The 140,984-nt window shown below is 45.4% G+C and overlaps 8 protein-coding genes and 2 non-coding genes across 15 annotated transcripts in view; 3 read left to right on the top strand and 7 right to left on the bottom strand.

Annotated features, from left to right (window-relative positions):
* The first annotated feature begins 6,915 nt into the window (after positions 1 to 6,915).
* Positions 6,916 to 31,572, top strand: LOC115784906 (properdin). Of its 2 annotated transcripts, XM_030736310.1 has the most exons (11): positions 6,916 to 7,122; positions 17,137 to 17,275; positions 17,416 to 17,585; positions 17,737 to 17,904; positions 18,253 to 18,462; positions 18,546 to 18,713; positions 27,890 to 28,081; positions 28,182 to 28,355; positions 28,437 to 28,631; positions 29,200 to 29,311; positions 31,116 to 31,572. In XM_030736310.1, exons 1-11 carry the CDS (start codon positions 7,062 to 7,064, stop codon positions 31,243 to 31,245), a joined length of 1,719 nt encoding a protein of 572 aa, XP_030592170.1. In that variant the 5' UTR covers positions 6,916 to 7,061; the 3' UTR covers positions 31,246 to 31,572. The 2 variants fall into 2 exon arrangements, with proteins under 2 accessions (XP_030592170.1, XP_030592171.1); XM_030736311.1 differs by lacking the exons at positions 6,916 to 7,122; positions 17,137 to 17,275 and adding an exon at positions 15,365 to 15,447 and having other exon boundaries at positions 17,317 to 17,585.
* Positions 31,573 to 32,818: 1,246 nt separating this feature from the next.
* Positions 32,819 to 43,382, bottom strand: LOC115784195 (uncharacterized). Of its 2 annotated transcripts, XM_030735325.1 has the most exons (10): positions 41,085 to 43,382; positions 39,742 to 39,803; positions 38,534 to 38,638; positions 37,920 to 38,057; positions 37,584 to 37,723; positions 37,334 to 37,502; positions 37,134 to 37,262; positions 36,508 to 36,643; positions 35,463 to 35,623; positions 32,819 to 35,012 (listed from the first exon to the last, which is right to left on the bottom strand). In XM_030735325.1, the coding sequence occupies exons 1-9, from the start codon at positions 42,818 to 42,820 to the stop codon at positions 35,476 to 35,478; spliced, it is 2,763 nt and encodes a 920-aa protein (XP_030591185.1). In that variant the 5' UTR covers positions 42,821 to 43,382; the 3' UTR covers positions 32,819 to 35,012; positions 35,463 to 35,475. The 2 variants fall into 2 exon arrangements, with proteins under 2 accessions (XP_030591185.1, XP_030591186.1); XM_030735326.1 differs by lacking the exon at positions 38,534 to 38,638 and having other exon boundaries at positions 41,085 to 43,381.
* An 884-nt stretch (positions 43,383 to 44,266) lies between these two features.
* Positions 44,267 to 44,348, bottom strand: trnas-uga (transfer RNA serine (anticodon UGA)). The gene has a single exon. It is a non-coding gene; the product is annotated as a tRNA-Ser (tRNA).
* Positions 44,349 to 51,182: 6,834 nt separating this feature from the next.
* Positions 51,183 to 62,538, bottom strand: kpnb1 (karyopherin (importin) beta 1). Its single transcript, XM_030735704.1, has 22 exons — positions 62,218 to 62,538; positions 61,333 to 61,391; positions 58,985 to 59,167; positions 58,710 to 58,910; positions 58,479 to 58,631; positions 58,303 to 58,362; positions 58,126 to 58,215; positions 57,750 to 57,860; positions 57,551 to 57,652; positions 57,236 to 57,460; positions 56,846 to 57,037; positions 56,331 to 56,461; positions 55,531 to 55,678; positions 55,224 to 55,295; positions 54,999 to 55,143; positions 54,809 to 54,891; positions 54,611 to 54,718; positions 53,606 to 53,749; positions 53,242 to 53,347; positions 52,703 to 52,817; positions 52,394 to 52,555; positions 51,183 to 52,310 (listed from the first exon to the last, which is right to left on the bottom strand). Coding segments are annotated over exons 1-22 (2,631 nt in total). The 5' UTR covers positions 62,258 to 62,538; the 3' UTR covers positions 51,183 to 52,309.
* On the bottom strand, positions 52,893 to 53,033 carry LOC115785316 (small nucleolar RNA SNORA79). Its single transcript, XR_004020352.1, has one exon. It is a non-coding gene; the product is annotated as a small nucleolar RNA SNORA79 (small nucleolar RNA).
* Positions 62,539 to 64,775: 2,237 nt separating the features above from the next.
* fbxl19 (F-box and leucine rich repeat protein 19) lies at positions 64,776 to 85,292 on the bottom strand. Its single transcript, XM_030735984.1, has 11 exons — positions 84,697 to 85,292; positions 79,957 to 80,157; positions 76,756 to 76,899; positions 74,482 to 74,568; positions 74,228 to 74,398; positions 73,902 to 73,934; positions 72,398 to 73,626; positions 71,755 to 71,918; positions 70,199 to 70,360; positions 69,870 to 70,091; positions 64,776 to 69,682 (listed from the first exon to the last, which is right to left on the bottom strand). The coding sequence occupies exons 2-11, from the start codon at positions 80,140 to 80,142 to the stop codon at positions 69,423 to 69,425; spliced, it is 2,658 nt and encodes an 885-aa protein (XP_030591844.1). The 5' UTR covers positions 80,143 to 80,157; positions 84,697 to 85,292; the 3' UTR covers positions 64,776 to 69,422.
* A 4,188-nt stretch (positions 85,293 to 89,480) lies between these two features.
* Positions 89,481 to 94,891, top strand: ube2m (ubiquitin conjugating enzyme E2 M). Its single transcript, XM_030736470.1, has 6 exons — positions 89,481 to 89,779; positions 91,541 to 91,635; positions 92,509 to 92,547; positions 93,891 to 93,994; positions 94,147 to 94,210; positions 94,415 to 94,891. Exons 1-6 carry the CDS (start codon positions 89,665 to 89,667, stop codon positions 94,553 to 94,555), a joined length of 558 nt encoding a protein of 185 aa, XP_030592330.1. The 5' UTR covers positions 89,481 to 89,664; the 3' UTR covers positions 94,556 to 94,891.
* Positions 94,892 to 97,985: 3,094 nt separating this feature from the next.
* LOC115785156 (uncharacterized) lies at positions 97,986 to 103,340 on the bottom strand. 4 transcript variants are annotated; one of them, XM_030736646.1, is made up of 4 exons: positions 102,175 to 103,340; positions 101,927 to 101,977; positions 101,131 to 101,217; positions 97,986 to 100,479 (listed from the first exon to the last, which is right to left on the bottom strand). In XM_030736646.1, the coding sequence occupies exon 4, from the start codon at positions 100,417 to 100,419 to the stop codon at positions 98,341 to 98,343; it is 2,079 nt and encodes a 692-aa protein (XP_030592506.1). In that variant the 5' UTR covers positions 100,420 to 100,479; positions 101,131 to 101,217; positions 101,927 to 101,977; positions 102,175 to 103,340; the 3' UTR covers positions 97,986 to 98,340. The 4 variants fall into 4 exon arrangements, with proteins under 4 accessions (XP_030592506.1, XP_030592504.1, XP_030592505.1 ...); XM_030736644.1 differs by lacking the exon at positions 102,175 to 103,340 and adding an exon at positions 101,313 to 101,413 and having other exon boundaries at positions 101,927 to 102,065; XM_030736645.1 differs by lacking the exon at positions 102,175 to 103,340 and having other exon boundaries at positions 101,927 to 102,065.
* LOC115785157 (uncharacterized) lies at positions 102,222 to 106,527 on the top strand. The gene is made up of 9 exons (XM_030736647.1): positions 102,222 to 102,267; positions 102,874 to 102,949; positions 103,214 to 103,332; positions 103,422 to 103,841; positions 103,940 to 104,150; positions 104,432 to 104,643; positions 104,722 to 104,869; positions 105,080 to 105,189; positions 105,844 to 106,527. The coding sequence occupies exons 2-9, from the start codon at positions 102,910 to 102,912 to the stop codon at positions 106,153 to 106,155; spliced, it is 1,572 nt and encodes a 523-aa protein (XP_030592507.1). The 5' UTR covers positions 102,222 to 102,267; positions 102,874 to 102,909; the 3' UTR covers positions 106,156 to 106,527.
* A 17,943-nt stretch (positions 106,528 to 124,470) lies between these two features.
* LOC115784238 (phospholipid transfer protein-like) overlaps positions 124,471 to 140,984 on the bottom strand; it is a 19,283-nt gene continuing 2,769 nt past the window's right edge. The window contains exons 6-11 of the mRNA XM_030735386.1: positions 125,455 to 125,619; positions 125,311 to 125,378; positions 125,158 to 125,197; positions 124,990 to 125,041; positions 124,818 to 124,894; positions 124,471 to 124,557 (exon numbers count right to left, since the gene is read on the bottom strand). Of these exons, the coding sequence (XP_030591246.1) occupies positions 124,471 to 124,557; positions 124,818 to 124,894; positions 124,990 to 125,041; positions 125,158 to 125,197; positions 125,311 to 125,378; positions 125,455 to 125,619 (489 nt within the window). The remainder of the gene's footprint in view (positions 124,558 to 124,817; positions 124,895 to 124,989; positions 125,042 to 125,157; positions 125,198 to 125,310; positions 125,379 to 125,454; positions 125,620 to 140,984) is intronic.

Genomic DNA, 140,984 nt, shown 5'->3' on the forward strand with positions numbered 1-140,984 from the left:
AGTTGGTTTCTGCGCCTTCGTTCATCAAACAGGAATGACACAAAACAACGGAATAAGGAGTCCAATTATTACATTTAATTAGCCATTTTCACACAGTTACAGATTATTCTGGGTCAGAACTGCACACCATGCCCCGTGTGGTACTGGACATGACATGAAGTACTCAGACTCTCCTCTTCAGCTCACAGTTTCATATAGTCACAGCTTATCAATCTTGGTTACATCATATACAAAACGAAATGTGGAAAACAGTGAACTTCAGCAGCTGCTTCCTCAGATGACCGAAGTTTTCGTGCGTTTGGTCTCCTTCCACCCGACAGAGTCCTGACGTCTGTTATTGATAATCTGTTAGTGATAGAGACATACCCAGAATGAACACACTGTTCTTGGCTGACACCAAACATTATGAGCTTCTGTGTCATTAATCAATTATATTTATTTTCCAGTCTAAGACAGATTTCTCAGGAAAATAAATGTAAAGATGGTAAGAGCAAACATATAGCATGAGTATATTTGAAACTTCATAAAAACTCATTTCCTTACCTGAAAATCTAAGGGAAGGCTGTTCCAGAGTCGGGGTGCTGCCACTATAAAGGCCCGATCACCCCCAATGCTTTAACCTGGTTCTCAGAACATCTAGTAAAGGATGATTAGAAGACCTCAAAGATCTCTCATATACAGAAAAACTTAAAAGATCTGATAAGTACGGTGGGGCTAATCCATTCAGCACTTTAAAAACAAGCAACAAGATTTTAGAATTAATTCTATAATGAACAGGAAGCCAATGGAGATTGAACAAAATAGGCGTAATATGCTCGCATCTAGGGGTGTTAGTTAAGAGATGAGCAGCTACATTTTGGACAAGCTGAAGTCGTCTCAAAAAAGACTGACGAACACCAACATAGAGGCTGTTGCAATAGTCAAGTCTGGAACTAATACGAGCGTGAATCGCCCTCTCTAAATCAGTGCGATCTACAAAAGATTTGACTTCAGCCAGTAGACGCAAATGATAAAAACTAGTTTTGACTACAGAATTAATCTGTTTGTCAAAATTGAATTCCTGATCAAATAGAACCCCAAGATTTCTAACTGTAGTGTTTAACTTAAAGGGCAAAACACTGGTGTCTATGGCAGCGGCATCATTAAATAAAATACACTCAGTTTTTTGATGTTTTTAAACAAAAAGTTTTCACATAGCCATTTTTAACATCAGTTATACAATCAATAAAAGATAAAATCGGATTAGCCATATGTGGTTTAAGAGCCAAATAAATTTGTAAATCATCCACGTAACAGTGAAAAGATACTTTATGCGCTGATATAACTGCCCCCAATGGCAGCATATATAAGGAAAATAAAAGAGGACCAAGGATAGAACCCTGAGGAACTCCACATAAAAGAGGTGCATATGAAGAAGATACATTATTAATCATAACAGAAAACGTTTTATCTTTCAAGTAAGAAGTGAACCACTTCAAGGCGGAACTGCGAATACCAACGAAGTGCTCCAGTCGAGACAGAAGAATGGAATGATCCACCCTATTAAAGGCTGCTGTAAGATCCAGCAGAACTACAATAACAGGACATCTATTATCAACAGTGCACGGAGTAAATGTTGCCTCCAGATGTGAGCGGTCAGTAAGACTTTGGATGGGAAGACTGGAACAATCTGCCTCTGAAGTCGTGATGGATGGAAATGAATCAGCAGTTAATAAATGATTTTGACCTCATTAGTTGGTGAGCTGTTCTCTTCCTACTGAGGTAATAATCACTGCTGACCCCCCCCCCCCCCCCCCCCCCCCCCCCCAGCTGTTTCTCTGCACACATTTCTGCCTCCACATTTGAGTAGGTAAATATGATGGTTTCTCCTGCTGTGGGACCGATAAGCTTCTCAGGGTGTCACGTTTGAAATTTGCATCCTAGGAGGAAAAAGGAGTAAAGTTCAACAGTGACTACAAATAATGTAGTACTACTAAGAATACTTAGAGTACTGCAGAATAGTGTGTACATTGACAGTGAGACAGAATAGAAGTAAACCATTATACACTGTGATAGACAGAGTTATGAGGTACTACTGAAAATCAAATACACCATATTTCCAAAAGTCTTAACTCACCATCCAGATCACTGAGTTCAGGTGTTCAGTCCCTTCCACAGGTGTATAAACCAGCACCTAGACATGCAGACTGCTTCTATAGACATCAGTGAAAGAATGGGTCGCTCTCAGGAGCTCAGTGAACTCCAGCGTGGTACCGTGATAGGATGTGCAACCTGTGCAACAAGTCCAGTCACTGCTAAATATTCCACAGTCAGCTGTTAGTGGGATTATAACAAAGTGGAAGTAATTGGGAACAACAGCAACTCAGCCATGAAGTGGTAGGCCACGTAAAATCACAGATGCTACATTTCCACCGCCGAGGAGCCGGTGCTCGTGCCAGTGCTGGTGTTGATTTCAATGAACCGGTGAAACACTTAAGAACGGGCCCGCGTTCCCACCGCGTTTCTGTGAACTGCTCCTTTACATGAGTGTGGGCGGGTCCTCGTCTGGACACAGAAGTCAAAGTGCACAAACGTGGGAGAACACGCTCCCCTTTCTGTGCTGCAAATACGTTTTAGGATCCAAACCAAACTACTGCAGCATCTGTGTGCAGCACAGAGGGAAACACAGACAGAGATTAGAGCAAGACGACAAGTACGCACTTTGTGTCCTTTTATCTGTGATATGAACTGATACAAAGCAGCAAGTTCAGCCTTAGAGCCCAACCTAATTCACAGCTGTGAAAATCTCATTGCTTTTCTAATGTAATACACATGTAATATGGTAGAAAACTTGATGTTGAGACGGCAGAGTCACGCCCTTCTGCCGCTTTTGTCACGCGTTCTTGGTTCGAGACCAGCTAGTTTGTGGGGCCAGAATTGAACCCGTTTTTCGGCCGAGCATCGAGTGCTTCCACGGTGGAAAACCCGCCTAACGGTTCAAATAAAGGCACCGGCACCGAAACCCTGTTGGTGGAAAAGTGGCCAGAGTGTGTAAAGAGCTTCATGAATGGGTTTCTATGGCAGCTGCATCCAAGCCTTCCATCACCAAGCTCAGTGCAGAGTGTTGATGCAGTGGTGTAAAGCATGCCACCACTGGACTCTAGAGCAGTGGAGACGTGTTCTCTGGAGGGATGGATCACACTTCTCCATCTGCCAATCTGAGGGAGGAGTCTGGGTTTGGTGGTTGCCAGGGGAACGGTACCTGTCTGACTGCATTGTGTAAAGTTTGGTGGAGGGGGGGTTATGGTGTGGGGGTGTTTTTCAGGAGTTGGGCTCGGCCCCTTAGTTCCAGTGAAAGGAACTCTTAATGCTTCAGCAGACCAAGACATTTGGGACAGTTTGATGCTCCAACTCTGTGGGAACAGTTTGGGGATGGCCCCTTCCTGTTCCAACATGACTGCTCACCAGTGCACAAAGCAGCTCCATAAAGACATGGATGAACCAGTTTGGTGTGGAAGAACTTGACTGGCCTGCACAGAGTCCTGACCTCAGCCTGATAGAACACCTTTGGGATGGATTAGAGCGGAGACTGTGAGCCAGGCCTTCTCTCCAACATCAGTGTCTGACCTCACAGATGTGCTTCTGGAAGAATGGTCAGAAATTCCCATAAACACTCCTAAACCTGTGGAAAGACTTCCCAGAAGAGCTGAAGCTGTTATAGCTGCAGAGGGTGGGCCCACATCATATTAAAGCCTCTGGATTAAGGATGGATGTCTGTGTAGATTCTCAGTCATCCAGGTCATAGAAGTCTCTGGAGCTTGAAAAAGGCGACTGGACTTCTTTTTGTTTCTTGAAGACGTTTCACCTCTCATCCGAAAGGCTTCTTCAGTTCTCAACCAAATGGTGGAGAGACCCAGGTATTTAAACCCCTGTGGGCGTAGTCCCCTGGAGGTGGTTATGACCCTCTATTGATCATGTGTGTGAACACATGGGCCCAGGTGTGAAGGGGGCGTGGGTCATATTTAATCAGTGGTTTCAGTTGAAACCAATTTAGGACTCCGCTCCATTGTTTCCTGTGGCCTATTGAGGTCACTGGAACAAAGGTGTGAATGGGGGTTGAGACGTCTGGGAAGGGAGCTCAGGACAGCACTGTAAGCGGGGGAAAGTTGGTGACGTAATCCACCTCCTCTGTTCAATGAACCACCTCCAGGGGACTACGCCCACAGGGGTTTAAATACCTGGGTCTCTCCACCATTTGGTTGAGAACTGAAGAAGCCTTTCGGATGAGAGGTGAAACATTAAGGATGGATGTTACTCAGGTTCATGTGTGTGATGGCAGATGAACACCTTTGGCACTAAGTGTTGTTTTAACAGGTAAACCTGAGCGAGTTATTTGGTCAGTTTGTTTGAACCAATCAAACCATGAAGGAGGAGACAGCTTGGTGTGAGCGTGGCACCGGAGAAAGAAGGCTCAGCTGCAGGTGGGATTCACCTTGTCAGCTCGTACCTGTGAGCGTGTAGGTCTGCGAGCAGGCTGTGTCACTGTGAGCTGCACACAGAGAAGCACCTTCATGGAGCACGCAGCTCCACATTTCACATGTGAGTGTTTAAACAGCACGATGACTGAAGTGTGTCACATTTGTGTTCCAGTGAGCAGCACTACAACTAATAATAATACTACTAAATACGACTGCTGATATAACAGTACTGACCCTGATACCCCCCCCACCTCTCCACACAGAGCGGCCCGGGCCAAGGTGGAATCAAACCCAGGACCTTCTTGCTGTGAGGCAGCAGTACCAACACCTGCACCACCGTGCTGCCCCCCCAGCAAGTAATGCACTGACTGCACTTCAGGTGTGCTCAAAGTGCAGCCAGTGGGAGCTACTGATAACCGCTGCCACGATACCCTGCCCATAACAGCCCAGTTCACAGAGTGAACACACACATGCTCAGGTAAAGGCTGATTATTGATTACTGAAACAGCCCAGAACAAAAAAATAATAGAAATTCAGCAGGAAGTTAAGTGGTCATGTGACCAGAAGCTCCACAGGTATGAAGAAGCTGATATGAAGCCAAAAAACTGGGTTTGAGTTTATTTTCCTTTTATCTGTTTTATATTCAGGCCTGAGCAGCATCACCACATGGAAACACTTCCACATGAAGACGGGATGTTTTTAATCAGTGGCTGTCAAAGTGAAACTCAGCTGATTCCCGATCACCACAACCTTTATGTCTCCAAAACCCTGCTGTTTTATTGGATCCTGTTTTACTGACTGATACAAAGTGTGACCCATGAACCTTTTTCTCCTGCTGAAGTGTTCCAGAGCCGCAGGGTTAACTCACCCACAGAGAGACAGAGGCTCAAACTCTGTAACAGCAGCATCAGGACGTTCTCTTTAATAAAGATCAATAAAGAATGAATAAAGAAGCCTGCAGGTCCAACATGAAGTCAGTTTGCTGATAAGCAGGAAGCTGAGGAAGCATTTAGAGTCACAGAGACGATTCCTGCTCCATCCTCCACCCATCTGTCCTTGTTGCTGCAGCACCACACCGTGGAATGATGAAAGAAGTGCAGTTACTGTTTTGTGTCAGTGTGGGATCATATTAAATTAGAGTTACAGTTTTCCAGCCTCCTGACCTGAAAGATATTAAATTAATAGGCACTACCACTGAGTGCCACCAGCACCAAATCCTGCTCCTCCACTTCAGAAAAAATGTGTCGCAGTGACTAAAATGTGATGAAATCATGTTGCGTGAAGCCTGAATAAAAAACAAGGAGAAGAAGAAAGTTCAAACGAGTGTCTTTGAAACCATGTGTTGAGCTTAATAACGGCTCTAAACACAGAAACCAAAGTAAACATTTAATAAGAACCTCCTTCATGAGCGCCCATAAATGTCTCTGAGTTTCTCTCTTTTTAAAGGCTGTGCAGATGTTTCCAGTTCACAGCTGTTTGAGCCAATCTAGCAGAAGAGTCCCACCAGTTCATTTCACCATTCCTCTCCTGGTTCTGCTTTTGAACACGAACCACTGCCAGCAGCTCTGGTAGCATTTTTCTCTGAAGGTCTTTCTGGATCGTGCAGCTACTGCTCTCTGAGGAGTCCCACCCTCTGACTCAGCTGGTGTTTCCACGGTGACGGCCTCACAAAATAAATCTGGCTGAAATGAAAACAGGAAGGAGGACGAAGCTGGAGCTGTGGTGCCAGCTCGGGGTTGTTAAAAACATTCCTTAAAATAAAATAATCACTCGTTTTCTTAAACACATGGTCTCACCTTCGGGCCGTCGTGGGGCCTGAGCCTCTCTGAGCGGATGTAGGGTTCACAGGTGGCTGGCACATCGACGCACTTTCAAAGTAAACTACTGCTTCACTATCAGCAGTTTTATTGGTTTATACTTTTATACCATTTTATACCATTATACCATTAGTGAGGCAGAAATTATATTTATGATTACAGCTATAATTGTCAGTATTACCAAATTCACCCTGTCTGCTACAGTGACTAAAACAGAAGCTAAAGACCTCCTGCAGCCTCGTGTTAAATGAAACGACATAAGCTGATAGAGAGGGTTTGATGGTTATTTGAATTTATTTATTTTTATGTGTGTTTGTGTGACTGTCTTTCAGTGAATGTTGTACACAAACATGTGGGTGTGGGTAGTGTTCGGGGGGGGGGGGGGGGGGGGTCATCAGATAAGCAGTTGCTTCCTGTTAAGTTTCTGAGGCTGTTGAACTTTACAGGAATTTACTCACACACACTCACACACACACACACACACACACACACACACACACACACACACACACACACACACACACAAACATACACACACAGACTCACACTCACACACACGCTAGTTTTTGTCCTTTAGGAGGACTTTGGACTGGTTTCTGACTGACTCTGTGAAGACCCTGAAGTGTTTAAGTACCCACTAGCCAGCACTGACCTCAGAGCACGATCTCAGCCTGCAGCTCTGAGGGTTCAGCCTGCTGTTCCTGTCAGAGGAGGGTCAGAGGGAGGACCCGAGCTGGGAGCAGTGACAGAGATAAAGTTAGGTTTCAGTTCTGTGCTGCAGAGGACGATGGAGGGTCTGAGGGGTCTGCTGGTCCTGGTTCTGCTGCTGGTTTCTGTGAAGCATTCAGGTGAGTCCAGATGTTCAGCTTTTGTTGTAAATTCTGTTCAGCAGATGTGAGATTTGGAAGAGTTTGTCAGCGCTGTGGTGTTTTTTTTAAAAGAGTTTTAACTGTGTGGTGGGTGGCACCAGTACCTCAGTGCTTTGAGTGCTCAGTAAGATATATATAAGAACCAGAACCAGTCCACTCACAGCACAAAGGTCATGGGTTCGAATCCCTTGGTCCTCTGGGTCCTTTCTGTGTGGAGTTTGCATGTTCTCTTCGTGTCTGCATGGGTCTCAGGGTAGTCCAGCTTCCTCCAAAGACATGCAGGTTGGGTTAACTGGTGAATCTGAGCTGGCTGAAGGTGTGAGTGTGAACGGATGTGTATCTGTGACAACCTGCATCCCACTTCTCCCCACAACAGCTGTGATAGGCTCCCAACTGCAACCCTGAACTGCATGAGTGGAAGAAAAAGGATGGATGAATTATATCTGCTGATGGCCTGTTTAAGTCATGTAGCCTCAGTCCCAGAGAGGAACTGTGAACTGACTGAAAAAAGCAATAATTAAACACATTAATGTGTGACACTGTTACAGCCTGTGTTTTATGACTTTATGACAGATCAGTGTTTTTACTTTTTAACTGGGCCATTTTTTTTTTGTAGAAGTAGTCTTCCTATTGATGATGTATGAGGCAGAAAAAATTAAAATTGGAAAAGAAAGCATGTCAGCCATGACCTGAACTTTTACCTTCAACCACTTCACTGACCTCATAACATTGATATATATATATATATATATATATGTATTTGTGTGTGTGTGTGTGTGTGTGTGTGTGTGTGTGTGTGTGTGTGTGTGTGTGTGTGTGTGCAAGTAAGGTAAAGACCCTACTATAATACAGAGAAAAACTCCCTTTTAACAGGAAGAAACCTCCAGCAGAACCAGGCTCAGGGAGGGGCAGTATATTTTTAGTACATTATTCTGATAATACTGACGTACTTTCACTTAGTAAAGTTTTAAATGCAGAACTTTACTTTTAGTGGAGTATTTTTACAGTGTGGTAATACTTTAGTAAAGGACCTGAGTACTCGTCCCACAGCTGTTTGTACTGTGACAGTTGTTTTCTGTGGAAAAAAGCTTTAAACTGCAACAAAAAAGGAAAAAATCCTCCAAAAGAGAGGTTTTGTTGTTTGAGAGGATCAGCTCTGTGAATAATTAACCTGAACACACACAGATTCATGCATGTACTCAGCCTCATAGACCTGCTCATGAGATTATATTAGAATTATAAAAGTGTGTTTTACCTGCCACTTTGTCAGATTACAGTCAGTAACAATCCTTCAGTTTAACAAACAAACATCATCTAATGTTCAAAATAAAGAACAGACTCTATCCATCTCTGAGTTTCACTCAAAGGCTAAACTGCAGAACTCGTCTCTTCAGCAAAATGAAACTTTGATTGTTGTTCATTTGTGTCGATTTTTGGAAATCTGCCTGAAAATTGTGTAACTTTCACTAGAAACAAGAACAAACTTTCCCCAATGTCAGCATTTCCTGCAAACTCCTCACACACTCACACACACACACGCACACACACACACGCACATACACACACACACACACACACACACACACACACAGGCACACACACCCACACACACACACACACACACACACACCCACACACACACAAACTGTGAGGACTCAGTCGATGGCTTTTACAGAAAGGCAAACAGAGACAATAATAAACAATAAAATAACTGCATGTGACTACAAAGGATTTACTTAATGATAATGACAAGATAAAGGAAATACACCGATAAAAGAAAACCCAACAGTTAAAACAACCCCCTATAACCTCCAGCAGAACCAGGCTCAGGGAGGGGGGGGGGGGGGGGGGGTCATCTGCTGAGAGGGGGGGGGGGGGGGGGGGATTAATAATAACTAATGATTAAATGCAGAGTGGGGTATAAACAGAGTGCATTATGTGAACCCCCCCAGCAGACTAGGCCTATAGCAGCATAACTAAGGGAGGGTTCAGGGTCCCCTGATCCAGCCCTAACTATAAGCTTGATCATAAAGGAAAGTTTTAAGCCTAATCTTAAAAATAGAGAGGGTGTCTGTCTCCTGAATCCAAGCTGGAAGCTGGTTCCACAGAAGAGGCGCCTGAAAGCTGAAGGCTCTGCCTCCCATTCTACTCTTAAGTATCCTAGGAACCACAAGTAAGCCAGCAGTCTGAGAGAGAAGTGCTCTGTTGGGGTGATATGGTACTATGAGGTCTTTGAGATAAGATGGGGCCTGATTATTCAAGACCTTGTATGTGAGGAGAAGAATTTTAACAGGGTTATTACAGGAATACAGGAGTTCAATTTACTACCTTTTACTACCTATTTTACTACCTCTACATTATTTTTACTACCAGCACAAGAATACTGATAACATGGCAAATCCTAAAACTAAATAATCAGCAGGAATAACATCAAGGAACTAAAGTTAAATAACATCACCAACTGCAACACAAACAGATGGCAGTGTGAACATGCTGAGGTATGACAGCAATACTTGTGCTCGTAGCTGACCTTGCGGTTGCAGTTGCAGTGCTTTGTGTAGCACCAAAGAAAAAAATAGGGATTTGCTCCCCGCGCACGCGAATCCACTGCTGGTGAATGCTGGACACTCGGTGTGATTTTATAACACCGTTCCAGGTCAAATTTATATTTTTTCTGCACACTTTACAAAATGCCTCTCGATCATTCCCCATGACCGGCTTACGCCAGTCTTTGAATGCCAGGTCATCAAGCCAAAGTTGTGAAAACTTACATTACAACGGGGCGGCTCGTTGCTGTGACACATCAGCCCGTCCGCCATATTGGATGTGGCAGAGCTGCACTATAGACTAATACAAGTGAATGGACTGAACTTCATAAAGCACCTTTCTACAAAGTTAATTAAGTTAATGCGTTCATTCACGCATTCAAATATGCAGTAATATACACTGGAAAACTTTTAGGCACAAAAAAATTCTGTTTTCAAAATGTTAGAATGGCCAAATACAATCAAAAACAATTCTTCAGTCTTACCTGTGAAAGGTAATCCCATGTGTTATGTTGCTCCCCTATAGTGTCACTAAGTAAACATTATTACTCGACACACAGAGCATGGAGGACAACTTCTTGCTGGTTCACTCATTTGTTTATTATGCTACTGTTGCTATCAGAACCCCTGTATGCCCTAGTGGCGGTCTGCCCCCCTGTGGTAAGTATTGGTAGGACATCTCTAGGTTCATACATCACATATCTCCTCCCCACTAAGATTTGTTGTCAGTAACAAAAACATTTCTTCGGAAACAAACGTAAGACATTATATCCCCTTTTAAACTACATGAGATTATTTCTTTCTTTACTTCTCCACAACATTACCAGAAAATAGGAGAGTTATGTCACAGCTTATAATCACTTCAAATATCAAAACTCAGAACCATTTAACAACATTCTACAAAAGCAAACATTCTTAAACATTCTTCAACTTTTTCTTTTCTTTTTTTTTTTTACAACATCTTGGAATGTCAAAATTGTTCAACTCTTTTTTTTTTTTTTTTTTTTTTCGTGGTTGTTAAGTTTACTGATCCCTGTAACATACCGGCGGACGTGTGATCCTCACAGGATATCGTCGTACAGTCCCTGTTGTCTCTGAATGTTCTGTGTGTGTCATTTCTGTGGACTGTGGTGTCTTGAGTGTTTTGGGTGTTTTTGGTGGTGCATGTGGTGTGTGTGGCACTGTATCAGTATCCTCCTTCTGTTGAGGTGTATTTGGGTCAGGTGTGGTTGTCTGAGGAAGTGACAGTGGACAACTCACAGGAAAACTCCCTGCAGTCTCTGGTGGGTCTGACTCGGGCCGAGTCAGCATCTGGTCCACATGACGCTTCCAGACCCCTTGTGTTCCCACATGTACCTTGTAGGACACTGGTCCGGTCTTCTCGATCACCACAGCTTGCGTCCACTTATCCTCCCCCCTCCTATAATCACGCACGAGCACTGGCTCACCAAGTTCAAACTGTCTCTGTTTAGAGTGTAGCTGGCGTCGTTGCTGTTGAGCCTCTTGTGACTGGTGCACTGTTCCAGCCATACTTGGTTTCAGGAAATCCAGTCGAGAACGCAGCTTGCGTCCGATGAACAGCATTGCAGGGCTTTCCTTGGTTGTTGCATGGGGGGTGTTACGGTAGGTCAGGAGGAACGTATCCAGACGCTGCTGCACTGGTGTAGTTCCTCTGGAAGATTTCAGAGCGTGCTTGAAGGTTTGCACAAATCGCTCTGCCAAGCCATTGGAGGCAGGGTGGTATGGTGCTGAGCGAATGTGTTTGACTCCATTGGCTTTCAGAAACGTGCTGAATTCTTCAGAGCAGAACTGAGGGCCGTTGTCGCTTACAAGACTGTGTGGAATGCCATAGCGACTAAAAAGTCCCCTAAGCACTTGGATGGTTTTGCTGGATGTGGTGCTATCCATGATGTGCACCTCGGGCCATTTGGAGTGTGCGTCCACTATGACCAGGTACATGTGCCCTTCAAATGGACCTGCAAAGTCCACATGAATCCGTTCCCAAGGACTGGATGGCCACATCCACGGGTGTAAGGGTGCTAGGCCAGGGTCTTTCTGCACTCGTTGACATGAGTGGCATGATTTTGCTTGGTGCTCGATCTGGGAGTCGATGCTGGGCCACCAAACGTAGCTACGAGCTAAGCTCTTCATCCTTACTACACCTGGGTGTGCTGAGTGTAGCTCTGTCAGCACCCGGGGGCGCAGTTTGGGTGGCACAATCACTCTCAACCCCCACATAAGGCATCCGTGCTGCACAGTGAGATCATGGCGGCGCTGGAGATAGGGAGACAGCTCACCTGCGTCCTTTGCAGCTGGAAAACGACCAGTTGTGACCATTTCCATGACACGGGACAGGGTGGAATCCGACATGGTGTGACGCTTGATCTCGGCGTTGCTGACTGGCAATGTGTCCAACTGTGACGTGTAGAACACCTCCACTGCACCTTGTTTCTCACTGGGGGCATGAGGGAGCGGTAACCTTGACAGTCCATCAGCGTTGGCATGTAGGGCCCCCTTTCGGTACTCAATGGTGTAATTGTGAGGGGAAAGCATGAGCGCCCAGCGTTGCATGCGAGCTGCAGCCATAGATGGTGTGCTTTTCACTGGACTGAAGATGGTTGTAAGCGGGCGATGGTCAGTGAGTAGCGTGAATGTATTGCCATACAGGTACTGGTGGAACTTGCGTACTCCAAAGACTATCGCTAACGCCTCCCTCTCAATCTGAGCGTAGTTTTGTTCTGCTTTGCTGAGAGTTCTGGATGCATAGGCGATGGGTTTTTCATCGCCATCCAGCATGACATGCGAGAGAACAGCTCCGACCCCATAGGGTGAAGCATCGCAAGCGAGACGGAGAGGCAACTCAGGGTTGTAGTGTGTGAGCACCTCTTGTGATACCAGGAGTGCTTTGGCTTTCTGGAACGCTGATGCACAGGCTGACGTCCACTGCCATTTCTTTTCTTTGTTCAGCAGTTCATTCAACGGCTTTAGCACAGTGGCCAGATCAGGGATAAAGCGTCCATAATAGTTTAGCATTCCTAGGAAAGATCGAAGTTTACTTACATCGCCTGGTGCTGGTGCTTCCACGATGGCACGTACCTTCTCCGGTGACTTGTGGAGCCCAGCAGCATCGATGATGTGGCCCAGGTATTCCACGGATTCCTGGAAGAAGAGACATTTCTCTTGCTTGAGGTGCAGGCCGTATTCCTCTAGCCTGCTGAGTACTGCATCCAGAGTTTTCAGGTGTGTCTGCTTGTCAGGACCACTGACCAGTATGTCGTCCAGGTAGCAGTGAGTGTGTGGCAGTCCGAGGAGCACCTGGTCCATTGCCTTCTGGAACAAGGCGGGCGATGACGCTACACCAAACGGCAAGCGGTTGAAGCAGAACAGTCCTTTCTGTGTTGAGATGGTCAGCAACTTCTTGGAGCTCTCTTCTACTTCCATCTGTAGATATGCATTAGATAGATCCAGTTTACTGAAGCGTTGACCTCCAGCGAGAGAAGCAAACAAGTCCTCAATACGTGGAATTGGGTACTTGTCGATGCAGAGAGCTGGGTTGATGGTGACTTTGAAGTCCCCGCAGAGTCTCACGGCGCCGTCCTTCTTGTTCACGGGCACCACTGGCGTAGCCCAGTCACTATGCGCCACAGGTGAGATGACGCCAAGCTCAGTGAGGCGTGTCAGCTCAGCTTCCACTCGCGGTCGAAGAGCATATGGCACATTGCGTGGTGGGCAGAATTTGGGTACACTGTTTGGTCTTAGAGTGAGCCTGGCTTTCACTCCTCTCATGGTGCCTAACTTATCGGAGAAAACAGCGGAGTGTCTCTTTAACACTGTCTCTAAGCTGTCTGTCTGTCTGTACTCAATTGCATGTACAGTCTTTAAGTCTCTCCAATTTAGTTGAATGGCTCTCAGCCACTCCCTGCCAAATAATGGTGGAGCATCCGCCTTCACCACATACAGTGGCAAGACAGCGTGTTGCTTGTTCAATGCCACTTGCACTTTAACAACTCCTTCTTGGAGTGGTGGCCTAGGGGAGAAGAAGAGGGTTCATCACTGAGAGGACCCTGGTTCAAATCCTCGGGCTGGCATCACTGTGGGTCCCTGAGCAAGCCCACCCCCCCAGGTTGCTCCCCGGGCGCCCTTTGGCTGCCCCCTGCTCCATGCTGTGCTGTGTGTACTACATACTCCATGTGTGTGATGGGTTAAATGCAGAGAATGAATTTCACTGCATGTATATGTATGTGACAAATAAAGCTCTTTCTTCTTCTTCTTCTTCTGGTGCCAAAGGCTCTCCTGTGTATGTCTTTAGTATGATATCAGTGGGATGCAGAGGAAACTTATACAGCTTTCGTTTGTACAGTTCCCAAGGAATCAATGACACTGCAGCCCCTGTATCCAATTCCATCTCCATTTTCTTTCCGTTAACGGTTGGCACTACTGATATGCGTGAATATTTCCCTTTCTGAGACACTGCATACAGTCCCAAGTCACTGTCACTATCCGATTTCGTTCCTTCACTTTCACTTTCATTCGCCTCGACGTGATGGATCTTTTTCTTTCTATCTTTCACGCTGCGTTTGTGTGCATGGCTTTTCTGTTCAGGCTTAATATCTTTGTGTTTATGTTCTCTTTCATGACTGCTTTTTGATTTACTCCTGCACATTCGTTTCGTGTGGCCCTTCCTCCCGCACTGGTGACATTCGCGGTCTTTGTACCAGCAGTCATCATCACTATGATTTCCCTTCCCACAGCGGCGGCATTTTTCACCTTGCGAAAACACTGCGTTTACTTTCAGGGAATTACTTAACTGCTGTACGTCGCGTGCTGCTGTCTCTGCTGACACTGCATGTTCAACAGCTTTCTTGAACGTGAGGTTTTCCTCAGTCAGAAGGCGTTTCTGCACAGCTTCGCATTTCAATCCGCAAACAAATCTGTCCCTCAGAGCGTCCTCTAGGTAAGCCCCGAACTCACAGTGTTCCGATAGCTTCTTGAGCACTGCTACATACTGTGCTACCGTTTCTCCTTCCCCCTGATTTCGCTTGTGGAACCTGAACCTCTCGGCTATAACAAGCGGTTTCGGTGTGAAGTGATCTTTAAGCACAGTCACAGCCTGTTTGTAAGTCATTGTGCCAGGTGCCACGGGAGCTACTAAGCTACGAAGCAGTCCATACGTTTTAGGTCCCATCACACTGAACAGTACTGAAACTTTCTTAGCCTCATGAATGTCATTAGCCACCACGTAATGCTCAAAACGTTCAATATACGTTGCCCATTGCTCACCAGACTCATCGAAAATGTCCATATGTCCATATATTCCAGCCATCATACGTCTTTCTGGGATTACGTGCACTGTAGATGAACTCGAAGCACTCGATGTCCTTGTATCCGCAGATGTAACACTAGCTGCACTCGGGCCCTCCGATGATGGTTGGCTCATAGTTGATCAGCACATTAGCTATCCAAAAACGCGGGTGTTCATTTCGGTCCAAAAACTTGCACCAAGCTGACTTAACTTTCACAGCCAGTCGATGAAAAGTATTCCGAAATACACGACTCGTCGCCAATTTATGTTATGTTGCTCCCCTATAGTGTCACTAAGTAAACATTATTACTCGACACACAGAGCATGGAGGACAACTTCTTGCTGGTTCACTCATTTGTTTATTATGCTACTGTTGCTATCAGAACCCCTGTATGCCCTAGTGGCGGTCTGCCCCCCTGTGGTAAGTATTGGTAGGACATCTCTAGGTTCATACATCACACCATGTGATCCCGTTTTGACTGTAAAATGGTTTGAAAAACTCCACACAGCACCAGAGTGCGGCATCTCTCATGTTATGTTGGCCGCTTTTGCCTCCTCCAATATGGCGGTGACGTTGACGTATGAGTCAGCGCTCAATGCGGCATCTAGGTATGTATGTCTATGATATTACGCGGTTGCAACACCACGCATGCGCACAGCAGATCAGACAGTGGAACCAATCGAGTCTTTCAACGTCAGCTTAGGTCCTGCTAGATAGTCATATTTTTATACAGATTTTATAGTTAAACAAACTTAAAATTAACCGCTCTGTTAAAAGGTTAATAAAAATTTAAGTTAAAAAACAAAAACAAACTTAAAACAAAAAAGTCTCTGTCAAGAGAAAAGTCAAAATATATTGAAGGGATGATGAAAAATTTACTACCAAGTCAAATTCTGTTTGTTACCTTTTACTACCTTTTAATAGCCTTAATTTGAGCTCATTTAATTTACTACCTTTTACTACCCCGCAGAAACCCTGTTTAAATTCTATTCTAGATTTAACAGGGAGCCAACGAAGAGGAGCCAATATGGGAGAAATCTGCTCTCTCTTTCTAGTCCCTGTCAGTACTCTAGCTGCAGCATTTTGGATCGTTCCATTGCTAAAGTGCTAAAGTTGTTATTAAAAACTTCACATTGCAGTCCTCTGCATCGCAGGTTGGTCAAGTCAGTTCCTAGGAGAAAACATATCTGCTAAGATAATTAATAACAGAGAACTCATTCACTTGGTAATGCTCGCTCTGTTTCCACAAAATGAGCAGAATATAACTGATCTCAGAGCAGTGAAGGCAGAGCAGAAGTTCATCCGCACGCATGTGCAAACAACCAGAAAAAACTGCTGGCTGCGCAGCCTGACCAGCTGACCAGCTGCAGCCACTGTTTACGGGACACAAACACACAGATGAAATCATCAGATGATACTGATTTCAGTGGAATCAAAGTCAAGCACAGTCAAGCTTACTTCAAACTGCAGTCACAAAATGGCAATAAGTTAAAGGAATGATGAGAAAAGCTTTATGGCACAGATCACGGTTTGCACATAAGGGTAGAGATCACTTTCACTTTGGTAGGTTCTAATTAATGTCTGTTTTTAGATTTCACTGGGCTGGGCAAGCACTCTTTGCCTCACTTGCCCAGATGGAATAACACTGCTTTCAGTGTTTCTAAACCTGAAACTTGATTCCAAACTGAAACTGAAAACCAGATGTGAACACTCAAAGGACTCTTTGACAGGTGAAGGCTGGGTCAGAAACATACCAAAACACAAACGTACCTCTGCAGGAAGAAAAGTCACCTCAGAGATGTGACCCTAGATGTGAGTCTGAGTGATTCTTGTAAAGCATGCAGTGTTCGGTTTGTTAAAACTTTTGATTGGACGGAGATTTATTTTCTGTATTTGCAATAAAAACAATTAAATAAGACAAGATGTTGCTTCTCTTTTCCTTCTGTTTCATGGTTGGTTATTGTTTTTAAAATATTAATAAAGATATTTGTGGAAAAAATAACAGGCAAACATGTCCCTATAATGATGGCTAAGAACTAAAAGCTGTTCCAAACAGAGAAAGAACTGAAAACACATTATTCATCACAAATGGTGTTTCCTGTTTGTGTGTGTGTGTGCGTGTGCGTGTGTGTGTGATTCTACAGAGTGTGTGCGATGTTTTGCACGCTTCAACCCGGCCACAGGTGAGTGTAATGAGGAGATCGGTGAAGTGGAGGAAGATGACTGCTGTCAGAACCTGAATTACGGTTACCTGGAAGCAGACGGAGAGTGTCAGTCCTGTGGGTTAGTGCACGCGCACGCAAACACGCACGCACACGCACACACACACACAAAGATTAAAAACTGCTGACAACACATCACCATTTCCACCAACATAACACACTATGTTGTGTTTCTATGATTTTTTTTGTGTGTATTTTCAGTCTCCCTGCATGGTCTTTGTGGTCGTCATGGTCATTCTGCAATGTCCTGTGTGGGGAGGGAGTGAGGCAGAGAAGCAGGAAGTGTTTTGGCATCGGCAAATCAGAGTGCGAAAATGCGCCATTTTCTGACAAACTGCAGACTGAACCCTGCACTGGCACCTGCTGCGATGGTACACAGCAACACACATTAGAGGCATAACTGTTGTGTTTGAATGTGGTAATTATCGGTGTGTGTGTGTGTGTGTGTGTGTGTGTATGTCTGTGTGTGTGTGTGTGTGTGTGTGTGTGTGTGTGTGTGTGTGTGTGTGTGTGTGTGTGTAGATGAAGGGTGGGGCCCTTGGATCGCCTGGACTCCCTGTTCGGTCACCTGCGGAGGAGTCGGAGTCAGGAGCAGGAAGAGAGTCTGCTCCAGTCCTCCTGAGTGTCGCATGGCTTGCAGCGGTCCTTCAGAAGAGACAGAGAGATGTGCAGCTCACAGCACCTGTCCAGGTAACCTAAACCTACCTATCCTGGGACAAACACTGCCCCCCAGTGGAGACCTGATGCTCGTGGCTCCTGGGCACACAGGCAAATGTCATTCATGCTGCCAGGGTTCACAGGGTCCCTTTTAGGGGTCTTTGTGTTGTGTTGTGTGAGTTTTGGGGAGTTTCGGGAACAGGTGTGTTCCTGACCTAGGTCACAGGTCTGTGGGTGGAGGACGATGATGTGTTTGTGAGTGTCAGAGGAGATATAACTGTGAGTTTTATTGTAGTATGTTTGTTTTAAAGTAGCTCAGTAAAGTTTTTCTGATATTTAAACTCTCTCTGTCCACCTGTCCCTCACCTGTGTGTGTCTCAGTCCACGGAGGCTGGTCTAGCTGGTTTGGCTGGTCTCACTGTTCTGCTTCGTGCATCTCTAAATCGGGTGGTGATGCCATCATTCCCTCCAGGGTGCGACATCGGTCCTGCTCTAACCCCAGTCCTTCTAATAACACATTGCCACCTGGCAACAGTTGTCCTGGAGATGCCTTTCAGGTGCAGCACTGCAGTGAGCTCCCCAACTGTGCAGGTGAGAGTTGATTCAACTCATGATGGGATCTGAAGAAGAGTTTATGCTCCACTTATCTGAACTCTGATTGGCTGTCTCTGCAGAGGATGGTAATTGGGGGGCGTGGGCTCCATTTGGGCAATGCTCAGTGTCCTGTGGGGTGGGACTTCAGCTGTCATTAAGGATGTGTGATAGTCCTGCCCCTAAATATGGCGGCAAACTCTGTGATGGACCGAGCACTCGGAGCACGATCTGTCAGAGTCCATGTCCAGGTAAAACACACACACACACACACACACACACACACAAGTGTGTTTTGCTATCTTTGTGGGGAATTTCCATTGACTTCCATTCATTTCTACAGCCTAAACCTTACCTTTACCCTTTTCCTAACCCTAACCATCACATACCTAACCCTAACCCTAACCTAAACTCAATTCATACCTTAGCCCTAACTCTGACCCCTGACCCAAAAACAGGGTTTCCCCTTGTGGGGACAAGGTTCCAGTCCCCACAAGAAGCAATTGGTCCCCACAACGTAGTACATGTCAGGAAAATTGTCCCCACAAGGTATTATAAACATACGCATGCACACACACACACACACACACACACACACACACACACACACACACACACATATCATGTCCACTGTGGTTATTGTGGTTATGTCAGAGGGTCAGACTGTCACTTCAAATTAAATGAAAGGAAAAAAAATTATTACTGCTAATCTGTTAATGATCGCCCCCCCCATTGGTCAGACTTTAACTGAAAGACAATAAACCTCCAGCCCATCAACCATCTTCATGAGCAATTCAGCTGTTAATCAGACTAAAATATACATCTTCTGTCAAACGTAGCTGTGAGGCAGATGCTTCAAACAACAGGTGAACTCTTTAATATCTGTTTGCAAAGTTTTAGATAGAAAGATAATTGGCAAAGTTTCTGGGGAAAACCTGGTCTTGTTAGGAGAGACGGCATCCATCCCACTTTGGATGGAGCAGCTCTCATTTCTAGAAATCTGGCCAAATTTATTAACCCTCCTAAAACCTGACTACCCAGGGTTGAGACCAGGAAGCAGAGCTGCAGTCTTACACACCTCTCTGCAGCTTCTCTCCTCCTGCCATCCCCCCAAAACCCCATCCCCATAGAGTCGGTGCCTGCTCCCAGACCACCAAAAACCAAAGCTAAAATCAGCAAAAAGCTATTTAAGAAGAAGAAGAGAAGAAGAAGAAGAAGAAGAAACAGCCTTTATTGTCCCACAGAGGGGAAATTTGGGTGTAACAGCAGCCGCAGTTATTATAAATATAAATAAAGATATAATAATTCACACTATTAAGAAAGGAATATATATAAAATCAACAAACAATATTAACCTTAATACTACTAATAATAATAACACTATATACAATGTGCATGATGTGCCGGACTATTTACAGTATATTATATATTATCCTACATTGTGTAGGCTATTGTGGTTTTTGTTGGGAGCAGTGATGGTTATAAAGTCTTACAGCTGCTGGGAGGAAGGATCTGCGGTAACGCTCCTTTGTGCATTTAGGATGCAGCAGTCTGTCACTGAAGGAGCTCTCCAGCTCAGCAACAGTTTCATGCATGGGATGGGAGACCTTGTCCATCAGTGATGTTATTTTGGTCAGAGTCCTTCTGTCTCCCACCACCTGCACTGAGTCGAGAGGACATCCTAGGACAGAGCTGGCTTTCCTGATGAGCTTGTCTATCCTCTTCCTCTCAGCTGTAGACAAGCTGCTGCTCCAACATACTGCTGCATAGAAGATGGCTGATGCCACCACAGAGTCATAGAAGGTCTTCAGGAGTGTCCCCTGCACTCCAAAAGACCTCAGCCTTCTCAGCAGGTAGAGTCTGCTCTGACCCTTCCTGTAGAGCGCATCAGTGTTATGAGTCCAGTCCAGTTTATTGTTTAGGTGAACACCCAGGTACTTATAAGAGTCCACTATCTCAATGTCCACTCCCTGGATGTTCACCGGTGTCCGTGTGGTGGGTCTGCGCCTGCGGAAATCCACCACCAGCTCCTTGGTTTTAGCGGCGTTGATCAGGAGGTGGTTCCGCTGGCACCAGTCCACAAAGTCCTGAGTCCACTGTCTGTACTCTGAGTCATCCTCACCTGTGATGAGGCCAACTATGGCAGAGTCGTCAGAGAACTTCTGCAGATGGCAGCGTGGGGAGTTGATGGAGAAGTCTGCAGTGTAGAGGGTGAAGAGGAACGGTGCCAGCACAGTTCCCTGTGGGGCCCCCGTACTGCAGACCAGCCTGTCAGAGACACAGCCCTGTGTCCTCACGTACTGTGGGCGGTCAGTGAGGTAGTCCAGTATCCACTCGGAGATGTGGTGGTCCACTCCTGACAGTTCCAGCTTGTCTCTCAGAAGTCCTGGCTGGATGGTGTTAAAAGCACTGGAGAAATCAAAGAACATGATCCTCACAGTGCTTCCAGGCTTCTCCAGGTGGGTCAGAGCTCGGTGCAGGAGGTAGATGATGGCGTCATCCACCCCGATGCCAGGCCGGTAGGCGAACTGCAGCGGGTCCAACGAAGACGACACCATGAGGCGTAGATGGTTGAGGACCAGCCTCTCGAGGGTCTTCATTAGATGCGATGTCAGGGCTACCGGCCTGTAGCTGCTAAGATCCTTTGGATGTTTGGTCTTTGGTACCGGTACCACACAGGAGGTCTTCCACAGTTGTGGTACTTTCCCCAGCTTCAAGCTCAGGTTGAACATGTATCCCATGATGCCACACAGCTGATCTGCGCAGCACCTCAGGAGCCTGGAGCTGATGCCGTCTGGACCAGCAGCCTTTCGCACCTTGATCTTACGTAGCTCCTTCCTCACATGATGAGTTGAGAGGGACAAGATGGAGGTGGGGGATGGGGGTTGTGAGATGGAGTCCTCAGAAGTGAAGGGGGTGGGTGATGGCTGAGAGCTGAGAGGTGTGAGGTCCCAAGAAGAAGAAAGGTTGGCAGTCATTAAAGATGGTGGGGCTGACAGCAGGGGGGACTGGGCTGGGGGAGGGGTGGGTGGCTGGTCAAAACCTGTTAAAGAACTGGTTCAGGTTGTTAACTCACTCTAAGTCTCCCACAACCCTAGGGCTTGGTTTGTGGCCTGAAATTGAGTTCAAACTCCTCCAAACCCCACTGATGTTGCTCTGCTGTAGCTGGTCCTCCATCTTCTTCCTGTAGATGTTTTTTCCATCCCTGATTTTCCTTCTCAGATCCTTCTGCACGGCTCTCAGCTCCTCCTTATTTCCTGATCTAAAGGCTCTCTTCTTCTCCTTCAGGAGAGCCTTTATTTCAGAGTTGATCCAGGGTTTGTTGTTTGAAAAACACCGTACCCTCCTGGTGGGCACAGTGTTTTCCACGCAGAAATTGATGTAATCAGTGATGCAGTCCGTGATGCTGTCGATGTCCTCCCCATGAGGGGCACAAAGCTCTTCCCACACAGTGGAGCTAAAGCAGTCTCTCAGAGCTTCTTCAGTCTCCTCAGACCATTTCTTCACTGTGTGTGTCACAACTGGTTCTCTGTGTACCAAGGGTTTGTACACAGGCTGGAGATGAACCAGGTTGTGATCTGAGCCCCCCAGGGGAGGCAGAGGTGATGAGCTGTATGCCTCCTTGATGTTGGCATACAGTAGATCCAGTGTGTTGGTATTCCTGGTGTGGCAGGTGACATACTGGGTGAAGGTGGGGAGAGTGGAGGACAGGGAGACGTGGTTAAAGTCCCCTGAGATCAGAAAGAGGGCCTGTGGGTGCTGTGTTTGGAGTCTGCTGGTAGTAGCATGGAGGACATCGCAGGCTGCAGCAGCATTAGCAGAGGGCGGCACATACACAGTTATCACAATAACATGTGAAAACTCCCGAGGAAGATAGTGCGGTCTCATACCAACAGCGAGCAGTTCAATGTCCTTACTGCAGAGCGTCTCTTTGATGGTTAGATGTCTGGAGTTGCACCATCTATCGTTCACAAACACAGCCAGACCCCCGCCCCTCTTCTTACCACTCTCCTTGGTTCTGTCGGCACGGATCAAATGAAAGCCGTCCATGTTTATGTGTGAGTCCGGGGTTAGCTCGGTTAGCCACGTCTCCGTCAGGCACATGAGGCTGCTCTCCCAGTAGCTCCTTTGATGTCGCGTTAGCGCCGCCAGCTCGTCCACTTTGTTGGGAAGAGATCTCACGTTTCCCATGATGATGGACGGGATGACGGGCCTGTACCTTCTCCCCTGGCAACGACGACCTATGCCCGCACGTCTCCCGCGTCTCTTCCTTCTCAGTTCGCGGGGAATATCGAGTCGTTCAGCAGGAGTAGGCACAGCGGAGCGCCCGATGGAGATCAGCTGGTCCCGAGAGTAAACAATAGGAGCGTGGCCACTCTCGCAGTCTCCAAACATAAACACCATAAAAAGGGTAAATAAAAACAAAGTTTTCCAGAAAAAAGTCTGCTCCATCATGAGGAAAAAGAGCAGAAGATACAGAAACACAAAAACACATCTAATACTAAACTAAAATACTAAACTAAACGGCGCCGGAAGTAAGGGCCAAGCTTGTTTTATTTAAGCATAAAAATTCAAAAACAATAAATAATACAGCTTCATCAACTGCACCAAACAATAAAACAATTAAATGTGGATTATTAAACATTAGGTCTCTCTCTTCCAAGTCCCTATTATTAAATGATTTAATAATTGATCAACGTATTGATTTATTCTGCCTTACAGAAACCTGGTTACAGCAGGATGAATATGTTAGTTTAAATGAATCAACACCCCCGAGTCACAGTAACTGTCAGAATGCTCGAAGCACAGGTCGAGGAGGAGGATTAGCTGCAATCTTCAATTCCAGCTTACTAATTAATCACAGACCCAGACAAAGTTTTCATTCTTTTGAAAGCCTGACTCTTAGTCTTGTCCATCCTAATTGGGAAAATCAAAAACCTGTTTTATTTGTTATTATCTATCGTCCACCTGGTCCTTACTCAGAGTTTCTGTCTGATTTCTCAGACTTTTTATCTGATTTAGTGCTCAGTTCAGATAAAATAATTATAGTGGGTGATTTTAACATCCATGTAGATGCTGAGAATGACAGCCTCAACACTGCATTTAATCTATTGTTAGATTCAATTGGCTTCTCTCAAAATGTAAAGGAGCCCACCCACCACTTTAATCATACTCTGGATCTTGTCCTGACATATGGCATAGAAACTGAAGACTTAACAGTATTCCCTGAAAGCCCCCTCCTGTCTGATCATTTCTTAGTAACATTTACATTTACTCTAATGGATTACACAGCAGTGGGGAATAAGTTTTATTACAGTAGAAGTCTTTCTGAAAGTGCTGTAACTAAGTTTAAGGATCTAATTCCTTCATTGTTATGCTCTTCAGTGCCAACACAGTACAGAGCAGCTACCTAAACTCTGCTCCCAGTGAGGTCGATTATCTCGTCAATAGTTTTACATCCTCACTGCGTATAACTTTGGATACTGTGGCTCCTCTGAAAAGGAAAGCTTCAAATCAGAAGTGCCTGACTCCGTGGTATAATTCACAAACGCACAGCTTAAAGCAGATAACCCGAAAGCTGGAGAGGGAATGACGTCTCACTAAATTAGAAGATGCTCATTTAGCCTGGAAAAAGAGTTTGTTGCTCTATAAAAAAGCCCTCCGTAAAGCTAGGACATCTTACTATTCATCATTAATTGAAGACACCCGGACACTCTCTCTTCTCCCTGCTCCCATCAGGCCGGCGTTACCGCTGCCTGAGGGCTAAGACTGAAAGGTTGAAGAAGAGTTTTTACCCACAAGCCATCCGCCTGCTCAACTCTGAGCCCTAACTGGACCATTATTGCACAATGTAAATATTATAATTTATAAAAGTGTGTATAGTGTATAGTATATAGAGTATAGTGTATAGTGTGAATTACTTTTTTTTAATTTTTATTCTTCTTATTTATATGTGTGTGTATATATGGTTGCAGGTACAAAATACATTTCACTGTGCATTGTACTGTGTATAACTGTGCATGTGACAAATAAACACTATCTTAATCTTAATCTTAATCTTAATCTTAAAATCTTAATCTTAAGACAATAAGAACAACCCCAGGTTTGTTTTCAGCACTGTAGCCAGGCTGACAAAGAGTCAGAGCTCTGTAGAGCCGAGTATTCCTTTCACTTTAACTAGTAGTGACTTCATAGATTTCTTTACAAATAAAATTTTAGACAGAGAAAAAATGATTCATAACCATCTCAAAGATTATTCTTCATGTTCGGCTGCTTTCAGCACTGCTGGTATTTGTTTAGACTCTTTCGCTCCAGTTGATCTTTCAGATTTAACTTCAATAGTTACTTCCTCCAAACCAGCAACATGTTTATTAGATCCCATTCCTACTAGACTGTTCAAAGAAGTCTTTCCATTTATTGATGCTTCAATCTTAAAAATGATCAATCAGTCTTTATTAGTTGGCTATGTACCACAGACCTTCAAGGTGGCTGTAATTAAACCTCTACTTAAAAAGCCATCACTTGACCCAGCTGTCTTAGCTAATTATAGGCCAATCTCCAACCTTCCTTTTCTCTCAAAGATCCTTGAAAGAGTAGTTGTAAAACAGCTAACTGATCATCTGCAGAGGAACGGTTTATTTGAAGAGTTTCAGTCAGGTTTCAGAATTCATCACAGTACAGAAACAGCATTAGTGAAGGTTACAAATGATCTTCTTAGAGCCTCTGACAGTGGACTCATCTCTGTGCTTGTCCTGTTGGACCTCAGTGCAGCTTTGATACTGTTGACCATAACATTTTATTACAGAGATTAGAGCATACTATAGGTATTAAAGGTACTGCACTGCAGTGGTTTGAATCATATTTATCTCATAGACTCCAATTTGTTCATGTAAATGGGGAGTCTTCTTCACACACTAAGGTTAATTATGGAGTTCCACAGGGTTCTGTGCTAGGACCAATTCTATTTACATTATACATGCTTCTCTTAGGCAGTATTATTAGAAAGCACTGCATCAATTTTCATTGTTATGCAGATGATACTCAGCTTTACCTATCAATGAAGCCAGATGACACACATCAATTAGTTAAACTGCAGGAATGCCTTAAAGACATTAAGGCCTGGATGACCTCTAATTTCCTGCTTCTAAATTCAGATCAAACTGAAGTTCTTGTACTCGGCCCCACAAAAAACATGGTGTCTAACCAGATACTTACTCTGGATGGCATTACTTTGGCCTCCAGTAACACTGTGAGAAATCTTGGAGTCATTTTTGAACAGGATATGTCCTTCAATGCACATATTAAACAAATATGTAGGACCGCTTTTTTGCATTTGCGCAATATTTCTAAAATTAGAAACATCCTTTCTCAGAGTGATGCTGAAAAGCTAATTCATGCATTTATTACTTCTAGGCTGGACTATTGTAATTCATTATTATCAGGCTGTCCTAAAAGCTCCCTGAAAAGCCTTCAGCTGATCCAAAATGCTGCAGCTAGAGTACTGACAGGGACTAGAAAGAGAGAGCAGATTTCTCCCATATTGGCTTCTCTTCATTGGCTCCCTGTTAAATCTAGAATAGAATTTAAAATCCTTCTCCTCACATACAAGGTCTTGAATAATCAGGCACCATCTTATCTCAAAGACCTCATAGTACCATATCACCCCAATAGAGCACTTTGCTCTCAGACTGCTGGCTTACTTGTGGTTCCTAGGATACTTAAGAGTAGAATGGGAGGCAGAGCCTTCAGCTTTCAGGCCCCTCTTCTGTGGAACCAGCTTCCAGCTTGGATTCAGGAGACAGACACCCTCTCTGTTTTTAAGATTAGGCTTAAAACTTTTCTTTATGATCAAGCTTATAGTTAGGGCTGGATCAGGTGACCCTGAACCATCCCTTAGTTATGCTACTATTGGCCTAGTCTGCTGGGGGGTTCCCGTAATGCACTGAGTATTTCTTTTCATTCACCTCTTTCACCCTGTTTATAGTCCACTCCGTGTTTAATAATTAGTTATTATTAATCTCTGTCTATCCCCCCCTCAGCAGATGACCCCCCCTCCCTGAGCCTGGTTCTGCTGGAGGTTTCTTCCTGTTAAAAGGGAGTTTTTCCTTCCCACTGTCACCAAGTGCTGCTCATAGGGGGTCATTGTAACTGTTGGGTTTTCTCTGTATTATTGTAGGGTCTTTACCCACAATACAAAACACCTTGAGGCGACTGTTTGTTGTGATTTGGCGCTATATAAATAAAACTGAATTGAATTGAATTGATAGTCCAAAGTGTAATATAACACAGAACAGTACCAACAACACAAACAAAGCACTGTATTTACACACAGGGCTGATGGTAGAGAAAAAGACAGCTGAAGATAATCAGGACAATCCTAACGAAAACTGCACTTCACAAATAACCAACTAGACTAATGCAGACATGAATACACTCAAATACTGAGATCGAGGCATAAACACAGAAACAAGACAGAAGGATGAGCAGGCAGGAAGCACTGAGAAAACACAACAACTCAAAGTAGGAACCGAAACCAAACACAAACCAGGATTTCAGAACTAATGCTGGACAGAGACACGCCTAAACATGCTCCAAATCTCCATAAAAACACAAGAAATGGAACTGAGACTACATTAAACTTAAGAGAATAACAAAAACACAACACTACAAAACCCCAAAGAGGAGGAATCAGTACCAATTTAAGAAAAATATGAGCTCATTTTGAAATTCTGGAAGTGTTTCTAAGCCCGTGCAGTGATCTCATCACAGACTCAGGCCCATTTAAATGCAGAGCTGCCTGAAGATCACGGGTTTCCAGCTTTGTCCCTGCACACAGAGACTTCTCTAGAGTCTTTTGATGATATTGTTACTGTAGATGATGAGATGTTCACAGTGAGGAACATTATTCCAAATTTGTTCTACAGTTTGTGGATGCAGTTGTTTGCAGGTTAGTGAACCTCTGCCCAGCTGTACCTCTGAGAAACTCTGCCTCTCTAAGATGTTCTTTTCATACCCAATCATGTCACTGACCTGCTACCAAATAACCTGATCAGCTATATATTGTTCCTCGAGCTGTTTCTCTTTTCTAGCTCTTTGTTGTCCATCCCAACATTTTAGACACGCGTTGTTGTCATCAAATTCAGACTAATTTTCTTAAATTGGAACATTTTCTCAGTTTAAACATTTGGCATTTTTTTTTATATTTTATTGTGTACAAAATATGTACAATGTAAATAATGTGCATGAGATTTGGAAATAATTGCATTCTGTTTTATTTACATTTTACACATAGCATCCCAACTCTGTTGGAGCTTGGGTTGTACTGATGTCAGACACAATGACGGAGTTGCCATCAGTCATTTTCGATGAACCAAAGACAGTATAAAAGGGTGTGCACACTCACTCTGACTCCCCGTGTCTCTAACAGTTGACGGGTTCTGGTCCGGTTGGTCGAGTTGGGGCGAGTGTTCTGAGTCCTGCATTTCACAAGGCAGAGCTGTTCGAAGGACTCGCCAGCGCTCCTGTTCTAACCCCGCCCCTTCATCCAACCCACCTGGTCAGGATTGTCAAGGCCACAGCCATCAGACAGAGAACTGCGACCACCTGCCCTTCTGCCCAGGTATACCTGTCTGTTTGTTCGTAGACATCCTCAACGACTTATGGTGTCCGCACAAAGATGGTAATGATTCCCACCTTTTTTTTGTCCATCTCTCCATCAGTGGATGGAGGTTGGGGGTCTTGGTCACCTTTCAGTTCCTGTCCTGTTACCTGTGGGGTGGGACTTCAGGTGTCAGTCAGGAGATGTGACAGCCCCGCCCCCCAACATGGTGGTCGTCCATGTCCTGGAGAAGGACGTCAAACCAGGCTCTGTTCAACCAAAGTTCACTGTCCAGGTTTGGCACCACCGTGATGCAGGTGAAGGGCAAAGAGTGCAGCACATGTTTCTGATTCATGTCTGAGCTCTGTGTTTTCAGTGGATGGCGTGTGGTCCGAGTGGTCAGAGTGGAAGCAGTGTAAATTCCCGGGTGGGCGGAACATCCGCTGCAAGAAGACTGCTGGCAGCCATTTACGATCGCGCCATTGTCTCCATCGAGCTCATAATGGAACCATCTGCATCGGAGACAACCTGACCGAGATGCAAGTCTGCTACGACATCGAAGGCTGTGACTGTGGGTGACTCTATCCTGACCTTTAAAGAGATTATTTGGACTTTGTTTGAGATTTTGTTGTTGTATGAGCTACGTATCGCTCCCTGTTTGGAAAAGCAAAACAAATCTGTTAAAGAGTGTATGGTCACATGGAACTTATGTGTAGTGTAGCACAGGTGTAGCTATCAGCTAATACAACACAGCAGCCAAATTACTGGTCAAATAATTGCATTAAAAATGCTCCAAAAGGCTCCAACAGCACAAACATGGTGCAGAGGTCCAATTCAGGGACTCCAGTTAGCTGAGGTGAAGCCTAGCAGACAGCTAGCAGCTACAGCCGCCTGTGTCACCATCCACCTGTCAGTCAAAGAGGCCACGCCCCCAACTTTAAGTATTAATAATAAAAATAAATAATAGTTTCTGTATCACGCTGTAAACTTGTTTATTTCTGCTGTAAAGTTTATGGGGACTGACACCTGCTGGCACCTCTGCTGGACTGCAAAGGAACTGCAGGTTTCGGTGCTTTAGCGTTGGCTTCATGTTTCAACCCTGGAAGTTGCTGCTTGCTGATCACGTTTCTATGTTACAGTGAAGGGCCGCCGGGACCCCTGGACATCGTGGAGTCTCTGTGAACCACCCTGCGGCAAAAACTCGATACGGTCCAGGAAGAAAATCTGCAAGCCTGAATACAGCGGCTACAAGTCAGTTTACCAAGACACAGCCAACCAAATAATGCTACAATAAAATCTGCAGCACAGTTAAAAGTCCAGCCAGAAACTGAGATTTGAACATCACAGTGGAAGCTTAAAGTCTGAGCCCCATTTCATAGTCATGTCCAAAGTTTACCCAGATACCTGTTAGAGCAAAACAGTAATAATAAAAAGTGTCATTGGATGGTAGCTGATGGCTTTGAGGTTCCTGTTGTGTTGGACTATAAAGAGAAAATAAAAATTCAATGAAGCACATGTGGACTGCTGAGACACACTCCCGCTGTTTTAATGTAAATGTAACCATATGAGGCCCTCTAATAAAAACAGGTGAGGTCAGAAGAGACAGATTTAATTGTTAATTACAAATTTTGTCATCTTTTGATTAAAACCCAAATTCCCAAATCGTGGGCGCCCTGTGTGAAATGTAAATAACACAGAAAGCAGATGTCATAAATCTATATTTGATTCACAATAAAACAGAAAACAGGCCAAATGTTTCAATTGAGACATTTCAATATTTCATGAAAAATCATTTGAATTTGATGGCAGCAACATGTCTTTAAAAAATTGGGGCAAAAAAAAAAAAAGCTGGAAAAGTCAGTGATGCTAACGAGAACATTTATCAACTGGAGGAACATTTATCAGCTAATCAGGTTAATGGGCAGCAGGTCCGTGACATGATCAGACCTCAGATCAGTGTCTGAGAGTTTCTCAAGAAGGATGGGCCTGCAAAAACACTGCATCTACAAACTGTGGAACAATTTCAGAATAATGTTCCTCCCTGTGAACATCTCATCATCTTCAGTAACGTGTGATACAGGCTAAAGCACCATCATACAAAGAAGAAGCTATCTGTGAACCTGATCCAGAATCAGTGCTCTCTGAGCCAAAGCTCTTTAAAATGGACCGAGGCAAAGTGGAAACTGATCTGAGGTCAGACGGACCCAAACGTGGACTAAAGAGCAGAGGGAACATCTGGCTGTTCTCAGCTCAGTCCAAAGCCTGCATCTCTGATGGTATGGGGGGGTGTATCAGAGGAACTGGCAGCTGGCACATCTGGAGTGGCTCCATCAGAGCTGAAAGGTGTCTCCAGGTTTCAGAGCAGCATGTGCTCCCATCCAGAGACTCTCCTTCAGGAAGGCCTTCATCTTTCAGCAGGATGATGCTGAACTGCATCCTGCAGCTATTCCAGCAGCACGGCTTCATAGCAGAAGAGTCCAGGTGCTGAACCAGCCTGCAGTCCTGACCTTTGACCAGCTGAGAACATCTGGAGCATCAGGAACCCAAAAAGAGGACAAAACACTGCGGAGCAGCTGGAAGCCTCTATCAGACAGAACGGGACAACATTCCCAAAGTCCAGCAGCTGCTCTCCTCAGTTCCAGATGTTTACAGACTGTTGTTAAAGCAGAGGATGCTGCACAGCTGGAAACACGGACCTGTGACAGCTGTAGAGACGTGATGCTGCCATCGAATATAAAATGAGCTCAGATTTTTATTGAAATGGAGCTTTTCCTCAGTTTAAACACCTGAAACGTTTGTGTGTTATTGTGAATCAGATCTGGGTTCATGGTTTGAAGATCACTGCATTCAGTTTGAATTTATTTTCCTCACCTTCATAATGTTTTGAAATTGGAGAAAAAGCAGCAGCTCTGCTCATTTCACATTTGTAGCTTTGAAACTAAAAATAAATGAGAGCCGTGTTTGTTTGGGTTCATGAGCAGCTGTTTTCTCAAATAAGTAAACTGCAGATGCTGCTGTTGTGTGAATATTACAGTGTGTGTTATTGTGTTTTCAGTCTTTACCCTCCTCGTGCGACGGGGAAAGCTTCATTTTACGGGACACCAAAGGTCGACTGTGGCCCGTTGGCTGATGGGGAGCAGCTGGAGCAGAGCCAGCCCTGCATGAACGTCCCCGCCTGCACCTAACGGCACATTCACCGCCGACTTCAACACGCTCGACACAACCGTGACCACACGGGGCCTTATACTAACAGTCCAGATGCTTTGATTCAAAGATGATGTGTTGAGGGTGGCGTTCATGCTGCTGTGTTATCAGTATTGTCACAGGGAGACCAAAGCTTCAGCAGCAGGTTTTTAATTGTTGGTTATTTTAATGCAGTGATTCCCAGCCTGCAGGTCCAGACCCTCCATGGGTGCAGGGGACTGATGGGAAATGAAGCTTCTTCTGTGAACTGTTGGATCATTTTCCTGCTGTGTTGAACATTGTGGTTTATTAAACTTCTTCTATTTCAATCCATTTTATAAGTTTTGGTCATTTTAAGACTCAAAAATGAGGATAAAACCTGCTCGGTTGCTTTAGGAAAAGTGATGAGAGGAAATACCGCCCTTCACAGTAACTGTGATCCATGACGTCAGTACGATCACCCAGGTAAAGACCCCGTCAGGTAAAGACCCCGTCAGGTAAAGACCCTACGATAAAGAGAGAAAACCTGCCAAAACCTGATTGGCTGATGGGATTCATCTTTGATAGGTTACAGGCCGTTCTTCCTTCCCACTGTCACCAAATGCTGCTCACATCGTGGGGTCTTTACCTGACGGGTCTTTAGTGCTCTGTAAATAAAACTGAACATTACTAATAACAAACACACACACACTCTGTGGACATTTTACTGTCACCTTTGCTTTCACTGAATCCTCCCACAGATTTTAAAGGACTCTTTCAGTGCTACACACTACAGTGCAAAAGTCTTGAGCCATCCTAACTTTAGCTAAGAAAATCAGTGCAGCGATTTATTGAAATGGTAAATGGACTAGTTCTTATAGAGCGCTTTCCTACTCAAAGCGCTTATACAACACGTTTACCCATTCACTTCCGTGATTAACTAAGTGCTTACTGTCTAACATTCAGCAACTTGGGGGTTCAGTATCTTGCCCAAGGATACTTTAGCATGCAGCCCGGAGCAGCCAGGAATTGAACCGCTGACCTTCTGATCAGTAGGTGATCTGCTCTACCTCCTGAGCTACAGCCACCCCGAATGTGCAATCGTTTATGGAAATAGAGTATTTAAGGCATAAAGAGAGTTTGTACAATTCTAACGAGCTTGAAACAAAGAGCCTACAGACACAGTTTAAACCTTGTCTGGTTCATCCTCTGGAGCATTTTTAGGTCAGAGTTCAGATGCTTAAACAAAATCATTCCTGTGAAAATGGACCGGACTGAAAATGAGTGAAAAAGCAGCCGACATCCAAAGAAGAACTTTAAAGAGCTTCAGGAAGCTGGAAAACTGTTGCTCAAAAGCACCTTGGAAGCAGGATATAGAGAAATGAGGGGTGGCTCAAGACTTTTGCACAGTGCTCTGTTTCTGGTTAACAGAGATGTGTGTATGTGATGGCGTGTGTGTGAAACCGGAGCTTAATCAGATGTGCAGCTGCACACGGATCAAAGAACATCATCACGTCAGTCCCGCCCACACTGTTTTATTAACAGGTGACTGCACAACAACCACAGACCCCCCCACCCCCACCCAAAAAAACCCAAAATAAAACAGCACGTCTGCAGTCCTTCAGTGTGCAGATTTAACGCCCGCGTTCACTGTTTGACATCATGGAAGTGCTGCAGGGCGCGCGTCCCCGCTCCAGTGTCCCAGCGTCAGCTCGCTCCAGCGGAGCCTCAGGAAGCTGCAGCTCAGTAGTCGTCACAGTAAAAGCCTCCTCCTTCCTCTTTTTGGTAATGACGCCCCAACAGTCGGAGCGGCGGTCGCCTCCGGGATCCCGTGACAGTGCACGACATCGCAAACATCTGGGAACCGAAACATCTGCAGACACTCTGAACATCGTTTATGTTACAGCTCAAGAGATGAATATTCTTTATTACAGGTCTGAGAGAGCCTCAAACACCACCTGACACCCACCCGAGACCCCACCTGACGCCTCCTGTTAGAAACGCTTTTGGAGCGAACACCTGTGGCTCACAAACAGGAGGCGGGACTCCCACAGCTCCAGGTGTGACAGGTACAGGAATGAGAGGTTCCTGCCGCCCAAAAAGCACCTGCTGGATCATTCACACCAGTTCTGTGCACTGATTGGTCTGGTGTGAAAGCAGGCAGGGTTTGAACTCTCTGGGTCTGACTTCACATTTATTTGGGCTTCACTAAAGAACTCGATGGCTCATCTGGTTGTAACTCCGCCCTGAAGCAGTCACGGCGAAGGACCGTGGCTCCGACTGTGACGCCGAGACAGCAGCGACGGAGACAACAGACAGCTGCTGGTTTGTGTGTTGTTGCATCGGCCTGTAACTGGACACACTGTCACACAAACTGAAAGCAGGGTTTGTTTCCCGGGACGATGCCGACATTAATGAACACAAACAAACATGAGAATATGACCTTAATCTGCCACTTCAGTGAAAAAGGTGCAGTCCTCCCTCTGAGGCTACTTTCAGACTCCACCTGTCCCACACCTGCAGTGCTAAAGCTACAGCGCAGACAGGTGAAGTGGTTTGTAACGACTCACCTTCAAGACTGTTTTAAACACACAACAGTCACCCGGTGCAAACAGAGAAGCTACACAACACTGAACAACAGTCTAGTGTGGAGGTAAACGAGCGGCAGGAGGCCCAGCCAATCAGGTGACAGCAGCTCGTTACGGACTCAAACGACCCCGTGAGACCGAGAAGAACGAATGTTTGAGAGGTCAACTCAAACTGTCAGAGACGGAACACCTGCACAGCCCCTCATGGTGGTTCCAGCTACACCTGTGTGTTTAACAGAAACACACCTGCAGCCTTTGTCGTTCACCAGGTAAAATTTTCAGGTCAGTCACAAAATCCAAAAACATCTCCCAGATTCTTAAAGCTGGCGGACGTTTGAGGATCTATCGATGGCTGTGACAGCACCAGATCCCTGAAGCCTCCACAGGAAGTGGCGGAGCCCATCCCGCCTTCATAAACACGTATTTATTACGAGGAGCAAATGAAGCTGAGAGCTTTCAGCTGCTCATAGTTTCACCATCATGTGACCTCCTGACATGAGCTCAGTGCGTGCGCCTCTTAACAAAAACCCAGCTTACAACAGTTTTTCTACTCCGACAATGAGGCCTGCCCCTCAGCAGGCTTCCTGAGGTCGGCCAATCAGAACAAAGTCGCCTTTCAGGCAGTTTAGTTTTAATTTAAAACAGAAAACATTCAGCTTACGATGAGATGACACAAAGCTGGAAATAACTGGCATTTACTTTAATAGCTTCAGCTTTAGTGCATCTCTGTTTCACCACTTTAACGCTCAGGCTCAGCGCCTCATGTTTGTGGTTCAGCGCTCCAGCTAACTGAAGCGGGCTTTGAGTCGGGATGTATTTGTACCGTGTTCTGCTCTGAGGACCACAAAGATCACCCCAGACCCTGAAAGTGCTGCTTCCTGTTACAGGATCCCAGAGGCGACCGACAGTTTCTCAGCTTCACTTCTACTGATTTTAGCTTCTTCACTAACAGCAGCCTCATGTTTCCTTCAGTCCAGCTGCTCAGTGATGACATCAAGAGAGGCGGAGTCTCCACATCCCCGACCCCTCCCCTGTCGACTCCCCGTGAGCCGATCGGAGAGCCCGGAGGAGGGCGGATCATCTGAAACCCGCCCAGATACAGGACTGAGCGGAGGGAGCGATTGGCTGAAGTCCAAGAGTTCAGTTTGAAAGTTTGAACGTCTTTCAGTGATCAAGTCCGAGAAACAAAGAAAAGAAACGACCTGCAGAGAGAAGAAGAAGAAGAGGAGGAGGAGATCATCACTGGAGCCCAAACTTTAGACAAAATCACAGTTAAAGCAGCCACCGTGTGTGTGTGTGTCTGTGTGTGTGTGTGTGTGTGTGTGTGTGTGTGTGTGTGTGTGTGTGTGTGTGTGTGTGTGTGTGTGTGTGAGGAGGGACTAAATGAGACGAGGCTGAATAAATTAGAATATGCTGGACACATTTTTGTCTTCATGTTATTTATAATTGTTAATGAACTTCAGTGACCTGATCCTCTTTCTTTGGCTGATGAGATCTGAGACTGTCTCACACCTAACGAGCCCCAGTCTCCGTCACAGAGACGAGTGCACATCACTGGTCTAACTGGTATTGATCGGCGGCCGCGCCCTCGGAGGCGTGCAGCTGTGCCTGTAGATGTGAACGTGTTTGTAATGTGAAGCTGAACAACTCACGCTGGCTCTGGTGCTACGTTTGGGACTCGACCCCCGGCTGGCCGCCGCTCTCCGACCCCCGCTCCTTCTCCTCCTTCGGCTCCTTCTCCTCCTTCAGCGTGGGGCTGATCTCCTCTTCGGGGTCGTAGTAATAAAACTTCCTCAGGTAGGCGATCAGAGGCCTGAGGGGAGCCGGGACAGATGTTAGCAGCTGCAGGTTAACCGTCACTCATTTAGATTCAGGGACAGTCAGACCTTTCAGACCTCCATGCAGAGAAGCAGGGACAGAAATATTTAGTTTCCTTCCAAGAACTTAAACTGACATCAATAAAACAACAATAGAAATCAATGCAAAGTTTTATCTTCATAATAAAAAGAAATCATTTCCATTGTTTTCCTCCTCACTGCATGGATCCTTTCACTGCTCATACCGAGGCTGCTCTGAGCTCTGTCTCTGTTAGCTTCAATCAGCAAATGTCCTGTCAGCTGATCGGGGACGTTTTCTGGTTTGGTTTGCTGTTGCAAACCTCTCACCGCTACCTGCCTGAAACCGACTGTCGTTGGTACCATGAACTGGCCCTGAAAATCGTTTGGTCGTGTGTGGGCTGTTTTTAACTCTGGAGGTAATCAAATCGGTCCTCGTGATACAAGATTAAACATAAAACATGTGAAACCTTATTCTATAATATTCAGGGACAATGCACATAAAAATATACTGTGAGAAAATAAAACTAAACCAAATGATTCAAGAAAACAAAAGAACAGTAAAATAGCAAATAAAGCAGAAAACAAAACGAGAGCAAAACTGTTTCCTGTTTGTCTGCTGTCCCTCCTGAGCTGCCGTAGCTGTGCTGCTCTTTAATAATCGTCTCAGTTCTGTAGCAGCTTTCATATTTATGCGTCTCTAATGTTAGAGCTTAATGATTATTGCACTGTTCTACTACATGATCACATGAACCGTTCTCCTGACTGACGTCAGATTCAAACCTGAGTGTCAGATCTGGTCTGAGGTCAGGTGTTTTGGAGTCTGGCGCTCTCAGGTGTATCAGCTCAGACAGGTACGTACGTGGGCAGCGGCAGCTCCGCGATGTGGTCTATCCGGACCAGCTGTCTGATGCAGAAGCGACAGAGATGCTGCAGAGACTTGACGCTGCTGAACCTTGAGACCGGGTACAGGAGCTGGACCGGGGTCGGGGGCAGACCTGAACACATAAGGACACGTTTCAGTGTCGTCCCCAAAATCACACAACGTGGCGACAACACGTGCAGCTAAAACTATATGGACAAGAAAACCCAGCAGCTTAATGCATTATTATCACGGACAACATAAAACATGGACACAGCTTCCGGGTTGGAAAAAAGAAGCCAATGTGGAAATGTAGCAGCATTCTATCTGAAGGCCACCAGATGGCGCTACATGCAGTTGCAAAAACAGGTCTATGGGGAAACAGCTGTCTGACCGTAAACAGTGACCCATCCCGGTCAGGGTGGTTGTTGCACGTTTGGATACGGAGGATTGGCTCATTGGCTAACGTCTATCGGCCACATCACACTCGCTGAGTCCACCTTTTACACCATCTGTGACTATTATGGCTGTGGATCCACAGGGTACCGTGACCAAACGCCTGAGCCACGTGCACATATAGTCACAAGCCACGCCCACACGTATTCAAGGTGACTGCCTGCTGGTACCTGGGACTCGGGAGCGCAGGAAGTACAGGAACTTTCCGTTCTTGGAGTGCATGATGGCTCGCTCGATGAACTCCACCACAGAGTGACAGCGGTCCTCGAACTTCGGGTGACACCACAGACTGAACGTCCCTGCAGGACGAGGAAATGTGAACACAGGCTAACGGGTGAGACAGGATGCCGAGCAGGTGTGTGCGCGTTACCTCTGTAGTGCTCCATACGTGTGTGGTGTGTGACTCCCTGCGACCTGAAGCTCAGACTCAGGATGTACCGCGGATCTGAACTGTCCCGCACCAGAAACGAGCCGTCCGGTTTCCCCTTCAGCTTCATCTCCGCATCCTCCCAGTTCATCGGCCCCCAGTACCAGCCGCACTGAAAGCAGATGCACAGGTTAGCTCCGCCCCCTCACACAGTCAGCTATAAAAGCAGCCACGAAGTGCCGCCGGGCCCCACCTTCTCCAGCTCTCTGAGGCTGGTGGCGAAGCTGCCGGCGTCAGGTCGACTGAGGGGGCAGCGGGGGGCGAGCCGGGGCGGGGGGTGCTGCCCGTCGGGCCGCAGAGGGATGGGTCGGGGTAAACCTCGCAGGAAGGTGTCTGAACGGGACAGCGAGGAGAGATCAGTGAGTCCCTGCTGTCATACAGAGAGGCCCTCAGGGCCCTCAGCTGACCACGGGGGGGGGAGGTCAAATCAAGGACAAGGTGGAGGAAGTAAAGAGATACAAAGTTACAGATAAAAAGACTAATCTAGTGTGTGTGTGTGTGTGTGTGTGTGTGTGTGTGTGTGTGTTACCATTGAGGCTCAGGCTGTGCTGGATAGTGCTGAGGGAGGGGGGCAGGGCCATGGGTCGGGGGGGCAGCGACTGCATGGACGCCCCGGCGCTGCGCTCCATGAAGGGGCCGTGCTGCTGCAGAGGACCCCCGAAATCATCTGCAGGTGAACAGACACAGGTGAGGGGGTGAGGCCAGAAACACTGGCAGCCACACCCCTCTGACATCATCACACACTGCTGAGAACCAACATGTCTGCCCGACTGGAACGCTCGAACAACGTCAACAACAACAACAACAACAACAACAACAACCAAATAAAACAATTAAAATAATAAAAGTATGTGTTATAAATGATAAAAAGTCACAGTTCTAAAACTCAGCAGGTAAATAATTAAAGGAGCGACTCCGATTGGTTAAAGCCGAAAAACTGAACCTTGGTTCATTTTCAAAAATCAGAAAATACAAATGAAGAAACACGTGCGGCTCTAAAATCGCTCCAGAAGACGTTCGGAAGGATTCGGGTTCCACGAGAAGCCGTCAGAGACTTACCTGAGAGTCACCTGCAGACTGACAGGTACTCACACAGGAAGAGGAAGCAAAGACAGAAAGAAAAAGAGGAAGAAGAGGAAGTACCGAGCAGACTGAGGCTCCGTCGGGGAGGGGGAGGAGGAGTGGGGGGGTGGAGAGCGTTCCCCCCCCTGCGAGAAATATCCACATCGACCAGAGAGACCGTCTCACCTGGACACAGGTGAAAACAGAGAGAGGGAGGGGTTAGAGGAGAGAGGGAAAGGTTAGTGTGCCGAACAATCAGCTGACCTGATGGGTCACGTGATCAGAGAGGAGCAGAGGGACGGCGAGGGCGTTAATTTAAGGTCGCCAGGATTCATCGGACACTCCCTTTCAGTACAGACCACTCGTTTGGTCGAGTTCAGATCGGAGGAAGGTTTCTGAGACAGCCCCCCCCACCCCCACCCCCACCCCACGTGAGATCGATCATAAGCGGACGCGTTCGACTCAAATATCGACAAATCTGCGCTCGAATGGGCCGACCTGCACGAATCAAAAATGGAAGAAACGCTCGTCTGACTTCTCAGAGTGAAGAAGTTCAGCATCACGTTTCCACATTCAGCGACTCGACCGTCTCCGCCCCCGGGCCCTCGCTCCACCACCACCCACAGACATCCTGTGGGGGTGAAGCTGGTTGTCTTTACAGCCCAAAAGACCCTCAACTCTGGACCCCACACCTCTGTGAGCCACCACGGAGGATCAAAACTGCCAAATTTAAAAAATGTATAAAATTTTAAATAAACTGGAAAAATAAGAATAAATTGAAGATAATCAGGAAAGTAAATAAATGGATTAGATAATAAAATTAAAGTAGAACATTAAACCATAAACATCAATTTACAGCATTTTTATTTTGTGTCTTTAATGTGGGGTTCATTTATTTTTTATTTTGGCAGGTTTGGTCCTCCATACTCTCCACGCCACTTTTTTTTTCCCACTTTAAAATTATTAAAGTTCAAGGAGCTAATCCTGGTTCTGATTTCAGACAGAAGGAAATGGTGCGTAGAAATGGTAGGTCACGTGATGTCACTGATTTCTACCTGCTCTCTGCTCACCTGGACTCACAGCTCAGAGATTCGAGTTCCCGTGAAAATCACAACTGGAGAGCACGTGTGAAGAGAGCTTATTCAGAGGTTCCTCAGAAACTGGCCACTACAGAAGAGCTGCTGAAAGCACAGTCACTCACTCACTCACTCACACACACACACACACACACTCACACACATACACACACACACACACACACACACTCTCTGAGCTGTGTGTGGACTCACCGGTGAAAGCGGGGGTGAAGGGCACCGGAGAGAAGGCACTGTGAGGTCTGGATACCTGCAGCCTGAGGACACAAACAACATCTTCATCAACACCTTCATCCTGGCTGCAGAGCGACAGGTGAGACTCGTGAAGGTTTTAACACAATAACTCCTTGAACTCTCCACACCCACAGGAATGTTTCTGGAACTTATCGCCAGCCACCAGATTCCATTCAGAAAAACAGAGGAAAGTTTGTGGACACTTGGATGCTTTAAAGTCTCTAAAATAACTCAAACAGTGCGACAATAACAGCCTGTAAAGGCCTGATGGAGGCGGCAGGAAACAGAGCAGCTCACTGCAGGGTGAAAATCAGGGTTTTCTGAATGGAACCTGGTGGAGAGTAACAAGGAAAGAAATCACTCTGCAGAGGCTCCACTGACTCATTTTAACTTAGAAAATGTTTGTGCTGTAAAACAAAGTCAGTGTTACTCTTGGTGCCGGTCCTAAGAACAGGTAAACAGGGCGGGGCTGCATCAGGAAGGCCTTTGTTAAAGCACACAGAGATCAGCACACAGCACCCAGCCGAGGAGGCGTTGTGTGAGGTAAACGTCCTGCTGTTGTGAATGGACTCTGGTGGAGAGGAACTGCTTCACTTCCTGTCTGACGGCAGGTAAAACGGTGAATTTTCTAAATGCACCGTCCTAACTTCCTGATTTTGCACCTGGGTGTACGACTCATCCACAATCGTGTGTTAGGGTTGATTTAACGAATCAAATTCAAATTCAGGAACGTGGTATCCAGGCTGAAACTCTAACACCGGGTGTCACCTGACTCTCTCCTGCACAGGTGATTTCAGTTTCCATGGTTATCTCAAAGCACCTCACTAAAATCCAACACCTCCCCTGAGCAGTGAGGATGCTGATCACCATGACGACAGGAGACGCTCTGAAGTTTATTGGCCCAGTCGTATCCACGCTCACCGTCTCCGTCCCTGCTGAAGCCTTCGTCACTCATTTCTCCGCATTAAATGTTCCAGTGTATAAAAATGTTTTGTTTACTTTGTGATGTGACTGTAAATCTGCACTGAGTGACACCGACACTGACTCGAGAAGCAGGACCAGCTTCTCTTTGTGTCACATGATCAGAAACATGGTGGATAGTTTCACTCTGAGCCGCACAGGAACGTAAATCAGGACGTTTACTCGATCGATGGGTTTGTTTGGTCTCGAAATGTCAGAAAAACAGAACCAGAAATCCCCGTTAGGAGGAAAGAGGAAGCACGATTCACTCTGACCTGTTGTCTTATGTCAGAAAGAAACTAATAAGCTGATTATTGGATACTAAGCTCATGTTTGTGCCTTACCTGCCATCCTGGTCTGGGTTGCTGCAGATGGACCCCCACACGTCCAGAAGGCTGCCCCCCGATGACGTGGACGATGCCAGAGACGGTCTCTTGTCCAGCAGGCCCCCTGAGCCGCCGCTCGAGCTCTTGGTCCTGAACAGCTTACTGAGTCGGACTTTCAGGGACCCTCCCTTCCTCGACTTCCCCCGTGGCGTCTTCTCCCCCTCCTTTCCTCCTCCACCCACCTCCCCCTCCAGGACCACCAGAGGTGAGGCAGCCCGCCCCCCTCCCCCAGAGGCTACACCCAGTTTCGGGGTAGCAGCACGGCTCTGGGGCTGGGAGCGAGACTGGTGCTGATGCTGCGGTCGACTGTTCAGATCAGAGGACAGGAGGGGGTCAGGGAGAGGGTCAGGGAGGACTGTGACGGTCTGGGGGGGTGGCAGACGGACAGGTGGGTACGGGCAAGGGGTGCTGGTGATGGGAGGACGGGGGTCTACACAGGAGGGGAGTGAAACGGCAGCTCCAAGGACAGCAAGCGAGGACCGGCAGCTCTGGTCGGTGCAGACCCCCGCCTCCTCCGCCAGTCTGTGGACCTGCCGCATTAGACCGCTCAGAGTCCCACTGGAGAACACAGGCCCTGCCCCCCCAGGTGTCCCCCCACCCACGACCCGCTCAGTTTTATCTGTGTCGTCCCCCTCTCTGTCCCCACCCTCCTCTCCAAGTCCTGCCACCTCCTCAGACCCCAGACCCTCCAGGACTAGCAGGGCATCGCTGGTCTCGCTTGGATCCTCGCCAGGCCCAATGCCCCCTGACCCCGAGGCTAAAACCCCATGGCAAGAGCAGCGAGGGAGGGGGAGCACCAGGTTCTGTCCCCCACGTCCCTCCCTGCCCTCACCCGGGTGACCCAGTCTCTGGACAGGAGCCAGGACTAGGTCCTGACCCCCAGAGGGACAGGTCTTCCTGGGCTCCAGCAGCCCCACTCGCAGGGCTTGGTCCAGCAGGCCCGGGGGCCACTTAGCCAACCGGTCAGTCAGCAGGCGGTGTCTGTGGCACAGGACTGACCCAGACTCAGATTCCAGAGCCGAGACACCCTGCTGGGAGTCCTGGGATCCTAGCCTCAGGACCGGGTGCCACTGCAGGAGCTGCTGCGGCTGCAGGTTCTCCTGTGCAGAAGGGTTCTGGTCCTTTCTGCCTCCAGGCGCAGGACCGGTTGTTGTGCTACCAGGAACCGTCCCTGATCCCGGATCCAGTTGCTGTCTCTGTCGCTCTGCCTCCTCCTGCAGGAATCCCGGGGGCGGCTGCTCCAGCCCGCACTCCAGGATCCGGTCCCCAGACCGCAGCAGGTTCTGAAGCACCATCAGTTGCGCCCTCGATCCGTGCCCCCCTGAACCGTGTCCGTGCGGCACCTGGAAGTCCACAAACTGCTGCGCCGCAACGGAGAACTCCTCGGGCGGAGGGGGGGACAGCGGCGCCTCGGAGCACGGCGGGGGTTGTGTCAGCCCCAGCCCGCCGCTCAATTCACCTTTCCCGGCTAGTGGGGAGCTGTAGTGCGGGGATGCTGAGCCGAGGCCTGCCGAGGGGCCGCCGGAGTCCAGATCAAACCCGCCGCCGCGGCGTCCCAGCGCGGCTTTGACAGGGCCGAACCCGCCGCCTCCGGACATCAGGTCGTCGGGCTCGTCCAGCCGGTCGTACTCCGCGGCGGATACGAGCCGCATGAGCACGAAGTCTGGAGACATTTCTTGCTGCGCGTCATTCATGGCGGCGGCTAACGTGAGCTGCGCGGCTACTCGCTCCGCTCTTACATAACAGCTGCGGAGCTAACGGCTAGCTGCTGCCGCATCTCCCCGCAGAGCTACACGGGCCGCCGGCAGCGCCGCGCCGCAGCCATGTGAGGTCCGCTCCGGTTCGTGACGGTGAGGGCTCCGCTGGACGACGTCAGAACATGAAGGGACGAGAGAAACGGGCCCGGTGCCGCCGCTCCGTCGCGTTAGCGGTTAGCCTCCTAAAGACTCCTCATCCTCCGGTCAGACAACACAGCGGGAGGCGGGGCTGCGCACGCACCATCGATCACCGATCAGAGCCGATCGATTAACGGAGGCAACCGAACAGTTTCCGGCACCGGACAGCCCCTCCCTCATCATCGTGTTTTTTTGTTTTTCATTTGAAAAACAAAGTAACAAAGTGAAAGTAAATCTGAGGTCCACACATGAAGATTCACTAAAAATAATGAAGGAAAGAAGCTCAAAAATGTTCAGCTCTTAGCTCCATCTAACCGGACACTTTGATTTTATTTCTCCTTTTGTTGTGATTAGTGATGCTGAACGGAAACTGAAATGATGTCCGTCTTCCTGACGTTAACGTCACGGCTCCGACTGCAGGTTTCCTCCTGTAGGTTTACGTTAATGCGGGTTTCTGGTTCAGCTGAGGATGGACCGTGTGCGGGCCTCAGGCTGACGCAGAGCGCATCATTTCTTTATAGTCAGCTCTGGATTTTTAATGTTGGCTTCATGAAAGTGATCTTCTCTTTGATGGGGTGCTCGTGTCCCTGAACCACCTGGTGGATGGGTACAAGGTCGCTATCCCAAAGGAAAGCGTGCTCTGGCCTGATTGACCCCTGACCCCCTACTTGTGCCACGGTCACGGGGCTCCAAGGTCTCTTGTTACCATGGCATCAGGCCTGTGACACTGTTGAAAGTCACTTTGTTAGCATGAAGTGTGTTTACTTATTAGCCATCTTAGTTTTACTGGATTCATTTGTTGTATTTGATACTTTGTTACTTTAAATGTATTTATTATTTTACCTTCTGTCTGTGTTTATCTTACGTTGAAGTGTGACGCAGCCTCTCAGCTGTTTCTGTGTTTGGAGTGTAATATCTTTGGTCACATGGGTAAACAGACTGTAATCAGCAGGGCTTATTAAAGCTTATTGTTTTACTGTCTCAGCACGATAGAATCAGAGCTTTTGGGTCGGATTTTACGCGGATGCATAAAGAAAATAAAAAGTGACTCTGAGAAACTGTCGCAGCTTCCTGTGACAGCAGTGTTTCCTGCTCAGATAGACTGACGTCACTCATGAGCGATGTTCCGCAGACTACAGGCTAGAAACTCATTTACAACAGCTTAAATACCGGAAATGGTTTTCTGGTTCACCTGCTCCTGCAGTCAATGCATGCTGTTTTTCTCTGAAGCTAAATGTAAAAGAACGCTGCGAGCAGGGTTCGAACCTGCGCGGGGAGACCCCATTGGATTTCAAGTCCAACGCCTTAACCTCTCGGCCATCACAGCTGGATGGGATCAGCTGATCGGAGGCAGCCTCTTCTTCGTCCAACAACGATCTGTATGTCCTGCAGGCCTGAGGGAGGCAAGGGCGTAGGAAGGAGTTTACTATTGGGGGGGACACATATCGGAAACCTGACAGATCCATAAATACTCGGAGCAAAGCATAAAAAAAAATCTATTTAATCTTTTAGTTTCTTCTTTTTCAAATGTTTCTTGGAAAAATAGTGTTGTGTACACCTATATTATTCCATGTATAATTTACATATATATGAGTTTTATAATAAGACGTGGACAAACCAAACAAAATGGCTTGAGTCTTTTATGAAGCACAATGACCATGTCATTCCAGGCTTACAGTGCTGGCCGCACTGGTACCAGTACAAAGGAGTATTAAGGCCACATTGAGAAAAAAAATAAATTGTGCATTTTGAGAATAAATTCAAAATTTTGAGAAAAAAGTCGAAATGCGCAGATTAAAGTCATCTGTTATCCCCTCCAGAATGTCTTGTTTTATGAGTTAGTGAAACTATACTTTAGAATCAATTTTAGTAACAAGGAAATGATTTCTCTTTTAGTACATAAACACGATGTAGTGATAAGTATGAGGACGTTAAAGAGAGAGTGCAGAAAGCTGCATCTGCTCAGAAGGAAAAACCACACAAACTGGCAACGGTTAGATGGAAGGACGGCTGCACCTTCGTACAGTACAGAGAGGACATGTAGAACCACAAGACACAATAACACAGCTGATCAAGTTGTTTCTACCCAAGGCATTTTGTAGAGAGTGTAGCAGCTGTGGCCGTTATTTGACTTGAAATGACGACTTCAACGATTTTGACTTTATTCTCAAAATGCACAAAATGATTAATTTTTTTCTCACTGTGGCCCTCGCACTCCTTCATATACTAGCAAGCTAAATATTTCAGTAGCACAAAAATAATTTAGTAACGCACAGAAGTGCAAAGTTTGATATGTTTTATTGGTCGAAAACATTTAATAATGGTCAAAAATGCATTTATGTAGGCTGACTGGCAACAGAACTGGTTCTTTAATTAAACAACGTTCTGACATGAAGGAATCCTCACAGATAATGTAATGAGCAAATTATTCACTTTTTAATATCAGCCTTATGTTAAAAGAAAAACAGCTATTAAAATATGCTTATTCAGTTTGAAACTCTAATCTAATAAATCAAAATAAATATCAATAAAAATAATAATAACCAAAAGAAATAAATAAAAGTGATACCTCTCACATTTAATAGACAAGCTGTGTGCCTCTTTACAGCCCTGCATTTAGCCAAACAAAAGGTTAAAATCATTGGTCTAAGCAGAAGAGCCAAAATGATTTTTCTGCCTCTCATTTGAAATTCATTCAAATTGACTTCTTGTCCAGTAAGTAAACTTTATCCTGTGTATGAAAGTAAACTGACAAACAGCCATATTCATGGTAACATTCCCGACAGTTTTACCCCATTCAGAGTTTCTGACTCCTGCCGCTGTCCCAAACACTTGGAGCCATTCAGAGGGGGGCGGGGGGAGCGCTGTGGCATGACATTATGTTTTCTTGGATGTTTCCGGCCTGGCCCTGAGCTTCAGGCAGGGTTCGGGTTAACGAACTGCACATAAAAGCATACCTGTAGTGTCCGAGTAAAGATTAGAAAACTCCACCCCCATAGAGACGGTCCCTGCTCCCAGACCACCAAAAACCAGCAAAAAACTATTTAAGCATAAAAATTCACAAAGAAAAAACAATGTAGCATCCTCAAAAAAAGAGTTTGTTGCTCTATAAAAAACCCTCCGTAAAGCTAGGACATCTTACTACTCATCATTAATTGAAGAAAATAAGAACAACCCCAGGTTTCTTTTCAGCACTGTAGCCAGGCTGACAAAGAGTCAGAGCTCTGTAGAGCCGAGTATTCCTTTCACTTTAACTAGTAGTGACTTCATGGATTTCTTTACAAATAAAATTTTAGACATTAGAGAAAAAATGATTCATAACCATCTCAAAGATTATTCTTCATGTTCGGCTGCTTTCAGCACTGCTGGTATTTGTTTAGACTCTTTTGCTCCAGTTGATCTTTCAGAGTTAACTTCAATAGTTACTTCCTCCAAACCAGCAACATGTTTGTTAGATCCCATTCCTACTAGACTGTTCAAAGAAGTCTTTCCAATTATTGATGCTTCAATCTTAAAAATGATCAATCAGTCTTTATTAGTTGGCTGTGTACCACAGACCTTCAAGGTGGCTGTAATTAAACCTCTACTTAAAAAGCCATCACTGACCCAGCTGTCTTAGCTAATTATAGGCCAATCTCCAACCTTCCTTTTCTCTCAAAGATCCTTGAAAGAGTAGTTGTAAAACAGCTAACTGATCATCTGCAGAGGAATGGTTTATTTGAAGAGTTTCAGTCAGGTTTCAGAATTCATCACAGTACAGAAACAGCATTAGTGAAGGTTACAAATGATCTTCTTACAGCCTCTGACAGTGGACTCATCTCTGTTCTTGTCCTGTTGGACCTCAGTGCAGCTTTGATACTGTTGACCATAACATTTTATTACAGAGATTAGAGCATACTATAGGTATTAAAGGTACTGCACTGCAGTGGTTTGAATCATATTTATCTCATAGACTCCAATTTGTTCATGTAAATGGGGAGTCTTCTTCACACACTAAGGTTAATTATGGAGTTCCACAGGGTTCTGTGCTAGGACCAATTCTATTGTTTATACTCCACTCTGCATTTAATCATTAGTTATTATTAATCTCTGTCTCTTGTCCCCTCAGCAGATGACCCCCCCCCCCTGAGCCTGGTTCTGCTGGAGGTTTCTTCCTGTTAAAGGGAGTTTTTCCTTCCCACTGTCACCAAGTGCTGCTCATAGGGGGTCGTTTTGACTGTTGGGTTTTCTCTGTATTTTGTAGAGTCTTTACCCACAATACAAAGCGCCTTGAGGCAACTGTTGGGATTTGGTACTATATAAAGAGAGGTGGCAAAAGTACTGACATTCTGTACTTAAGTAGAAGTACAAGTACTTGTGTTAAAAAATACTCTGGTAAAAGTCGAAGTACTGGTTCAACTTCTTTACTTAGGTAAAAAAGTACAGGCTCTGAAATGTACTCAAAGTAAGAAAGTAAAAGTAGTTCTTTGGAGGATGTTTCTACCTGATATTTTTCTGTAAAACTAACTGAACCTCATTATATATTATTGTAATAATATAAAATAGTACATGAGAATACAAACGTTATTCCAATCTAAATTTTAATCCTAATGAATGCTCTCAGCTTGAATCTGTTCTGTAGGACACAAACTGTTAAAGGGAATTTAAACACAGCTCTGTTCTCTGTGTCCTCCATAGTAGAGGGTGACTGTGCCTCCACCTAAACACCAACATGAGGATACTCAGGGGTTACAGTGGGATTCAGAAGGTGGAGGAACCCTAAGATCAGCTGTAGTGGCTCTGCATGGGGAGAAGAACCACAGCTTTCTATTGTAGCTGCAGTAAATGATGTTGGTGTGCAGGCTGTGATCAGCTGACCTGCTGCTGCTGCTCTGAGGTTTACTGCTCTGTGTGGATGAAGTGAACTCACAAAGATGTAACCCAGTATTTCACAGCTCTCTGAGCTGATCTCCATCCCCTACACTGACAGCATACAGGCTGTAGAAATGTTGGATTCAGTGAATGAATCTCAGCATCAGCAGCTTTGATTCAAACTCATCTCTGCTGCAGTGATGTAACCTGTAACTCTGACCATGAACACAAACACTGTGCTCCAGTCCAACACAGAGCTTTACTGTAAATACAGTACAGCAAGCTAACCTGTTTATTACGTACTAAACTGCAGCATTTTCATACAATCTTTGAATTACACAAAGTCAGCATACCTCAGTTTGTTTTCCAGTCCTTACCTTTAAATCTAACCTCTCTTCTTCCTCTCCTGTCCTCTTTCTCCATCACTGAGTGAACTTCTCTCTCTTTGCTCTCCCTGAAATACAGCAGCTCTTCTTTTAGCTCGCAGACACACTGTGTGACAAACTGCACACACTTTGCTGATATTTGCTGAGCATTTAGAAACGTTGCATTTACCTGCCACACGTTACTCCCTTTATGCTCGCTCCTCTTCAGTCGCGCTAATTAAGCTGTTCATGTGCCGCGAACACAGCTTACGGTCACCGGCGGTCCGGCCCACTGTGACCCTGATTATAGTGCTATAAATGAGACAAATTATATGTGTTTGTGTATTTAATTTACCCGATAAGTCCCAGTGATGGAGGATACGTCAGTGCGATTGTCTCTTATTTGTTATTATTCCTCCGTTTAGGCTCAGATCGTTTGATGATTGATGGAAATTCAAACTTTTCTCTGACGTGTTAAAAAGTAACGAGTCTGTTTGAAAATGTAAGAAGTAGAAAGTACAGATACTTGTGTAAACATGTAGGGAGTAAAAGTAAAAAGTACTCAGAAAAATGAATACTCAAGTAAAGTACAGATACCTGAAAAATCTACTTAAGTACAGTAACGAAGTATTTGTACTTCATTACTTCCCACCTCTGTATATAAATAAAATTGAACACGTAACAAAAGAAATAAAATAAGTTGCATCTTCATAATGAGTTAGTGAGGCCTGAGAGCTATTATTTTTATTTTATTATGAAATCCCTGGTTTGAACAGCTGATCTTGTTGAGATGCTGATCTCTTCTCCAGGACGTGTATAAACCCACAGAAGCAGACACATCATTCGTGTCCATAAATGAAGAGAACCACCTGCAGATACATGAATGAAACCTCTCAGGTTCCACTGAAGTGAGGATGGAGCCTCAGAGTCGTCGACAGCTCCCTGCAGGCGGCCTCCTTTAAATACAGCTGATGTTAAATGTAAACAGGAAGCAGGTCATTTTTAAAGGAGCGCATTATGAACTCTGTGCTGCTGTCTGAATGAAGCAGGAACATCTCACCTTCTGATCTGAGGGACAGTGATGAGCCAGGAAGGAATCACCTGTGATAAACAGGTGGGCATTAAGATGGAAGGTGAAGCACACTTATTAACATCACAATCAATGAAGGCAAAATCCTACGAATCCCAACAATCCCACAAACATCAGAAGACAAAGTTTCTGTCTGCAGTGTTGCTGAGAGGCACTCCAGCCCGTCTCAGGTGTAGACTGCAGGCTGCCAGGTGACCCCATGAAGAGCATCCACTGATCAGCCTTTGGTGAGTTTTCTGAGCTCCATGGAAATCAATCGCTGTCACCTGATCACTTAAAGGAGAACAGAGAATCCGAGCAGCCGCATCACAGCTGAGTGAGAACCTCTCAAAACCCAGAAAGCTTCGCAGTTTTATCACTATTTCTCCAGTTTGTGGCTGGATGCTGATTTTATTAGTTTAAATTACAGTATGAGTGCAGGGCAGAGGTCAGATCGGGGTCAAACATGTGGCCCGTGGTCCAATCCAGTGCTCTCTGAAGGGTAAAAACTGCAGAGGAATAAGCAGTAATTCAGGTTCTTCAGCTATACTGCAGATCAACGAGCTGTCCACGAGGGGAGAACTCTGCTGCTGCTCGAGTACCCACAGGAACCCGAGTCCATGTCCGTGCTGCACTTTTTGGGTCTTCTTGATCTTCGTTAAAAGTCGGTAATTCAGTCGAAGTGGAACTTTTCAAAATGTATTTGAGCTTAAAGGAAAAACTGAACAGCTGAGATTTTTTAAAATCTTTAAAGAAAGAGCCGGTCGGCCCGTTTCAGCTCAAACAGCCGGACTCTGACAGATGAACTGAAGCCTGAGACTAAGGTGAGCACCTACAGCCCACACCTTCAGACACCGGCTCCTTGAACCAACTCTCGGTCTGAAGTCTTCATGCATCCCCACAGTGACCCCGACACCTCCGTGCTTTAAAATATACTCTGAATCTAAGTCTTTCAAACTGCTGCACTTTGATGCTCCTGCAGCAAAGCTTCAGATCCCCCAGCTGTCCTCACCCACGAAGCTCCGCCCCTGTCTGACATCACTCTCCCTCAGCAGCACCTCTGAACTACTGCAAGCCTGAATAACAACTAAAGTTCACTGACCTGTAAATCCCTCTTTTCTCCTTTAACGTCACTTCAAACTAAAGTCCCAACAACAAAGTAACCAATCAGAGCCAGCAGGTGAGCAGTTCACCTGTCCTGAGGTAAAATTCTTGGTTTGTGAAGGGAGTCTGGTGGAGGGCTTCACAAAATACAGATGTGATGTGTGATGTCAGCCATCGTAACACTGATACGCCACGTATCCAATGGAGACTAAAAACAGACGTACAAACTGGCTCATCGCCATGTGACACCTGAAACGACACGCTGGGCTCCGCCCTCAGCACACCCCAGCATCCAGCCTGAAAACTGACAGCTCAATATCAGGGTGTGGGTATGAGGGCGGAGCTTATTGAAGACTCCTCTTCCACGATGGAGATCCAGCGGAGAGAAGCTGTGGCTTCCCCTCATTAAGAGGCCTTTATTTTGTAAGGTTCAGCAGGAAGCTGGCGGCGGGGTTTAGGTGTGAAGAAGCAGCAGCAGCAGACGGTCAGTACAATATAGACTTTATTAGTTCACTAAAGTTGAATATGAAAGAAAAAGCAGATCGGCTTTAAATGATTCACAATTCAGAAATAATCGAGTTTCCAGGTTCGGGTCAACACAGGAAGTGCTTGCTCCCTACAGCTGCCACGCCTCTACAAAATAAAAGCCCTCCGAAGCCGGAGCTACTTCCCTTTCAGCGAGCCTCATCATTACTGACTGAAAGCGAAGCGCTCCGGGCGTGGAGTGGAGACGGCACTGAGCGCGCTCTGCAGCGTCGAAGCTTCGTGTCAATTATTTATTTTTTTTAACTTTTTCAAACGTCCCAACAGGAAGTCGCCCGGCAGCGAGGAGCAACCGCCGAGCTGCTGCTACCAAACAAGCCATGAAGTGAGTTCCAAAAATCCCCAAAAAACAAAAATCATGGTTCTTTGTGGTGTCGGGTAAACAGACCGACAGTGGGAGGCGGCCAGAGTTCAGCGTCCAATCAGCAGAGTCCAAACATTTGAGTCCAGGAGTCCGAGAAGAGGAGCGAAAGCACAGAAGAGCTCGGGGAATGTTTCGTATCATTTTCACTTTATTTTCATCATAGCAATGGAAAAATAGAACCTCATACAAACGTCTTCAATCACCTGAAATCTTAACAAGCAAAAAGGTGAGTGACCCGTTCACAAAGCAGGCGCGGCAGCGAGGAAGCCTGAAGCAGCTCGCAGCGCTCGCTCATGCCCAGGCTCAACTACTCCCATTTGGCACTCGCTCCTCTCAGCATCGCTTCTGCTTTTATTTTGAAGGAATTTAGTGCTGCCGTTGTTTGGATGAGACGGAGCGCGCGGAGGCGTTTGTCCCTCACAGCTCCACCGCCATTTTTAGTGCTCAGAAGAAGAAAAGTAAGAGCAACAAAAATCCAAAGTTTTCCACAGAAGAAGAAGTCCACGCAGTCACTCGATCATCGGATTCCACAAAGAGTCGTTTTTGTCCATTTCCCCTCCTCCCCCCTCCCCTTGAGCCAGGGGGTGGCAGCGACAGGTCGGTGACGTCATTGTGATGTCATAGGAGAGCCCAGCTACACAGCAAAAGAGGTGGGCCGCGGGCAGAGGAGAGGGGAGGAGTGGAAGGAGGGTGTTGCTTCTGTAAGGGGGAGGAGGGGGGGGAGTCAGAGTCCAGTCCACAGGGCGTCCGGGAGGGGAGGGGAGGGGGGAGGCGGGGTCATCGCCTGCAGGAACTGAAGGTGGTGTGATGTCATCATCTCTCGCTCGCTCACACGTCTCTCTCTCGCGCTCACACACAGACACTCATCTCTTCTTCTGCTGCTTCGAGCGAAACGCCGACAAACACAGAAGAGTTAATTCCAGCGGGCCGATTTGTCCTCATTGTCCTCTGATGTCTCTCATCTCTCGCTCCGACACGGCGACCGGCCGCCATCTGCAGGAGGAGCACAACAGAGCGTGAGAAGGAGGAGGAGTCAGAGAAGAACAAACAGGAAGCTGTGTGGCGCTCACGCTCACCAGGCCTGGCTCTTGAGCTTACGAAGCTCCTTGGTGGCCCAGGTGGCCAGCGTCTTGGTCTTGGTGGTTTTGGAGCGTCGGCCCTCCGTCAGCAGGTCGTTGATGAGAGGGCGAACCTCCACGAGCTTCATCACATCTTTACCGAACGCCGTGCACAGGTCGCTGAGGAAGCAAACAACACGTCAAACAAACTGAAGCTTTTAATTTGAAAAACTCAAAACAGAGCGACCCTCCAGAATAGAACCAGGACCGCCATCACCAGCCAACATGGAGGAGTCTTCATCTCACTGTAGATGACCCCTTCCTTACCCGATGAGTCCAGCAGCATTGGCCACCACTCCATCAGAGTGATCCTCATCCTCAGCTATGTGGTGGATGAAGGACAGGATGAACTCCACCCGAGGCTGGACCAGCATCACGTCAGCTACGGGGAGGAAGAGGGAGAGATGAAGGTGAGGCAGGAAGAAAAGGAAACACATGAAGTCAGTTTGAAATGTTTGTTTGTTGGGTCCCGCAAAACCAGGAAGCTGTGGCAGTTCGGCCGCAGCCTGAAGCTTCCCGGGTGAAAAAGACCCGCGTTTGTCTGCGACGTCACTAAAGCCTCCCGCTTCACTGTGCACGGGAAGAGGAACTGACGTCACCTGGAGGAGGTGTGGTCATGTGATCACAGTTACAACACTCTAAGTCCCCTTTAGCATTCAGTACATGGTTATAAACAGCAGGAACATGCAGACTGAGCTCCTCGGCTCTCGGTGCACACCTGAGCCTGCAGGTGCTGCCGTTTCCTGTCTCACACACAAACAGGGACCTAAAGTGTTGCTGCTGCGTGTGTGTTCGTTCTGTCTTACGGTGCACGTTCTCCTGGTCCCCCTTCAGGCCCTGGATGATCCCGGTGTAGGCCTCCAGGCAGCCCTCCCTCAGCTCGTTCAGGTAGTCCACCATGTCGTAGTCCGTCTGAAACAGATGGTTCAGGTGCATCAGGTAAACACGAACAGAGAGGGAGTAAAACTCTGAGGTCAGAGGTCTCAGACAAACGTGGTTGGTTTTAACATCACGGTCAGCGTGGTGCATGAGGTTTCATCACAGACCAAACTCAGGATCAATCACCCATTTCTACACCTGAGGCTCAGAGAGCCTGAGGAGCGTCAGACCGAGAGCCCAAGTTTCAGCTTCACTGTTTGCTCAAACACCTGTGAGGAGGCGGGGCTTTACCTTGTCCACCTGAGCCTGCGAGGCCTGCTGTAGGGTGTCTAGAACGATGTCCAAGTACTTCTTAAACTCGCCTCCGATGGCCAGAGCGATGTCACCAAACGCCGAGAGGATCTGAGGCTTCACCGACCGGTGGACGTTCTCGTTCTGAAAACAGACAGATGTTTAACACCTGAACATCTGTATGAGGTGGACCGAGGGGACAAAGATTCAGCTTTATAAAAACTGCAGCTCTGAGGTCGAAACTTCATCACTTTATCATCAATTCTTCCTCAGGGAGGAGGAGAAACACCCCAGAGGAGCTCAGGTGATCTCTCTGGGTCACAATGAGGTCGTCACATTTAGATGTTAGATTCAACTCATTGTCATTGTGCGCATAAGGCACACAATGAAATGATGGTTCCAGATCACTCATCCAGAGACGAGCATCTGCGGTCATGCAGCCAGAGACCAGCACTACCATTAGGCAATGTGGTTTAAGTGTCTTTGCCCAAGGACACAACGCAGCACAGGGACAGGGGCTCGAACTGGCAACCCTCCGGCTGCAAGGTGAACGCCTACCCACTGCACCACTACCACTAGTATTTGAACCCGAACCTGGAGCTTCGTGCTCAAAGAAAACCAGATTCAGTCTTTAGACTCTGACTGGCAGCGGGCGTAAAACTGCTTTGGTTGCCAGCTGATTGTGAGGGGGTCAAAGGTCGATTGAAATGAAACAACCCTCATGAGTTTCTCTACAGGCCGTTTCCTGATATCAGAGCAGTCAGCAGGTGGCGCTGCTGTCTAAATCTGTGCTGCAGTGATGTCATCCCAACTCTGCTCAGGTTAGAAAAGTACAGGAAGTGAAGGAGGAAGTGGTGGTCTCAGATAAGCTGGTTTGTTTACATCACGGTCAGCGTGGTGCATGAGTTTTCATCACAGACCAAACTCAGGATCGATCGGCTGATCGATTAACAGTAGGGAGGAGGAAACAGTGAAGAGAGAGATAAAGAAGCTCCTCCTCCTCACCCCGAGGTTCTCGAGCAGCAGCTGCATGATCTCATCACAGTAAGGCAGGATGTTGGACATCAGAGCTCTGCACAGGTCGCACACCAGACCCACGGCCGCCAGACACACCTTCAGAAAAACATCATCATCATCATCATCATAAGGATGAAGGAGAATCCTTTAAGATCAGGAAGTCATCAGCAGCAGCGTGAGTCCTACCTGATACTCGGCGTAGTTCTTCAGTCCAATAGCCAGGAACGGCTTGAAGGCATCCATGTATTTCTGGAAGTCGCTGCCCAGAACTGGAAGAGAAACACGCAGAGTGAGACACGCCCCTGAATGTAGTGCCGCCATCACACGGTCCCATCGGCTCCCTCGTTCTGCAGTTAATCAGATAAACGCTGCGTACCTTCGACCAGTGTGGACACGGCCATCAGAGCGTCCTCCTGCACGCCTCCGGAGCCGGCGGTGCTCTGAAACATCCTCAGCAGAGATGCCATCACCACATCCGAGATCTGCAGGGCATCCTGATGCTGCACTTTACGAAGAACATTCTGCACAGACACAGGAAATGCTCAGAGAACCGCCACAATAAGAGCACAAACACAGCGAAGGCTCAGGTGTGCTGGCTCACCTGCAGAGTGGCGCACAGCAGCGACTGCAGGTCGTTGAACTGGATCCGGTCTGAGGTGCTCTGGATGTGAGACTGGAGAAACAAGACATTAAGAGGTGTGAAGCCAGTGCTTTTCAAATTAAAAGCTGCACATTATAATCTGACTGAAACTGATTTCCTGTTTATATTTTTGAGTCAGTGTTTTACTTTTTTTCCCCAGACTTCAAGATTTTTCTTTTGTGAGCAACTTTTACATTCTTGGAAAAACAAAATGTAGCTGCGTCAGTGTTGCTCCGCCCCTCAGACGGCGTCCTCGTCTCTGCCTCACCTCCATTTGCAGGACCTGCTGCAGCCGCTCCATGATGACCAGCGTGGTTTTCTGCACTGCGGGGTAACAGTCCTTGGCGCTGTTCTTGACGATCTCCATCAGAGCCTCGTAAGCCGCCGAGCGCAGGTTGTTCTGGTGACCGTCGGGCCTGAGAAAACAGGAAGCAGACACACCAGTCAGAACAGCTCACAGTGCTGATGTCACTGCAGCAGGAAGGCCGTCAGCTTCTCAGACACAGACCGAACCTCTGTTCAGGTCATGTGACTGTTTCAGGCTGAGATTCCCTAAAAATCATCTCAGGTGGAGCTTGGCCCAACCCAGAAATGGATGCAGGGACTCAGATCACACGTGGACTGCAGGGACTCTGCAGCCTCAGACTGAGCTGGTTTACTCTGAAAACATTTAAACGTTCTGACTGAGGAATCACAGGAAGTGATGTCAGTAAGATGTCAGGGTTTCAGAGGACGTTGGAGCCTGAAGATACAGAAGCTGCAGCGGTATGAAAGATTCATTTTGTAACATTTTATAACCAGGAAGTCAAAGGAAACAGAGCAGCGTGATGGCTGCAGCATTTCCAGAGACGGTTAACAGGAAATTATCTGCCTGCAAACTCTTCTTCTGCATTTTCAAGTTCCTCACTTCATACCGAAACCAGGAAGTGGTCACACCACCATCAGGCTGTGGTCCTCATGTGGAGGTGCAGCACTGACATCAGTGTGAAGCGACACGGACTCTGAATTTCCTGCACCCACCGCCTCTACCTGCCTGCACCAGCCCATACCCGTCTGTGTCCGTCATACCTGTCTGTGGTCTCCAGGAGCTTCTGGACGATGATTTCGAAGGACGAGGACAGGCAGTAGGTGCTCGGCTCTTCCTGGTCCTCGGCGGCATCTGTGGCTTCGTACGCTGCCTCAGCCAGAGATGAGAAGGCCTGATGGAGAGACAACACAATAAACGTTACAGCACGTTAACGTAGAACAAGCTGCAGGAGAAGAACGATGAGGTCACAGGCGAGCGGTCAAACTGTGACCGAACACGAACTCGTGGCCTTCAGGTCTCAACACCACGCCAAACCTTCCCCTTTAAATCCTTTTTGAAACATCACTGATTCAAAGTGTGTGAAGATGGAGATGTCGGAGACCAGCTCCCAACCGCAGCTTTCAACATGCCGTGAAACGACTTCATTAAATGCCATTTCCATTTTAACATTAAAAAAAACTAAAACTTTTGAGAACTGATTTGATCATCTCAGCAAGTGTTTCAGCAGATTTGTCTCCAAGACTTCACATCTGTCCAGCAGAGGCCGGCAGCTCACCCAGCAGACGTTAGAGGCCACTCTAGGCTCCGCCCCCAGTCCCTCAATCAGACACTGCAGCAGGGGGGCCAGGTAGACCTCATTGATGGCAGCTTCAGGAAGCAGCTCACAGATTCTCCCCACCGTCCACGCCGTGGTGTCCCTCACCACCACGCTGGGGTCCTTCATCAGCTCGATCAGGGTGGGCATTGCCTGTGGGAGCAGGGGGTGGCGTTTAATGCACAGAAGGAACCGTGTGACAGAGAGATCAGGTGAGCTCAGGTCAGGGACAGAGAGGACAATGGGGGAAAGACACTCGAAAGACTCAAACCTGCGCCACCCACACCACAACGCGGCATATGCATATGGTTGCCGACTTCACCGCTAAGCCACCCGGGCACGGTCTCTCACCTGTATGACGAGCGGTTTGAGCTGGTTCAGTTCGGGTCCTTCCAGGATGGAGCCAAAGGCCATGACGGAGGCATCGCGGTAACGCCAGTCAGGGTGCTTGATGTTCTCTTTGATGAAGGGCAGCACGTGAGGAACCACGTCATCTTCACAGCAGGTGGCGAGCAGCATCAGGCACACGCCGGCCGCCTTGCAGGGATTCCAGTCGTCATCGTCGTCGTTCTCATCCTGCAGGAGGAAGAGAAGGAGGATCTCAAACAGGCGGAATCACCGAAAAACAAACAGGTAAATGGGCTCAGGCTCCGACAGGTGAGCTACCTGTTTGGTGAGGGTCTGGGTGAGGATGGGAACCAGGTACTGCAGCGCACCTTTAGCGTAGAACTTACTGGTGTGCTCAGGGGGCCGTCCCTGCTCCGAGGCCTGCGATTGGACCAGAGAACAGGAAATAAGCAAATGGTGAACAAAGAGAAGTTAATTAAAAAAAACTTGCTGTTTCTTAAAGAAGTGCCATGCTGACCTCTGAGGCCTCAATGGCCAGATCCATCTCCTCATCACAGACGTTGGACCAGAACTCGATGCCCTGCAGGGCCACCTCGTCAATGTCGCTCTTCATCGCCTCGATGGTGATCTGACAGAAACAGGAAGAGGACAAAAATGGGGTCACCAGGAGAGCAGATGTGCTCATGAGAGGACTCAGACTGATTGGAGGCTCACAGCACTGACAATCAGCTGGTTTATTTTAGTTTCTCTGCAGGTCTGTGAAGACTCTTATTTTGAAGGCATGAGGCAAAGAGGCCAATCAGCTATGATGTTTGTCACCGTTCACCTCTGGAGTTTAAATAAAGGTTTCTCCATCTATGCGATGAAATAGAACGACGTAAATGTTGTCTTACCGCGAACAGAGCGGGGCCCATGTACGTCTCCATGTACTGATAATACAAAGACATGATCTTCACCAGGTTCTGTAAGGCCGCCACACGCACCTGAAAGCAGCACACAGGCACAGCAGGTGAGGGGTTAAAGGTCACAGAGGGGACAGAGCGGCTGCGTTAGGTCGTGGGGTTACTCACTCTGGTGTCGGGACACTGAGTCGCTTCACAGACCACCTGCATGATGAAGTGTCGCTCCGTCTGAAACAGAAGTTAAACATTCGTCACCTTCGTGTTCGTACCTAATGTTATGTCACGTGTTTCTGTGCGTTTAAAGTTAAATAAACGGGGGGTGGGGTTTGGAAAAAGCGGCGTACATCCTTGTCAAAGTTGGCTTTAGTGAACTCGAGCGAGTTGAGCAGGGCGTTGGTGGCGGCCAGCTTCACGTTGTTACTGGGCTCCTCCTTCCTCATGCCCTGGATGATGGCCGTCAGGATCTGGTTGGCGTTCTCCTGCAGCTGCTCCGGGTCCTGAAGGAAACACCCAGGTGAGTGAGCTGCTCAGGTAACAATCAGGTGAATTGCTTTAACGTGCTCGCCATCACTCACGATGTCCTGGCAGATGTAGCCGATGGCCTCCAGCGTGGACTCCTTCATGTGTTCGGTGCTCGACGGGTCGGTGACGTTGGCGACCAGCTGCGGGATCAGCTCGGGCCACTGGTTCACGGGAATCTCGGCGCAAGCGATGCCGGCGACGCACTGCGAGGCCGAGCTGGGCCGGTACGTCTCTGTGCCCAGAGTCTGTAGAACCTGCAGGAGACACGTGGAGACATTAAGACAGACAACGGAGGAGGCAGCCGAGCGGCGGTTTACTCAGTGCTTACGTAGTTCTTGATCTCGCGGCGAGCGTTGGCGTCGATGGCCAGCCATCTCTGCTGGTACTGCGCCTTGACGTCGGGGTCTTTGGAGGTCAGCGAGTTCTTCACCTGCAGACCAGCAGCGACGCGAGCCACCTGGGTGTTCCCCGGGTTCGCCAACACTTTAGACAACTCCACCAGGAACGTGGGCTGGACAGGGAAAAGGAGGAGGGCAAGAAAATCACACGAGTGTTTCAGTCAGTGTGTCAGTGTCTGCTCTGATTTATGGGTCGAGCATCAACCTAAAAGTTTATTCTCGATCGAGCAGCAAACGTTTAAATCTGCTGTTCTGTTTTTTACTGATGACACTTTGTATCTACAAAGTTTTTATTAGATCATCGGGCCTCTTCTCTGGTTACTAAAAACTGAGGAAGTTCTGAGTATTTAAGTTATTAAAAATAATTTGATCATTTGTGGAATAAAACAGGTTTGCATCATGTTTCCTGCTCCTGCCAAAAGGAGGCAGTAATACAAGCTAGAAGCTAATCAAAGTTGCTGCTAACGAGCAGGTGTAAGATCAGGAGAAACAGACAGAAATCCACGAACATTAACCTCAGCCAGGTGAAGCTAGCAGGTCACAGGGTGGTTGACCTCCCAGTGAAAATCCAGCTGTGACCTCTATTAAACTTCTCTTTTGCGTTTCTGCTGACAGCGATAAACTTCCTGCTGCATTCAGTGTTGAACTTTCACGGCAAAATAAATTATCAGCTCCTCGTCCAATGAGAACTTTCCTTTTCCTCTAATGTTCACGTGGTTTGTTCTGAGGTTTGGAGCAGAGAGGACGAAAGTCCAGATGTTCAGCATGCAGAAACCATCCTCCAGCTGAAACATCTGGATTGAAACGATTCAAATTTTAAATAATAAATAAATAGATAATTCAGTCGTGTTTTTGGCTGTGATGATTACATCTGTCAGTGACCTCATCAGGCTAAACTGAGCTGCTCCAACCTCATCCTGCCCCCCCCCCCCAAAATCATCGCAGAAGAGGAAGCTGATTGGACAACTCTGACCCTTCTCATGGAGCTCTGCAGATATCACCACTCACATCATTCTGGTCAGTAACTCAGACTTCACATCTGAGGTGGTGAGTCTGAGTTGGACCTGGAGAGGACTTGTTTACCTCAGACCTGCAGCGCGACCTCGGTGGTCAGAGCACCAAAACATGCCAGAAAATCACTTCTCTCAATGGTCTGACTGACCCCAGTCCCTCAGATGGAGCTGAACCAAACACTGAGTTTAAGCTTTTATTGTGAAGCTGCTCCATTTATACCACAAAATACTGCGAGATACCTGATAACTCTGTTTGCACTTCTCTCTTTCACCCTGTGAGGTCACTGGGTGACCCCAGAGTTTGTAATATCTGTTCAGTTCATGCACCAAAATCGATTTATTTGTGTTCTAAAAGCTCATCTTGCTTTTTCTGTTTGGTCACCGTCGATATACAGTTTACAGTTTAGTTTAGCTCAGACTGAGATGACAAAAGAAGCAGCACCTGGATCTGATCTGAGTGTGAACCTGTTGCTCAGGCTCTCGCCCGGTTTGCCTTCAGCGATGCGTGACGGCAGCAGCGACTTCAGTTTCCTCATAGCTCCACTGCTGCTCAAGATTGAAACTCTCCCCCAGTCCTGCCCTGCAACTACCTGCAGGACCCTGTGTTCACCATCACCTCCACCTGTACTGTAAATTCATTTTTTGATTTGAATTATATGTGAAGATCAATGAATCTGTAAAGTTTAAACATTTCTCAGGGGAACGGTTAGTCTGCTTAAATGATCCTGACTGTAAAGACGTCCTCAGCTTACTCATTAACAGTGTGGAGATCAACTGCTTCACAGCTGGAAACAAACCATCCTCAGGGTACCGCCCGAGCCAGCTGTGGTCCTCCTACATGAAACAGACCTGCTCACACCTGCCCACACACACCTGGACACAAAAACCTGCAAGTCATCTGACCAGCAGAAACCAGAGCACCTCTGTGGGTGTTTCTAGAGATCCTAGAATCTACTTCCTGGTCTGCATGAAGTTAACGTCTATACTTAGAGAGCCTGTGAGGTCAAAGGTCAGGGTCAGCAGCAGAGTCACCTTCACCCTCTGATGAAGACCTCTGAGTAACTGAAGCATGCATCGGGGGCTGACGGGGGGTTTTAATGTGAGAAGTGTGCGTGAGCGCGTGCAGGGGGAGGAAGGGGAGGAGGAAGCAGCAGAGGAGGAGGAAGAGAAGCCGGCGGGCTCCAGCTGCTGTCGGCCCGTCTCCGCCCGCAGCAGCCTGAGCTCCGGCTGCTTCTCCCTCCATCACCCTGCACCCCCATACTCACCAGGTTCTCTATGGCCGCCTGCTCCAGAAACTTCTGCGCCGCCTCCAGCTCATTCCGGTCTGCGGGGAGAGGGAGAGGAGGGGGCTGTTAGCGGACAGGCTAACAGCGGTTAGACCGGTTCAGCGGCTGTTCACACACAAACACGCGGCTTCTGGGTCGATGCCCCGCACTAATGAGTCACATTAGAGTTATAAAATTTAACCCCCGCCCCGCAAGGAGTGCCCGGCGAAGCTGAGGAACAAGCCGACTCCGCAGCGTGCGCGTTAGCCTTCAGGACTCTGCTACCAGGCTAACGCTAGCCGACACGTTTCCAGAGACGCGCACAAAGTTTTATGCGCAATCAGCGAAGCCGCTAAAACTGCGACAACTCCGATTAAAGCAGCGGGGCACAGGTCACCTCGCAACCAGAATGGCTCATCTGTGCCCGCGGCGGCTATAAACCGGCGTTAGCCGGGACAGGGCAGCGAGGAAGCGGCCGACAGTTTGAATGGTCCGAGCTAATGCGCTAGCTAACTGCTAACCCAGGCATGGGCAGGGTCGCGGGTTCTGATCGAAGACAGGCAGCCGGCACGTCGCCCCCTCTGGGACCAGATACACATGATGGTGACATGACAGCATGTTCTTGTTTCTCCCGAGCAGGCTGACGGCTTAACTATGCCGGCGAACTGTGATTAATGCCGGGCGGAGTGCTAAGTCACCAGCGGCGTCAGGCCGTAACGCTGGTGGGTTAGCACCGCGAGCTAGCATGATTTCCCTCCTTCCAATCCAACTTTCTCCTGGGCTCCGATTAAGCCTGCCGCCGCGCAAACACCGCACCTGCCGGCCCGAGGCATGGCTTCGGGTCCGGGCCGCTGGGTGTGCACAGTCCACGGGGCCGGGACTCACCTGGAGAGACGGTTTTTTCGAGAATCGTGATGAGCTCCATTCCTCCCCCGGCTGCCTCTTCACTCCGTTACTTTCGGTTGCCGCGCAGCGCCCACAGCGGATTATATTTCTTCCACGGAGCTCGGTCGTTGCCAGCCACGGGGCGGGTTCAGTCGGTTATATGGGTGGCGGAGGTTCCCTGGCTGCTCGCTCGGTGTATTTTCAGTCGGATTGTGCGGGAAACGTTAACAGCGTCAGCGCAGATCAGGTCTCGTAGATTCACCGCCGCCCGTTCGCATCCTGTGCTACAGGGAGGGAAAGGGCCGCGCGCTTCTCTCCCGCGGAGGGATATCACGTAGTGACGCCGGTGACGTGCTGCCTTCAGGGACCGCCGGACACTCTGACGTTATATTAAATCACATACACTCCTGTCATGTAATATATTTCCCAGTGCTTCATTGTGATGAATGAAAATTAAAACACTGATGAATAAAATGGGAAAAATAAATATATGTTTTGTTTTCAGCACTGTAGCCAGGCTGACAAAGAGTCAGAGCTCTGTAGAGCCGAGTATTCCTTTCACTTTAACTAGTAGTGACTTCATGGATTTCTTTACAAATAAAATTTTAGACATTAGAGAAAAAATTATTCATAACCATCTCAAATCTTGATCTTCATGTTCGGCTGCTTTCAGCACTGCTGGTATTTGTTTAGACTCTTTGGCTCCAGTTGATCTTTCAGAGTTAACTTCAATAGTTACTTCCTCCAAACCAGCAACATGTTTATTAGATCCCATTCCTACTAGACTGTTCAAAGAAGTCTTTCCAATTATTTATGCTTCAATCTTTAAAATGATCAATCAGTCTTTATTAGTTGGCTATGTACCACAGACCTTCAAGGTGGCTGTAATTAAACCTCTACTTAAAAAGCCATCACTGACCCAGCTGTCTTAGCTAATTATAGGCCAATCTCCAACCTTCCTTTTCTCTCAAAGATTCTTGAAAGAGTAGTTGTAAAACAGCTAACTGATCATCTGCAGAGGAACGGTTTATTTGAAGAGTTTCAGTCAGGTTTCAGAATTCATCACAGTACAGAAACAGCATTAGTGAAGGTTACCAATGATCTTCTTACAGCCTCTGACAGTGGACTCATCTCTGTGCTTGTCCTGTTGGACCTCAGTGCAGCTTTGATACTGTTGACCATAGTTCAGCATTAGTCAGTGAAACGTCTGTGATGCTGATGTGGTCAGTAAGTAGCAGAGGGGGTGTTAATCAGTTTCAGGTGCTTTGGTGTTCATGAAATTAACATTTGCAGCAGAGGAGCAAAAAATAAACAACCGCCAAAAACAGGAATGGTTTCACAGGTGGAGGACACTCATATTTTTCCCTTGGCTTTTTTATTTGTTTGTTTTTACTAGTTTTGTATTTAGAAAGAGGTATTTGCTGCCTGTAACATCGTTCAGCATGACCGGATTGGTGGTGGGTCAGTGATGGTCTGGGAGGCGTATCCATGGAGGGACACACAGACCTCTACAGGTGAGGCTACAGCACCCTGACTGCCATCAGGTATCACCTGTCAGACCCCACGCTGCTGCAGTGGGTCCTGGTTCCTCGTGGTGCACGACGATGCCCGACCTCATGGTGAGAGTATGCAGCGAGTTCCTGCAGGATGAAGGACTTGATACACTGACTGCCCCCAAGCTTGCCTGACCTAAATCAACAGAAGACCTCCGGGACATCATGTTTTGGTCCATCGACACCGCCAGGCTGCACCTCAGACTGTCCAGGAGCTCAGTGATGCTCTGGTCCAGCTCTGGGAGGAGATCCTCCATGACACCATCCATCGTCTCATTAGGAGCCCTGATGTTATCAGGCACGCGTACAAGCATGTGGGGGCCAAACAGCATTTAGAGTCACTGCAGTGAAATCAGAGCAATCTAAACCTGCCTGCTGCATCATTTTTCACTTGATATTCAGGGTGTTTGAGTTCAGCCTCTGTAGGTTCATGATTTTCATTTCATTCCTCACACATTACCCAGTCCATATCAGCAGGATTTTCCCCTCTGTGATGTGATGTGTTTGAAATGCTCCTTTAAATTTTTGAGCAGTGTATGAGCTTCCTCTGAAGGGTGGCTGGCCTCCCCCATAGAGATAGGATGAGGAGGGCAGCCATTTGGGAGGGGCTCAAAGTATAGTCGCTGCTCCTCCACATTGAAAGAAGCCAGTTGAGGTGGTTCAGGCATCTGAGTAGGATACCTCTCAGGTGTCACATCGGGAGGAGGCCCCGGGGCAGACCCAGGACACGCTAGAGAGATAATATCTGGGAACACCTTGGGGTCCCGCTGACGAGCTGGAGGAGGTGACTGGGGAGAGGGAGGGCTGGGCTTCTCTGCTTAGGCTGCTGGCCCCATGACCCGGTGTATTACAGAAGTCAAGCAGTTAAGCCTATTTAAAAATTGATTTTTGCAGTTTTACTATAAAGTGAAGTGTCAGAAAATGCTGAGCTGGTCACAGATCCAGGCTGAAGCGAGGCCCAGCTCTCGGAGACGGCTGCTGAGGTCAATAAAGAGACGCAGGCTGTAAAAACAAACCCATTGCTTCTTTATTAGTCATTTTACAGTAGTCACTCATACGTAGCTGCCTTGAGTCTTTTTGTGTGTATTTACTGTTCATTCCAACATCTTCCTCTTTTTTTTTTTTTTTTTTTTTTAAAACATCAACACAATGGAAGAGTCATGGACAAAGTATAAAAAGAACCCAACAGAGGGAAAACAGGATAAAAATGCCCCTTTTCACAACAAAAACTACTTTTGGCAAAAGGCGAGGATGACGATGATGATCCAGTGCATCTTAGAAAACAAAAACAAACCCCAAACAGATCAAATACCACATGAAGGATTCAGTTTTTACTAAGATCCTGAGGACAGTGCAGACATCTGATGGGAAGACAACTTTCAGGAGTCAATTATCGTCCAATCAGATTTGACCTCCTCACTTGTTGCTAGCTGAAGCATCAGAGAGATGTCACCCCCACAATACAAAAAATAAATGTCACAGATACAAAAAAAAAGAAAAAAGAAACCCAAATATAAAAGCTGACCCATTCACACATTAACAGTTGATCTGGTGCATTTATGGCAGAACAAGGCGTCACGGCGATTTAAAATTCATCCTTAATACTTTTATTGAATGGCCGACAGCAGCCCGAAGCCTCGACCGCAGTGCTGCGATATTCACTCATACCAGAAAACAGAACCGACGACTGAACGATTATGTGAAAACACGATTTCTCGGATTCCCAGAGTTCAACACTGGCAGTTTTAAGTATTTAAAACAGACAGATGCTAAAAACTGAGTTTCTAACATATACCAACAAGCTAACACTAGCTAGCTTAGGAGCTTAAATTTCCTTTTAGTCACTAACTTTTAGATTTTTGAATAAAACCAGCTGGATAAATGTCACACTAATATATTCTGAAACTAATGTAGGTTAAAAAAAAAAAAAGTTGCTAGTGTTAGCTTATTAGCTTAATAATGAACCATATTTAAAAAAACAAATACACGTATAATTTAGCTAAATTTTAACTATTGTGGGCTAGCTTAAAAAACTGTAATTTTCAGAAGCTTTATATCCATTTCTTTTGAACAAAGCTTGCTAACACCTTAACTGAGATAGCTTAAGAAGATTAAACATTTTCCCAGTTTTTGTAATTTACTTACTTTTACATTTGTTTTTGTTTACTTTTTGTCTGGTTTCTAAATTTAAATTAGCTGGTGTTAGCTCATTAGCTGAAAGGTGCATTTTTAGCCAGCTAACGCTCTGCTGACATAAATAAACCTAATTTCCTGCTCGATCTAGTTTCTTAAACTTCATTTATTCCTGTTTTTATTTTTCCATCTGGATTCTCATTTGAAAATTACCAAGAGTGTTAACCACTTAACCGATTTCCCCCTCATTTTTGATATAATTTACTAGCCAGCACTCATTTATTCCAGTTTTTATTTCTCTATCCAAAAACAAACCACTGTTAGCCTGTTAGCCGGTTGATAATAAAATAAAAACTGGCCGTGGTAGCTAATGTGAGCTAGCTAGAGAAATGTGGCGGTTTCCCTGTCACCGCCGTCCGGCAGTTTTTATAGTGTGAGTGATATCTGAGCAGCAGAGCTAAAGCAGCAATGACTGCAGCTAACCAACATGTCGAGCCGATGCATCTGCTCGACTCTACCCTGAAAACGAGGTTTTAGTCATTTAAACTGCTGTGATGTGTTCGGCCGTCTGATGTGTCGCAGTCGTGCACATTTTAAAACACAAACAGTATGAAATAAAGAACATTTATGACCCCAGCCACCCTCCACCCCCCATGATGAACAACCAGTTCACACACATGGAAAATAAACCCGACAGTCACAGCTGAACATCTGGGCGCCACTTATGAAACATCTGTGCAACCAAAGTATGTCTTTATAATAAAATTCCCTGCTTTTATCCATTAAAATCTAAAACTTGGCTCAAATACAACTGAATTATTTTTCATAAGTGACACCCACGAGAAACTACAGAAGCCCATTGCAGCCAAGAAAACAAATGTTTTATGAAACGCTTATAATTTTAAGACCCAAAGTCACAATCTTGGTTTTCTAGGTCGCAACTACAGAGTGACTAAATTAGGAGATAACCTGAGACGAGTCCAGACAGGAAACACAAGATCATCTGATGGCAAATGATAAAAAACTGGGGATATGATACCGATATGCTAAATTAAGGTTGTTCAAACACAAAAGCAAGATTACACATACAAGATTTCTAAGTGAAGTCAGGACAGACCTTTTCATACACGTTTTTCTTTTCCTGGCAGAAATGGGTTTCTTCAGCAAACAGATTCAGATTTAATCAAAGTAACCTGAACAATGCAGCAACAACAGGAAGCTGATAAAATGGAGTGCGAGCTACTAGAAAACAGGAATGTCTCCATTTGGAGCGGATGGAAGCGCTGCTGTGGCACAAAATTAAAACAAAAAAATTAAAGACAACAAATACTCCTGAGAAAACTGATGATTGATCAGAGGAAGCTGATCGGAGGTGATGGAGACGAGATATAAAAATCAAATAGGGATGATTGAGGCTCAGTTTCAAACACACCCAGCACGGTCGATCACACGCCCAGAGGGAGGAGCAACACCTGAACACAAACCACACCTGACCAAAGTTCACCTGCGATGCTGCCAAGGAAACAAAATCATAGCTGAAGAGTCCCTTCAGTAATCAGCCTGTTAGCCTTGCTCAGCACAAACACTGGAAGCGCGGGGAAACTGCTAGCCTGCTCCACTTTCCAACCCACCCAACTCCCTCCGTCCCATCGATCGGGTGTAGAGGTACAGAAAGGTTTTAGCAGCGACTCACACCCATACCGACTTCACCTGTTCGTCTACAGCTGTTTTGTTTCAGGGTCGACCGATGAAGACGCGACTGTTGGAGCTGGATAACAAATATTAGGAGTGAAGATTTCTCCACGTTCACCTGGACAGCAAACACTTACAGTAGCTAAAAACACGACCCTGTCCTTTTTCATCTGAGTAATGTCTGCTGCTGTAGGCCACCTGTGTGCTGAGCAAAGGTACGCCCCCGTTTAGACTGCAGGAGTTTTCATCACAGTTTAGGAACCTTTGGAGGACCTGCAGGGCAACAGGAAGTTGGTGGTAATCTTTCACTCGTTTCCTCCAGACTCAATGTGACAGAAAAACTTTGACAGCATGTTTATTCTTAAAAATGATTGAACTCAGGTGGTCTCAGTGTTTCTGTCTCTGATACAGCAGTTTTCTGGACACCTGGGGCTCTTCTGCAGCTGGTTTCAGCTCCCTCCTGCTCACACGGACTGCTAACATTGATTCCTGCTGTTTGTGATACATTCATCATGGTCTCATCAGCTCCACACTGAGGTACAAAACGTTTCTCTGCTGCCTCCAGCAAGCTGTTTATAATCAGTGTTACAAAAACAGCAACTGAGATTCACCTAAATGTAAAACTAGTCCGAGTTATTGATCGATTAATCCATCAACAGGAACTGATCGGTATTTCCCCTCTGGGTCCGGTGTCTGTGATTCATCACAGTGACCGTGAACATCTTTGAGTTGTGGATGGTGTGTTGGACAAAAGCACCGAGGATGCTCCGTGATTGTAACTTTCTCTGATCTGCTGCATGATTAATAGTTCGGACAGCGCTCAGCTGTTGGCTGCAGTCACAATTAAGACGAGCGAAGTTTAAACCTCTGATAGGTCGCTTTTATTTCGGGGTGAACCGTCGCTGAGGTCAGATTTCAGTTATGACCTGCTGTGAGACTGTTTGAGAATTTATAAACACGTTTTACTCAGATTTCTTTGTTTGGAGAAAAATGATGAGCTTTAAGAAACAGTCGATTAACGAACGTTAGTCTTTGCTCATTTAGCGGCTCCTGCTTCGTAAATGTGAAGATTTCGCCACGTTAGCTGAATTCAGGAGCGAACCGCCAATCAGAGCAAACCGGTTTGAATAAACTTGGTCAGGTTTTACGTTGAGGCGGGGATCGATCGATCGATCTGAGCAGAGTGAAAGTGTCGTCTGTGCAGAGGAGTAAATAAAATGTGTAGTGTGACGAAGCTTCAGGTGAGGGACACAAATAAACGTGAGCGACACAGAGGTGAGCTGAGCTTAGCACAAAGCAGCAGAGGAGACCGGCAGCCGAGCAGCAACCTTCCTGCATGAACAGCGTGGAGCTTTGTCACAGCTTGAACCTTTCTGTGGGTTTGTGTTCGGGCACACAGACGGGCGCCACGATGCCACCGTTCTGTGTTCTGCAGACACCGATGAGCAGGGGGACGGCTCACAGGTGTGATGACTGGGCGCAGGGTGGAAGGACGGAAACGAAGGAAGGAGATGGGGGTGTTTAAGAAGGTGGGGGATGTTTCAAAGGTCAGGGGTCATTTACAGTAACCTACAGATATATACACACACCCAAATTATACAGAGAACAAATATGTACATGCTCAGGGTTTCTATTTTTAACTATAACCAACAACTTTTTCCAAAAAATGTCCCTCCTTCTCACCACTCGCCAACAAAGCCAAACTCTTCCAGCATCAGGAGCAATGTTGCACAGCTCCTCCTCCTCACCTGTCTGTAGTGTAATGAGGAGCGAGGCCGGGCTCGTAGGCCATCTGGACTCAAGTGTCAAATGACGTGAAGGAGGACTTTAGCTGTTCTTTAGCAGCGTTCTGTCTTCAGGAGGACAGGAGGAGGAGGAGGCAGGTGTGGAGGAGGATGAAGCAGCGACAGTGGTGGTGGTAGTAGAAGAGGAAGAGGAGGAGGTGGCAGTGGAGGTGGTGTGGGAGGGGAAGGAAAGCAGCTGTCCGGTGTCAGAGGAGAGGAGGGAGCAGGAGCGCAGGTCCACCGTCTGCAGGGAGGTGCAGCGACGCAGCAACGGGATGGACTGCTCCGTCACCTTAACACAACCTGAAACACACACACACACACACACACGTAAGTGTAAAGTAGTGCAGAACTGCATGTGCTGCAGGGTAACTTCTGTGTGAGGTTGACTGTGGTGTGGGGTGGAGTCTGGGTATTACAGGGGTATTATGGGACTGAATGTACAGGGAGGGGTCACACATGATAACAGTGAATTTCAGGTGTCATTTACCTGCCAGGTTGATGTGGGTGAGGCTCTCCCTCAGGGGGGAGATGGGGGAGGTGAGCGTGTGCACCGTCTGGTCGGTGATATTCCCACAATGGCTCAGGTCTAACTTGGTCAGGTGAGGAACGTAACGCACCAACAGGCGCGACGACGCGTCCGTCAGGTCCAAACCAGCCAATCGCAGCTCCGTCACGTTCTGGAAACGCCCCACTCTGGTTTCACCGTGGGCTGAAGGACCAATCAGAGAGCAGAAATTCAAACATCTTAGAACCTTAGAGCCTTCCCAACTGTGGATTAACCCTCTGTGTTTTGACATAAGTCAGGTGGCAGCTCACCTGTCCTGGTGTCAGGTGAGGGGGCCAGCAGCTCTCTCAGGTGAGAGTCTTTGAGGTCCTCGACTCTGCTGAGGTCCAGCAGCTTCAGGCAGGGGCAGACTGCCTGACACAGAGCGGAGACCGCTGCCCACGGACAGCCCGACACATTCAGCTCCAGCAGACCTGAGCGGGACAGAGAACGCAGGTGAGACTCAGGTGAGAGGTGGAGCCACTCACCCACAGAGCTTCACCTCAGGAAAACGTTTGATTTCCAATGAAACTTTAGAGCGACACCAATTCTGTCAATGACAGCAACACATGCTACCGAGGACAACGGCCAATTAAAACACACGTTTGGAACTGTGAGCAAAGTGGGTGGGTGCAGGTGCTCTGCACCTGTGTGATGAGTTTAGATGTGACTGCTTAGGACAGGGGTCGGCAACCCGCGGCTCATTCAGGCTTAATCTGCAGCTCTGTGCGGCTCACGGAAGTAAATTATAAGTATCCAATTGAAGTGCATTTTATATTTGTCAGTTCGGTTTTTGTTGTAGTTTTAAATTGGAACATTATTGTGAATATTAAAATAAAATCATTTATCTATTTATCTATTTACGTTTCTCAATATATGCGTCACTCGCTGTAGCGGCTACCGGCTTCCGCGAGTATTTGCAGCTCTCACGGTTTTGTTTTCCATGGAAACCGGGTTCAAATGGCTGTTTCTGGATTACAGGTTGCCGACCCCTGGTGCAGGAGGAAGACCGAAGGCAACGAAAGGGCACGATTTCACATTTAGGCTTGAAAATGTCCCTGAAAGCTGCTGGCTGTGAATGTGACTGTCAGCTGCATGCAGCACAAGTCTCACACACACACGCACACACACACGCACGCACGCATACACACACGCACGCACACACACACGGGGATCAAAATCAGTCAGTCCACAATGAGACATTAAAAACACAAGTCTTCAGATTCTGCTCCACCCACATCGTGAGCGGATGAATACATGAAGGTGATTCGGTCAGACAGAAGTTCTCACAACTTCAGTTTCTTCAGAATAAGAGTTTTAAATAGTGAATTTAAGTCAGCTTTTTAGTTTGAGCCTTTTTAGGCTGCAGGGAGCTCACGTTTGGCTCGTTTCCCCACAAATTAAACCCAGAGTGACTCCGATGGGAAACATTAGAAGGATCTTTACTGAATGACATAAACGCGACTTTTCAGAACTTATTTCAGCCCCAAAGCAGCTTCATCTGACACTGCAGCCCCACTCCTGATTTCAGCCACAGCTGCACAGTCTGAACTCCTGAGGACCGACAGAAACGCTGCCACAGGACAGTTTGGTGCAGAGTTTAACGATTTCCTCAGACTGATGCTTTAACCTGGGACTGATGAGTGCACAGTTTATTTTGGGCTCCCTCCTCATCACGTATAATAAAAAAATTATATTAAACGTTTTCATGTTGTTGATGCACACAGATATTTGCTGTGTTCCTTCTTATTCAGCTCATTCATTGTGCCGTCACTTCCCCGTTTCTGGCTGGAGAAACTAACAGAGCGTGTTCATAACGGTCGGTCACCTTGCAGGCGGTTGATGAGCCACATCAGTTGCTTCTTGGAGATGTTGGTGTAGCCCAGGTTGAGGGAGACGGGCTGCCGGCGGATGATGCCGCTCAGCATCGGGGGGGTGATGGAGCGCTGCCGGCTCAGGTCGATCTGGGTCCACAGCCGTTTGTCGCAGCACCTGGAGGAGGAAGAGGCGAGAGGTTCAGGTCTTTACTCCACAGGTTTGATGACAGCAGCTGACAGAGACACTGAGGCGAAGGTCAGTTACTGTTGTTTACTGGGATGCAGACAGGAGCACAGCGCTCCTGCAGCTTCAAGCTTCAGCCACACTCAGAAACTCGAGACAACACGCTGAGCCTCCTAATAATTAATATTTTCTGTCTCACAATAATTAACCAATCAGCAGACAGTTCATCAGCACCACTGCAGGTTAAAAACAAACATGGCGGATGTTTTTGGTTTACTAAGTGATGAAGGATTACATCATTCATATGGTTGCACCTCCTCCCGTGCATGTGATAGCACGATTGGGGGTGGAGTCAAAGTGTGACTGTGCAGTTCCTGCTCTGAATTGAATTATCTTGACCTACAGCGGCTCTGACAGGCTGTCGTATGAGACCCCGCCCTCTTACACTCTGTGACCTCTCAGTGACTGACCAGCGGCTCCAGGTGCGGCAGACCCTCATGCAGACACACAGCTCTCGGTGGGTCAGGAAGGTGAAGACTCGTAGCCACACGTCTCGTGTCATGATGTGGGCGGCGCCGGAGTCCAGCGGCAGGCAGCTGGGCTCTGGGCACGCAGGTGGGGGCCGCACGAGATGCCTCTCCATTTGCACGGGGCGGGGTGGCGAGGGCACGGCCGGCGGGCTGCGCTTCATCATCTGAGAGCGTGGGCCGAGGCGGGACGGCTGTGAGCAGGGGGAAGCCGCCATTGCTGACATCATGAGAGCGCTGGCCCCGCCTCCTCCCCCATTGGAGGTGGGGATAGAGGAGGAGGATGAGGAGACGCTGTTCCTCGATGTTTGGTTCTTATTGTTGTTTCTGATCTTGTTGCTGCGGCTGCCGCTGCCTTTGGCCCCGCCCGCTCCACCCCCGCTGTGTCTGTGATTGCTCAAAACGCCGCTGGCGTTCTCCTTTTCCCCTCCCTCCCGGCCCCCTCCTCGTGTCCGTCCGTTGCGTGCCTCCTGCCCATTGCTGCGCTGCTTCCCCGTGAAGCCGTCATGCTGCGAGGACGGTGGCATCTGACTGGAAGATAGGGGTGAGGGCGGGGGAAGGGAGGTGGAGTTTTTCCTGGTCCTGTCTGATGTGGGCGTGTCCTCATCCTCTCCATCCATCAGTCCTCCTTTGCGTCCCTTTGGAGGCAGCCCCGCCTCCCCTCTCCGCCGGGACTTATCGGCACCTCCACCCGCCTGCTCATCCTCCCGCTCCTCTTCCTCCCCCCTCCCTCCCTCCCCCTCCGACTCCTCGCTGGCACTGAAGCCGAGCTCAGCCAGACGCCGCTCCCTCTCCCTCCTCTCCCGCTCCGCCCGGCTGCCGCCGCTGTTGCTGTAAACAACAGGAGGAGGCGGGGCCGGCGAGGAGGACGACGGGGAGGATCCTCCCCCCTGCTCCCCCCTCAGGGAGTCGTCAGAGTCGGACTCCGAGTCAGACTCGGAGCTGGAGGAGGAAGAGGACGATGAGGAGGGCCGGCGCTCAAGCAGACACATCCTCTTGAATCGCTCCAGTTTCTCTCTGTGATGGGAGCGCTGGTCAGCGCTCGACGTCCCGCCCACACCTCCGCCTCCCCCTGGCTGAGAAGAGGAAGAAGTGGAGGAGCCCTGCGGCCCTCCGGCTCCACCCCCAGAGGAGGAGGGGCCGTTGGACTCCGCCGCTTCCTGTTTGGGTTTCTGATAAGAGAAAAGATGACAGATTCAGGAGCTGTCAGCGTTTACTGATGCAGAAAAACATCTTCAAAAAGCTTCAAGTGCTCACTGAAAGGTAACAGAGAGAAAAGACATCAAATCATAAAAAAGTGCCTCAAACACAGGAGACGGCAGCAAACTGGACATGTGAATCAAGAACGGTCACATGTGGCATACTTCAGATGTCAGAAAAACAGTAATGCTGGACAGGGAGCAGAGGTCTGCTGAAGCAGTGAAGAGAGTATCTGATGATTTCGTACCTTTTTCAGACGTTTCTCGTGGCCACCTTTCATCTGAGAAACAAACAGGAAACAGTTACGATCAGAAACAGATCAGGTCCACATGAAGGGACCCGAACCCTCAGGCAGCTGCAGACTCCAGAACAGTAACATCATCATCAACAGTTTGGATACGGAGCTGCAAACTCACTGATGGAGCAGCCATTTTTAACAAAATGACCATCAGAGTTTCACACTGAATATTTAACACATCACAGCAATCAATGATCTGAGATCAGTTCTCTGACACCAGTGAAGAGCAGCTGCTTCCTGTTTGGTGGTTTAATAAACAGACTTTTTGAGTTCACCTTCTTCTTGGGCCCGCTGTCCGGAGGCAGCTCCTTCTCCTTCTTCCTCTTGTGTCCGCCCTCCTCCAGGGAGGGCGGGGCTTTCTTTTTAGGAGGCGGGTCATCGGTGAGCTTCCACCGGCCCACCTCGCCATTATCCAGCCTGCGTTTCCCCGAGCCGTCCGCCTGGTCCTGCACACAGACATAAGAAGGCCTCAGTCTTCCTGGGAGGACCGCTCCTCAGAACTGGTCCTCAGAACTGGTCTGATTCTCACCTTACTGGTTTTGCCCTCCTTGTGGCACTTTGGACACTCCCAGCAGTTTGGGATCTCATCGTTGATGATTCCTTCAGCTTTACCCATCTGAGGAGAAAACACAGCATGCATCAGCACACCTGGAAACATCAGAAACATACCAACACGCCTCAACCAGGTCCAACAGACCAGACCAGGCTGTCTGTCCCACAGCTGTGAGGGAGAACATCTGCCTCCAACATAAAGACTGATCGCTCACATAAGCACAGACACGTGTGTTTTCAGACTCTTGTGTAAACATGAAAATAAGAGTCTAAAATATCCAAATGAAAGCTTTCAGACCTCCCTCAGGACTTCATGGCAGAAGCGCCAGCCTCAAGTCTTCCTGATCCTATAAAAGTGCCACTCGTGCTGCTTCTGGAAGTTTCTCAGGTTTAAGCTCAGCCGGGCTGCGCCACATCCTTCAGTCCACCGTAACGCTGCTGAAAAACATCAACGCGTCACATCGGGATAGAGGCCCTGCGTTTACGTTCCCTCAAACAAAAGAACGAGACGAGCCCAGACACGTCAGAGCGCGAGAACGCCGTCAGTAAAAAGCAGCTACTTCAACAATTTATGTAAGGAGACCGTTTCTGCTGAAGGTCGACGAACATGAACACATCCAGGCTACAGATGCTGGCAGCTGGTGACCTTTGACCCAAAGTAAACCAATCTCTCTACCGAGCATCGCTTACTGCACACTGTGACAGGAAGAGCAAAGGTGGATGGATCTAACGTCCCAGGCAGGAATTCTATTCAACATTAAACTACTTCCGGCTGCTCCCTCGTTCACAGCGAGCAGCTCTGCTTTGCCTAATCTGGCAGACTTTTTTTGTGATGCCCTTCCTGAGAAACCAAAGGGATCTGCGTCTCCTCCCGGGATCAAACCGGGGACCGTTTGCTTGCTGAACATATAAACCACGACACTGTGGAGCTGCTCAGTTTTTGTGTCGCCTGCTGAGACACTCAGGGATCACTTTTCCACCATCTGCCTGTCCATCACACTTTCAGTGTCTCAGTGACTGAGCACTACGGTAGGGGCTGCTCTTCAGAGGGCCGTCATCATGGCACAAACAGTCACAGTCACCCCCCCAAACTCCACCTGCAGTTGTCGCTGTTACAGCAGAGCCTATAGGATCACCGGGGGCAGCACTCGCCCACCTTGCTGCCCTCAGGAAGGCACTACAGGGTTTTGAGATGTTGCACCTCTAGGCTGAGGAATAGCTTTTAGCATACAGCCACGCACAGACTGAACAGCCCCCCCCCCCCCCCCCCCCCGTTTACTGTACATACAGATCCATGAATGGTCTCATGCACTGCTTTTATAACTCATGCTCAGACTGCAGGTGTGATCTTACTGCATTTGTTATTTCACAGGTTCTTAATGGTACACGCTGCTGTGATGACAGCAGTAAATTCGTCTGTGCTTCCACTTGCCTTATGCTGAGTCACTGGTTTGCACTGTGATGCTGCTGCTGGCAGCTTGTTTCAATAAATCCACTTTAAATAAAGTAGTGTGTCCTCGGTGATGGCAGCTCAGCAAGAGGAGGAAGGAAAACGTCCTTTGTTTTGTTTGCATGAATCAACGCTGCCGCCTGCGAGCTGCACTCATCAATAAAACTCTTCAGTGTTTTTTTTCCTGCAGCACCATAAACATCACTGCAAACTCAGACCTGCATCCACGGGGCTACTGAGCGACCCACAGCAGACAAACAGCAGAGCACGCCTACAGAAACCCTTCACGCCTTTCTCTCTCTGCATTGAGCTTTCTGACCGGATCATCTCTTTCTGCCATCTTGGCTCAAGCTGAACCAAACGCACCGCTGCAAAGGAAAAGGGAGCGCCTGATTTCTAATGAAAGGATTTGAAGCTGAAAAGTGTGATCATCTTATTCTGATTTTTAGGAACTGCAAGAATGAATCAGCCAGCTTCATTTCAGTCTGTTGCATCAGATGAATGCAGGAGCCCGTTCTGGGACTCGGCTCAGTGGAAAAGTGTGCAGACCCTCTGAAACACCTGGCTCAGAGTCCGTCTTAGCTTCAGGACTCATCACCGGTTCTTGTTTCAGCCTCATGCTGAGACTTCACTCACAGCTCGGGGACAGTCAGCGCTGTGAGCCCTCTGCTAGCTCCAGTCTTCTCTCTGCTGCGTCGACCCACTTTCTCCTCAACATCGTTAAAGTTTCACTTACAGATAAGAAAAACACAGGAAGTTAAACAGTGTTTCAAAATAAAAGCCTTTTCTGTGCAAACTGACCTTCAGGCAGCTGGGGTGGATGATCTCGTTGCAGATGGTGCACTCCATGAGAGACAGGCTGAACTTCTCATCCTCCGAGTCCACTGTGTCCTCCTTCCCCGCCTCTCCACACGCAAAGCACACGGCTGTATGAGGCAGCACCGGCTACAGACACAGACAGGTGAGACACAGGTGTATCAGGGTACAGCGGTTTGCATCACTTTTGTGTTGGGATTAAAAATACAAATTTGCTGACAAGTATTTTTGCATTTGTATGAGTTTCATTTCCAGAGAACATTTTGCGCACCCAGTGTTTAAAAGAACCACATAAAGATGGGGGGGGGGGGGGGAGTAGCACTTCCACACTGATCAGTCCATAAACACTGCTGAGAGCATCAACGACCTTCATGCTTTCAGTTTTACTCTCAGCTCTGAGGTGTGAGCTCAGCAGGTGCTTCAGGTGTCTGGATGTGATTCAGGAGTGTGTAGAAACTGTCTGCTGAGCACAGGTGGCTGAGAGGAAGCTCCTCCCCTCTGACTTTAATAAACTCCTCACCTGCACATCCTTTGTACGATGGTTAGAGACACCAGAGAAACGGTTCAGACTCATTGCCTTTCCGGGGGGGTGGTCTACCTCCAAAGACACAGTCAGAGCCTGGAAACCCTGAACCTGGAGTCTGAGGCCCCAACGCCTGGTGAGGACTTGAGGTGATGAGCTGCAGGCGGCCGGTGTCACTGATTTACCTCAGTGAAGCAGCAGTCTGCACACAGATCAGTCTGACAAACCAGCACAAGCACAGAAAATACAGAGGAGGGGCCGAGCTGCTGCTCTTCATCCTCTCAGCAAACACCAGAGGGCGTCTCTCCTCCTGCTGAGGGAGTACAGAGGAGCATCATCCTAACCTGCATTCCTCCATGCTGCCTCCTCCACCCCGAAGCTACAGCAAAACAGATAAATAAATAAATCTCCGTCGATATGAGCAGCAGCAGATCGCCTCGCTGCGTGTGCGCGCATTTGTGTTAAGCATCTCTGTGAAACCACGGCGATGGATCAAAGCCAACTCGCTCTCACTCACAGTGCCAGCAACCATCTCCGGTTGCCATGGAAACCCAGCATCGTCGCCCGCTGGGCTCGGGCTCTTGGCTGATGCTATTTGAAGAATCGACACACAGAAAGAACAATAAATCACACCTTCAGCTTTTGTGTGCGCACTGCCCACCCTCTCTCTCTCTCTCTCACAGACACACACACACCTGTGCGTGGATCACGTTACCATCAGGGACAGGCGCAGGTGTAGTGGAGGATTGTGTTGACATGGAAACCTGTTTAACCGTTCCTCAGAGTAGAGATATGACCGTAAGTATGTGGACGCCTTCTTGCACCGTCTTACAGTGATGATCACTGAGGACGTTTTACATGCAAGCTTTCAGAATCACAACAGTCCCACAACCACGACAAAGACAGAACGTGCTGCTTTCTCTCTGCCAGGCGATGGTGACGTGAATCCTTTTGGGTTATGGATGAGACCGAACAAAGAGGTTCGCTCCGTTTACAGTGAGGGTAATAGGCCTGAATTAGACTCTGGGCACTGAAATGCTTTTGACACGTCACACATTCATGAATGTGTAAGAAAAACAGTGTTTGTGGTTCCTCCTGAGAGCAAAGAGCTGAACTGGGTTTACTGGTCGTTAACCAGTCTCTTCCCATCATCTCGGCTCCAGCTGATCTGCAGCTGCCACATCCTGAAGGGGGGGGGGGGGGGCTAGTTTAGGGTTTCAGAAGCCTCTTTCCCACCAACAGGGTTCCGGAGTCGGTGCCTTTATTTGCACCGTTAGGCGGGTTTTCCACCACAGAAGCACTCGGTGCTCGGCCGAAAAAGGGGTTCAACTCCGGCCCCGCAAACCAGCTGGTCTCGAACCACGAACGCGTGATGAAAGCGGCATAAGGGCGTGACTCTGCCGTCTCAACATCAAGTTTTCTACCATATTACATGTGTATTACATGAGAAAAGCGAAGCGATTTTCACGGCTGTGAATTAGGTTGGGCTCTAAGGCTGAACTTGCTGCTTTGTATCAGTTCATATCACAGATAAAAGGACACAAAGTGCGTACTTGTCGTCTTGCTCTAATCGCTGTCTGTGTTTCCCTCTGTGCTGCACACAGATGCTGCAGTAGTTTGGTTTGGACCCTAAAACGTATTTGCAGCACAGAAAGGGGAGCGTGTTCTCCCACGTTTGTGCGCTTCGGCTTCCGTGTCCAGACGAGGACCCGCCCACACTCATACGTAAAGGAGCAGTTCACAGAAACGCGGTGGGAACGCGGGCCCGTTCTTAAGCGTTTCACCGGTTCATTGAAACCAGCACTGGGACGAGCACCGGCTCCTTGGTGGTGGGAAAGTATCAAGAGAGGGGTCAAAGGGCATCATGTAACACAAAGACAACACGAGAGCATCATTAGCTTTATATCAGCTGAAGCAATAGTGGTAACTGAATATATGACAGCCTGAGGCCCTACCAGGCCTAAGGTGACCTTTCATGGGGGTCGTACCTGCAGACTAACTGAACCTGATGGTGTTCGCTCTAAAAATCACTGTGAGGGTGGGGCTTTCCACTCGTGGTTGGTGACTGGTTGCGGTGAAGCACCGCTGAGTGAGACCTTTGGGATTTTAGGTTTCTCCTGTTGGTTGATGCTTAGTGGTTTGTGTTGGTCATGTGTTACTGATGTGTTGTGCTCTCAGTGTTTCTGCCCTGGATGATCACCTCTGTGAGCTGCACACATTCCTACTTTGTTAGCAGGTTTTTCCCACTCAGGTCAGCCTTCAGCGTGACTATACTCAGCTATAAACACACATAGCCCACAGTGAGTCTGTGTGGAGTTATATGACAGAAGACTGGACAGTTCCCTGTGACTACAGGACAAGACACGACGAGCGAAGGTGAAACAGGGCTGTTAAACACGAGCTCTGGGTTACAGGTGGGTTTTATGAGGGATGTTCTCGTGGCTGCTGTACCGGTGAAAACACTGAGCATCAGCTGGAGAACGACTGAACTGAACCACAGAGTCCAAGAACAGAGATGGAGTCTGAGGCCACTTAATGTATTCTTACAGTTCTCCAGTTAACTCTAACGTCAGTGTAGTTCATTATCAGGCTCATGCTGCACTTTGTAATCGTGGCTCAGCGCTCGGTGCGTGATGTCGTGTTGTATCGTGCATGCGTCTCACCGCCGTGCACTGTCTCAGGAGGCAGGACTGCTTCATGCGGCCGGGCCCTCCGAACTTCTTCATGTCCTTACAGAAGTGGCACTCTCCACACTCCGTCCTCATGCAGGCCTGGCAGCGCCGGCACCGTGTCCGCCTGCGCCTCGCCCCCCCGCCGGCCCCACCGCCCAGCGCCTTACTGCCCGACATCACCGAACAAGTCAGCTGGAATCAGAGGGAGAAGAAACACATGAACGTAACACAGTGAGTTAGTGAGCAGAAAAAACATGTTTACAGCTGAAACAAACTGCACTGATCTCTGTGGATAATTCTCCTTCATAACAGCTGTATGAGGGAGGATGTTTCTCATCCTCACCTGTTTAAATAAAGTTTGCATTATTAGGGGCGTGGCCTCTTTGACAGGTGGATGCTGACACAGGCAGCTGTAGCTGCTGTCTGCTCGGCTTCACCCTGAACTGGACCTCTATTGGTGCTGTTGGAGCCGTTTTAATGCCACTATTTGACCAATAATGTGGCTGCTGTGCGGCTTCAGACTGAAAACATCGTATCCTTATTAAAGACAGCAGACTGAGCAGCAGAAACAGCTGTGGTTACATAGAAGGATCAATATCCTCAAACATCTCATTTGGTTCAATATTCACTTCATGAGGATCAATAAAAATAAACAAACTGGCCATCGATGGTTTAAAAGTCCTCTCATCTTTATTTTGAAGCTCAGGTCTTTGCGCTCGTGTTTTTAATCAAGATCAGCATCAATAAAACTGATCAGCTTCATGTTGAACCCTAGCTCACCAACATGCAGCTTTGTAACACCATCCCCACCAGGTGGATGAAAATCACCCGACAGTGTCACAGTGCTAAACCGAAACCAAACTTTATTCAACAAAAGCAGAAAAATATTCAGCTTATGACGACATGAATTAGAGGTTACAGTACTGTGCAAAAGTCTCGATCCACCCCTCATTTCTTCATCATCATCATTTATCGTGCAACATGAACAGCTGCATTTATGGAAAGACAGCATGAGGCAAAAACCGTTCTAACGGGCTTGAAAGTCAGTGTTCCTGTGACCTCCTTTATTCTCTCTGAGGAGCTTCCTGTGGTTCCTTTCAGTCTGCAGGAACAGTTCTCTGGGCTTCCTGAAGGACCTTCAAAGCTCTTCTTTGGATGTTTCTGCCTTTGGTTTGGTTCTGTCTCGGGATGATCCCACACTGCTTCAGTGCCGCTGAGGTCCAGGCTCTGGGGAGGCCGACTGATGACTGATCGTGTTCACCTGCGTTTATATCCAGGGACGCTTTTACTGCACTGGCTGTGTGTTTGGGGTCATTTTCAGCACGACTGCCAATCAGATCTTTGCAGATGGTGCTGCACAATGGATCCAAATCTGATGGTACTTTTCTGCATTGATCAGTTTTAATGATCTCTCCAGCAGCACTGACTGAACGCAGCCCAAACCAGGACAGAGCCTCCACCGTGTTCCACAGATGGCTGCAGACACCGTTGGACTTCTGCTGACCTCCTCCATATATACTGATGATGGTTTGGATCCATCTCTCCATCAGACCTGCTGCCACTGATGTTCAGTGCAGTTCTTGTGTAATGTGGCAGACCTCAGCCTTTCCTCCCCGCTTCCCTTCCTGACAGCCGTCCTTCCACTGAGACCGTTTCTGATCAGGCTTCAGTGAACAGCAGATGGATCAGCTGAAGGTCCAGATGATCTCTTAGGTCTTTGCTGGATTTGTTTCTGTTTCTTAAGAATGTGACTTTCAGATCATCTGCTGTAGTTTTTAGGCCTCACACTTCTTCTGTCCTCCACGTGTCTGGTTTCCTCAGCTTTAAAGCACACTCTGCACACTATGCTGGGATATGCAGAGTTTTCAGCACACAGCTGTGTGGGAATCTGCCTGTTGGTGCTAAAATCCTGTTTGATGCTGTCAGACGGAGTTCTCTTTGGTTCAATCTACGAAAATGCCAAAGAAACAGGAGGACTCTAGCCAGTGCGATTCCCCTGATTTGCTCCTGATGTGTTCATAGAAGTGTATGAACAGGTGACTGGAGCTTGTTATATACGGCAGATCTCATGTAAAAAAAGCACCCGTCCATTTACCATTTTAACACTCGCTGATAAAATAAATCTGAAATCCGTTGGCGGGGGGGTGACGCACAGTTGAAGACCAGAACAGGATGTCCAATCAGATTGGAACAAATAAAAATAAAAAAAATAAAAAAAAAGAGCACCAACAGGAAGAGCCGTGAGCCACTGCGCGCCGCCATCTTGGAAAGTTACAGTATAGTAAAACTCCTTCAGCTGGTACACATCCACGTCACACTTTACACGACTTTAACTGCAGGACACACATTCAACATTACCGTCAATGTCTGACTTCTTTACAGTTAAAATAACTTTTCCCTTCCTTTGTGCATTTTAATTTTATAGAGAAAAACTGGAATAAATCTCAAAATAAAACTTTCAGTCCTTTTATTTTGTTGGCAAATCAAAACTCATTTTTATGAAAAATATTTTAAAGAATATTTAATGATGTGAGCAAATGTTTGATTAAATGTTTAAAATCAGCTGTAAACCTAAGACATAAAGATATGATTAAAAGCATTTATGAACTTTTTTCTCTGGTTTGCGTTTTGGTGAATTTGTCATTTATGATACGGTGAATAGACCGCTTTGCTGCAGTGAACAGAAGCGTCGGGGTCATGACCTGTGGCGAGAGAAGACGAGAGAAACAGGACCAGCGATTATTTTAAGATTTGTGATTCTTCACATCCTCCAGTCGCCTGCACGACTCAGCTGATACAGGAGGGATAAAAGCCCACAGGGCTGTGGACTCCAAACCAGGAACACAAGTCAGAGGAAACGAAACGCTGCGCGGACGGGCCGATCATTATTTTTAGGCTGCTCTGTAGCTCATTATCAAACTCATTACAACTGGATTATTTTCAGGTTGGACTCAAAGTGACTGCAGTTTCAAAATCAGCCCAAACTAAAGCTGACGTTTACTTGAGTTTGAATGCGCGCATTTGTGAAGCAGTTTTAGGTGTGCTGAGCTCACTTCCTCTGGGGACTGGAGTGCGTGTTGGTGAGTTACACGCCAGCTGTAAACATCTGGAAATCTCAGATTACTCACAGATCATGTCAGACACATTGTGATCAATTTATCCCCAGATATACACAACTTCACACCTGTAAAACACTAAAAACTGAATTTATTTTTACAGACTCCCCGATCAACCGGCCCGGGACTGGATCGGCAGACCTCGGCCCGGACCGCACAGCGGCGCACACTCAGAGCCACGTGCTAACATGTCATTAGCATTGAAGCTCCTCGCAGTGAGTGAATGCACACAGTTCAAAGTCCACTGTGGGAAGCTCGCCACAAAAATGCGCTTAACAACAAACCTGATGAGACACCTGAAACACCCTCACACAGCTGAATGCAGCCGGGGACAGCCTCGGTATGAGCAGTGACAGGATCAGCGCAGTTAGGAGGGAAATGATGGAGACGATGTTCTGCTATCTGCTGAGGTCCTAAACAAGCTGGAAACCTGACATTTGTTTCCATCAGTCTGTTGCAGCTGCTTTGGTGAGGTCAAAGCTGTCAGGTACAGGTGAGTGCACAGCAGCAGAGCCTTTTATTTTGTTCTAGTGGGAGAAGATCCTGGAACGTCCTGAATTTTAATCATTTATTTTATTGTGAAAATAACATCTGCACAGAAGTAAAGTTGATTTTTGCTTGTATATGCTGTCAGTTACAGTTCTTAGGAGGAAAATGATATTGGCTGGTCACACTTAGGAAAAATCATAATTGGAATCAGTTGGGAAAAGTGGATCTACTATATTTTGTTAGCTTATAATTTCACAAGTCCAACAAAGACATGGTTATTACAATGAAAATCCAAAGTGAAAGAAGCCCTGACCCTGCAGAGCAGGCACACGGGGAAAAGGTTAAGAATTATTATTTTAAAAAGGTAATTATTAAAACCTATCAGTGCTGTTAACAGGCTCAGTTATACCTAACAGGCCAGGGCTGCTTCACTCTAGGGTTCAAACCCAGGTGTTTCAAAAATCCAGGTGTTTGCGATGGTGACTGAGCCCTGCTCTGAACCTTTTCTCCTATCTTTGGTACTCTATGGGGGCTTCTCGCGGACACTGTGGCTTCTGTTGGTAATGAAGAGGATTAAACTCCTTAAACGAGAGCATGAAAACGCTCAGGGTGAAGCACTCTCCTGCTTCCTCCGTGTGAAGCTAACATCCTGGTGCTGAGTGATTCTCTCTGGCTTCCTCCTTCCTCACCTGTGAGCCCACAGAATCCGAGAGAAGCATCTGAAAGGTGCTTTTCTAATTAAATACCTCCTGTAATCAGCCTGGGCGCAGCTAACAGCAGCTAGCAGCGACAATAACGAAGATGCGCATCTGGTACCGATTGGAGATAGCAGCTACAGCTAACAGCTAGCCCGTCACAGTCACCTACACAGCTCAGCTCGGGCACACCTGTCCGACCACACACCATGTGCACGGTTAATTAAATACTAACACACCTGAGAGGGCACCCCTCCTCCTTGCCTCCCCCCAGCCTCCCTAAAAGGGTAACGTCAGGCGTGCTAGCACGTTAGCATGCTAGCAGCCCGTCCGCCCCCTGCAGCAGCTTTCCTGCTATCCCCGCTCCGCACCAAGCTGCCGGGCAGGTGGAGGTGAACACACCCAGCCCTCACGCACCATCCTCCGCTCACCTCTCTGAATCAGCTCGCATGCTCCTGGGTCGGTCATTAGAATCAGTATCCGCCAACAATCAGCCCACGTTAGCCCGTGCTGAGCGCAGCTAGCTGTCCGCTTCCTTGTTTCTTCGTCCGTCGCTGCTGCTGTTGCTTCAGGCGCGTCCCATCCCGCTGGCTGCCGCTGGCTCCCGGTGCGTCGGCTGGCTCCCGGGCTGGCTGGCTGGCCTGAAGGACCCACGGTGGGTCTAAATGTCTCGGTTGAGAACGGATGAATATCGGTGAAGTGAAGGGTGCAGTGTTGCTGGCGGAGTCGTGCCCATTCACTCCCCTCTCCGTCCGCCTCTCTCTCCGCGCTGAGTCCGCCTCGCTCTCCTCCCGCAGCGCGTTACAGCGCGCTCCGCGGATCTCCCTCCCGTTGGGGGTGGGGGGGTCCAAAACACACACAACGGCCCGTTCTCACCGCAGCGCAGCGCTTTAAACGTGCTCCCGGTGATACCCCTCCGCACGAACTAGGCCCTGTTCGCCGCCGCACGCTGGGAAAGAAGCGCCGCGCGCAGCTATTGTTCTGCGGCTCTATTGTGTGGCGCGATGCTGCGGTGCTGCGCGTGATTCGGTTCAGGCGCTCGCGGCACGTTTAACCCCCGCACTGATGACATCAGGCAGGCGACCGCAGGCACCGCGCGCCACCTCAGCCTCACAGAGACGCAAAAATAAAATAACTAAATAATTAAATAAACTGGCTAAATAAAATACAGGCAACGCAAATACGCATGCCCCGCCTCTCCACGATACGCCACCGTGCAGAAAGGCATTATGGGACTTGTAGTGTTTTTTTAGTGATAGGCAAAGCCTTAATTGATCTCACATGTACTTGCTACTAGTGATGGCATAGTTACCTTGAAAAAGTAATCTAATTACTGATTACTCCTTTAAAAAGTAACTTACTTTACTGATTACTTAATTTTAGAAGTAACTAAGTTAGATTACAAGTTACTTTATTAGTTACAGTCAACAGCTGCCAAAAAGCGATTTTCGGTAATTGCCAAAAAACGATTGCCTGTATTTAAACGGCTGTAAATGACTTGTTGACCTCTAATCTGTGAAACATGTGTCAAACATATCTCTCATGAATAATATCAGGTCATTTTGAGTGAGAAACAGCATTTCTGTCACAAGGTAGGAGCTGCACTCAGTTTTTGGCAAAGTGGCTTTTATATAGCTTTTTTTTAATCAAGGTAAAAATTGTCATTGACATTAAAAATGTCTTTTTAAACAGAAATATGGCTCAGAAGGCTGCAGAAATCACAACAATTATAACATTACAGTTCTATAAAGATATTTAAGTGGCCAAAAATCACTGGATTGATTATAATGTAGGTACAATAACACAGACTCATAAAGATTATTGAAAAACAGGTTATTTCTTCATTTTATATATAAGCCCTTCACAAATCATATTGACTGCACTCAATTTACCAATATAAGCAAAGACACACAGAAAAGCACACAGAAACATCAGAATCACTTTTTGACAACACCGGCAACAATGGTGAAAACGGGATGCAATTGTCGCATCAGCCTGACGTCACTCCCCGAGACGCAAGAAGAAAGCAAAAATATATCTTTGTACTGAGGAAAATGACAATAATAGTAACGCAGTGACTTGGATAAGTAACTTCTGATTACTGGACTGCAAATAGTAACGTGTTAGATTACTCGTTACCAAAAAAGTAGTCAGATTACAGTAACGCCTTACTGACATCACTGCTTGCTACAGCAGGTCAATAGAATATTGAGGGATAGAATAAGTGAGAAAGATCAAATAAAACTAAAATAGAACAAAAACTGTAGCAAGAGAGATCATTATACACACACACACACAAATTTATATATATATATATATATATATATTAGGGGTGGGACTCGATTAAAAAAATTAATCGAATTAATTACAAGCTTTGTAATTAATTAATCGAAATTAATCGCATTTTTATCACATTTCAATATTTGACATGATAAATATTAATTTAAGTTTGGTTGATGAATGAATCAATATACATAAGCTTAAACTTCAAAATGTTGTTTATTTTCCCACCAGTCTGCTACACAGACCAATGAAGGGTGGAAGTGCTCCTGTGATAAGCAAACTCATGAAATTAAAGTTAAGCATCATAACTGGATAGTTTTATTCAACATTAATGTCTCACTTGTTATAGTTGGAAATTAATCATTCTCTCAGCTGTATTCCTTGATGTTGTTATGCTTGTTTTAACAGCTTATTTTGAATTAAAGACTTAAAATTAAACCACAAAAAGGAGGAAAAGTTCGTTCTCCGTTTAACAGCTGCTTTACACAGCTGTGCTTCGCACTCACGGTTGCTAGGCGACATGAGCTACACAGAGGTGACGGCAGCTGATATGAAGGCTAGCCGCTCACTTCCGGCCTTTGTGGTGTTCGTGGGCTGTGAAAGACGTGGGCCGGGTCCTTCGCAGGATGCGGCCCCTAATTTGGACATTGTGCGTCGATATAATGTGTATGCCGGGAACTCGTGCACTGAGAAACGTTCCACGGTGCAAAGTGCGATTAAAATGCGTTAAAATTTTTAACGCGTTAATTTCCCCGTAATTAATTAATCGAAATTAACGCGTTAAAGTCCCACCCCTAATATATATATATTATATGGTGGATCAGCGAAAACATGGGCCTCAGGGCTAACATCTCAGCTGAATCAGCCCACAGCACGTGGAGCTTCAGCTATCCTTTCATTAAAGTCTCAGCATCACTGCCTCCTCTGGGTTTGTTTTCCAGTCATTATTCACCCGCTTTATGTAAACATGATCTCGGCCTCCAGTCGTTCAAACCTGAAGGTTCACGTCTCTGAAGGTGTCGTGATGGGCTCCATGTAACACAGACCTCCAACCTTCATGTGACCTTCAGATCAGCTCAAGAACAGTGAGAGCTTCATGAATGGGTTTCCATGGCAGCTGCATCCAAGCCTTCCATCACCAAGCTCAATGCAAAGTGTTGATGCAGTGGTGTAAAGGACACTGGACTCTAGAGCAGTGGAGACATGTTCTCTGGAGGGATGGATCACACTTCTCCATCTGCCAATCTGAGGGAGGAGTCTGGGTTTGGTGGTTGCCAGGGGAACGGTACCTGTCTGACTGCATTGTGTAAAGTTTGGTGGAGGGGGGGTTATGGTGTGGGGGTGTTTTTCAGGAGTTGGGCTCGGCCCCTTAGTTCCAGTCAAAGGAACTCTTAATGCTTCAGCAGACCAAGACATTTGGGACAGTTTGATGCTCCAACTCTGTGGAACAGTTTGGGGATGGCCCCTTCCTGTTCCAACATGACTGCACACCAGTGCACAAAGCAGCTCCATAAAGACATGGATGAGCCAGTTTGGGGTGGAAGAACTTGACTGGCCTGCACAGAGTCCTGACCTCAGCCTGATAGAACACCTTTGGGATGGATTAGAGCGGAGACTGTGAGCCAGGCCTTCTCTCCAACATCAGTGTCTGACCTCACAGATGTGCTTCTGGAAGAATGGTCACAAATTCCCATAAACACTCCTAAACCTGTGGAAAGACTTCCCAGAAGAGCTGAAGCTGTTGTAGCTGCAGAGGGTGGGCCCACATCATATTAAAGCCTCTGGATTAAGGATGGATGTTACTCAGGTTCATGTGTGTGAAGGCAGATGAACACTTTTGGCAGTAAGTGTTCATATTTTACAGATACTGACTGCAGACACTCTTTCTGGTATATAACTGCAGATTACACTGAATTATGGAGGTCTGTTGATGCAGTGCTGTGCTGTATTTTTTTAATTTACAGTGTTTTTAGTGTAACTGTCCACCTGATACTTTCTTGGGTTTTTGAGACACGTTTGACACACAGTCACGCGTCTGCCTGGTTTCAAACTGTCAGCAGAGGATTTTTCACATCCTTGCCTCTGCTTTGTTAGCTGACAGGCTGAGAGTGAAATGTGTTATTAATAGTTCATTTTAATATGAGTATACTGCAGTAGAAGATTTGGAAATAAAGCCAGATTTCTGAATCTTAGCATGAACTGGAAGCAAAGATTACATCAGCCAGCATGAAGCTAACGTTCAGGCTCAGAGAGAAGCCTCAGTTCAGATCTTCTCTCTGTTCCTGTTAAAGATGAACATCTTTCTCAGCTTTGGTTCCTTATTCTGTAGGTCATTCCCATCATCTCCAGCATCAGTAGCACAGTGATTTACACATTACTGGATCAGTAATTATAACCCAATAATGATAATAATGAGCACTTTTACTTCAGGATATAAGGGCCTGTGCTGTCTTCATTCCTGTTCACCTTGAACACCTCAGAACTTCAGCTCTGGGTCGCGGCCCCTACAGAAATGCTCTCCTGGGACAGGATGCTGGAGGTATTCTGTGGAGTACGAGTACTTGGGCGTCCACGTCAACACCAGGCTGAGCTGGAGCACCAGCACATAGGCCGGGTACGGGCAGGTGAGCACGCTCTGAGATCATTCAGTGAGGAGTCCTCCACACCTTTTCTCCTTTCTACACTTTTTAAAACAGCTGTTCAACACAAACCCTGTTTAAGCCCCTGTGCAGGTACTTTCATCATCAGAGTTTTTCACACTGGGTTTTTCTCCTGTCTGTGGACCGCTGATGAGCACCTGATGGTTCCTGCTGGCATCAGTGAACTTCCATATACTTCAGTCCCTTTATTCCAACACACACACACACACACGCACACGCACACACACACACACACACACACACACACAGCTCCCTCCTCCCCGCTCTCCTCCTCTCCCTCCTCCCCCCTGCTAGCCAGCTTGCTGCTAGCTCCCTGCTAGCTCCTCCTGCCTCCGTGATCAGACGCACCGGCTCCACTCACATCACGGTGCTGTTAGGAAACCTGCCCGCTCTCAGACCCTCTCAGACCCGCTGACGGCTCACAGAAGGGACGCCCCGTGTGTCAAATAACTGAAGATGATTAAGCTCTTTTCCCTGAAGCAGCAGAAGAAAGACGAGGAATCTGCTGGAGGAAACAGAACCGGAGCCGGGGGCAAGAAAGCCAGTGCGGCCCAGCTCCGAATACAGAAAGGTAGGCTCCGTTAGCCGAGAGTTACCCTCCGCCCCAGGCCGACAGCGACCCCCCCAGCGCCCGAGGCTTGAAAACTCGAACCCGGTGCTGCTGTAGCTCACTCAGGCTAACGGCTGGCGGACTGACCGCAGCTGTAGCTGGGTTAGCCAACGGCTGCTAGCCTGGCTGTGCTACATGAAAACAAAACGCAGACTGAAAGTGTTAGCACGCAGCTAGCAGCACCCAGCAGCGGCTAATAGCCAACAGCACGAACCCGGAACACAGCAGTTAGAGGCTAGCAGCCGCTAACGACAGCTAGCCTCTAACTGCTGTGTCAGCTCCGTGTGGTCCACTTCTACACCTGAGACCAAGTGTAAGTCCGGACCTCAGAGTCCGATTGAGCTCTGGGAGGTGAAACACCTGAGCGCAGCGCCCACCTCCTGAATCTCTGCCCTCCTCAGGTGCGGTTCAGCCTGAGGGGGCTGCAGGCAGGTAGGTAGATGGCAGATCAGAGCCAGGGTCAGACTGCAGGATTTGAACCAGGTCTGAACCTGTGTGGGGGACCAGAGTGGACTCAGATGGTCCTACCTACCTGTCAGAAGTCTCTGAGTCACCTGGCGTGGCTGACCAGTAGGAGAGCAGATTTCTCTTTCCCACTGAGCAGGTTCTGGTCCCTGATCTGGAACCAGTCTTCAGGTTCTCAGAGTCCAGCTCAGTATCAGGATTTATTTGAATGATCAGGCTCCTCTGAACCTGACCTCACCAATCACATGAAGGTGGTTATCAGTCAACCTAGGGGGTTTATCAATCTACCTGTGAAAAGGGTGGAGTTTAAGAATGTGACCAATGAGAAACAGGGACAGGTCTACAGGCAGCAGAGTGGCAGATCTTACAGGAAGGTCAGACACTTTCAGACTCTCTGACTGTCTGTGCTCTGAGCTCTCAGGGAACTTCAGGAATGGTGATGCAGGTTTCCAGGGATCTGATTGGTCAGTTGACGGTAGTTTTGTACCTGCTGATCTGTAAGCTAGATCATAACCTGATCAGGAGCAGTTTTCCAACCTCAGTCACAGAAGCCGAGAGGCTGGTTGGTGACCTGCACCAACCACCTTCTTCATCTTCTTCTTCCTGACACCCACCACCTGCTGAATGAAAATTTGAAATTTAGCAGTTTCTGAAGGTTGCAAAGATTTGGGGTTTCGAGGGGGTCTGTAGGCCTGTGGGACTGGGGTCAAACCTGAACTTCTTGCTGAGACCTGAGAGACCACCTGAGCTCACTCTGATCCACCAGACAGGATCAAAGCAGTTCAGGGGTCATCGGGAAGGTGGTGCCGACTTCTTTAAACCAAATCTAAACACACGATGGAGTCTGGAGTGGTTTCAGCAGGTTTGTAGATGTCTGGAAAAGGTGCTGGTGGTGCTTTTATGTTTTCCACAGGTAGTTAAAAACACGTTTATGTCTTTAAGGATGGTTATTTAGAGAGATGTCCAGATGTCCCAGGCTGAGAATAAGATTCAGAGGTGCTGAAGGAGGTCTGTGATGAGGTTACAGTTCCACCTGAAGAAGTTCCAGATGTTGTTCCATCTTTTGGTCAGTGGTGCTTTGATAGTTTCCACAAATCTGAACATGAAGGCAGGATGTTCAGGTTCTTAAGGATATTCAGTTAGAGGTCCAGATGTTCTAAAGAAGTGGGGAAGGAGGTTATCAGTGACAACAATCGATCAGAATCATTGGTTCCTGCAGACGAGTCCGAACCAATAAAATCTGTGTTTGTGTTTCAGACATCAATGAGTTGAACTTACCAAAGACGTGTGAGATCAACTTCCCCGATGACGACGACCTCCTCAACTTCAGACTTATCATCTCACCGGACGAGGTGTGTGTGTGTGTGTGTGTGTGTGTGTGTGTGTGTGTGTGTGTGTGTGTGAGTGAGATGTTGGTTCTGTCTCTGTAGGCATGAAAGCAGCAGCATTCCACTTTCTGTTAGGGAAAGCGTGGACATGAAGCTGTGACAGCACAAACACGATCATTCAGCCCCAAATAATAAAAAAACTGACTGAACACTTGATCCTCGGGGGGGGGGGGGGGGGGTGACCAAACCAGCTGTGAAATCACATCAGTGTCAGAGCTTCCATTTATCCAGGTGAGACTAAACAGCTGTTAATGTGAGACAGCCGAAGATCAAACAGCTTTGAGAGCAAATTCACAGCAAACACCTCACGGTGATCAGCCCTGACCGCGAGCATTACAGAAGCATTTTCTAAAACTTTGTTCCTCCTTCCTCTCTGACTCTGAGGACTAACATCTGTAAAAGCAAAGGCCAAACTCAGAGCAGAGATTTGAGTGTACGAACCAACGGGAGAGCCTGCAGGCGTCCACGGCAGCGACATCAACAGCATTAATACAGCCAGCTGCATTTATATTATGTGCTGAGAAATCTCATTACAGTTGTGCAGGTTATCTTTATTTGGTGTTGAGTAAAAATCATCAGGCGCAAACCGACTCTGGAAACATTTTTAAAAGAAATATGAAGGAATGAAAACTGTTCAGAACTCAGACTGCTGGTTTCATCTCCTGCTGCTCCAGTTTCTTCCATTAAAACCAGAATAGGTCACCGTGGGGTCATGTTACAGGACACAAACTCAGGTAACAGACAGGTACATGACAACGGCAGGAGTCACAAAGTGAGGATGAGGAGGTGAAGATGATGTTCAGGAGCTAACAATCTGTCTCTGTCTTTTTGTCTCAGGGTTTTTACAAAGGAGGAAAGTTTGTCTTCAGCTTTAAGGTGAGAAACACCCGTCTCTGTCTCTGCTTCCCCCTCGTCTCCATCCTCACCTCCCTCTGACTGATGGTAAAATAAAGCTGGAACACCTGAAGTCTCTGAGGCAGCGTTTTCACCTGCAGATGCTTTTTTTTATAATCACACCTGAGTAAATCAGGCCTGTGGACTGAACACAACCTGAAAGCATGAATAAGAAGTAGCAGTATGACTGAGCATGAGTCTGTGCAAAATGAATGAGCTTTAGTTTATTTATGATTTTAGCTGCCAGTGATTATGAAAACAAGCTGATAAAATCATGATAAATGATGATCATAATGAGAAAGTCATTCCATTGCTTCCATTTTCACTACAAAGGACTGGTTTTCTCTTGTGTTATAAATCAAGCGCCCCCCCCTTTCCTTGGACTGTCTTCCTGTTTAGATGGCAGGAAGTCTTCGATCAACGCGGTCGACCTGTAAAACTGGAGGTTTGTGTCGGTGAACCTGAGGAAGGATTTTTAGCTGTAATTGTGTTTGAATTGCTAACAGACTGACCGATCGCTGGCGCTCGGTAGCTCTACGCTCCTGCAGGTGTCCCGAGACGTGTGAGTCCACCCGTCTTCCTGCTGCCCCGCCTACAGACTTCCTGCGGTGGCGGCTGCAGGCCGGTGGGGACACGGCTGTCCTCATGAGAGGAGGGTCATTAGTGTGAGAAACTGATGTTTTACAGGAAGTGTGTGATGTCTCAGTCAGAATGATTGTTTCTCTCCTGGATTGCCACAGCGTTTAAAGTTGCACTGAGGTCAGAAACCGCTGCGACCGGTCCAGCTCCACCCAGCTTCACCTAGCTCTGCACAGACTGTGTTTGTTTTGAGTGTCGTCGCTGGGCGCCGCGTTAGGAAGCGACAGCAGCAGCACGATGAGGAGGTGCTGGTTGATCTGCTGCCTGCCAGCACAGACCCTGCAGCTCACAACCACTGAGTGCTGCCCCTCTGTTGGCTTCCTGAAGCTGTGCAGTCTCAAGAATAAAAATAAAGTTTATTTAAATCATACTTTCCACGTCACAGATGGCTTCACAGGAGCAACACATGAAAGTTTGGAGATGAGAAGCTGCAGTGAAAATGACGGTTCACAGGAAGCTGCAGCGGTGCGAGATAACGAGGGATTAGTGTGACCCGCAGCTCTTTCAGAATAACACAGAGCAGCTGGAGACGAGCCTTCCACAGATGATCCAGCTCAGGCTCGTTATGAGCACCTCCCAACAATGAAAACAAGAACTGTTCTCAAAGGCAGAAAAATGGGATCAAACACAGCGTAATGTGTGTGTGTGTGTGTGTGTGTGTGTGTGTGTGTGTGTGTGTGTTTCAGGTAGGACAGGGTTACCCCCATGACCCCCCAAAGGTGAAGTGTGAGACGATGGTGTATCACCCCAACATCGACCTGGAGGGAAACGTCTGCCTAAATATCCTAAGGTGTGTGTGTCTGTGTGTGTGCACCTCCTCCTGCTTTCACACAGTGAAAGCTGTCATTAAACCAAACTTTATTGACAGTGTTCAGACAGGTGACTGTTTCCAGGTGTTTCTGCTGTTTCTCACCTCCTCCTCTTCCTCCTTCTCCTCCACAGAGAGGACTGGAAGCCCGTGCTGACAATAAACTCCATCATCTACGGCCTACAGTATCTATTTCTAGTGAGTCCAGCGCCTCAGTGATGATGCTCTTCTTCTCTTTCTGTTACTGCCTCTGTGGCTCAGTGCTGCCTCCGGCTGGTAAACATCTGGAGCTTCTCCTCGTGCTGAGCTCTCAGATGTTTCCTTGTCTCAGCTAAAAGGTTGTTTAACAAGATATTTGAAGAGTAGAAGGTGATTAATTGCTGCTTCGTTTCACACCTCCAGGAGCCGAACCCCGAGGATCCGCTGAACAAGGAGGCGGCGGAGGTCCTGCAGACGAACCGGCGGCTCTTCGAGCAGAACGTCCATCGCTCCCTGAGGGGCGGCTACGTGGGCGCCACCTACTTTGAGAGATGTCTTAAATAACTCGGCGTCCCATCATCCTCCCATCTCACCTCCCCCACTCCTCCATCTTCACTCCTCACCCCTCCTCCTCCTCGATCCTGCTCGTTGGCTGAAGCAGGAGCTGCGGCGACAGGAAGCAGCACGCCAGAAGACGCTTTTCTGTTTTAAAACAAAAGACACCCTCCCACCTGCACCCCCTCCCATGCCCCAACCCCCTCTTCTCCCATTTTTCTCTCTGTTTAACTTCCGAGACGCCGCTGCGGGACGCCGACACAATACACACCTGACTGGACTCAAAAAGATGGCCGCCAGCAGATGGCTGCCGAGTACGATGATGATGATGGATGATGGGTGGGGGGTGGGGGTGGGGGAGGAGGGGTGTGGTCAGTGCATGGCTACAATGATGATGATGATACCCATGTGATTTTTTTTTTTTTTTAATTTTCGTGTTTTTGGCGAAGACGCCTGACATCAGACAGGCCGTCAGAAAGGACCCGCCTCCTTGTCTTCACCACCATTCGTTACATGTTGGTCCACCAGCAGCTAACTCCAAACTCTCGCCGATACGTTATACATGGCAGCCTAGAAGAGGGGCTTGTGACCCCCCCCCCCCCCCCCCCCCAATGCCTGTGGGTGGAGCTTATAGATCAAGTTTAGCATATGACAGCGCAAATCCGCTGCATCTGGAGGTGTAATGAATATGTCAGCACAAGGGGAGGGGCTTGTAGAAGTGGGTGGAGTTTTAAGCATATGCTCCATGTTTGGCTTGCTTTCTTCTCCAGTTTTTTGTGTTCGGATGCCCATGCCAAAGGGACTTGTAGGAGTGGGTGGAGCCTTTTAGCAACAATGCTAGCAGATGCTCTATGGAATTTTTTGTTTTTTAGTGTGCCTACACTGGAGGGAGGGGCTTCTGAATCTCAGTGGGAGGGGTATGTTAAGTGGGAGGAGCTTGTGAGCCAATCTGCCTTTTAAAGCTAAGTTTCAGCCTGCAGTGACTGACTGGGGTGGAGCATGGTATTGTATGAGGGGCTTGTTATTGCACAGGTGGTCACATGACATCCTGCAGGTGTGGCGGATTGACGAGTTTGGAGTTTGCTGCTAAACTGTAACATGAAGAGAGCGTTGGTGGTTGGAGCATTGTGTGATGGGTGGGGCTATTATGGGGTTGGGGGGGTCATGTTTAGGCTTGCCAGTGTGGGTTTATTGGGGGGGGGGGGTAATTTTCATTTTAGGGGTTGTGGGCGGGGTTACGGAGGGGTGGGACTTAAAATGTTACGATCCTGTTGTGTATATTGAAACCCCGGCTGTTCACACTGACTGCAGTATGATTTATGTTAAATAAAATATGAACTTGAATGATTAGAGCTGAGCTGATGTCACTGTAAAACAGTTCCTTTAACTCCACGCTGATTCACTCCGTCCTCGTTCTCCAGGGATTAATTTAAGCATCCTGGAGGGAAGAGCATCCCAGCTGCAGGTTTGAAAGCCTTCGGCTCCCTAATAACGCTCTTCTTCTTCATTAAAAGACCAAATGAGTCATTTTAGGTTGTAGGACCTTTAAGCTGCATGAACACATTAAAATAACTTATATGGACAAAAGTATTGGGCCATCTACTCATTACACCTACAGGTTTATGGCATCCTGGTATAAACCATGGGTGGAGGTGGTCCCCCCTTTGCAGCTGTAACAGGGTCCACTCTTCTCAGGATGTTTCCTACAGGATCGTTTGGGGAGGTCAGAGACTGATGGTGGACAGCCTCTATTCTGCTTCATCTCAAACACTGTTAATGTCATTGACGAAATATTTTTGTCATAGTTTTCGTCAACAACCCTTTTTTTCATGACGATAACTAAATGAAAACTACCTAAAAGGATAAAAACAATGAAGAAATTAATTGACACTTTTGTCAATGAATGAAAACGAGACCAAAATGCTCCAATCAGAACTGATCTAATTTTGTGACAGGGCAGGACAAGATAGGAAAACATCCAATCAAACACACAGTTGTGCAAATTTGCTCTAAACCTGGGAAGAACAAACTAGCCTGTGATTGGTCGTTACTTCGGATAGAACTAAGTTATGTAAACAATGTCAGCAGGGAGAAAGAGAAGAGTCGATGTATGGACACATTTGTCCACCGCGGTGGATTAGCCTTTCCTAATCTTAGTCCTGAACACTGCCCTGTACCTTTCAGAGTGTGTCCTATTATCTCAGTAAGGTGGTGTTAATGTTCAGGTGTGTGGGAAGCAGGTGAAACGCTGATGTTAATATTTATTATTATTATAATAATAAATGTTTAATTTTGTGTAAGTGTGTATAATGACTAATTCAAGGGAACTGAAGAAAAAGCATTTACATTTTACACCTTTATGTTTTAGTCGACTATAAACTAAAACTATTCAGATGACTAAATTATGACTAAAACTAAACCAGAATTTGCTGTCAAAATTAACACTGGTCTCAAAGGTGATGGGGCCAGTCAGGTTCTTCCGCACCACCTCATCCGGCTGGCCTTAATGGAGCTTGTGTTGTGCAGCAGGGCGCAGGAACAGAGAGGAGTCTTTGAACTGTTCCCACAGAGCTGGAAGCAGAGGTCTGTCCAAAATGTCTGGAACAGCCCCACAGCATTACAGAGCCGTCCATCAGACTGCCAGACAGAGAAGAACAGACCTCTGCTGCTTCAGAGCCCCGTGGCAACGTGCTTTACACCTCACCATCTGATGGTTGCCACGGTGCTGGATGATGTAAGGCTTGCACGAAGCCGCTCGGACTTGGAGACCCACAGCACGAAGCTCCTGCTGCACGGTTTCTGAGCTGATGTTAATGCCAGAGGGGGTTTGGAGCGCTGCAGTTATCGAGTCAGCAGAGCGTTGGAGACGGTACAGGGCTCAGCACTCACCGACCCCACTCTGCAATCATCCCACTCACAGCTGATTGTGAAGTATCTAGGAGGGGTGATCTTACCGCACCGCGCTCAAATTCAGTGAGTGCTTTAGAGCAACGCATTATTTCACTAATGTTTGTAAAGGCAGACTGCACGAGAGCTGATCTTTATACACCTGTAGCAATGGGACTGAAAACACCTGAACTCAAAGCTGTAGTAACGTGGGTGAAACAGCAGGGGGCAGTAAGCTACTGTCTGGTAGGTCTGAGCACTCAGCAGAGATGGTTTCTGTTCCAGTGTGGAGAGAATGCAGCACTTCAGATTTATTTCACATAAAAACCAGAAAACATCTTATAAATCTGTCCAAAACTAAATTTATATTCTTACTTATTTGGCAGGCAAACTGAGTTCTTGTTCATGTTGGATTTAAACATTTGACCAGTGAAACTCGTGTTTCTGTTCATGAATCAAGTCAATAACTCCTTTGCACTGCAAAAACTGACAGTCTATCTAAGTCTAATAATCTTACATTGAGCCAAAAAGTATTTTTGATCTTGTTTTGAGAGTGATATACTAAGCAGGAGCTGAATGTGTAAGATTATAAAACTTGTTTTTAGAATATATTACTTTTATTTCTTACTTAGTTACTAAATCCTTAAACTAGTTACTTTACATGCATTTTAGGCTAAATTATATCACTGAGACACTGTTTGAGGTCACATTGTATATTTCACAACCATTTTTAGATGCGAAAGCTTATTTTAAGGCCTCTCAGTAATAAGTCGCTTAGGCTTTTGTTGGCCCATCATTAACACATTTATTTACAATATTTACAAAGCTGCAGTGTAACATTTTATGTAGTATGAATCCACAGCCACAACATAGGCAATAAATCACAGCACATCTTCCCCTGTTTCATTTCAACTTTTAAGTGCAATGACATCATCAAGGTTATATTTTGTCAGAACATACATACTGCATTTGAAACTGACTGGATAATATGATGTAGGATCAACTAGCTTTTCAGCATCTATAAACTCTGTTGCTTGGGCGAGATTAGGAACTACAATTTTATATGCTAAAAAATCTGTATTAAAGCCCACAGTCTCATAAAGCTGGTATTCAAAACAGTATAATGAACTGTCTACCACAAAAATGTTTTTAATAAGTCCAAAAACAGGAACTGTGTCACTCACACTGGTGATTATTAGAGACTTTTCACTTATGTACTTGTTCCCATTGAGAATAAGCCATTTTACTTTGACTCCATGTTGTATGCCACCTATCCCCAAAAAATCTCTTATCTTTGCTGCAATATACTCAGGATTTGTCACTTCAGAGACAGGACCCAATTCCTTCTCATGTACAAATATTGGATGCTCAGTGCCCAATTCATTTTGACAGCATTCAGAAAGCTGATTATGGTTCACAAGTGACTTACAGACATTTCTGAAGTTCAATTTAGATGCCCATTGTTTAAAAAAACAGTGCTTTGATTCGAATCTCATACACATGTGCCTTATCACAGGCCCCAGATGAAGAATCTGAGCAGGGAGATGCAACAGGTAATGTTGCTTAGGTATTATATTATTCTCAGGAAAAAGTTTCTTAAACTGTTTCAAATGCTGTTCAATCATATTCTTCAGTCTGAACACACTTTGTACAGATAAAATAGGGGCAAAGAGTATCTGAACAATCTTAATTAAGTCCAAAACAAACTGAACATATTCATTTTTCTCTATACTGTTGAGCAGAAAAGGCATGATCTTCAACAGTATCAGCATTTGCCCCGAGGACTGTTTCAGTTTATTGTCATTAGATGCCAAGGTAGTGACACTGATAGGGCAGGGTTTGTCACGTATGTCTATTGGTGACAAAGGAAAACTCTGCATGGCAGAATTGAACACATCCAACTCCATCTGTCCAGAGAGAACAAGGTGTTTTAGCACACACTTAATTTCCATGGGTGCAACACCCTCAAGAATGATGTGCATTATATCCTGTGGTGTTTGTTGAATGAGGTCAAAGGCTGGGAAATCAATCAGCTTGCTTCTTCTGTTTATACCATAGGTGGTTTTGAGAGATGATTTCAAGAAGTCTGTGCAAGCCTTTTCTATTTCACAGCACTGCTTAATATGTTTTTTCATTGTCCTTTTAGTAAAACTTAGTTCATTAAAATTAATTTGCATTTCATCAAAGGTACATTCACAATGCCTACACTTACTATATGCAAAACCAACTCCTTCCTTGAAACCAGCAAGCTCATGTTGGGCAAGTGTGTCACCACAGACCGAAACTACAGCACCAAATAAATCCATGCTACCACGCTGTGTTTGGATTTTGACACCATTATAGAGCAACTTTAAGTCTTCATTAATCCTTTGTAATACAAAATCAACACCACATTTGTCAATATCATCAGCTTTTGCTATAGCAAGGAGTCTGATTGCAGCAAGCTTTGACCTAAACTTGGGGTCTATGTTTCCTAAAGTATAATAAAACATGAATAATTTATTTACTGAAGCATGTGACCCAAGAGGATTGCATATCTCTATTTCATCAGCATACAAAATTATCTGTAAAGCAGAAGGTTCTTTTGAAAACAGTGGATGGGATTTATAAATGCTCCCATCAATAATGTCATACAAAAACCCATCTTTGTGGCAACTCTGAGGTGCGGTGTTGATCATGGCAAAAATCCTGGAATTGGACAACAACTGTTCAAGGCTCCTAATAAGGGGTATATAGTAAAAACTTCTGTTTTTGATGGCAATTACTCTTGACTGTCCTTTGTTAACTCTGCAAACCTTTTGAGACATAACTACCTCCTCTGGTATGACTGGGTTAAAAAGCCTCTGGATTGTGCTGTCCTGAATGTATGTGGAAGCCATCATGGAGAAAGGATCTTGAAAATTTTCCAGTTCTGCCAATACTGCCTCTTGTAGCTGCTCCATATTGTCTGAATGTCTTTGAAAGAGCGACTTCATGGTGTCCTTCATGGTACTGAGAAGAGCAGTTTGATACTGCTGGACTCCAGAGACAATACTGTTGACACCCCTCTGAAACAAAAACAACAAAGAAATATGAGCTATATACAGTTTGTTCAATATGAGACTAGCATTACACTTCTTAAGAACATTCTGAATAGGATTTCATACCAAAATGATCTCTGTCCAGTTCTTGCTCAGAATTCAAAAGTCAGAATTACACTTCTCTGGTGTGCAGACTTTCTTTTTGCTCTCGTTCCTGCACCCTTTTGACCTCTTTTCACACGTGCGTGTTCTCATTACTTAAAAACAACACTGTTCCCACTAAATGCAAATCTAAGTATTAACACTGTAATGCTTTTTTATATGTTTATGTTAAATATGTATCCATCTGGTGCTGGCCCGGCCCGTCTGTCAAATTTCAAAAAGTCAATGTGGCCCCAGAGCCAAAAAGTTTGTGTGTATCCTTGTCACAAAATATGACACTGTTGTAGCTCTGACAGTGGAATTATAAAATGGTCCATAGAATTAGAATTGTAAGTTTACATGCTTTCAAGACCTTTTCCCAGTCTTATTCAAGCACTTTTCAAACTCTATCAAGGACCAATTTTCAAGTCTTTATAAGCAAATTATGACTGTGGTAAAACGCATACTTAAATGCAGACACACATACATATATTCAATATATATTTTATTTCCCTAACACTTAGGTTTGTGCAATACCTGGGATAGGTGACATCTTTCCCGGACACTGATGGTAAATGCAGCTGCACATCTGACGAGATTTTCACTTGCTGTAGCAGCTCCTTCCTGTAGATATGTTGTGTTAATATACATTAAAAAAATAATATAAACACCTGAATGTTAACTGTTAAACATTTTCATTAGCAAACATTGCATCTTACCTGATTATCAGTATTTGGAGTCTGGAAATCCTCAAGCTCCGGACTTGACATTTCATTTGGAATGACAGGTATGTTGACCTCACTGTCGGTCCTTTGCATTCCTTGTGTTTTAGTGGCACAGTCAGAAAAAACTGGTATGTCAAAATGTTCACCTGCAGCATGTGATAAGTCAGATGATGCTGCTGTCATCCACTGGGTAGGAGGGTTCCCAGTCGCAAGATACAGAGCATGAGTGCGTCTGATATGGTAGTAAAAAGAGTTAAAGACTCTGTATTCCTCTGTACAACCATCTATTCCGCATATGACTCGGAAGTTTGGACTGCGGCTATGTGTTTTGTTAATATGGCTCAAGAGAGACTTCAATGTTAAGGCAACAAAAACAAAGCAAATCATACACCTCCAACAGGCCATGTTAAACCGCCAAAAAGAAAAAACAGGGCAGCTAGCTGAATGCAGACAGTCTATTCTTAGCCTAATGAAAATCTTCACTCACGGCAAAATCAAGTCATGCTAGCACTACAACACACGTTCGTAAACCTCTATTAGAAATTTAAATGTAGCAGAAGAAAGTAGACAAAACGTTCAGTCTAAGAAGCAAGAGCAGAAACAAATACCTTACTGCTTCACATCACTTTTGAGCTGTTGTTGGCGGGCTCATACAGGCGCTGCAGGTCATTACCAAATATGGAGGGGGGTCGGTTACATCAAAACTCTCATTAAATCTAGTTTAAACTCTAGTTATTGTGATTCAGTAAGGGACCACAACAGGAGTAATAATTAAAATGTAATTTATAGTTATAATATCCCCCTATTATGACTGTTATTACTTTACAAGTTTTAGAAACATTATTATGGTCTGCACCTACTCCCCCCTGACTGCCCTCATGTGGTCACGTCTGTCCTGTAACCGTTTGAAGGGGAGCGAAGAAGCAGGCTTGGACTGGATTCTGCTGAGGTAAGGAGAACTTTTACAGCATTTGATTTAAAAATTTTGTACTACTGGGAAAACAGCAGCCTGGTCCAGCAATCAGTTTACCCATGGATGGACTATCAGTTCTCATAATACGTCCACAAGTTTTTTGCCACTGTAGCCTAAAAGCCAGCTAGCTAAGCTTGCTTAGCTAATATTAGCTAACAGGTTTGGTCCTGCAATTTACGTTACAATGCGATTTTTTTTTTTGTTTACCATGACTAACCAATGGTGTTAAAAGTTTGAATATAATTTTCCACATAAAATATGTACATGTTTGATGTAATTAGCAGGACATGCAGACAGACTTGGTACTAATGAACGTAGGAACAGCAGATGCAGATCAGAGGCAGGTGTGCATGTCTTAGCTGAGGGACCTATGCAGGCTGTGGAGGAAAATGCTGAGAGTTTAGTTTCTGCACTAGTTGAGGCTCCTGTCAATCACTCTGGGTCCACTGTATACAGAAGGAAAATACATGTGTTGTATTTGAAAAGTCCATAAGGTGTTGTACTGTTTGAATGGTCTGACATACTTCTGAGCATGATTTTTTGAGCCTTGGCTTAATGTCGTGTTTTTTTTCATGCCCTCAGATAAAGGCGCAGTTAAAAGGAAGACACACGGAAATCATGGATGGACTAGATGATGTTACAGTATCAGTTCTAAATGGTATGTCAAGTTTAAGTGTCTTTAATAAAATAAAGTTGTCCATGCTGACATTGGTTTCAAATTTGAATTTTAACTATTTATGTAATCTCAAAACACCCAAATGTCAAAATTTTATTCTATTTATATTTATTTGTAGCTGGGAGATAAAACAGTAAGAGGACAATTTGGATTTTATTTGCCCTGTCAAGTTGAATACCATTAAATTTATAAGGTCCAAGTTTTTCAACTCTAAAAGGTTTATTACTATTTGACCTCTCTTTACAGCTGCCAACATAGATGAGGTTTTAATCCACACCCTCAGTCGTGATGATTTAAGAGATCTTTTTCCTGGTCCAGAAAACTTTCTCAGGAGGAAACAGTTGTGGGCTCATCTTCACAAAGAGGCAAGTTTTTGCTGCCTTTGATCTAAAAACGTGTAGTGCAGTTTTGTTTGTAACACCTACAACATTTATATTTTGAATTATTTTCTTAGGAGGACTATTCCACCTTACCAGACAAAGCTGGCCCTGGTGAAGCAGGAACTAGGTCTTCACCTAAAGGAACACCTCCATCTCCCCAGACATCCACTCCTTTGGTAAAGAAAACCCCAGAGAAGACTCTACAGCTTCCCAGTCCTCCTGAATATGTGATCTATACAGATGGTGAGCTGGAACTAGCTCGGAAACACTATTTTGAGATGGCCTGCACTGGTAGAGAGGGAGAAGCTGCCATGTCCAAAGAGCTGAGATGCAGGCTGGTGAGAAACACTGTCACCAGCATGATTTCAATCTTGAGAGCAAGTCGACAAGGAGAGGAGTTACGATACCCGTCCAAGTACGATGTTACTGCCATGGCTAAGAAACTAGTGGAGTATTATCCCATGCTACAGGATAACGACTTACCTGCCAAATATGTATGTGATTAAATTTTTTTCACATTTATTTCAGACTTCTGAAATTATATACGTGATATTACGTTTCTTTTTTTCTTTCAACATCTTATTCACCATAGACGAGCATGTACAGTTATCTTCAGAAGAGGATCCTGAATATTAAGTCCCCTCGAAAGAGGCAGGGTCCCACACCAGAGAGGGGCCGTTCAAAAAAAAGGCGCCACATTGAGTTCTCACCAAGTGACCAGGGAGAAGATGATGATGCAGATTCAAGTGGCGGATCAACGATTCTTTTGCCACCAGTGAGCAGTTCTGATGGCGACAGTTCAGGTAATTGACAAATTCTAATTATGGCAATAATGATGGACGTGAAGGCTGGATGACTTTGATAGATTGGGATGTCTTGATATATTACACTTTAAATTTAAACTTGATTAGGTTTTGATCTGTTGTGACAGGATGTGATTTTTCAATATTCATGTATTTGACTTTCTGTAGAATAACCATCATAAATATATAACACACAATGTTAGGCTTGCTGGCTAAAACACATAGTATCATTTAGATTGATATGTTGGATCCAGTTACTGATTCTGTATTTTCCCCTTTAGTCAACATGGATAGTCTAGCAACACAGGCCAGGCATTACAAGACTCTGCAGGACCTGTATAAGAAGCCAAAACCCAACCGAGATGCTGTTTGCCAAATTCTTGACCTTGAGTTTCAATCAAGAAGAGCCTTCATTGACAGCGATGTTCTGAAAGAAGAAGATAGGCCAACAAAGATTCTAGAGGCATATCCAGGTTTCAAGGAGCTTCACAATGTAAGTGACTTACTTTTCATCGTGGCTTTCTTATAAAGCAAGCACTGGGGCAGGTTTTAACATTTACTTGCACTATAGGTGATGGATGAGCTACGGCGGATCCTGGATAAGAACAACAACAAATTCATAACTGAAGTAAAGGCAAGATGGGAGGACTTCTGCTCCATGGTTCAGTTTTATGGTCTTTGGAAGAAGGTGTTAAAGCCACCGATGAACCAAAATAGAGGTTAGTCATTGTGCTATCTTTAATACATCATGTAGCTGTTTTCAGAGACATAAATATGTATAGGATTGTGTATGATAGTGCTGATTAAATAAAACTGGAACAACAGTACTGTTCATGGTGACACCTTATTTTCTGTGGTATCAAGATTAAGTTGCCAATCAAATTTAGATCATTTAGGATTGAACTAAACATTGATTTATTTTGTTCCAGTGGAATGCAACATCGCCCTGTTTAGGGCACTCCCCACACTCTTCCCCTCACCAACTGCGCCACCCAAGAAGCTGGGACATGCCAGTGAGGCATTGCTTCATGTCCTTCAGGTCAGAGTTTGTTCATATTGTTATCAGTTAATATATAGATACTTTATTGATCCCGAAGGAAAGTAGGCAATGTATGTCTGCAAGGGCTTTCACTGTACATTTTGGCAATTTATTTGGTCCTTTTTAAGCATCTCTGCTCCTAAAAATAATAGAATTTACATTTGAAAATTGATACTGAAATTTCTGCAGCACTATGTTGGTCAGAGGACAGCATGGCCTGCCAAAATACAAATACAGACCAATGTCTACAGGAAACACTAATAAATTGATTAAAAATAACTAATTAAACTAAAATTCATTAAAATCATAAAAATTCACAAAACAAACTGGAAGTAATAACAGATTTAAAACATTACAGGTGCAGTATCTCTGTCATTTCCCAAAGTATGTGGAGAATGACTACTAACAGTGACTAAGACACAAGTTAATCTTGTCATAATTATTTCATTGGCAGGCATATTTGACATTTTCTGTAGGGCATTTTTCAAACTAAAGAAACAAAATGATATGAAGATGAGCTGTACCACCTGTATTCTATGATTGTGATCATTCATATATATATATATACATATATACATAATAGTGTCTCAGTAGTTTGACTGCTCAGCTAGTTTTTTAATGTCTCTCTTCTCTGTTTTGTCCTTTTTTCTTTAGCCAACAGAAGATCCAGCCATCTACCTTCAGAGGAGATCTCTCTTCAGCCCTGTTTTGCTCTTTGATGGGTCCCACTGTATTATGGCAATTGGAACCACACCCATCACCACATTTGCTGAAGAAGACCTCCGTCAAGGTTTGCTGTATCTGATGGCATACTACTACACCTTGCATCTCACATATCCAAAGTGTGTGGCAACCCTTCTGTCTGTCATTCAGACTGAAGTGTTAAAGGACAGTATCCATGAGCGAGACACCACAAGCTCATACAAAAAAGCCATGGCAGAGTGGAAGGCTTTTATTCAGGAGTAGAGTTGTACAGGTACACGACTTTCATGTCTGTGTTGGAAAGTTTTAACCTAACATAAGAGCTGTAAAAAGACATTTAAATTCTTCATTTTTGTTTATCTAATACAAACACATCTTCTGTTCTTCAAATGTTCTGCTTTATAATGTGAGTTTCAGTAGCTTTAAATGTTGATTAGAGTTAATTAACTTTACCAGTTTTTAGTTGTAATTGAAAGTTACTATTAGTTCAATGACACCATGTATAATGTATAGCATTACTTGCATTACAATCTCAACATTACCATTTCTGTGTGGGTTTGTTTTGCACATTCATGTGTGCAATGCTGTATACTATTGTTGCTATTTGGAGAAGCAATTTAAATAAAGGCTGTTGTATATTGTACTGTGTTTTTGGATTCATTTAGTGTAAATGCTTTCTTATTTTAAGACAGAATATGTAGAATTAGCAATTCTTGAATTCAGAAGAACAGCTGTTAGTTCCTCTTGTTTTAAGAGTTTTTCTCTCAAAGTGAGAAAGAAAAAAACACTGAAAGAAGCATTGGCAGGCTAGTTTTGAGTTTATTTGACTTGATAAAGCACTTGAAATGAGTGTTAAACAACTTGTTTTAAGTTATTTCTCACTTGTCTAAAGACTAGATATTTTGTCTTATTTCAAGAAATCTTATCAAGTGTAATTATCTCAATCCACTGGCAGAATATTTCACTTGATTATAGTCTGAATCTTTCCAAATTAAGTAGTTTTTTCCTTATATTTAGACAGGTAGTTTTTGCAGTGTGGCATCTTAATAAAAAAATAATCACGTGCTTCACTCATTTTTCTGTTTCTTTGTAAAACAGTAAATTTGAGAGCTACAGAAACAAAACGTGATTTTGGTGATTGTCACTACTGTTCGTTTAGGGCAGCAGAGCCGTAAACCTCACACTGGGCAGTGGTCTCACAAACACTGTAACATCAGCTTTACCAGCAAGGAAATCACCACAAACCTCATCCACGCACAACCAGCTCATCCTGCAGCAGCTACACATCAGCTCAGCACCCGTTCTTCTTTCTTAAGTTAACTAATAACTTTTAGGCATCAGATAGGAATATATCAAAAAGTTGTAATCAATAAGCTGCAGTGCTTTAAAAAGCAGGGAGGTTGGGTGATATCAGATTTTACCACAAACTGAGGTGCAGATATGAGTGAACTCAGAGTCAGTTAATGTGGGAATGATTTGAAAGAAACAATTATAAGTATAACTGCTGGTAGCATGAGGTCATACCTGGACCCTACAGAGGCTGCACAGGTAGTTCAACTCCTCCAGGATGGCACATCAATACGTGCCATTGCCAGAAGGTTTGCTGTGTCTCCCAGCACAGTCTCAGAGCATGGAGGAGATTCCAGGAGACAGGCAGGAGCTCGAGGAGAGCTGGACAGGAGAAGGTCCTTAACCCATCAGCAGGACCAGGATCTGCTCCTTCGCCAAGTGCTGCTGATCATAACTGATCATCTGCAGAGGAACGGTTTATTTGAAGAGTTTCAGTCAGGTTTCAGAATTCATCACAGTATAGAAACAGCATTAGTGAAGGTTACCAATGATCTTCTTAGAGCCTCTGACAGTGGACTCATCTCTGTGCTTGTCCTGCTGGACCTCAGTGCAGCTTTGATACTGTTGATCATAACATTTTATTACAGAGATTATGGTCTGAATCGTTCCAGTATTATGAAGACATCTGAGCTTATTGGCTTCATGGACAAATGGTGTGACATTATCACTTCAAATATAGTGCGCGTCTGAATACATGCAGTCACAATAACTGATTGATGATGACGATGAAGACTTCATGAGCCTCTCTGTAAAAATTCCATTTAGAATTAAAATAAGACTAAGGATTTCATGCAGCTCATAGTAGGAGTGCTGTCTCCACATTTGGATAGATAGTGCATGCTGTCTCCTACAATAAACTTTTCAGCATGACGATAAGCTTCTCACTAAGACTGTTACAGTTTTAAATTTGCATCCCACTCAGAAGTTCGAGCTTTTACTACTTTACTACATCTACAATAGAACTACTACTTGTACTTCTACAAAAATAATCAAACTGCTGCTTTCATATTGAAGTTGAATGAAATGATGATGCAAGTCCTCAGATCCTTCATACTTCATGAAACACTGGATTAAATAAATAACACTTTGTTAGTGTTTCATGGTTGTAATTAACCAGAATAATTGAATAAATGCACTTTGGTTTGAAGGAACATATAACAGCTGAACTAAAGTGGAATTATCCTTTAAGTGATTTTTAAAAATGTACTAGTTTTAGTTTGATGTTGATCTGCTGTGGCTTTTTCAGTCCACTGGAGGTACAAATTTTAAAATACACCCTCTGAGTCCCAAACATCTGCAGGCCTGGGAGTTTCTGCAGCTGCTATATTTATAATTGTGCTTTTTTTTCCACACACATGCACCCATATTCAGTCTTATTTCAACATAGTAATAAAAATAATCTTTGTCATGATGTGTGAAACAGTAAGACAGATACTGCATATCTACTATGTAAATTGTATGTAACTGCTGGAATTTGAATGTACTGAACTGATACAGTGAGCTTATGCCTTCATTTAGTGAAACTACAACCATAAAAGTAGACTAACCTCACTTGTATGGGGAAAAGCATGTATAAGTACTGCAGGGTTTGGGGAATTTTGATCAGCTGCTGGAGACTCTGCAGACACTGGCTCTCTTTTAAACTTGTGCAAAAGGTAGTGTCAAACAACATCGCAAAAATATTTTCAAAAATAGCACAACAATAATGAGTTTCATTGATCAATGGATATTTTTCCCCCTCTAAGTAGAGAGGAACTCACTTTGAGGAAGGGGACGACCCCCGACCTGACCCAGACTCACCTGAAGACAGACTCATTCCAAAAACGTTGCACCCTGGCACAGGACAGTCAGTAACACTAAAGCCTGTGACAGGGTGGACAAAGAAATATGCCTAAATTCTCTCTGCAGTCACAGCTTAACATGAAACTAAAAAAAAAAATTAAAAAAAAAGCTTTTCCACAAATACATTTCAAAACTGTATTAAAAATGTTTTATTGTATTTTCTGAGTGATGGGGAAGAAATATAAGAAAATCTACATTCAGCAACATTTGAACTCTTTTCCTCGTTCATGACATCATTTCCTCTTACTGCATTTCCCGTGAAGAGAAAAGGATTTATGCTCCTAAAAACAAAAACACAGAGTTAGGCATAAGTGTAATGATTCATGAGGTTTAAAGCAAAGTTACTGTGAGTACTATACACAAATTTCATATAGTTGTTGTCTTCAGTCAGTGAAATCAGCATTAACCTTTTCCTGCTGTTTTTTTTTTTTCCATTAAATGTTACTAATGTCATGGTCCTGGGCTGCTGGTCCAGGGTTTTGACTTCTTTTCATGAAGTTCTGTTTTTTGTTATATTCAATTCAATTCAATTCAATTTTATTTATATAGCGCCAAATCACAACAAACTGTTGCCTCAAGGCGCTTTGTATTGTGGGTAAAGACCCTACAATAATACAGAGAAAACCCAACAGTCAGAACGACCCCCTATGAGCAGCACTTGGTGACAGTGGAAAGGAAAAACTCCCTTTTAACAGGAAGAAACCTCCAGCAGAACCAAGCTCAGGGAGGGGGGGTCATCTGCCGCGACCGGCTGGGCTGAGGGGAGAGAAAGACATGCTGTGAAAGAGAGCCAGAGATTAATATCAATTAATGATTAAATGCAGAGTGGAGTATAAACAACGTAAATAAGGTGAATGAGAAACAGTGCATTATGGGAACCCCCCAGCAGACTAGGCCTATAGCAGCATAACTAAGGGAGGGTTCAGGGTCACCTGATCCAGCCCTAACTATAAGCTTGATCATAAAGGAAAGTTTTAAGCCTAATCTTAAAAATAGAGAGGGTGTCTGTCTCCTGAATCCAAGCTGGAAGCTGGTTCCACAGAAGAGGGGCCTGAAAGCTGAAGGCTCTGCCTCCCATTCTACTCTTAAGTATCCTAGGAACCACAAGTAAGCCAGCAGTCTGAGAGTGAAGTGCTCTGTTGGGGTGATATGGTACTATGAGGTCTTTGAGATAAGATGGTGCCTGATTATTCAAGACCTTGTATGTGAGGAGAAGAATTTTAAATTCTATTCTAGATTTAACAGGGAGCCAATGTATCTCTGGTTGTGTTTATTAGTTTTTCTGACAGTTTAGTTTCTCAGTTTGTTGTAGTTTTGTGTTCTGTTTTTGGTTATATTTATTAGTTATCAGTATTTAGTTCCTGATCCCCTGGTTCTTGTCTTCCCTGTTTAATCATGTTTAAATTCCCTCTGTGTGTCAGCTTCCTTAGTCAAGTCTTCTGTGTTGTCTTGTTTATATTTCATGAGGTCACTTCCTGTTTTATTTTGGCAGTCCTCTGTTCTGTGTGGGTCGTGTTTGGTATTGCTTCCCCTTGTCTCGTTAGTATAAGTCTGTTCACCTGGTCTCCCTGAATGCTTCCACTCTCCTCTTGTTACTCGTCTCGTTGTGTGTATAGTGTCCTTGCCCTTTGACACGTCGTTGGTTTTCCTCCAGCTGTGTGCTCGTCAATCAGTCAGTTTATGTGAGTTTTCTGTTTTGTGCTGCTGGCTTTGTTCCAGCAATAAAGCTGAAACAAACTAAGTTCTGTCTGGAGTCCGGTGTTTTGGGTCCGCCCCTCACCTGTTACACAGCAAATCATGACAAATAAAATGCAAAAATCTAAGTACAGTTAAAGACTGATGTGAGTCATGAGATGCCAGGTATCATTTTACCTGCAGACTGGGTCCCAAAATATTTCACCACTTTCAGGAAACAAGCATCACAGCTGAATATGAACATATTTCTTCCCAAAACACAATTACTTATGGAATTACTGTCATCTGAACATATGGTTATGGTTAATTTCACACTATGGAATAAATATTCAATTGAACTGAATTGAATTCAATTTTATTTATATAGCACCAAATCACAACAAACAGTCACCTCAAGGCGCTTTGTATTGTGGGTAAAGACCCTACAATAATACAGAGAAAACCCAACAGTCCAAACGACCCCCTATGAGCAGCACTTGGTGACAGTGGGAAGGAAAAACTCCCTTTTAACAGGAAGAAACCTCCATCAGAACCAGGCTCAGGGAGGAGGGGGGGGCTGGGCCTAACCCAACCAAATAAAGTCTTTACTCATCTACCACTGACATCATTAAAGTCAAAGCTCAGCTGGCATCTTGTGATCCTGCCATCATTTAGTTTTCAGTCATTTCATGTAATCATTTTAATGTGTTATATTTATCCGATTCCCCACTTCCCAAACTGGCTTGTGGCACATGGAGTGTCACCTCTCTGGTGGGAAAGGAGCCTGAACTAGTGGATGAGTTTGGGAGATGCAGAGTAGATATAGTTAGGCTCATCTCAATGCACAGCTCAGGCTCTGGAACCAGTCTCCCACAGAGGGGCTGGACTCTGTTCCAGTCTGGAGTTGGTCTCGGTGTGAAGCAGTGGGCAGGGGTAGGTATCCTTGTATCCCTTCAGTTTGCTGCTTGTATGTTGGGGTTTTCCCAGGTGGATGAGAGGGTTGGTGCCTGCACCCTCAGGTGGCAGACTGCAACATCATATGTGCCACCAGCTACAAGTAGAGACATGAGTTATCAGCCCCTTTTTCCCCTCTTGTGAAGATGTGCACATCGTCCTCACCTCCAACACACCCAACAACCATCTACCTTCAAAGAGGGCAAAATCCACCACAATGACATCCAGAAACCAAACACTCAAGCAAGGACAGAAAAACAAGCGTGTCATGCTATTAGAACTAGCTGACCCTCCTTTTCTTCTGATGTTTCAGGTTTTTGGCTCAGAATGACTTCCTTTGTGGTTTCCTTCTTCCTCTTGGTGTCCCTGATTTCCTCCAACACTGCTACCCCGCCTACCGGCCTCAAAGTTCGAATCACAGAAAATGCAAAGGATGTCTGTAAGAGCTGCACTAACACAATAAGCAGTGTATTAAACACTGATATTTATAAATGATGAACAAACTGTCAAAGTGTGGATTTAATGAAAACTTGTCCTAACCACTTACCTCTAAACTGTGAACTGTGTTTAGAAGGAATACTAATTCCTAGTCTAAAAATGGCAAATGGAATAGTACTTGTCATGGTCCTGGTTCGCCTGCCCAGCGTTTTGTGTTTAGCTTTGTTTTCCCAGTTTGTTTTGGCGTTCTGGTTCCCTTTGTCCCGGTCTCCCCTGCGCCTGTGTTCTTGTGTCTGTTTTGGCCTTTTGTCTGGACCCTGACCTCCTGTGTTTTCGTGTTGAGTTTTATTCCCAGTGTTGTGACTATTCTGCGTTTCTGTCCGATGTCTGTGTCTCTCTTTCTTTGTTTCCCTGTGCTGTGCTCCCTGTTTAGTTTTCTCTGTGTGCCAGTTCCCTGTGTCAAGTCTGCGTATACCTTGTTTAGTCACTTCCTGTTTTATTTTGACAGTCTTGTGTTCCCTGTGCTTTGTGTTTAGTTTTGCTTCCCCTGTCATTAGTTTCATTTGATTCACCTGTTGTGTCCTGCTGTTTCCTCTTGCCCTGATTACCTGATGTGTATTTAAGCCCTCAGTTTTCTTCTGTTCACTGTTGTGTCATTGTCTGTGTACCTGCTGTGTGCCTCCCTGTTTGTTGTGTCCCTTAGTTGTAGTTCTGGCATCAGTCCAGCCCAGTTTATTTGTTTGCATAATCATCATTTTCAATAAACTACTTGAAGTTCAGTTCTTCATCTGAGTCCTGCAATTTGGGGTCCAACCTTTGCCTGCCAGCCACAGCACCACGACAAGTACTTATATAGCACATTTGTGCTCCAACTGTACATTATACAGTGCTTTTATCTATACTTAAGCGCTTTTGTCTAACATTGGATGGATGCATCAGGGCAGCTTGGGGTTCAGTACAGTACCAGTCAAAGGTTTGGACACACTCACTCATTTAAAGGATACTTCAACACATGGACAGGAGGAGCCCAGGATCATTCACCAACCTTTCAGTTGGTGGATGATCCACTCTACCACCTGGGTCGCCCCAAATAATGCCCTGTTTTCCTTGCAGTATGAACTCAAACCTTTGTAGCCACTCCTGAGACCCTACGTCCTCATACGTGGACATTACATTTTGGCTTTGCTGCACCTTACACTTCATTCTGCTCAACAGTGTTTTATACTTTGTTAAGCCACGTTGCCCCATTGTCCCCATCTGAGGACATGTAACAACCATGTAACAACTTCCTGTTCAAAGAGGAAGCTTAGTTTATATACATGTCAGGTCCATCGAATCACAAATATCTAGGATAAATTAAAAGTGCATCATGCTTTATACATTTATTCTAAAAACCATTAATTTTCATGATGTGAACTTGATTTTATGATTTTAGATTCATCAGGGTGTGGCTCTTCTCTATAGCTTTGTTTTGTTTTATTTATCACTTCTGAATCAGGCTTTTTGAGCATGCAGGAAAGACATTTTACTGTATTGTCTTTGCAGCATCAGCAGTCATTGAACTAATAGTACATGTACTGTGTTTTTGCAGTGAAACATCTTGGTCTGACGTATTTGAAGGAGCTGGTTAACAAACCATTTGATGACTTTCCATTATTGGATGGAAGAACAACTTTCACAATCAGAGGGTAAAAATAAGCCACTGGGCTTTTTTATGTGTTTTGCTTCATGGTTATTTTCTTTACTCACTTCAATATGAAAATGTAGATGGATTTTTTCTTTATGGTTCTACATTTAAAAAATCCACATTAAAAATAAAATCTCACTCTTACCATTTGTGTTATTTCAGAGAAAAACTGTTTTGGCAGATTTAGAGTGCACAGCATTTCACTGAAATAACACAAATGACTCAAATCAACTTAAAAAATAATTTATTAAGTCAATCCAATTAAAGAGGATTCTTCAAAACAACAATGGTGGTAAATTTTTTTTTGTTTTTTAGTATATTTGCTAATTTGTTGTATTTTGAAGTACAATGAATTGACTTAAATCCTCACCCTCACTGATCTACAAGTTGATCCAGCTCAGGTGGATTTTAAATTTCAGCAGAATAACGGTCTCAATTTTGAAATCAACAACCTGAACTTTGCTGTGGAACTTCAGAGAGAAGTAAATATAGATTTGTTCAAGAAATGGAGGTATGTGCAACTGCAACAGCACAAATGTTCTCATAATTCTCCATTTACATCTGATGTGCTTGAAATTTAAGGCCTCACAATGTAGAGCACATCACTGCTTCACAATTGTAAAGTTTAGTTATTGAACTGGGACAGGAGTCAGGAAAATGATCCTCTTTGGTACAGTCTATAAAGTTACCAACAGTTTAACATTTTATGTATTTTCTTCACCGAACTGTTTTCGCAGCAGAGAGCATCCAGAATGGGACACCTCTGCTCCAAAATGGCATCCTATGAACATAATGCTCACCCCAGGAAACTGATTTACATCTCACATCTCTGAAATAGTGGAGAAACCATTTCACCCCTTTCTCTGTGTTTTCTGTTGCAGTATTGATCAAGGAAGCACGACCCTCAGAGGAGCAGGTGTGAGCGCCGCAATAGTCGTGAGACTGAATCGATCACCTGAAGGAGGCCTAAATGTTGAGATACCAAAAGATGACTGCAAAATTAAAGCTGATAGCATCAGAACAACATCCACTGGAACTCTAGGGTAATGTGACTAAGAATAGGGGCTTTTCACAGTCAGACCTGAAACCATAAAGCAAAGTTGAAAAAAGCAAAGAACATGCTAAGGATGAGTTTCTCCACATCATCTTGAGGGAAACATAAACCATCAGCTGGTAGATCAACAGTGTGTCAGGGCAATCCTGCTGATGACTGATTTTTTTTTTTTCAGGCGTATTTGGGACTTACTCAAACCACTGTACAACTACATCTTCAACAATAAGGTCAGTTCCAACAGAAACACAGCTGAAGCTAGTATGGATAAGTCCCCTGATATGTGCACGACTACCTACACAGACACAGAGTAGTAGATCTGACAGGAAACCTGAACTTTTGGAAGAGATTTACTAAGTGTAGCAATTTAACATGAGGCCACAGTTACAGAAAATACCAAAGACAGTGGAAAGCTCTACAGGTGATCTAACAATGCTCAGATTTCTGAAGCAAAGACATCGAAATGACCAACACATCAAATCAGAACAAATTAGTGGGTTAAAAACAAAAAGGCCTGATGACAGAGCAAATACTCTACTGAACAGAATAATTCAGGGAAAACACAGGTTTTATTCTTTTTGACTTTAGACACAATTCAATTCAATTTTATTTATATAGCACCAAATCACAACAGTCGCCTCAAGGTGCTTTGTATTGTGGGTAAAGACCCTACAATAATATAGAGAAAACCCAACAGTCCAAACGACCCCCTATGAGCAGCACTTGGTGGCAGTGGGAAGGAAAAACTCCCTTTAACAGGAAGAAACCTCCAGCAGAACCAGGCTCAGGGAGGGGGGGTCATCTGCTGAGAGGAGAGAGACAGAGATTAATAATAAGTAATGATTAAATGCAGAGTGGAGTATAAACAAAGTAAATAAGGTGATGAGAAGAAACACTCAGTGCATTATGGGAACCCCCCAGCAGGCTAGGCCTATAGCAGCATAACTAAGGAAGGGTTAAGGGTCACCTGATCCAGCCCTAACTATAAGCTTGATCATAAAGGAAAGTCTTAAGCCTAATCTTAAAAATAGAGAGGGTGTCTGTCTCCCGAATCCAAGCTGGGAGCTGGTTCCACAGAAGAGGGGCCTGAAAGCTGAAGGCTCTGCCTCCCATTCTACTCTTAAGTATCCGAGGAACCACAAGTAAGCCAGCAGTCTGAGAGCGAAGTGCTCTGTTGGGGTGATATGGGACTATGAGGTCTTTGAGATAAGATGGGGCCTGATTATTCAAGACCTTGTATGTGAGGAGAAGGATTTTAAATTCTATTCTAGATTTAACAGGGAGCCAATGAAGAGAAGCCAATATGGGAGAAATCTGCTCTCTCTTTCTAGTCCCTGTCAGTACTCTAGCTGCAGCATTTTGGATCAGCTGAAGGCTTTTCAGGGAGCTTTTAGGACAGCCTGATAATAATGAATTATAATAGTCCAGCCTAGAAGTAATATAGTGGGTACGGAAAGTATTCAGACCTCTTTAAATTTTTCACTCTTTGTTTCATTGCAGCCATTTGCTAAAATCAAAAAAGTTCATTTTATTTCTCATTAATGTACACTCAGCACCCCATCATGACAGAAAAAAACAGAAATGTAGAAATTTTTGCAAATGTATTAAAAAAGAAAAACTGAAATATCACATGGTCATAAGTATTCAGACCCTTTGCTCAGTATTGAGTAGAAACACCCTTTTGAGCTCGTACAGCCATGAGTCTTCTTGGGAATGATGCAACAAGTTTTCCACACCTGGATTTGGGATCCTCTGCCATTCTTCCTTGCAGATCCTCTCCAGTTCCCTCAGGTTGGATGGTGAACGTTGGTGGGCGGCCATTTTCAGGTCTCTCCAGAGATGCTCAGTTGGGTTTAGGTCAGGGCTCTGGCTGGGCCAGTCAAGAATGGTTACAGAGTTGTTGTGAAGCCACTCCTTTAGTTGTTTTAGCTGTGTGCTTAGGGTCATGGTCTTGTTGGAAGGTGAACCTTCGGCCCAGTCTGAGGTCCTGAGCACTCTGGAAGAGGTTTTCTTCCAGGATATATTTGTACTTGGCCGCATTCATCTTTCCTTCAATTGCAACCAGTCGTCCTGTGCTGCTGAAAAACACCCCCATAGCATGATGCTGCCACCACCATGTTTCACTGTGGGGATTGTATTGGACAGGTGATGAGCAGAGACTGGTGTTCTCCACACATACCGCCTAGAATTAACGCCAAAAAGTTCAATCTTCTTCTCATCAGACCAGAGAATCTTATTTCTCACAGTCTGGGAGTCCTTCATGTGTTTTTTGGCAAACTCTATGTGGGCTTTCATATGTCTGCACTGAGGAGAGGCTTCCATCGGGCCACTCTGCCATAAAGCCCCGACTGGTGGAGGGCTGCAGTGATAGTTGACTTTGTGGAACTTTCTCCCATCTCCCTACTGCATCTCTGGAGCTCAGCCACAGTGATCTTTGGGCTCTTCTTTACCTCTTTCACCAAGGATCTTCTCCCACGATTGCTCAGTTTGGCTGGATGGCCAGGTCTAGGAAGAGTTCTGGTCGTCCCAAACTTCTTCCATTTAAGGATTATGGAGTCCACTGTGCTCTGAGGAACTGTTAGGGATTATTTTTTACTCAATGAATAAAAGGACAAATGTTTAAAAATAAACTCCAGTAAATTAATTAATAAACAGTGGATCAACCAAATAATAAACAATTAAATGATACATTAGACAGAGAGCAACAGATAGGGAAATTCATCTAGCACTTTCTATCTCAGTTCAGTTTATCTTGGAGGTTCGACCACAGTATGTACAATTAAAACATCACTGACATCACCATGTTCTGTTATTAATCTGGACAAGATTGCTCTGTATGACAAATTAAAACATCAGGAGAGAAGATGTGCTTTATGACTTTATGGCTGATGAGAGGAATCTGAGTCATGAAAAACCAGCTTGGACAAGACCAAATGACAAAGGCTGACTCACAGCACGAAGCGTTTGTCTTAGAAACATGGTGTCTAACCAGATACTTACTCTGGATGGCATTACTTTGGCCTCCAGTAACACTGTGAGAAATCTTGGAGTCATTTTTGACCAGGATATGTCCTTCAATGCACATATTAAACAAATATGTAGGACCGCTTTTTTGCATTTGTGCAATATTTCTAAAATTAGAAACATCCTTTCTCAGAGTGATGCTGAAAAGCTAATTCATGCATTTATTACTTCTAGGCTGGACTATTGAATGTGACTATAATCATTAGTTATGTACCTTGAGGTGACTGTTTGTTGTGATTTGGCCCTATATAAATAAAATTGAATGGATTATTGTTATAGTTGCATATCAGCTCCAGCTTCATGCCTAAAGAGGAATAAAAACAGCAAAAAAATCTTCACTGAGGTTTTCAGGACTCGTGTATGAAATGGTTAATAGCAGCACACAGTCAGCTGCTGTGGGAAACACTGCATCTGTGTGTGTGCTTACCACATGACGAACTTGTCCTTGAGATTGGATTTTCATAGTCCCCTTGGCAGAAAGTCTGGCTTTACTGATTTTAATGGTTGGAGCCTCAGTCAGCTCCACGTTCACAGGACCCTATGTATGTTATAGAAATGCCATGTTAGCAGTTTATTTTTCATGTAATAGTGTTTGATAATTAATGAAGATTAAACTGAAACATATCTGGCACTCTAACAGAAACTCTGTAGAGTTTGATACCGAAGGAAGGCCCGCAGCGTCCAGGAGATTATTCAACAGACTTTTCAGACCTTCGAACTGGGGAGGAGAACAGAGGAGGTGATGAGAGGACTTTTTGGACCTTTGTTAAAATATTTGTGTGGTATTACTACTCTGACTAAAGGAGTGGATCTAAAAAAAATTCCTCCACCACAGCTAAAGGTAAATACTTTGATGGCCACCATTGTCATGGCTTACTGTGTGGGAGGCAGGATTGGACCCTAGGATGCAGACTCATAGATAGAAGTAAAATTAAAGGTGGTTTATTAGGGAGTGGCATGAAACAATATACTCAGCTACAGTGAAGCTGGACGGATGCCAGAACTAAATACAAAACTAAGTGGCAGGATGACACACAGTGAGGTAAACACTGATGACGACAGAACAAGGGACCAGGGAAAAACGCAGACAATATATACACAGGTGAGAAGCACAGGTGCAGGGAATCACAGGAGACAGGAAGTCAATATAAACACAGCATAAATGACAAAGACTGACAAAGTAAACCACAAAACACATGAGCACAGAGACGCAGACTCATCACAACACTGGGAACATAATACACAAGACAAGTTAAACTGCACAGAGGGAGCAAACAGACCCTGGAGCACAGACATGGGGATGACAAGTACCAAGGAAAGCAGGAATAACATGTACAGTGGTATACAAAAGTTTGGGCCCCCTGATATTTTCCTGATTTTCCTTTATAAATCATTGGTTGTTTGGATCAGCAACTTTAGTTACATCTATAATATAGCAGATGAAAACAATGATATCTGAGAAGTGAAATGAAGTTTATAGGATTTACAGAAAGTGTGTAATAATTATTTAAACAAAATTAGGCAGGTGCATAAGTTTGGACACCTAACAGAAAAATGGCATCAATATTTAGTAGATCCTCCTTTTGCAGAAATAACAGCCTTTAAATGCTTCCTATAGCTTCCAATGAGAGTCTGGATTCTGGTTGAAGGTATTTTGGACCATTCTTCTTTCCAGAACATCTCCAGTTCAGTCAGGTTTGATGGTTTCTGAGCATGGACAGCCCGCTTTAAATCCCACCACAGATGGAATCCATGCGACCCTCAACTTTAACAAGATTCCCAGTAACTGTCCCCACAGCATGATGGGACCACCACCAAATGTTACTGTGGGTATCAAGTGTTTGTCTTGGAATGCTGTGTTCTTTTTCCACCATGCATCCCGCCCCTTGTTATGTCCAAATAACTCAGTTTTAGTGTCATCAGTCCACAGCACCTTATTCCAGAATGAAGCTGGTTTGTCCAAATGTGCTTTAGCGACTCTGTTTGTGGTGTGTGTGCAGAAAAGGCTTCTTCTGCATTACTCTCCCATACAGCCTCTCCTTTAGCAATGTGTGCTGAATAGTTGAACGATGCACAGTGACACCATCTGCAGCACGATGATGTTGTAGGTCTTTGGAGCTGCTCTGTGGGTTGACTATGACAGTTCTCACCATCCTTCTCCTCTGCCTATCTGAGGTTTTTTTGGCCTGCCACTTCAGGCCTTAACCAGAACTGTGCCTGTGGTCTTCCAGTTCCTCACTATGTTCCTCACAGTGGAAACTGACAGCTGAAATCTCTGAGAGAGCTTTTTGGATCCTTCCTCTAAACCATGATGTTGAACAGTCTTTGTCTTCAGCTCATCTGAGAGTTGTTTTAACCCTTTCTCATAATTGGATTCACCTGTGTATGTAGGTCAAGGGTCAATGAGCTTACAAAATACATTTTGTGTTCCAATAATTGGTGCTAAAGGTATTCAAGTCAATAAAATGACAAGGGTGCCCAAACTTATGCACCTGCCTAATTTTGTTTAAATAATTATTGCACACTTTCTGTAAATCCTATAAACTTCATTTCACTTCTCGGATGTCACTGTGTTCATCTGCTATATAATATATTTAACTGAAACTGCTGATCTGAACAACCAATGATTTATAAAGGAAAATTATGAGAATTATCAGGGGGGCCCAAACTTTTGTATACCACTGTAAATAACAATAACTAATAAGAGGACAAGAAACTAACAAAAAACTGGAAACACAACAGAAGAATCTCAGTGAAAACAGAACCTAAAAGAACTGAACACAAAATGACGTGGTAACAGCCATGACAGTATCATTGAAGTAATAATTAAAGTTCTTTAAGCAGGAAGGGACGCAGCAGTAAGATGAAGACAAGTAGAGCCCAAGAAAATGCAGGAGCAGCAGCAAATAATACAATTCTTTAGTATTCTTTAGTTTGGCTCAGCTTGTTTTCTTATTGTGTTAAATACTTGGTGTTGTTTCATTCAGTGAGAGCAGTTTACTCAGTTTTCTGCCTGTAAAATTGACTCCATGCTGCTGCTGTAGAATAACATGAGTGTGGTTTGGGGACCAGAGAGGTTGTATCAGGTGTTAATCAGCTGTTTTCACCTGTGAAATGTCAAAATTAAATGGTCCGGCTTTGTAGAGCAACATGGCAGCGCCACTGAAGAAGAATTCAGAGATGCCCACATAAATCATATGATCAGTCTTTGTGAAAATTATCTCTTTGTCTGCCCCCGATAAGCCAGCCTCCACATCCTGCCCCTGCACAAACACCAATCCCTGAAACACAGAAGAAGAATCTTTCTTTACAGAGTAGAAACAGCAACAAGGGCAGCAAAATAAAACATCCAAGTCATACAATCCTGAAGGAGATCTGCCCAAGTACCTCAATATGTACTGGTGTGCATTACATGATAAAAAGATGATTTCATTAGTTTAGATTACTGTCAACCCAAATACCAAGATTCTTTCCAACAGGCCTGATGTTATCCAGCAGGGAACCAGCTGGTGGCAGAATCTCTGGTTTGTGTGAAAATGTTAACTTTAACCTTCACAGAGGCTGTCATCAAGAAAACACAGCATACCAGGGTCACTACAGTCTATCTGTGTTACTGTACTCTACAATAGTGTTAATGTCTGCAGGGTCATGTTCGGGGTCAGGGTAATTCAGTGCTTCTTTCTCACTTTGAAAGACACATCAAGGCTCCTGGATGTCACTGCTCAGGGAGTAGTCCAAGTATAATTGTCGGCCTTCATGCACTTTCCACACCATGGACATGTCCTTCAACTTCTTATTTATCATAGGCTGAAGAGCAGGACAGATCTACAGACACACAAACACACCTGATCTATACAGATGTCATTTAGGGCAGATTAACACTGAAAAAAAAGCCTCATTTTGTGTCTGACATAACATGATAGTTGCTGTTAAATTATGTGTAATGACAGAATGATTGGTACAGGTGGATGTCTCACAGGTGTGAACACAGAACCAAAACCCTTGATTGTGTTTAGGATCCTTTGACTAATAAATACCTCCAGCCTCAAATGGCATTGAGCAGCGTGCACACGTTCAGATATGGCACAGTAACTTCAGTAACACGTGGATCAATCAGGATCTGATCACAAAAATTAATAATATTTTGTGTTCTTGTTCTGCACATCCTGCAGGTTACACTCAAATGATACTCAGCTTTACCCAGAGGTGGGAAGTAACGAAGTACAAATACTTCATTGCTGTACTTAAGTACATTTTTCAGGTATCTGTACTTGAGTATTTATTTTTCTGACTACTTTTTACTTTTACTCCCTACATTTTTAAGTATCTGTACTTTCTACTTCTTACATTTTCAAACAGACTCGTTACTTTTTAACACGTCTGAGAGAAGTTTGCATTTCCGTCACACATCAACCGATCTGAGCCTAAACGGAGGAACAATAACACATAAGAGACGATCGTACTGCGTATCCTCCATCACCGGCTTATCGGGTACAAAGGGATTAAATACACAAACCCATATAAATAATGTATCATTTATAGCGCTATAATCAGGGTCACAGCGGGCCGGACCGAGTCTGTAAGTTGTGCTCGCGGCACATAAACAGCTTAACTAGCGCTACTGAAGAGGAGCGAGCATGAAGGGAGTAACGTGTGGCAGGTAAATGCAATGTTTCTAAATGCTCAACAAATATCAGCAAACACACAAAGTGTGTGCAGTTTGTCACACAGTGTGTCTGCTAGCTAAAAGAAGAGCTGCTGTATTTCAGGGAGAGAAAAGTGAGAAGTTCACTCAGAGATGGAGAAAGAGGACAGGAGAGGAAGAAGAGAGGTTAGATTTAAAGGTAAGGACTGGAAAATAAACTGAAGTATGCTGACTTTGTGTAATTCAAAGATTGTATGAAAATACTGCAGTTTAGTGTTTAATAAACATGTTATCTTGTTGTACTGTATTTACAGTAAAGCTCTGTGTTGGTGCACAGAGGCTGTGTTCATGGTCAGAGTTACAGGTTACATCAGTGCAGCAGAGATGAGTTTGAATCAAAGCTGCTGATGCTGAGATTCATTCACTGAATCCAACATTTCTACAGCCTGTATGCTGTCAGTGTAGGGGATGGAGATCAGCTCAGAGAGCTGTGAAATACTGGGTTACATCTTTGTGAGTTCACTTCATCCACACAGAGCAGTAAACCTCAGAGCAGCAGCAGCAGGTCAGCTGATCACAGCCTGCACACCAACATCATTTACTGCAGCTACAATAGAAAGCTGTGATTCTTCTCCCCATGCAGAGACACTACAGCTGATCTTAGGGTTCCTCCACCTTCTGAATCCCACTGTAACCCCTGAGTATCCTCATGTTGGTGTTTAGGTGGAGGCACAGTCACCCTCTACTATGGAGGACACAGAGAACAGAGCTGTGGTTAAATTCCCTTTCACAGTTTGTGTCCTACATAACAGTTTCAAGCTGAGTGCACTCATTAGGATTAAAATTTAGATTGGAATAACATTTGTATTCTCATTTAATATTATTTTATATTATTACAATAATATATAATGAGGTTCAGTTAGCTTTACAAAAAATTGTCACGGCTGCGTGCTGGCAAGGCAGGGAGGACCCCAGTGCAGGACACAGTGAGAGCAGGTTTAGTGGGCAGTTTATTGATAACTGCAATGATTACAAAACTTGAAACTTGAAAGCAGGAACTAGAAACTCAAAAACTCAAAGACAAAACACACAGGCAAAAACTGACGAGGACCTGAACACTAAACTAAACAACACTGAGACTTAAATACACAAAGGAAACGAGGGGTGAGGGGAAACAACTGGGAACAACAGGTGAAATGAATGAGACTAATGACAAAGGGGAAGCAAAACTAAACACAAAGCACAAGGAACACGAGACTGTCAAAATAAAACAGGAACTGACTAAACATAACAGATAACCTAAACACAGAAAACTTAACAAAGGCAACATTACAAAATGAAAACACAAGGAAACTAAACCGCACACTCAAACAACAGAGAAACTAAAAGAAACACCAAGAAAACAACCTGAAAAGTACAACAAAAGAAAGCTACACAAAAGAACTCAAAACGCTGGGCCACCGGCCCAGGATCATGACAAAAATAGCAGGTAGAAACGTCCTCCAAAGAGCTACTTTTACTTTCTTACTTTGAGTACATTTCAGAGCCTGTACTTTTTTACTTTATGCAGTAAAGAAGTTGAACCAGTACTTCAACTTTTACCAGAGTATTTTTTTTAACACAAGTACTTGTACTTCTACTTAAGTACAGAATTTCAGTTCTTTTGCCACCTCTGCAAGTGAAGCTGGGCTCTTATTGGCTGATCAATAAACACCTGAGTCTCTGTGATGCTGAAACTTTATTGCAGACAAAGAAGAAGAACAGGCTGTCTATGTAGTACATGCAGTATTTGTACTCTGATGGTTTAAACTGTTTGAAGTGAAGATTACACACAGACAGTTGATACAATAAGCAGAACTGGTTACATTTAGCTGACAGATGAAGCTGCTCATGCACATTTGAGATCCCTGCTGTTTATTTGCCGGGTCCCCTCGCCATGTTCACCATTCCCTGCCTCCCAGCTGCAGTGAAGGATAGGTCTCCTCCCAGCACCACAAAGCCCTGCACACAGCAAGTGCAGCTAGATCAGGTCAGAGCAATAACAGGTAACAACCAGTAGTAGTATCAGGTAGAGCTGAGTAGCAGTCAGAGCTGTGGGACATTGTAGGGTACTTGAACACATCCAGTTTGCACAGCATACAACATAAAACCATTTTATTAACTTAATGTTAAACCGCTCAGCGGGGGGTGCTGCATCACCACTACGCCCCACAGCCCTGGAGTTACCAGCAGGTGATAACAGGTAGTAGTGACAGACTTACATCATGATATGTGATCATTTGCTGAGTGAAGATCATCCCTTCAGGGAGAGGAATCTTTACTCCATCCTTAAAATAACCTGCACACAGGTGTTAAAGGTGTGAGCTCACATTCCCACCTGATCCTGCAGTTTCATGAACTCTGTGATTAAACTGATGTCCTGATGCTGCTCACCCTCCAGGAAGTCACTGATCTTCTTGTTCACTTTATTTTTCACAATCTTCACCTGCTCAGCAACAACATAATGAGTGTTACTGACGGAGCCACCAAAGTTTCATTAAGGTCAGTTTACATGAGTCAGTATTATATCAGTCAGAGAGGAAAATACAAACAGCTTCTTACCAGAACATCTCTGACAACATTGCGGGTTTGTATTTTACAGCTGGAAGAGAGGAAAAAGCTTCAGAGAGACAAAAATGTCCTGTTCATGTGTGTGCCCGCATATGTGCGTGTGAGTGTTTGTATGTGTGCGTGTGTGTGTGCATGTGCGTGTACCTGACTTTATCGTAAGGAAGAAACAGATGAGTTCCATCAATAGAAACTTTCATACTGACCGCACACCTCTGCACAGAGACACGAGTGTGAACCTTCAGTGTGACGTACAGTAAATGTTGCCATGGTGAGCTGTGTGTGTGTTACCATAGATACAGCGAGGAGCTTTCCAGGCGCCCTGGTCCCTGAGGCAGAATCTTGTAGTTTAGCTCTCAGGTTGATGGTGACTCCTTCACTTTCAGAGATGCTGAAGCTCGGTGCCTCAGTGAGTTTTATTTCAGCATCAACAGCCTCTCTCAAATGCCACGGTTCCTATAGAAACAGTAACGAAAGCACTTCTATCTTAAAAATCTGAAATTAAATGCAAGAAAAAAACTCAAAACGTGTGATTCTGAAAATGTTTCTGTGGGTATTACATTTTTATCTGGTGTGTTTATGACTGGGTACAAGGATGAACTGTGATCCCCCAAAATATCAAACTGAAGTGGCAGAGTTTGTAAATCAGTTTTTGAAAATCTTTAAAAAGTTTTATCTTTTCTGATCAAAGACATTTATTTATTTTTGGCCTGTCATGTCTGGCAGTTTTTACAATCAGAATGATGGTCCGAATGCATTGTTGTACCAAACATATTTGCTTTTACAAGAAGAGCTCTCTAAGTTTTCTATAGGCTATTCTTGTCAATGTTTAAATTTTATTTTATTTACTCTTGCCAGATCTGACAGGCAGGAAGAAAAAGAGAAAGAAAGAAGCCAAAAAAGGGAGAGAACAGAGAAAAAAATAAGGTAACGCTTTCTTTTAAGGCCCGCCCTTAGGCCGTAACTATCCTGTAAGTAAATTTTAGTTATATGGAATTACGCTGTAATTATTTTTTAATTATGTCGTAATTATTTTTACTAAGGCTGAATTATTTTTAATTACACCGTAATTATTTTGACTAAGGCTGTACTATTTTGAATAGGGCCCTAATTATGTGACTAAGGCAGTCAATATTTTACAGGGATATACCCTGTAGTACATTTAAGTTATACATAATTTAACAGTTATTAACCTGAAAAGCCTCTAATTTTAATATAGTCAAAAAACCATGTTACATGCTTACAATATAACATGGTATTTATCATGTCGTGGTTCATGGCAGATGTTTTACTATTCAATGTGTTTTATTTCCAGTCTACTTGCAATACCATCATAATTTGGAGCTAAGTCTAATCTTTTTTTATTTACATTAAGTTCAAACAGTCAAAATAAATACAACATTCCAATATCAGCACATGCATATGTAGCTTATTTACAAGTGAAATCAATTCAGCCTTATTAACCCCTTAACTGGCAGCAAAAAAATCACCTGACAAAAACTACATAACGCCTTCTGGTCATTATTGGCTCTGAACAACCCATTTCATAGCCTATTAATCGGCTGCGTCTGGTCCGCGGGCCGAATGAAGTGCATTTATATAGCAGGCTAGACCCGCCCATTTTGACTGACACCTCATTCGGCCAATCATGTTAAGAAATGGGTTTCCCAGAGCCAATAATACTCAGAGGGCGTCACGTAGCTTTGTCAGGTGATTTGGTGCAGCCAGTTACATGATTGGCCGAATGACGTGTCAATAAAAATGGGAGGGTCTAGCCTGCCATATAAAAGGGACTACAAACGGCCCGTCACCGGGCCCTTGCCAGTTAAGGGGCTACAAATAATTACGGCGTAATTTAAAATTATGGCATAATTAAAAATAATTCAGCCTTAGTAAAAATAATTACAGCATAATTAAAAATAATTACGGCATAATTAAAAATAATTACGGCGTAATTCCACATAACTAAAATTTACTTACAGGATAGTTACGGCCTAAGGGCGGGCCTTAGAAGAAAGTGTTACCAAAAATAATAATAGAAGAGAGATAGATGCACATACATACACATTCACCTATATATACACATGCATATACACATACACACATACATACAGTATAGCTGTAGTTTGTAGTAATGTGTGTGTGTATATTCCTCTGTCATGGAACGTCCTCAATGAGGGCAAAAAACTGCAACCACCCCCATCCAGATGCTCGGGCAAGCAGGGAAAGACTCAGGGGACCCAGGCCCAAGCTCAGAAGCTCAGAAGACCTGAGGCCACACATCCCAATGGCAACCATGCGCACACCCCAGAGGAGGAAGGAGGGAGACCCCAGACAGAGCCCCCATGGTCAACGGGCAAGAGCCCAGACAGCCACCGCCAGAGCAGCGGAGGCTGCAGGGGATGGCCGGAGCAGCACCCACCATAACAGTCCCCACACCACAAGACCATGAGAGCTTCCATCCAAGCCCCCACCACCAACAACCAGGGCCTGCACACAGACACCACAAAACAGCAGCCACAGTCCTCCAGTCCAAGAGCCATCAGACACCCAAATCCCCCCCGGCCCACCCCCAGCTACCCGCCAGGCCCATGATGAGATGAGACTACAGCCAATCACCCCCACTGCATAATGGAATTGATCAGTGGGGACCGGAGATAATCAAATTAGTCCAATTGGTATTTTTGAGTTGGCAGACATTCTTTCCAGACTAATGTGATCGAAAAGTAAATTCCTATAGTGAGTAATAGATAAATCAGTTTTTGATTTCCAATTCATGAGGATAGTTTTCTTAGCGTGCATAAGGCAGTAAGAACTAAATGTGATATATTTGCTTCCATATCTAATTCACTTACATCACCTAAGATGCACAGTTTTGGTGATGCTGGGATATCGCAATTAAACCATGTGGATAATTCTTCACATATCTTCTGCCAGAACCTTTGAACAGGCGTACAAGACCATATAGCATGCAAATACACTGCTCAAAAAAATAAAGGGAACACTTAAACACAACACCATGCAGGACGCTTGGCATTTGCCAGAGAACACCAGGATTGGCAAATTCGCCACTGGCGCCCTGTGCTCTTCACAGATGAAAGCAGGTTCACACTGAGCACATGTGACAGACGTGACAGAGTCTGGAAACGCCATGGAGTGCGATCTGCTGCCTGCAACATCCTTCGGCATGACCGGTTTGGCAGTGGGTCAGTAATGGTGTGGGGTGGCATTTCTTTGGAGGGCCGCACAGCCCTCCATGTGCTCGCCAGAGGTAGCATGACTGCCATTAGGTACCGAGATGAGATCCTCAGACCCCTTGTGAGACCATATGCTGGTGCGGTTGGCCCTGGGTTTCTCCTAATGCAGGACAATGCTAGACCTCATGTGGCTGGAGTGTGTCAGCAGTTCCTGCAAGATGAAGGCATTGAAGCTATGGACTGGCCCACCCGTTCCCCAGACCTGAATCCGATTGAGCACATCTGGGACATCATGTCTCGCTCCATCCACCAACGTCACATTGCACCACAGTCTGTCCAGGAGTTGGCAGATACTTTAGTCCAGGTCTGGGAGGAGATCCCTCAGGAGACCATCCGCCACCTCATCAGGAGCATGCCCAGGCATTGTAGGGAGGTCATACAGGCACGTGGAGGCCACACACACACAATACTGAGCCTCATTTTGACTTGTTTTAAGGACATTACATCAAAGTTGGATCAGCCTGTAGTGTGTTTTTCCACTTTAATTTTGTGTGTGACTCCAAATCCAGGCCTCCATTGGTTAATAAATTTGATTCCATTGAGGATTTTTTTGTGGGTTTTTGTTGTCAGCACATTCAACTTTGTACAGAACAAAGTATTCAATGAGAATATTTCATTCATTCAGATCTAGATTCAAGATTCAAGATTGAAGAAGACTTTATTTGTCATTATATGTAAACATATAACGAAATTTGCGTTCCAGAACACCCATCCAAGTGAAATACAAACACACAAACAAACAGGGGGGAAGGGGGGGGGGGGGGGGGGGGCAGGTGTCTGAGGTTGTGCAGCCATTTTACTGGCGCTACCTTTAGCAGGAAAACAGAAAGAGATACACTGGGATAGGTAGGTTCAAAAAAATCATCTGGTACTGTGTTCATTATGAACACCTTACCAGGTTCCAAAAAAACAGCTCAGCAAAGCAGCAGCACATTTAAAGCCTGGAGAGCACTAGGGTGGGTAGGGGAGGGGCTGCCAGTGGCAGAGGTGGCAAAAGTACTGACATTCTGTACTTAAGTAGAAGTACAAGTACTTATGTTAAAAATACTTTAGTAAAAGTCAAGTACTGGTTCAACTTCTCTACTCGAGTAAAAGTAAAAAAGTACAGGCTCTGAAATGTACTCAAAGTAAGAAAGTAAAAGTAGTTCTTTGGAGGACGTTTCTACCTGCTATTTTTGTGTAAAACTAACCGAACCTCATTATATATTATTGTAATAATATAAAATAATATTACACGAGAATACAAACATTATTCCAATCTAAATTTGAATCCTAATGAATGCTCTCAGCTTGAATCTGTTCTGTAGGACACAAACTGTTAAAGTGAATTTAAACACAGCTCTGTTCTCTGTGTCCTCCATAGTAGAGGGTGACTGTGCCTCCACCTAAACACCAACATGAGGATACTCAGGGGTTACAGTGGGATTCAGAAGGTGGAGGAACCCTAAGATCAGCTGTAGTGGCTCTGCATGGGGAGAAGAATCACAACTTTCTATTGTGAGCTCCAGTAAATGATGTTGGTCTGCAGGCTGTGATCAGCTGACCTGCTGCTGCTGCTCTGAGGTTTACTGCTCTGTGTGGATGAAGTGAACTCACAAAGATGTAACCCAGTATTAGATAAGATAAGATAGTGTTTATTTGTCACATGCACAGTTATACACAGTACAATGAACAGTGAAATGTATTTTGTACCTGCAACCATATATACACACACATATAAATAAGAAGAATAAAAATAAAAAAAAGTAATTCACACTATACACTATACTCTATATACTATACACTATACACACTTTTATAAATTATAATATTTACACTGTGCAATAATGGTCCAGTTAGGGCTCAGAGTTGAGCAGACGGATGGCTTGTGGGTAAAAACTCTTCTTCAACCTTTCAGTCTTAGCCCTCAGGCAGCGGTAACGCCGGCCTGATGGGAGCAGGGAGAAGAGAGAGTGTCCGGGGTGGCTGGGCTGTTTTAGGATCTTCATGGCCCTCAGCCTGCACTGCTTGGTGTAAATGTCCTGCAGGTTGGGGAGGGTGGTTCTGATGGTCCGTTCAGCTGAACGAACCACCCTTTTTAGGGCCATGAAGTCCTGCTTGGTGCAGTTTCCCATCCAGGTGGTGATGCTCCCACGCATGATGCTCTCGATGGTGCAGGTGTAAAAGTTCCTGAGCACCTTGAGTGGGAGCTTGAAGTCTCTCAGCCGCCTGAGGAGGTAGAGACGCTGTCTGGCCTTCTTCACAGTGACGTTAATGTGATGAGTCCAGGACAGGTCCTGTGAGATGGTCACTCCCAAGTATTTGAAAGTGTCCACTCTTTTCACCTCAGCACCACTGATGACAAGTGGATGGTAGTCCCTCTGCTGCTTCCTGCTGAAGTCCACGATCAGTTCCTTCGTTTTGCTGACGTTGAGCAGGAGGTGGTTCTCCTGGCACCAGTTCTCCAGGCGGGAGACCTCTCTCCTGTAGGCTGTCTCCTCATTGTGGGAGATCAGTCCCACAACAGCAGTGTCGTCAGCAAACTTGATGATGACGTTGGACTCTGACGTGGCCTCGCAGTCATGGGTGTACAGTGAGTACAGCAGAGGGCTGCGCACACGGCCTTGGGGGGATCCGGTGTTGAGGATGAGGGAGGATGAGGTGAGGTGACCCACTCGTACCACCTGTGGTCTGCTGGTCAGGAAGCTGTGAACCCACCTGCACAGGGATGGGCCCAGGCCCAGGTCCAGCAGCTTAGAGACCAGCCGGGAGGGAACTATGGTGTTGAATGCTGAGCTGTAATCTACAAACAGCACTCTCACATAGTTCCCCTTACCAGTGTCTATGTGTGAAAGGGTCTTATGGAGGAGGAAGGATATGGCGTCATCTGTGGATCTGTCTGGCTGGTATGCGAACTGTAGTGGGTCGAGGGTGGTGGGCAGTGAGGAGGTGATGAATGTCTTGATGAGTCTCTAAAAACATTTCATCACCACAGAGGTGAGCGCTATGGGCCTGAAGTCATTGGGGCTGCTGGGGTGTGGTTTCTTTGGGACTATGATGGACTTTTTAAAGCAGGTGGGAATTATTTCAGAGCTCTCTGAGCTGATCTCCATCCCCTACACTGACAGCATACAGGCTGTAGAAATGTTGGATTCAGTGAATGAATCTCAGCATCAGCAGCTTTGATTCAAACTCATCTCTGCTGCACTGATGTAACCTGTAACTCTGACCATGAACACAGCCTCTGTGCACCAACACAGAGCTTTACTGTAAATACAGTACAACAAGCTAACCTAAACTGCAGTATTTTCATAGAATCTTTGAATTACACAACGTCAGCATACTTAAGTTTGTTTTCCAGTCCTTACCTTTAATTCTAACCTCTCTTCTTCCTCTCCTGTCCTCTTTCTCCATCTCTGAGTGAACTTCTCTCTCTTTGCTCTCCCTGAAATACAGCAGCTCTTCTTTTAGCTAGCAGACACACTGTGTGACAAACTGCACACACTTCGTGTGTTTGCTGATATTTGTTGAGCATTTAGAAACGTTGCATTTACCTGCCACACGTTACTCCCTTCATGCTCGCTCCTCTTCAGTAGCGCTAGCTAAGCTGTTTATGTGCCGCAGCGCAACTTACGGACTCGGTCCGGCCCGATTATAGCGCTATAAATGATACATTAATTATATGGGTTTGCGTATTTAATCCCTTTGTACCCGATAAGCCGGTGATGGAGGATACGCCAGTACGATTGTCTCTTATGTGTTATTATTCCTCCGTTTAGGCTCAGATCGTTTGATTTGTGACGGCGCACTGACCGGAAATGCAAACTTCTCTCTGACGTGTTAAAAAGTAACGAGTCTGTTTGAAAATGTAAGAAGTAGAAAGTACAGATACTTGTGTAAAAATGTAGGGAGTAAAAGTAAAAAGTAGTCAGAAAAATAAATACTTAAGTAAAGTACAGATACCTGAAAAATCTACTTAAGTACAGTAATGAAGTATTTGTACTTCGTTACTTCCCACCTCTGGCCAGTGGAGACGAGCAGGATACTGTGATGGTCACACGGCTTCCAGACCAGCAGTTCATGATAAGATGGTACAGTCAGCCTTGGTTGCCAGGATACCAGTTCATACAGGTCACAACACGGGGCGAGGAGGGGGTGGGGGGAAGAGCATCTGTTTACAAACATCTCCAAGAGGCGATTTAGACAGACAGCATCCAAGGCCGTCTGGGAGCCAAATTCATAATACTGCAATTGTTTTGGTTCAGGCCGTCATAACTATCTGCTGACAGACCTTACAGTTTCTGGTTACCTCTCAGAAGTCCAATCATCCGAATTGGTTCTTCTCCGCCACGCAGAACAGAGACTCCAACAGTCCTCCAGATGTAATCCATTTCGATTCAGCTCTACTGAGTCTGATTGAGTTCGTACTGTTTCTGCATCCCTCATAGGCAGCCTTACTAGGGCCTGAACAGCTGCCTGGAAACCAGGTATCCCCAGGTCCAATTTGGGAAAAAAATCCTGGTATCAATATAAATACCACGTTCACACAGTGCAGCCAGGAACATTATCTTCCATCCCCACAGGAATCCATAACATAGCCAGCTGGGTGTGTAGTCGGACCAGAGGAAAGAGGGTTCCCCTTCTCCCAATCTCCTCGTGATGAGAATTTGATCATCAACAGTGTTGAGAGACCAGCTGACCAGATCCGTAGTTTAATTTCCAGTTCGGGGATGTGTAAAGGGACGCTCTAAGCAGCGAAGCAGCAAAAAGCAGGGGTAGATAGCGAAGACAGGGGAGAAGAGAAAAATGTGTCCATCTCCACCGAGAGCAGGAAGAAAAAAAAGAAAAAAAAAAAGAAGGATGTGTTATTTGAGTGTTCCCTTTATTTTTTTGAGCAGTGTAATTCTCAGCATGGTCGCCTGAACACTGGGTGCATATGTTTGAGTGTCTGAGGCCCATTTGGAACATTTGTTGTCCTGTACAGTGGTGGTCTAGAGCTACCAGATTTTTATCACTACTCCTTAGCCAGTAGATTGCAATATGTTTCAAAATGGATCAAACCAAGTTCACTAGTCAGAAGTTGTAAATTTGGACTTTTATTTATTTTGAAAGTGTTTAAACATATATGTGTCCAAAAGTTTTCATCTGGGTTGATAGAAAGATCCCATTCCTATTTTTTAGTTTGGAGGGAAATTGAATCAATTTTTAACAACAGCTTGTATATTTTTGATAACAATTTAGAGATACAGAGATTCAGAAATTCTGTTACCCATACAGGCATTTCCAATTTCAGATCATTTAAATTAAATCTTGCCTGTATGATGGACCTCAATTGTTGATATTCCAGAAATCTACTGTTGTTGAATGTTGCCTGACTGTAGTGACGTGGTGGTGGTGGTGGTGTTCTCAAAATTACAATTTAGGGGCTGTTAGTTATGTTTTCATCTCTTTGTGTGCTTGCCTCCTTATGTATCAAGTCCTTGTTTCCTCATTTTACTTCATGTTTTATTTTGACAGTCTTTTGTCTTGTGCACTTAGTGTTTAGTTTTGCTTCCCCTTGTCTCATCTTTGTAATTATGTTCAGCAGTGATCCCCAGCTATGTGTTTCTCTCTCTTCTGGCTCTCGACTGAGGCGCACGCCTTTTTCCTCCTCTCCCTACCCTTATATTTTATCCTGCTTTGCTGCTCCGCTGTGCTTTAAGAGCCTCCCTCTACACATGGAAATTGAGATTATGGATCTGGTCAGCTGGTCTCTCAGTGCAATCACATTTTTCTCCACAAGGAGACTGGGTACAGGAAAACTGTCTACCTGAGTGGAACAAACCCGACAAAGATCATGGATAACAGGATCTCTTCTGATTGGACATGGGGGATACCTGATTTACTGTGGGAGTTTGAAGTGGGGTATGTGCAGAACAGTACAGTGGGGTGGCTGTAGCTCAGTAGGTAGAGCAGGTCACCTGCTGATCGGAAGGTCAGCGGTTCAAATCCTGGCTACTCCAGGCTACATGCCAATGTATCCTTGGGCAAGATACTTAACCCCAAGTTGCTCTCCGACCGTTCTGTCGGAGTATGAATGCGTGTGAGTGCTAGTTAATTAAAAAAGCACTTAGCTTCGTAACAATGGAAGTGCTTGTATGAATGGGAGTGCATGGGTGAATGCAAACAGGCTGTATAAGCGCTTTGAGTGCTCATACTGAGTAGAAAAGCGCTATATAAGAACTAGTCCATTTACCATTTACAAACTCAGACTCTTGGAGAAATGTTGTTCCTGAGTGGCGGCGAGAATGGAACCATGAAATTCGGTTTATTGGAGTTTTCGCCATTGATAGTGCCCATTGAGACTGTTAAGGCTGTCAGCAAAGTTATCAGTAACCGCTTGTATCAAAACAATTGTATTTATCTGGAATTTGGCCCCCCTACCTGGCCTTGGGACACCTGGGAAATCTCATTCTCTCCTGGAGTTATGTAAACAGATGCTCTTCCCACGCCTATCCCGTCTCTTGTGACCTGTGTGAACTGGTATCCTAGGGACCTGGTTACTGATGAACATTATTCCACTCTTATCAGGAACTGTTTAGTCAAGGACAGCTGGAAGGCTCCACAGTATCCTGGACTCACTCGCCTCAGCCGGCTCACTTCACCTTGCCTTCCCTTCCCTCCCCGCCCAACCTACCCTTAGCTTCCACTTCCCCCTACCCTTTCTACTGCTTTTCCCAGCTTTGAATGTGCATTTGTGCTCTATGCTATGCAGACATTTTTTGAACCTCATATATTGCCCTGGTATGGGGCAAAGTATGAGATGTTTTTTTTTCTCCTCGCTTACCCTGCCCTATTGTATTTGCTATGTTTCCATCTTTTGTAATGACAGCACCTCTCATGACAGCAGCAAGGCTGCAGGACACTTATCTCCCTATGTTTGTGTGGTTGTGTTTGTTGTCTTTTTAAGACTTTTAAGGACTATTTTTATTATTTATTTTATTATTTATTTTTTATTTTTAGGGACTATTCCATGTTTTGATGATCTATACAGGACTTTAAAAACAATTTCCATTGACCAATGTGCTATAGAAATAAACTTTGCCTTGCCTTTTCTTGGATGGGTGTTCTGGAACAGCATTTTTTGTTAAATGTTTACATATAATGACAAATAAAGTCTTCTTCCCCTTACTAGCCCTGGTGTATTTGTCTGCTTTTTGTTGTAGTTTTCATTGTTGTCATCAGTTCTTTGCTGTGTGTCCAGCTTCCAGATTCATATTCATATTGACTTAATGGACATGGTATTTCATGTCAAGTAAGTCTAGTCAAGTCATTTTGAGTCAAGTTTAGTTATTCTGAAGTTTGTGCCTTTGGTCCATTCCAGCCCCGCCTTCTGTTCACCACTCTCGCAATAAAGTCTGGATTTAAGTTAAGCTCTCACTTTGGAGTCCTACTTTGGGGTCCTTTGCCTTGCCTGCAGTTCATGACACAGACAGTGTGTTTGTTCTTGCTAAAAGGGAGTTCTTCCTTCCAAATGTCTCCAAGTGCTTCCTCTTTTTTGTAAAAAAAAAAAAAAAAAAAAAAAAAAAAAAGGTAGATGATTTCAGGGCAAGTGTAAAGCCACCTCCAGGGGACATTGCTAGTGTTGGCTCTACAGCATGCTTCTGGTATATTTCAAAATTGCTCAGTTTGGCTGGACGGCCAGGTCTAGGAAGAGGTCTGCTCATCCCAAACTTCTTCCATTTAAGGATTATGGAGGCCACTGTGCTCTGAGGAACCTTGAGTGCTACAGAAACTCTTTTGCAACCTTGGTCAGATCTGTGCCACAATTCTGTCTCTGAGCTCCTCGGGCAGTTCCTTCGACCTCATGTTTCTCATTTGCTCTGACATGCACTGTGAGCTGTGACGTCTTATATAGACAGGTGTGTGCCTTTCCTAATTAAGTCCAATCAGTTTAATTAAACACAGCTGGACTCCAATGAAGGAGTCGAACCATCTTAAGGAGAATCAGAAGAAATGGACAGCATGTCAGTTAAATATGAGTGTCACAGCAAAGGGTCTGATTACTTATGGCTATGTGATATTTGAGACTCTCTTTTTTAATAAATTTGCCAAAATTTCTACATTTCTGTTTTTTCTGTCATGATGGGGTGCTGAGTGAACATTAATGAGAAATAAAATGAACTTTTTTGATTTTAGCAAACAGCTGCAACGAAACAGAGTGAAAAATTTAAAGGGGTCTGAATACTTTCAGTACCCACTGTACATATACACACATACACACAACCGTGTCCCACAGGTGCCAAGGCTCAGGATGAACAGACCCAGGCCTTAATGGTCCACACACACACACCACACAAACACACACACACACACAACACACACACACACACACACACACACCAAAGACAGCAGCAAACATCACACCCACACACATACACAAACACCCATCTAAGCAACAGAACCTTTTCCATGTCTCTAAAGTCACTCCCTCCTGCATGGCGTTCCTCAAGGTTCAGTCTTAGGCCCCAGTTTGCTCCTCTTATACATCAGCCCTCTTGGTAAGATTATCAGTAATTTTAATAAGGTGTCTTACCATTTGTATGCTGATGACACTCAACTGTACTGTTTCTTCAGTGATTCAAAATTACACAAGCTTGATGACTTATGTAACTGCGTCTCTTGTATTAAGGACTGGCCAGCTACAAAACTGCCTTCAGTTAAATTCTAGTAAGACTGAAACTCTGATCATTGCTCTGGATCAGAAAGTTTCTTGGATCAAGCAGCACCTTGGTTCTGTGGGCTCCTCCTCCCAGCCCAGCTTCAGAAACATTAGTGTTCTGTTTGACCAGTCAATATCTCTGGACAGACATTCAAGACATTTGGTAAAAAGTTGCTTTTATCATTTGAGGAATATTTCTAAGGTGAGGGCAATATTATCCAAATCTGATCTAGAGATGATTATTCATGCTTTTATTTCCTCTCGTTTAGATTATTGTAACACTCTTTTTACTTGTGTTAATATATCTGCTGTCACTTGTCTCCAGCTGGTCCAGAATGCCTGCAGAGAGGCTTTTGACAGGAAACAGAAGGGCACCATCACACATGCAGGTTATCATTGTTAACTATAACCCTATAGCCTACCTCCGAACATGTCATAATTGTACTTCAAAAGTGCCGCCGTTAGCAGACTTAGGGCAACAATTACTGTAATAAAACCACAGTAATACCCTATATTGGTTGTGAAGTGCAGTTTCTCAGCTTTCAGAAACTGTTTGAATTTTGGTGGGACATGCCCGGAACACCTCACCCAAGAGGCGGCCAGGAGGCATCCTAATCAGATGCCTGAGCCACCTCAACTGGCTCCTCTCGATGTGGAGGAGCAGCGGCTCTACTCTGAGCCCCTCCCGGATGGCTGCACTCCTCACCTTATCTCTAAGGGAGAGGCCAGCCACCCTTCGAAGGAAACTCATTTCTGCCGCTTGTATTCGCGATCTTATTCTTTCGGTCACTACCCAAAGCTCGTGACCATAGGTGAGGGTAGGAACGTAGATCGACTGATAAATCGAGAGCTTCGCTTTTACACTCAGCTCCCTCTTCACCACGACAGACCGATGCAGCGTCCGCATCACTGCAGAAGCAGCCCCGATCCATCTGTTGATCTCCCGTTCCCTTCTCCCATCACTCGTGAACAAGACCCCGAGATACTTGAACTCCTCCACCTGGGGCAGGAACTTGTTCCTGAGCTGGAGAGGGCACTCCACCCTTTTCCGGCTGAGGACCATGGCCTCAGACTTAGAGGTGCTGATTCTAGGGTTATAATATGCATGTAAAATAATATGTGTGTGTTTCAGATGGCTCTCATGTTGCAAAACTGTCAGTCTGGGCATTAAACCGGTGCTTTGCGTGCCTAGTCGGGTTTTTAAAAATGGCACGCTTGATTCTGGTGAAGGAGTCACTCTCATGACTCCACTAGTGACCACACTCCCTGGCCAATCAGTGGCATGCTGCCCTCCGCGCCACATTTTCGTATCTCCTCGGATTGCTCAGAACCTCGGGTGAGAGTACGGAAAAGTCTGTGGCTTAAGATCTGGTTTAAAACTCGGGGTGACCTGTCCTTTCAGGTAGTAGCCCTCAGGCTGTGGAATGCCTGCCCCTGTGTGGCCGATTCTGTTGATTCTTTTAAAAAGCAGCTTAAGACACTTTTATCAAAGCTTTTAGTTAAATGTTTTACTTATTGTTTTATCAGGTATTTGTATTTCTTTACTTGCACATTATAAAGCTATTTGTGATTTTAGCTGTGGACAGGTGCTATATAAATGAAGTTTACTTACTTACTTCTCACAGTGGATGGTTAAATTTGTGGGATTCTCTCTCATGTTGAAGGGCTTTAGCTTACTGTCCTGCCTTTAGGTTACTGTTGTTTATAATTGGTGCTACATCGATCCAGCTGGGCTGGAAGTGACAGTTATAGAAGTGTGGTTTTGTAGTTTTACTCACCGTGAAAAACTGACGAAACCTTAAAAAACGCTTCAGAGCCTTTATGTCGAGCTGTGAGAAGGAGAGAAGAAGGGAGAGGTCATTTTCTTTAGTTTTTCTTTGGACTGATGAATGTTCTTTGAACTCTTTGGGTTGTCGTGGTTCTGGGTTTTTGACCCAGCATTTTGAGTTTGACAATTTAGTCCAGTTTATTTGGTATGTTTTTGCTTATGTTCTTTGTCCTGCTCATTTGGAGCTCAGTAATAACCTGATGTATGCAGATGACACTGTAATCATTTCAATGTCTTAGGAAAACAGAAAATAGTCACCGTCATCTATGACATCATCTATTATAGCTAACTGTTTATGGGTTATTCCCTGAGTTCCACGTTTCCTGCCCTCCTGTGTCCCCCCCGTCTGTTAGATCTCTGTTTCTGTGGTCGATGGTGTAACGTCTTCTTACTTCCTGCTTTATTGTGGTGCTCTGTTGTCTCGTTAGTTTGGTTGTGCTCACCTGTGCCTTGTTTTCCCCACCTGTTAATTTAAAGCTCTTTGCCACAATCATCCCCGTCCCCAAAAGGTCATCTGTCACCAGTCTAAATGATTACCGCCCTGTGGCCCTCACACCGGTAATCATGAAGTGCTTTGAGAGGCTGGTTCTCCAGCACATCAAAGACCATCTGCCCCCCACTTTCGACACCCATCAGTTTGCATATCGTGCAAACAGATCCACAGAGGACGCCATCGCTGTAGCTCTCCCCTCTGTGTTGAGCCACTTGGAGCAGCAGCAGAGCTACGCTCGCATGCTCTTTGTGGATTACAGCTCAGCGTTCAACACAATCATCCCGGACATTCTCACCACCAAACTGCACACCCTGGGCCTCCCCCCTCTCACATGTTCCTGGATCAAGGACTTCTTAACCAACCGGCCCCAGACTGTGAGACTTGGCCCCCATCTCTCCTCCACCCGCACACTGAGCACTGGCTCCCCACAGGGCTGTGTGCTGAGCCCCCTCCTGTACTGCCTCTACAACCATGACTGCAGTCCGGCCCACAATAACAACCTCATCGTCAAATTTGCTGATGACACCACAGTGGTCGGACTCATCTCAAAGGGAGATGAGGCAGCTTACAGAGAGGAGGTCTTGAAGTTGACAGCCTGGTGTTCAGAGAACAACCTGGTACTGAACACCATGAAAACCAAAGAGATCATCATCGACTTCAGGAAGCACAGGACTGACCCAGCTCCCCTCTACATCAACGGCGAGCGTGTGGAGAGGGTCCACACCTTCAGGTTTCTTGGTGTCCTCATCTCTGCTGATCTTTCTTGGTCAGATAATATCACAGCTGTTATCAAGAAGGCTCAGCAGCGACTTCACTTCCTGAGGGTCCTCAGGAAGAACAACTTGGACTCAAACCTGCTGCTGACCTTCTACCGCTCATCCATTGAGAGCCTGCTGACGTACTGTATCACAGTATGGTACGGCAGCTGCACTGAGGCAGACAGGGTCAGGCTTCAGAGGGTAGTCAAGACAGCACAAAGAATCGTGGCTGCCCTCTCCCCTCCCTGATGGACATCTACACCTCCGCTGCATCAGCAGAGCCAGGAACATCATCAAGGACAGCTCACACCCTGGCTTTGACCTGTTTGACCTGCTGCCCTCTGGCAGGCGCTACAGGTGCATCAAAGCCAGAACAAACAGACTCAAGAACAGTTTTCTTCGCCAGAGCAATCACCACCCTGAACTCACACACTCACCCACTGTAACTGTGCAATATTATATTATTCATACTGAACAATATCTGACATTCCTATATTGTGTAATATCCAGTATTCATTCACTAGTGCAATATTCATTCACCAAGTGCAATATTCATCATCTTCATTATTATATGTATACACATATTTACTTTTCTTACAATGTACAGATGCACCAATGTAGGTATGTATGTATATATTTTTATACATTCTATTTTTTGTATATTTTACACATTGTTTATTTCTGTATATCTCTTGATTATATTGATCATACTAGATTATAATATTTTTATAATATTTTTATTTTAGAGAGTTTGATTTTCTGTACATGGCACTGAACAGGAGTGGCCCTCCAATCTCATTGTACA

Source organism: Archocentrus centrarchus, chromosome 8 (genome assembly GCF_007364275.1).
Source record: "Archocentrus centrarchus isolate MPI-CPG fArcCen1 chromosome 8, fArcCen1, whole genome shotgun sequence".
Lineage (NCBI taxonomy): Eukaryota > Metazoa > Chordata > Actinopteri > Cichliformes > Cichlidae > Archocentrus > Archocentrus centrarchus.

Coding starts and splice junctions, on each gene's coding strand:
- LOC115785156 (XM_030736643.1), bottom strand. CDS start 101,723: ATGGCCTGTTGGAGGTGTATGATTTGCTTTGTTTTTGTTGCCTTAACA. Junction 101,218..101,312: donor CTCCAAATACTGATAATCAG/GTAAGATGCAAT, acceptor ACATATCTACAG/GAAGGAGCTGCTACAGCAAG. Junction 100,480..101,130: donor AAAGATGTCACCTATCCCAG/GTATTGCACAAA, acceptor TTTTTGTTTCAG/AGGGGTGTCAACAGTATTGT.
- LOC115785157 (XM_030736647.1), top strand. CDS start 102,910: ATGGATGGACTAGATGATGTTACAGTATCAGTTCTAAATG. Junction 103,842..103,939: donor ACGACTTACCTGCCAAATAT/GTATGTGATTAA, acceptor TATTCACCATAG/ACGAGCATGTACAGTTATCT. Junction 105,190..105,843: donor CATTGCTTCATGTCCTTCAG/GTCAGAGTTTGT, acceptor TTTTTTCTTTAG/CCAACAGAAGATCCAGCCAT.
- LOC115784906 (XM_030736310.1), top strand. CDS start 7,062: ATGGAGGGTCTGAGGGGTCTGCTGGTCCTGGTTCTGCTGCTGGTTTCT. Junction 17,276..17,415: donor GGAGAGTGTCAGTCCTGTGG/GTTAGTGCACGC, acceptor GTGTATTTTCAG/TCTCCCTGCATGGTCTTTGT. Junction 28,356..28,436: donor AACCAAAGTTCACTGTCCAG/GTTTGGCACCAC, acceptor CTGTGTTTTCAG/TGGATGGCGTGTGGTCCGAG.
- fbxl19 (XM_030735984.1), bottom strand. CDS start 80,142: ATGTCGGGCAGTAAGGCGCTGGGCGGTGGGGCCGGCGGGGGGGCGAGG. Junction 74,399..74,481: donor AGGAGGGCAAAACCAGTAAG/GTGAGAATCAGA, acceptor GTCTGTGTGCAG/GACCAGGCGGACGGCTCGGG. Junction 70,361..71,754: donor GCTCATCAACCGCCTGCAAG/GTGACCGACCGT, acceptor TGTCCCGCTCAG/GTCTGCTGGAGCTGAATGTG.
- ube2m (XM_030736470.1), top strand. CDS start 89,665: ATGATTAAGCTCTTTTCCCTGAAGCAGCAGAAGAAAGACGAGGAATCT. Junction 89,780..91,540: donor CCAGCTCCGAATACAGAAAG/GTAGGCTCCGTT, acceptor TTTGTGTTTCAG/ACATCAATGAGTTGAACTTA. Junction 92,548..93,890: donor AGTTTGTCTTCAGCTTTAAG/GTGAGAAACACC, acceptor TGTGTGTTTCAG/GTAGGACAGGGTTACCCCCA.
- LOC115784195 (XM_030735325.1), bottom strand. CDS start 42,820: ATGAATGACGCGCAGCAAGAAATGTCTCCAGACTTCGTGCTCATGCGG. Junction 38,639..39,741: donor CTTCACCCCCGCTTTCACCG/GTGAGTCCACAC, acceptor ACCTGTGTCCAG/GTGAGACGGTCTCTCTGGTC. Junction 37,503..37,583: donor GCCTCAGAGAGCTGGAGAAG/GTGGGGCCCGGC, acceptor ATCTGCTTTCAG/TGCGGCTGGTACTGGGGGCC.
- kpnb1 (XM_030735704.1), bottom strand. CDS start 62,257: ATGGAGCTCATCACGATTCTCGAAAAAACCGTCTCTCCAG. Junction 58,216..58,302: donor CTCAGTGTCCCGACACCAGA/GTGAGTAACCCC, acceptor TGCTGCTTTCAG/GTGCGTGTGGCGGCCTTACA. Junction 54,719..54,808: donor AGAACTACGCCGAGTATCAG/GTAGGACTCACG, acceptor GTTTTTCTGAAG/GTGTGTCTGGCGGCCGTGGG.